At 47.3% G+C, this 139743-nt stretch overlaps 4 protein-coding genes and 1 pseudogene across 11 annotated transcripts; 2 read left to right on the top strand and 3 right to left on the bottom strand.

Moving 5' to 3' along the window:
* Positions 1-37406: 37406 nt before the first annotated feature.
* Positions 37407-38090, bottom strand: LOC125170455 (calcyclin-binding protein-like; annotated as a pseudogene).
* Positions 38091-51528: 13438 nt separating this feature from the next.
* Positions 51529-58388, bottom strand: LTBR (lymphotoxin beta receptor). 2 transcript variants are annotated; one of them, XM_047867108.1, is made up of 10 exons: positions 58080-58388; positions 57865-57961; positions 57483-57608; positions 57247-57399; positions 56783-56879; positions 56569-56660; positions 53749-53880; positions 53408-53433; positions 52605-52833; positions 51529-52445 (listed from the first exon to the last, which is right to left on the bottom strand). In XM_047867108.1, the coding sequence occupies exons 1-10, from the start codon at positions 58194-58196 to the stop codon at positions 52204-52206; spliced, it is 1311 nt and encodes a 436-aa protein (XP_047723064.1). In that variant the 5' UTR covers positions 58197-58388; the 3' UTR covers positions 51529-52203. The 2 variants fall into 2 exon arrangements, with proteins under 2 accessions (XP_047723064.1, XP_047723065.1); XM_047867109.1 differs by having other exon boundaries at positions 53749-53856; positions 58080-58387.
* A 66-nt stretch (positions 58389-58454) lies between these two features.
* SCNN1A (sodium channel epithelial 1 subunit alpha) lies at positions 58455-89300 on the top strand. Of its 7 annotated transcripts, XM_047867100.1 has the most exons (16): positions 58455-59842; positions 60231-61339; positions 62923-63144; positions 63512-63832; positions 65908-66267; positions 77822-78089; positions 78934-79124; positions 82910-83013; positions 83400-83563; positions 83979-84077; positions 84303-84420; positions 87287-87365; positions 87466-87523; positions 87747-87802; positions 87941-88016; positions 88394-89300. In XM_047867100.1, exons 5-16 carry the CDS (start codon positions 65912-65914, stop codon positions 88760-88762), a joined length of 1938 nt encoding a protein of 645 aa, XP_047723056.1. In that variant the 5' UTR covers positions 58455-59842; positions 60231-61339; positions 62923-63144; positions 63512-63832; positions 65908-65911; the 3' UTR covers positions 88763-89300. The 7 variants fall into 7 exon arrangements, with proteins under 7 accessions (XP_047723056.1, XP_047723059.1, XP_047723063.1 ...); XM_047867103.1 differs by lacking the exon at positions 62923-63144 and having other exon boundaries at positions 60231-60267; positions 63667-63832; XM_047867107.1 differs by lacking the exon at positions 62923-63144 and having other exon boundaries at positions 60231-60267; positions 63588-63832.
* A 4459-nt stretch (positions 89301-93759) lies between these two features.
* On the top strand, positions 93760-106335 carry TNFRSF1A (TNF receptor superfamily member 1A). Its single transcript, XM_047867519.1, has 10 exons — positions 93760-94201; positions 101525-101678; positions 101925-102053; positions 102259-102408; positions 102644-102722; positions 104233-104306; positions 104433-104543; positions 104850-104878; positions 105050-105326; positions 105438-106335. The coding sequence occupies exons 1-10, from the start codon at positions 94163-94165 to the stop codon at positions 105752-105754; spliced, it is 1359 nt and encodes a 452-aa protein (XP_047723475.1). The 5' UTR covers positions 93760-94162; the 3' UTR covers positions 105755-106335.
* Positions 106336-106420: 85 nt separating this feature from the next.
* PLEKHG6 (pleckstrin homology and RhoGEF domain containing G6) lies at positions 106421-123385 on the bottom strand. The gene is made up of 16 exons (XM_047867518.1): positions 123235-123385; positions 121553-121758; positions 120077-120232; positions 119354-119518; positions 118906-119001; positions 118565-118615; positions 118057-118206; positions 116767-116877; positions 116463-116612; positions 116114-116251; positions 115696-115815; positions 115203-115335; positions 114967-115082; positions 108310-108455; positions 106969-107664; positions 106421-106771 (listed from the first exon to the last, which is right to left on the bottom strand). The coding sequence occupies exons 2-16, from the start codon at positions 121688-121690 to the stop codon at positions 106762-106764; spliced, it is 2376 nt and encodes a 791-aa protein (XP_047723474.1). The 5' UTR covers positions 121691-121758; positions 123235-123385; the 3' UTR covers positions 106421-106761.
* Between the last annotated feature and the right edge of the window lie 16358 nt (positions 123386-139743).

Genomic DNA, 139743 nt, shown 5'->3' with positions numbered 1-139743 from the left:
CAGGGGAGGGCAGAGAGAGAAGGAGACACAGAATCCAAAGTAGGCTCCAGGCTCAGAGCTGTCAGCACAGAGCCTGACGTGGGGCTGGAACCCCGGGAACTGCGAGATCATGACCTAAGCCCAAGTTGGTCACTTAACTGAGTGACCCAGATGCCCCCCCTTAAAAAAAATTTTTTTTTAACGTTTAAATGCTCATTTATTTTTGAAATAGTGTGCACACGAGCAGGGGATGGTCAGAGAGAGAAGGGGACAGAGGAGCCGAATCCTGCTCTGTGCTGATAGCAGCAAGCCAGATGTGGGGCTCAAACTCATGAAACCATAAGATCATGGCCAGAGTCGAAGTGAGACGCTTAACGGACTGAGCCACCCAGGTGGCTCTTTTTATACAGCAGAGAATGGGAGAGCACAACCTCTGCAGACAGACATCTGTCAGCAAAAAATCAGGTGGATCTTTCTAGCAAAGTCTTTTGTTTTTTTCTTTTCTTTTCTAATTTTTTAGTCTCTTTTCTTAAAATTTATTTTAATGTGTATTTACTTTTGAGAGAGAGAGAGAGAGAGAGAGCAAGCAGGGGAGGGGCAGAGAGAGAGGAGACACAGAATCCGAAGCAGGTTCCAGGCTCTGAACTGTCATCATGGATCCCGATGTGGGGCTCCAATTCACGAACTATGAGATCATGACCCAAGCCAAAGTTGGACGCTCAACCGACTGAACCACCCAGGTGCCCCTAGTACCCTTTATTTTCTATTTAAATATTATTAAGTGATAATCAAAGATTTCTTACTCTGATCCCAATCCCTCTCCTACTGAGGACCCTCTCCTTGAATTTGTCAGAGCAGGGAAGATCCCTTGTCTCCCAGGAGGTGGGTGAAAAGCCTCACATGTAGCAGGTGGTCATTACTTCTCCCTAGCAAGGTCTTACGCCCCTCTTTCATACCTGAGATAATTGACGGTGAGGACACCTGATTTTAACTTTTCCTTTCTTATTTGGGGCATGGCAGTTTACCTCTTTTCTCTTAAGTAAATATTACACAAACCAGCAGCAATTCTCCGAATACAGAATAAGATATAAAGCCTGAGGAACAAATCATCCATTGGTTTTCGCCAATTATTAGAAAATTATCTCATGGGGGACGCCTGGCTGGCTCAGTTGGAAGAGTGTGCGTGACTCTTGATCTCGGGGCTGTGAGTTCGAGCTCCACACTGGGTGTAGAGATTACTTAATACGTAAAACTTAAAAAAAGAGGCTAAAAAAAATCCCCCAAACAAAAAACAAAACAAACAACAAAAAAATTATCTCTTGGAAGTGAAACAGTCCCAAGCCTGGCGATTTTATGCTCTTCATGTGTTGCTTTTAAAGCTCATCTTTGTCCAGATGAAGAAAAGATTCTTTTTTTTTTTTTATGTTTATTTACTTATTTATTTATGCTACGCACTGAGCGGAGCCCAATGAGGGGCTCAATCTCATGACTGTGAGATCAAGACCTGAGCTGAAATCAAGAATTGGGCACTTAACCGATTGAGCCACGCAGGCGCCTGGGTAAAGGATTCTTACTTGGCCTAGCATCTCAGCCTGCCCCTCAGAAATCTCCAAGGGCTTCCACACACTGGTGTTTTGGGTTTTGTTTTCTCATAAGTGATATATATCATTCTAGAATTTGCTTTTTAAATCCAATAACATAGCTTGGAGATCATTTTATGATATAGAGCTACTCATTTTGTTAAATAGACAATGGATGTACATAGGGTTTTTAGCCATTCTCCTGTTCATGAACACTCCCCTGCCCAAAACATTTCATTATGACAAATGGTGTCGTATAAACATTTCATACCTCCCTGTGCATGTGGGAGTGTGTCTTCAGAATAAATACTGGGCATTGGAATCGCTGAGTCATAGGGTATGAATATTTTTCACTTTAATAGATACTGGCAAGTTGCCCTCCAAAGTGGCTCTACCAACTCACACACCCACCAGCAGTGGAATGAGAACACATATTTCCTCACATCCTGCCAAATTTCATATTAGCAAACCATTTCTGACAATCTAATTGGGGGAAAATGCTGTCTTATTGTTGTCTCCGTGTATGTTCTTTTGATTGCCAGTGAGGTCAAATGTCTTCCACAATTATTGGCCGCTTGTATCTCCTCTTTTGTGATGTCTTTATCCTTGTGACGCCACCAGTGTTCTAAAGTCCACTCTTGGCTCTTCTCTACAAAATCCTCTGCTTTGTGACCCAACCTTCAGGGCCTCTGCCAATCCCGTGGATCCCTTCAGATGTTCACCATCTCCCTAGGAGCTGAGAGAAGCCACCTGGTGGCAGGGGAAGTCATTCTTGTCCCCCCACCTTAACAAGCCTCAGGACACTTCAGATCTGCTCAAAGGTGGTATTTCTTAGCTCATTTGGGAGCTGGATGTTGGGACTTGGCTGACCTTTATTTAGACTCCTCTGTTTCAGCACCAGATGCCTTCCTAAGATCTATACTGACCTCGAGCCCAGACTGAAGGACTCCTTGGTGCATATTGACTCTTTTTAAGTTGAGATAAAATTAAACATTTTAATCATTTTATAACGGGGGTGCCTGGATGACTCAGTCGGTTAAGTGTCCAACTCTTGATTTTTGTTTCAGGTCATGATCTCACGGTTGTGGGGTTGAGCCTGGTGTTAGGCTCCGTGCTGGGTGTGAAGCCTGCTTAAGATTCTATCTCTCTCTCTGTCTCAAAAAAAAAAAAAAAAAAAAAAAGTTCAACTATTTTATATGTGCAATTCAGTTGTGTTTAGGATTTTCACAAAGTTGGGCAAATAGCACCACTATCTAATTCGAGAACATTCCCATCTCTCCTAAAAGAAACCCCATACTCATTGACAGTTAGTCCCACTTGTTCCCTCCCCTCTCTGCCCTCCTCCACCCCCCCCCCAAACCATTTTCTGTGTCTGTAGATTTGCCTATTCTCACCATTTCATGTAAATGGAGTCATATAATATGGGGTCATTTTTATGTGGCTTCTTTCACTTTAGCATCATATCTTCAAATTTTATCTATGTTGTAGCATGTAACATCAGTACTCATTCCTTTTTATCGCTGAATAATATTCCATTGATGGATATACCACATTTTGTCTATCCATTTATCAGTTGATGGACATTTGGGTTGTTTCCACTTTTTTGACTATTATGAGTAATGCTGCTATCAACATTCATGTTGATACAAGTACAACATGTACAAGTTTTGTGTGAACATATGTTGGGTATAACCTATGATTGGAATTGCTGGGTCATATAGTAACTCTATGTTTAACTTCTTAAGGAACTGACAAACTAACTGTTTTCCATAGCAACTGAACCATTCTGCATTCTTATCGATGGTACATGAAGATTTTAGTTTCTCTACATGCTTACCAACACATGTTAATTTCCATTAAAAAATTAGACCTACCCCAGTTAGAATGAAGGGGTATCTCATTATAGTTTTGATATGCATATCCCTAAGACTAATGGTACTTAGCATTTTTTATGTGCTTATGGACCATTTGTATATCTTCTTTGAGAAATGTCTATTCCTTTGTTCATGTTTAAATTGGATTATTTGTTGAGTTGTAAGAGATTCTTTATATACTCTGGATACTAGACCCTTATTGGATATATGATTTGCAAATATTTTCTCCATTTGATGGATTATTTTTTCACTTTCTTGGGAGTATCCTTGATACATAAAAGTTTTTAACTTTGATAAAGTCCAATTTATTTTGTTGGCATTTTTTTCTTTTGATTTTGGTGTCATATGAAATTGTTGTCTAATCCAAGGTCAAGCAGATGTCTATCTGTTTCTTTCTAACATTTTTATGGTTTTAGCTCTTACATTTATTTTTTTGATTTATTTTGAGTTATTTTTTTGTATACACTTTGAGGTAGGGGTCCGACTTCATTCTTTTGCCTGTGGATATACATTGTCCCAGCACTATTTGTTGAAAAGGCATTTCTGTTCACATTGAATAGTCTTGGCATCTTTGTTAAAATCAATTGGCTATAGATACATGGGTTGACTTCTTGAATTGATTCCATTGATCTATATGTCTGTCTTTATGTCAGTACCACACTGTTTTAACTACTGTAGCTTTGTAGTAATTTTTGAAATCAGAAAGTGTGAGTCCTCTGACTTCTTCTTTTTCAAGATAATTTTGGCAATTTGGTGTTTCTTGCATTTCCATACAAATTTTAGGATTAGCTTGTGCCTATTTCTGCAAAACAAGGCAGTTGAAATTTTTATAGGGGTTGGATTGGATCTGTACATTAATTTGGGGGAGTATTGTCATCCTAATACTAATAAGTCTTCTAATCCATGAACACAAGGTATCTTTTCTTTTATTTAGGTCTCTTTTACTGTCTCTCAACATTTCGTAGTTTTCAGTGTACAAGACTTACACTTTCTCCGTTAAGTTTATTCCTAAGTATTTTATTCTTTTTTGTGCTTTTGTAAATGAAATTTTTGTCTTAGTTTCATTTTCTAATTGTTCATTGCTCGTGAAGCATGTTGGCTTTTGAGAGAGGCAGTGGTTTTCCCCACAGAGTTGGAAAGGGATGCCTTGTGCCGTAGGCGTGTTGTTATCACACCCTGTGGGCCATTGCTTGGGCTTACTTGGAACTTATCTGAAGTCACAGATGGAGAGTTTGATTCTGTGATGCAAAAGGGAAATATATCTGATTCATCTTCCCCACACTCCCTCTGCTTCTGAAGCCTTCCTCAACTGGGAGAGGAAGAGAGTGGGTTGGTGGCCAGGGCTTCCCCTTCTCTTACAGCTGCTTCTCCTGACCCTCTTCACCTTCATGGTTTTAAGGGCACCGCTGAAGTTATTCCTGAAGAGCAAGGGCTGTGACAACCTTCTCTCTCACCTGCAAATTGGGCCAGAATCTTTCCTCCTTTGGTGAGCATCTTGTCCATAGAGGAATGTTGAGGGTGATAGGCACAGGCAGAGTCCTGGAGGTTGGGAGGGGATGGGTCAGAGGAATCTGGGAGGGGGTATAAGGATCAACCAGATGGTAAAAATTTGAGAAGTGGAGGACCAGTCAAGGTAGATCTGTGCTGCCTAGGCTAAGTCCAAGGCCATTTCTCTTCTCGATCACTTGTTAGCTGGGCCAGTGACTCAAGTTGTGAGTCTGTTTCCACTGTAACATGAGGATGCTGATGCTTGCCTCACAGGGTAGATGTGAGCGGTCAAGTGTTGTTATATGGGGACACACCCTGCCGAGGGCTTGACACAGAAGGTGTTAGTAAATACTTCTGGGAGTAGGAGTTGATCATCAAACTCTTTTCCTTCTAGGGGTTGGGACAATGTGAGAGCTCAGGATTCCTGAGGTGTCACAGAGCTAATAATGGAAGGGAAACGGTGGAGAAATCCTTCAGGAAGAGGTATAAGGAAGGCCTATGGGACAAATTTCTCCTTTACTAGAGCTCAGAGTTAGCAATGGGAGCTTTAGGATGGGCAATGTGGAGGATTCTGGGGCTGAGAAGACCCCATTACATTTCATGCCATAGAAATGGGACAGGCTGGCTAAGGACAGTTGCAAGAAGTAAGATGTTGCAAGTTTATATGTTTTATATTTGAGAGCATAGAAAAATAGGCTATGCGTAGTTACTAGAATTTTAAACAAATATTAGTTTATTAAAGTAATCAATGTCAAAATCTAATTTTCTGATGCTTTTTAAGTTTGAATTACAATTTTTATTATTCTATTTTGAATCTAAATAAATTTGAAAATCTTACTTATTGCTTTTCTTTAATTGCAGCCTATAGATTTTGTTTGATTATTTATAATATAGTAAAACAAAGACAATGATCTTCACTTTTGGGAGCACGTTTTTATTGTGGTAAAGTACACATAACAAAATTCACCATCTTAACCATTAAGTATACAGTTCAGTGGTATTAAATACATTTACATTGTTGTGCAACTATTACCATCTATTATCATCTTTATAACCTTTTTCATCTTTTAAAACTGTAACTCTATATCCATTAAACAAAAGGTCTCCATTCTCCCTTACTCCCAACCCTTGGCAACCACCACTCTACTTTTTGTCTTTATAATGTTGTCTATTCTAAGTACCTCATGTAAGTGGAATCATACAGTATTTGTCTTTTTGTGACCATATGCCTTTCAGTGTATTTTTCTTTTATTACCTATGCCTTTGATGTCATATCTAAGAAATCATTGCCAAACCAGTGTTGTGAAGCTTTCTTCCTGTGTTTTCTTCGAAGATTTTTATTGTTTTAGGTCTTACTTGTAGGTCTTTGATCCATTTTGAGTTAACAGGTGAGGGTCTAACTTTGTTCTTTTGCATATGGACATCCAGTTTTCCCTGAACCATTTGTAGAAAAGGCTGTTCTCTCCCCATTGAATGGTCTTGGCACCCTTGTCAAAATCATTTGAAAAAAAAAAAACGTATGTACAAAGGTTTATTTCTGAGCTGTCTATTCTGTTCCATTGGTCTATGTTTGTCTTTATGCCAATACCACACTGTTTTGATTACTTTAGCTTTGTAGTAAGTTTTGAAATCAGCAAGTGTGAGTTCTCCAGTTTGTTCTTTTTCAAGATTGTTTTTGCTATTTGGGTCTCTTGAGATTTCATGTATATTTTAGTGTGGGTTTTCCTATTTCTGCAAAAAATATCATTGGGATTTTGATATGGATTCCATTGAATCTATAGATCACCTTGTGTAATATTGATATTTTAACAATATTAAGTCATCCAATACACAAACATGGAATGTGTTTTCATTTATTTATGTCTTTAATTTCTTTCATCAATGTTTTGTAGTTTTTATTGTACAAGTCTTTTACCTCCTTGGTTAAGTTGATTCCTTAGTATTTTATTCTTTTTGAAGCTATTGTAAATTAAATAGGTTTTATAACTTGGTTTTTTAGATTGGTCATCATTTGTGCATAGAAATGCAAGTGGTTTTTGTGTGTTGACTTTGTATCCTGCTATTTTACTGAGTTCATTAGTTTTAACAACTTTGTGTGTATGTAATTTTTAGGGTTGTCTACATATAAGATCATGTCATCTGCAAACAAAGATGATTTTACTTCTTTTTTCCAATTTGGATACTGTTTATTTCTTTTTCTTGCCTAATTGCTCTGGCTAAAACTTCCAGTACTGTGTGGAATATAAGTGGTGAAAGTGGGCATTCTTTAGGTAATTTCTTATTGTAGAGGACAAGCTTTGAGTCACAATTGAGTATGGTATTTTTGTGGGCTTTTCATATATGGACTTTATTACGTTAAGGTAGTTCCTTTCTATTCTTTTTTTTGGGGGGGTATTTTTTATCATGAAAGTGTGTTGATTTTTGTCAAATGTTTCTTCTGCATTAATTGAGATGATCATGTGTCTTTTTTCCCTCTTCATTCTGTTGATGTGTGGCATATTACATTGATTGATTTTCATATGTTGAATCAACTTTGCATTCTAGGAATAAATCTTACCTAGAATATTATGGTGTATCTGAAGATTAAGATTGGTGTATGGTGTTTCTGAAGATTAAGAAGATTAAGGTGTATGCACCTTATGGTGTATCACCTAGAAGATTATGGTGTATGGTAAGATTATATCATGGTGTATAATCCTTTTTGTTAAAGTTTATTTATTAATTTATTTTGAGAGACAGAGAGAAAGAGAAAGACAGAGGGAAGGAGAGAGAGAATCCCAATCAGGCTCTCTGCTGTCAGTGCAGACCCTTACATGGGGTTTGACCTCATAAACTGTGAGATCATGACCTGAGCCCAAATCAAGAGTTGGATGTTCAGCCAACTGAGCCACCCAGGTGCCCTTATAATCCTTTTAATATGCTGAATTTTATTTGCTAGCATTTTGTTGAGAATTTTTTTTTTTTGCATCAATGTTCATAAGGGATATTGGTCTGTAGTTATCTTTTCTTGTAATGTCTTTGGCTTTGGTGTCTGGGTAATATTGGCCTCATAGAATGAGTTAAGAAGTGTTTCCTCATTAGGGCACCTGGCTGGCTCAGTCAGTAGAGCATGTGACTCTGGATCTTGGAGTTGTGAGTTCCAGCCCTACATTGGGTGTAGATTTAAAATAAATCTTAAAAAAATAAAATCTTGGGGCGCCTGGGTGGCTCAGTCGGTTAAGCGTCCGACTTCAGCTCAGGTCACGATCTCGCAGTCCGTGAGTTCGAGCCCCGCGTCAGGCTCTGGGCTGATGGCTCGGAGCCTGGAGCCTGCTTCCAAGTCTGTGTCTCCCTCTCTCTCTCTGCCCCTCCCCCATTCATGCTCTGTCTCTCTCTGTCCCCCAAATAAATAAGCATTAAAAAAAAAATTAAAAAAAAAATCTTAAAAAAAAACCAAACAAGTCGTCTTCCCTCCTCTTAAATTAAAAAAAAAAATTGAGAAGGACTGGTATTAATTCTTCTTTAAATGTTTGGTAAAATTCGTCAGTGAAGTCACCAGGTTCAGGGCTTTTCTTTATTGGGAGATTTTTTTTTTAAGATTTTATTTTCAAGCAATCTCTACACCGAATGTGGGGCTTGAACTCACAACCCCAAGATCAAAAGTTGCACACTCTACCAACTAAGCCAGCCTGGTGCCCTGTTGGGAGATTTTTGACTACAGATTTAATCTTCTTACTAGTTATAGGTCTATTCAGATATTCTAGTTTTGGGTATGTCTTGTGTTTCTAAGAATTTGTTCCTTTCATCTAGGTAATCCAACTTGTTAGTGTACAATTGTTCATAGTACTCTCTTATAAGCCTTTTTCCCCCTGTCAAATAGGTAGTAATGCTCCACTTTCATTTCTGATTTTAGTAATTGAGTTTTCTGTCTTTTTCTTGTAGTCCATCTAACTAAATGTTTGTCAATTTTGTCGGTCTTTTTGAAAAAACCAAGTTTTGGTTTCATTGATTTTCTCTATTGTTTTTCTATTTCCTATTTAGTTTATCTCTGCTCTAATCTTTGTTATTTCCTCCCTTTTGCTAGCTTTGGGTTTGGTTTGTTCTTTTTTTTTTTTTTTTTAAGTTTATTTACTTATTTTGAGAGAAAGAAAGAGACAGAGAGAACAGGGGAGGGGCAGAGAGAGAATCTCAAGCAGGTTCCACGCTGTCAGCACAAACCATGAGATCATGATCTGAGCCGAAATCAAGAGTTGGACGCTTAACTGACTGAGCCATCCAGGTGCCCCTGTTCCCCTTTTTCTAGTTACTTAAGTTGTAAAGCTGGGTTGTTGATTTCAGATTTTTCTTATTTTCTTATTTAAAAAATTTTAAATGTTTTATTTTATTTTTTGAGAGACAGAGTGTGAGCAAGGGAGGGGCAGAGAGAGAGGGAGACAGAATCTGAAGCAGGTTCAAAGCTCTGAGCTGTCAGCACAGAGCCCAATGTGGGGCTTGAACCTGCAAATGCAAGATCATGACCTGAGCTCAACTGACTGAGCCACTCAGGCACCTCATCTTATTTTCTTTTTATTTTTTTTTTTATTTTTTTTTTATTTTATTTTTTTTTTTATTTTTTTTTCAACGTTTATTTATTTTTGGGACAGAGAGAGACAGAGCATGAACGGAGGAGGGGCAGGGAGAGAGGGAGACACAGAATCGGAAACAGGCTCCAGGCTCTGAGCCATCAGCCCAGAGCCCGACGCGGGGCTCGAACTCCCGGACCGCGAGATCGTGACCTGGCTGAAGTCGGACGCTTAACCGACTGCGCCACCCAGGCGCCCCTTATTTTCTTTTTAATGTGAGCATTTACAGCTATAAATTTACCCCATAGTACCACATTCATTGCATCCCCCAAATTTTGGTATGAACCTTTTGGCTAGAACCACCATCTTCTGGTAATTTGCCAGAATGACCAAAACAAAGAGAAAGAGGAGGCACCTGCTATACATTCTCTAGGCCTTTTAGAAAACAGAGTTGTTCCTTTGGCCACTAGCATGTGAATCTACAAGAAAGGTGATATTGTAGACATCAAGGGAACGGGTACTATTCAAAAGGGAATGCCCCACGGATGTTACCATGGCAAACTGGAAGAGTCTACAATGTTGCCCAGCATGCTGTTGGCATTGTTGTAAACAAACATGCTTACGGGTTTGATTCTTGCCATGAGAATTTTAATCTACATGTTGAGCTTAAATATTAAGCACTCTAAGAGCTGAGATAGCTTCCTGAAGCATGTGAAGGAAAATGATTAGAAAAGGAAGGAAGTCAAAGAGAAACCTTCTTGGGTTCAACTGAAGTACCAGCCTGCTCCACCCAGAGAAGCACACTTAGCTGCTGGAACCCATTACCTATGAATTCATGGCATGATATATATATATATATATATATATATATAGAGAGAGAGAGAGAGAGAGAGAGAGAGACTCTGGACTCTAAAAATGTTTCTCTTAATTGAGTAGAAGTGTGATATTCCCTCTCCTAAAGAAAAATTTAAATCAACACACACACACACACACACACACACACCAAAAACCAAAGTTTTGGTATGTTGTTTTTTTTTTTTTTGAAGTTTACTTGTTTACTGAGAGAGAGAGAGAGAGAGAGAGAATGAGCAGGGGAGGGTCAGAGAGAGGGAGAGGGAGAGAATCCCAAGCAGGCTCTGCACTGTCAGCACAAAGCCTGATGTGGAGTCATGAACCATGGGATCATGACCTGAGCCAAAACTAAGAGTCAGACACTTAACCAACTGAGCCACCCAGCCGCCCCTGTTGTGTTTTTATTTGCATTTGTGTCTAAGTATTTTCTAATTGCACTTTTGATTTCTTTTTTGATCTATTTGTTGTTTAATAGTGTATTGCTTAATTTCCATAATTTTGTGAATTTTTCAGTTTTCCTTTTGTTATTAATTTCTAACTTCATCTCATTATAGTCAAAAAAGATAATTTGTATGATATCTACCTTTTAAAATCTATTGAGACTGGGGCACCTGGGTGGCTCAGTTCATTGAGCATCTGACTTCAGCTCAGGTCATGATCTCACAGTCTGTGAGTTTGAGCCCCGCGTCAGGCTCTGTGCTGACAGCTCAGAGCCTGGAGCCTGCTTCGGATTCTGGGTATTCCTCTTTCTCTGCCCCTCCCCTACCTACACTCTGTCTCTGTCTCTGTCTCTGTCTCTGTCTCTCTCTCAAAAATAAATAAACATTAAAAAATTTTTTAAAAATCTATTGAGACTTAATGTGTAACCTAATATATGGTCTATCCTGGGGAATGCTCCATGTACACTTGAGAAGAATGTGTATGCTATTGTTATTGGGTAGGGTGTTCTATACATGTCTGTTAGTTCTAGTTGGTTTATTGTGTTGTGTAAATCTCTGCTTCCTTACTCTCTGGTTGTTCTACCCATTACTGTGAGTGGGATTTTGAAGTCTCCAACTATCATTGTAGAATGGTCTACTTCTCCCTTCAGTTCTGTCACGTTTTGCTTCTTATATTTTGATCGTCTGTCATTAGGTGTATAAATGTTTATAATTGTCATATCTTCTTGAAATATTGAACTTTTTATTAATATGTATTAACCTTTGTCTTTTGTAACCTTTTTTTGGCTAAAAGTCTGTTTTGTCTGATGTTAGCATAGCCATTCTTGTTCTCTTTTGGTTACTTATTTGCATGAAATATCTTTTTCCATTCTTTCACTTTCAATCTGTTTGTGTGTTTGGATCTCAAGTGATTCTGTTATAGACAACATTGAGTCGGATCATGTATTTTCAGCCATTCTGCCAATCTCTGTCTTTTCATTGGAGACTTTAATTCATTTACTTTTAAAGTAATTACTCATAAGGAGGGGTTTCTTTTGTCATTGCCCTATATGCTTTCTATATGCCTTATAGCTTTTTTGTACCTTATTTCCTGAATTTTTCTTTTTTTGTGCTTAGTTGATTAAAAAAAAATTTTTTTTAAATGTTCATTTATTTCCAAGAGAGAGAGACAGAGACAGAGCACAGTGGGGAGAGGAGCAGAGAGAGGGGAAGACACAGAATCAGAAGCAGGCTCCAGGCTCTGAGCTGTCAGCAAAGAGCCTGATGCAGGGCTCGAACCCACAAACCACAAGATCATGACCTGAGCCAAAGTCGTATGCTTAACCAACTGAGCCACCCATGCGCCCATATGCTTAGTTGATTTTTATACAGTGAAATATTTAGTGAAATGATGAAATACTGTGGTGAAATGAAGCTTGTATTTAACATCCTAAAGTTATAACACTTTGGTTTGAACTTATACCATTTTAAATAGCATACAAAAACTCTACTCCTTTACAGCTCATCTCCGCCCCTTTAAGTTGTTGTTGTCACTTTTTATACATTGTGTATCCCAAAACATAAGCTAATCTTTATTTTAAGTTTATTTATTTATTTTGGGGCTCAGACTCATGAGCCATGAGATCATGATCTGAGCCAAAGTCAGACGTTTAACCGACTGAGCCACCCAGGTGCCCCTAAACTAGTAATTTTTTTAACTGCATTAGTTTCTTACATTATGTAGAAAACAATATTTGTTTATTTATTTATTTATTTATTTATGTTTTCATTTATTTTTGAGACAAAGACAGAGCATGAGCAGGGGAGGGGCAGAGAGAGAGGGAGACACAGAATCTGAAGCAGTCTCCAGGCTCTGAGATGTCAACACAGAGCCTGATGCGGGGCTCAAACTCACGGACTGTGAGATCATGACCTGAGCTGAAGTCAGATGCTTAACTGACTGAGCCACCCAGGTGCCCCTAGAAAACAATATTTAAAGTCACAAACCAGAAGTTAAAGTAATACTAGCCTTTCCACTAATAGTTGCTTTTTTTCTTCAAATGTATTGATCTCTTAAATCAAAGCAAAAAGTGAAGCTATAGACCACTCTTATAATACTAACTTTTATAATTGCCCACGTATTTACCCTTATTGAGATCTTCATTTCTCTGTACAGCTTTGAGTTTCTGTCTAGTGTCCTTTCATTTCACCTTGCCAGACTCCCTGTCTTTCAGGGCAGGTCTAGTGGTCATGAAGCCCCTCAGCTTTTGTTTACCTAAGAATGTCTTAATTTCTCTCTTACTTTTGAAAGATAGTTTTGTTGGATATAGTATTCTTTGTTGATTTTTTTTTTCTTTTAGTACTTTGAAGGTATTGGCCCATTGCCTTCTGGCCTCCAAAGTTTCTGATGAGAAATTTCCTGATAATCTCATTGAGCACCCCCTTTATGGGATGATTTGCTTCTCTCTCACTGCTTTCAAGATTCTTTTCGTTTTTGCTCTTTAAAAGTTTGATTATATGTGTCCTGGTATGGGTCTCTTTGAATTTATCTTACTTGGAGTTCACTGAGCTTCTTGGATGCTGATATTTATGTCTTTCATCAAATTTGGGAAATTTCCAGCCATTATTTCCTTAAATATTCTTTCTTCCCCTTTCTCTCTCCCCCTTGGCCTTCTGGACCCCTTTGATGCATATGTTGATCCTCTTGTTGTTGTCCTACAAGACATCATTTTTTCCCCCTATTCCTCAGACCTGATAATTTCTATTGCTTTATCTTCAAGTTCATTGATTCTTTTTTCTGCCTACTCAGATCTGCCTTTGAATCCCTCTAGTGACATTTTCATTTCAGTTATTGTACTTTTCAGCTCCAGAATTTCTTCATGGTTTCTTTTCAAGTTTTCTATCTCTTGGTTGAAATTTCCATTTTATTCAACACTATGCTTTCTTGACTTTCTCCACATCTTCCATTAGTTCTTTGAGCATTTTATCTTCCATTAGGTCTTTTTCAGAGATAGTTTCTGTTGATCAATTTTTTTTTCGGAATGGGCTATACTTTGCTGTGTCTTTATATGTCTTGTGATTTTTTTTTTTTGGTTGAACATTGGACATATGAATCTAATAATGTGGTTAACTCTGGAAATCAGATTCTCTCCCTTCCTCAGGGTCTTTTTTTTTTTTATTGTTAGCTTTCTCTGCACTGAGTATCAGCCTGAGATATAAACTTAAAGTTTTCTCAGATCTTTTCTGAGCCTTTCCCTGGGCATACATTGTCACTTTCCAGTTTTCCCCAAATATGCAGTTGTTTTTAAATGTGCTACTTGTTAGTGTCTGGCTCCTGAAAGGGGAAAAAAGTGAAGAATTAAGGCAGGAAGGGCACTAGCCTTTTAAGTCCCCTTGACAAAATTTCATCCACAGAGGGAGCACCTTGCAACAACTGGGGGAGTTGCACAAACAGAGCCTCCTCCCTCTTTATCTGCACCTCTCTGACCAGAAGCAGCAGTTAGCTATCAGAGCATAGATTGCTGATATTTATAAGATGGTGTCTTTTTTGCCTGGCCCAGCTCCCCCAAGCTGTGTGCAACCTGCTCCAAGAACATGTGCACAGCTGCCTGTCATGTGGCTGGAGACAGGGAATGGATAGTTGCTACTGTGATAGTAGCTGAAATTGACCAAAATTAACCATAATTTACCATCCAAGTCTTTCCCTGGAAGTTAAAGGCCTTCAACAGACTCCAAAACAGCTACATGAGACAGATTCTGCCAGTGCAGATGTTGTCTAGGAGAGGAGCCAGATTTCTGGTGCTTCCTATGCTACCATCTTCCTAGAATCCCTCCAATAATCTTCACTTTTTTAACATTAACATTTGATTAACTTAAACTGAACAGTCTAAATTCCACGAACAATTTCACCTACAACTATAGCCCACTGAATGTTTTAAATATTTTAAATTACATATCTAAATCTCAAATATCTGGTTTTCTTTTTGAGCGCTTAGATGCATGACTGGATAAGCGTATTGACCCTAACAAGAAAAAACTTCCTAAATACTTAAATGGTTTTTGTAAGTCTAATAAATGTTTAGGCATAGTGAATCATAAGTTCCCTCAAACATGGTAATTCTGTTTATAGTAACGCCTTTTACATGCTTGAACTTAGAATCACTAATCGAAAATCAGTACATATTTTTTTAATTTCAGATTTTTATTATCACTTACAAATTGTATTTTCTCCTCTGATTCTTTCCATTTATTTGTTTGTTTGTTTTTTATTTATTTATTTTGAAGTACAATTGACATACTACGTTATTAGGTATTTCAGGTGTACAACATAGGATTCAACCTTTGTATATATTATGGAATGATCACTTCAATAAATCTCCTTACCATCTGTCGCCATACAAAATCAATACAATATTATTCATTATATTTCTTATGTTTTACATCATGTCCCAATGACTTAGTTTAAAACTGAAAGTTTGTACTTCTTGGCCCCCTTCACCCATTTTGTTCTCCCCCCCAACCCTCTCCCCACTGGCCACCACCCATCTATTCTCTGTAACAATGAGTCTGGGTTTTGTTTTGTTCTGTTAGTTTTGTTTTTTAGATTCTACATATCAATTCCACGTTTTTAATAAAATAATGAGGCTAATCTTATAACACTACTATGTTAAATTCTTTTAAGCATTACCAAAGCTTTAAAAAATTTTTTTTAATGTTTTTATTTATTTTTGAGACAGAGAGAGACAGAGCATGAGCAGGGGAGGGGCAGAGAAAGAGGGAGACATAGAATCGGAAGCAGGCTCCAGGCTCTGCGCTGTCAGCACAGAGCCTGATGCGGGGCTCGAACTCACAGACTGTGAGATCATGACCTGAGCCGAGGTTGGGAGCTCAACCGACTGAGCCACCCAGGTGCCCCAAGCATTACCAAAGCTTTAAATACAAAATATACATAGATTTTCCCCAACGATTCAAACTTATTTGAAACTTAGCATGAGTTTGATTTGCTGCATCACTTTTGATTTTTAAGAAAAATTTTTTTAATGTTTATTTATTTTTGAGAGAGAGAGAGGGAGACAGAACATGAGTTAGGGAGGGGCAGAGAGAGAGGGAGACACAGAATCCAAAGCAGGCTCCAGGCTCTCAGCTGTCAGCACAGAGCCCGACGTGGGGTTCGAACTCTTGAGCTGTGAGATGGTGACCTGAGCCAAAGTCCACTGCCCAACAGACTGAGCCACCCAGGCGCCCCACTTTTGATTTGTATCAGTGAAGGTTTGTCCTGAGAAGAAAAACCACTATGGGTGACATGGAATAAGGAACTGGTGACGGATCTATGGATGTCTGTTACCTCTGCATCTGTGGTGGGCCTGAAATCGTCACAGGTCAGTGGGGAAGAAATACTGGATGTGAAGTTGGGGAGGGCAAGGGCCAAGTGGAATCTGTATCTGTCCTTCACCACCCCAACTCTGATGATCTGGGATGTCTGCACAGGGACCTGGTGATGCATACATGGAGTTAGAGCCTGAAGGAAGTTAGATGGAAGAGATCTGACAGAAGCTGGAGGCCCTGTGGGACTGGCTGCTACCCATGCCCACAAAGTGAACCAGAAGAGTAGCAACGAGATACATAAGCTGCAGCAGTCTTAGCACTCCAAGCTGACCTTTACAGCATCGTGGCTGCTGCTTCAATTCTGCCTTTCTGCCTTTCCGACCTCACGCACGGTTGTCTTGTGGCCAATTCTAACCTTGAGTCATCCAAAAAATATGGCTTCATCATAGCTAAGCTGACATAGTACAAAGCCACCTTGTTAGTTCCAAACCTTCTTGGAGTTCAAAGGACATCTCTCCACTTAAAGCAGCAGTTTTCCTATCTCCCGTGGATGATGTATGACCATGATCTGTGATTACTATCTCAAGATGGCTAAGTTGTCTATTTGCCAGAGACTTGAGGTTAGGATGCCAGACCTAGGGCTTGCAAATGATCTAGGTGAGTCTTCTCGACTTAAATATTTTCAACTCCATTTATAAATGTAATATTTTTGATTTTGTCTAAGCTCATACTCTTTGGATGGGCTTAGATTTGCTTCCTGTCTTCTGTATCCAAACTGCACCCTCACTAAAGTACATGGCAGTGTGGGATCCCCACTCAAGCTGCAGCTACTCTTGGCAATTCTTCCCTTTGGCCTAAGTAAATATTGATCCTTTCCTTATTCTTGTCTAAGTGGGTCACTACTATAGAGATATTTGAATGGCATCCCATCTGCATAACCTACAGGGCTGGGTTCATAACCTGGAAATCATACTAAGGACTTCAAGCACTGGGTTCAGATCCTTCGGAGCCCCAGGAGTGACTCCAGGCAGGGCATGGAGAGCAGAAGTGTGTGCACTATGTATATCCAGGACCAGGATCTTCATCGGGGTCACCTCTAGGGAAGGGACTGAAGTCAGCAAGAACCACACACAGACTTTGCATTAAAAAGAACAACAAGGACCCCTGCAGGACACTGGGTGTGGGTAGAAGAGCTTTGTGGACCAACTGTATAACTCAAGTTATACTGTATAACTGTATAACTGAGCTCAAGTTTTGGCTCAGTGCCTGGGGACTGCTCTTGAGTCCTACTGAGCCGACAAAAGATGCTTGTTGCCCCATCTGTCTGGGCTTTGAGTGCCACCTTGTGGTGGAACAGTGATTCTGATCTTCAGAGGGTCCCATGCTCTCACAGGAACCCAATCTTCTGGCCCCAAGGCCATTACTATTAAAACACAAGGGCGGAGGTGTCAGTCATTTGACATCTCCCCCAAAGCTTTTCTGTGTCTGCGGTGCAGGCTGGGTTTCAGTGAGTCCTAGGGATTTGGGGAAGCCCCTAAGTGAAGTCAACTGATAAGAGGGGAGGGACTTAGTTCCAAAGACTCCAGTCTGTAGTTGTTAAGGATTCTGTCTTTAATAAAATTCCAAAGAATGTGCCAGAGTATTATGTGATCTTAAAAGCCCCTGTACTTTCCAGCCTATTTTAGCCCAGGCTGCAGACCAGTGGCTCTTAGCTCTTTTGGGGTCAAGGAGGCTCCTCTGAGGACCTGAAGAGAGAGGTGGATCTTCCTTCAGAAAATGCACAAGCATACAATATTGTGAATAGAATTTCAGGGAGTCAGTGAACCCTTTGGGATCCAGGAATGCCTACGGTTTGTAAAACCTCTACTCTAGACGGCTGCCTCTGTTAATATTTCAGAGGCTTTATGCCCTCAAATGATGTGCTGTCCTTCGGAGATTAACAATGTCCACGTAAGGACGAGACATCTGAAGACAGAGAAAGGACATGGTAAAATTTCTTCTCACAAGAGAAGTAACATCATTAGCTTCAAGATGTATACGAAGCTGTCTTGTGTTGAGAAACAGATGTTCCTTTTGTGAAAATGTCTGAGAAAGACAAGTGACGGAAATAGATGATTTACATAATGAGGTAAAAGGCAAACCACTTTCTGGAAGGGTCTCCTAAGGCAATTCTTTTTTTTTTTTTTTTTCCTTCTAATGTTTATTTAATTATTTTGAGAGGCTCCTGGGTGGCTCAGTCAGTTAAGTGTCCAACTTCGGCTCAGGTCATTATCTCCCAGTTCAGGGTTCAAGTCCTGCGTCGGGCTCTGTGGTGACAGCCCAGGGCCAGGAGCCCGCTTCAGATTCTGTGTCTCCCTCTCTCCCTGCCTTTCCCCTACTCTCTTCCTCTCTCTCTCAAAAAGAAATAAACATTAAAAAATTAATTATTTTGAGAGAGAGACAGAGACAGAGAGAGAGAGAGAGAGGGACCATGTAGGGGAGGGGCAGAGAGAAAGGGAGAGAGAGCATCCTAAGCAGGCTCCACATTGTCAGCACGGAGCCCCATTTGGGACTTGAACTCACGAACCATGAGATCGTGACCTGAGCCAACATCAAGAGGGGGATGCTTAACCGACTGAGCCACCCAGGTGCCCTGGAAAAGAGGATTTTAGAGTTGGCAGGAACTTCAGGCATCTGTTATTCTGATCCCTTTATTCTCAGACAAGCAACATGAGGACCAGAGATATAAAATGTCATTCATTCATTTATTCATTCATTCAGGCTTATTAGTCACTTCCTGTGTGTCAGGAATTGGACTTTGCATGAGGAATAAAAGAGGAAAAACACTGAGAATAATCTACTGGGGTAGAGAGGTATATAGGTAAATGGCCATAATCCAATAAGATTAATCATCTTAATGGAGGCTATTCAAAAAGCAGAGGAAGTTTACCAAAACAACAACAACAACAACAACAACAACAACAAATCCAATACATCTGCTACAGTAAGATGACTTTACAGAGGAGGTAACATTTGAATTTACAACTCGATGGATGAATGGAGGTTTGCTAGGTGGCCTAGCTGTGTTTGTTGCAAGCTTCAGCAATGGTATCCAGGTTGGTCAATGCAATATGGTGCCAGGCCAAGGGAGGAGGGAGGCCTAAAATCCAGCCTGCGCTCCACTGAGAGGAAGAGGCGTCTTTTTTTATTTTGCACAAAGGCACAGTATGGGCCTCCAGTTCTGCGATGCAGGCGAAGGCATAGAAATGTAGAAGAGCAGGCGTGTCTTGAGAACGATTAGTTCTGCGAATCGTTGGCTCAGCATTGCTAGTGTAAAAGTATAGAGTGAGAGGTGATGAGACCCGACAGGTAACGAGGGCTTTGTCCAAGACCATAGCTTGGAGTAGGACCGCTGGGAATGAGACCTGGGCGTCTTCCTTCCAGACCATTGACCTTTCTGCAGCACCAAATTGTCTCTGCTTAGACTGTGAGCTCTGGGCTGGGTGCTGGTGAGCACACAGTGAGGAAGACACACAGGCCTTGACTGCGGGGTTTGCAATCCGGGAAGAGGGCAAGATCTTTGAAGAATAGGAACAGTGAAATGTGATAAGGAGCAAACAGGAGAAGAAGGAGCACAGGACACAGACTCAGGACCCAGAAGCGCTTTGCCTCAGGCCACAGACCAGGCCCTGAGGAGGATTCAAGGTCAGGGTTGTCTGACTTCAAAGCTTTAAAAATGCCCACACTCTTTAACTCAGCAACTCCAGTGCTAGGAATCTATCCTAAGGAAACAAATGAAGATGTGTTCAAGGTAGAAGGATGTTCTGTGAAAATTTTTTTGTAACAACAAAACATTAACAAAAGGACAAAATCTAAATGTCCAACAATAAGAGATTGGGTAAGTATATTGTATTAAAAACGATAGACTATCAGGGCCCCTGGGTGGCTCAGTCGGTTGAGTGTCCGACTCTTTTTTATTTTTTATTTAAATTTTTTTTTTCAACATTTATTTATTTTTGGGACAGAGAGAGACAGAGTATGAACCGGGGAGGGGCAGAGAGAGAGGGAGACACAAAATCGGAAACAGGCTCCAGGCTGTGAGCCATCAGCCCAGAGCCTGACACGGGGCTCGAACTCCTGGACCGCGAGATCGTGACCTGGCTGAAGTCGGACGCTTAACCGACTGCGCCACCCAGGCGCCCCGAGTGTCCAACTCTTGATTTCGGCTCAGGTCATGATCCCAGGGTCATGGGATCAAGTCTCACATTGGGCTCACACTGAGCATGGAGACTGCTTAGGATTCTCTCTTTCTCCCCTTCTCCCCTCCTCATGTGTGCTCTCTCTCTGTAATTAAAATATTAATAATAATAAGTAATAGAATATAAAATAGCTATTAAAATGATGTTTTAAAACTATATTAATAAGGAAAACGGCTCAGTACTTTATTGAATGAAATGAGCAGATTTAGCTACATACTGCATGATATTGTTTTTATAAAGAGACTGAGGAATTTATACCTGGTAGGGCATAGTAGTGATTAACTTAAAGAGATGTGATGATGGGTGACTTTTATTTTATATATATTTTGCTAACCTGAATCTTCCGAGTTTTTCCTAAAATGAATAGGTCTTACTTATGCAACAACAACACATAAAGTTATAACAGAGTATTTTACAAAGAGTTTCGATCTCCTCCCTGGTAAGATGGGGGTATCTGTTAGGATTAGATACGATAAAGCATTTAACATTCAGCACAGGGCTTGGCATATAGTTAAGCGTCATTAAATGTTAACCACTACAGCATTAACTACCACTGCTACTCAAATTACCAATCCTGTTATGGCAACAGAACTACCCCCACACCAAGACTATCACTACAACTAGTGCTGCTGGTTCTGATTCAGGGCCAGGACTTGAAAGGACTGGCTGGAGCTGTGATTTTGGTTTTCAGGACACAGTCCAAGTAAGAGGCTTTGCTTCAGTAGCAAATTTTGGATGCGAGGCAGAGTCAGAGACTAGAAAATGAAGTAGAGACTCAGTTCTCAGTCCAGCTCCCGGCCTTGGTGATGTCAAGTTCAGTGCCAGAGTGCTGGGTTGGAGCTGCAGGTGTGCTAGGTGAAGGCCTGGGTGTGGGAGGAGGGGCTGCAGAGGCCGGGGGCTCCTTGGAGAGCCTCACTGAGCCTATGATTGTCATGAAGGCCCAGTCATGCTTGCCTTTGTCCGTATTGCTTGAACACACAGCAACTGAGAATCCTGCTCTCTCTGGAGTCCACCGGGTAGAGCTCTTGCCTACCAAAACAGATCCCCTTTGATACTTTGTACCACTTCCCCCCAAGCTGTTACCCAGCTAGGGGTTCTCTTTCCAAAGCCAGGCCTTATCCAATCTTATCACTGCTTCCCAAGTCTGCAACGGTTGGTGGTGGTCTCTGGACCATGTTCCTCTTCCAAAATTGTCTCCCACTACGAAGTATCAGACTGCCCCACAGCATCTTAGCCTATGCCAGCTAAATCCAACCACTTCTGGCTATTTAATTGATTTGTTAGCAGTAGGATCCCTAAAACTTAATGCCCCGATGATGATGATTATGCATTCTTTGTCTTTGATAGCATTTTCTTTCTTTTTTTCAATGTTTATTTATTTTTGAGATAGAGAGAGGGAGAGAGAGAGACAAAGTATGAGTGGGAGAGGGGCAGAGAGAGAGATAGAGGGATACACAGAATCAGAAGCAGGCTCTGAGCTATCAGCACAGAGCCCCATGTGGGGCTCGAACCCACGAATCGTGAGATCATGATCTGAGCCGAAGTCGGATGCTTACCCAACGGAGCCACCCTGGCGCCACTTTGATAGCATTTTCTGAGAACACATGCAGTGTGGCAGGATGCAGAGGCATCTGAAAAGAGCTTGATTTTTTGTTTGCTTGTTTTAAAGAAGTTGACGCTTATTTTGAAGTGTAATGCATCTGCAATAAAACACATAACTATTAAGTGTGCAGTTTGATGAATCTTGACAATTACATACACACATATTATACCATTCTTTTTTTAAAAAAAATTTTTTTTTCAACGTTTATTTATTTGTGGGACAGAGAGAGACAGAGCATGAACGGGGGAAGGGCAGAGAGAGAGGGAGACACAGAATCGGAAACAGGCTCCAGGCTCTGAGCCATCAGCCCAGAGCCGGACGCGGGGCTCGAACTCACGGACAGCGAGATCGTGACCTGGCTGAAGTCGGACGCTTAACCGACTGCGCCACCCAGGCGCCCCTATACCATTCTAATCAAGTTATGGAATATTTCCATTGCTCTGGGAAGTTCTTGTGTGCCCGTTTCCAGCATGCCTCCCCCATCCCATGAAATACAACCATTGTTCTAATTTTTATCACCATAGATTAGTTTCGCTGTTTCTAGAATTTCATGTAAACGGAATTGTTATTTTTGTCTAACTTCTTTTTTTTAAATATATATTTTTAAATTTTTTAACTTACTTTGAGACAGAGAGAGAGACAGCAAGGGAGCAGGGGAGGGGCAGAGAGAGAGAGGGAGAACAAGAATCCCAAGCAGGCTCCTCGCTCTCAGCACAGAGCCTGATGTGGGGCTCCAACTCATGAATAGTGAGTTCATGACCTGAGCTGAAACCACCAGTCGGACGCTTAATCGACTGAGCCACACAGGCGCCCCTTGTCTTAACTTCTTTTGCCCAACATGATGTTTCTGAGATTCGTCCCGTGTTGCTGCCTATACCCATGTCTTTTTGTTAAGTGTATTCTACCACGTCAGTATACGACAATTTGTTTATCCGTTCACTTGTTGGTGGAAATGTGGGTTGTTTTCAGTTTTTGGCTAATCGTGTCGAAGCTCCTGCGAACATTCCTGTCAAAGTGTTTGGGACACATGTTATTATTTTTCTTAAATAAATACTTAGGAGTGGAATTGCTTGGCCATAGGGTAGGTGTATAGTTAGCCTTCTAAGAAACTCCCAAAGAGTTTGCCAAAGTAGTTGTAACATTTCAGACTCGCACTAGTGATTTATGAGCTTTCCAGTTCTTCTATACACTTGCTAGGATTTGTGGTTGTCAGCCTTTACAATTTTAGCCAGGCTGTTTTATTAACCATGTGTTTTTATTTATTTTTAGCCATGTGTTTTTCATTTTTTAATTTTTTAACATTGATTGAGAGAGAAAGAGAGTGGGGGAGGGACAGACACAAACACACACACACACACACACACGCACAGAATCCGAAGCAGGCTCATCTTTGAACTGTCAGCACAAAGCCTGATGTGGGCTTGAACCCACGAACTGTGAGACCATGACCTGAGCTGAAGTGGGATGCTTAATGGACTGAGCCACCCGGGCGCCCCTAGCCATGTGTTTCATTAATGCAGCACTGCCCTTAGTCAGAAGCAAGGCTGTCCAGGGTCCCCATCTCAGGGGGCCCTGTGATTTGGATTGCCTTTCTCACGAATTTTAAGTCCCCCTCCTGTGCCTTGGACCAGTGAGCCTGGCAGTGCCATCGGGGGGGGGGGGGGGGGCGGGGATGCCTCCAGACTAGACCTGGTCCTTTATGGATCCCTGCCACCAGAACAGTGCTGGTACACTGGTTTAGGGTGACTGTCGAATCGGATATGTTCAGGCCTCTGGGATATTAATATGGCTCACTGCCAACCCTTGGGGCTTGAGTCCTTTGTGTGGGCCTGTGGGTAGTCTCTCCTCTGTTCACATTACTACCATGGTGCTGCTTCCATTCTATAGCGCTCAAAAGGGCAGAGGCATGGGCAGGCATCCTACCCTAGGTCACCCCCCACCCCCCATGCTCCAAGGAAAGTCAACCCAACCCCTCTGCAGGCTCTGAACTATGGGGTCCTCTCTTGCCTGTGGCCGATATGGACATGTGTGCTTTTGGCTCAGTCTTTTTTTTTTTTTTTTAACAGTTTTGAGATATAATTCACTATCATACAGTTCACCTATTTGAACTGTGCAAGTCAATGGTGTTTAGCATATTCCCAGAGTTGTGCAACCATCACTATAATTTTAGAGCATTTTTGTCACCCCCCCCCCCCCCAGAGAAACTGGGTGGCCATTAGCAGTCACTCCCTATTTTCCCCATCTCCCCAGCCCTAGGCAACCATTAATCTACTTTCTGTCTCTATGGCTTTGCCTATTGTGGGTATTTCATACAAATGGAGTCATATGATATGTGGTCCTTTGTGACTGGCTTCTTTGATATAGTGTAACGCTTCTGAGGTTTATCCATGTTGTACCATACCGTATATTAGTAGTCCATTCCTTTTCATTGCCAAACAATGTCCCATTGTATGGCTATACCACATAAAATTAAAAAAAAAACAGTTTTTTGAGATATATTAATATACCATACAATTCACTTATTTAGCATGTATAATTCAGTAGGTTTTAGTACATTCACAGTGTATGCAACCATCACGGCAGTCAGTTTTAGAACATTTTCATTATTGCGCCCCCCAAAATGCCCACACTCCTTAGCCATCTCCCCTCATTTTCCCTCAAACCCTCCCAGCCCTAAGCCATAGCCAGTCTACTTCCTGTTTCTATGGATTTGCTTACTCTCAATATTTCATATGCATGGAATCTTACAATATGTAGTCCTGTAACTGTAGTCCTCTTTGACTCAGCAGCATGTTTTCTTGGTTTATCCATATTGTACTCACTCTTTAGTATTGCTAAGTAGTATTCCATTGCCTGGCTAAACCACATTTTATTTACCTATGTATCAGTTGATGGACATTTAGATTGCTTCATCTTTTGGGCTGTTATGAGTAATGCTGTTATCAACATTCGTGTCCAGTTGTACAACTTTTTTGTGCGTGGACATATGTTTTTATTTCTCTTGGGTGTAGACCTAGAAGCAGGATTATTGGGTCATGTGGTAATTTTATGTTTAACCTTTTTAAGAGCTGTTAGACTGTTTTCCAGAGTGACTGCATTTTACATTCTCACTAGCAGTACACATGAACACTAGTTATTATCTGACTTTTAAAAAAACGTTTCATTTAATAATCTCTACACCCCACATGGGGCTTGAACCCACAACCCTGAGATTAAAAGTCACACGTTCTTCTGACAGAGCCAGCCAGGTACCCCATTACCTGTCTTTTTTAAATTATAGCCATTCTAGCCGGTGGTATCTCACTGTGGTTTTTTTTTTTTTTTTTTTGATTTTAATGTTTATGTATTTTTTTTTTTTTTAAATTTTTTTTTTTTTCAACGTTTATTTTTCGGACAGAGAGAGACAGAGCATGAACGGGGGAGGGGCAGAGAGAGACGGAGACACAGAATCGGAAACAGGCTCCAGGCTCTGAGCCATCAGCCCAGAGCCCGACGCGGGGCTCGAACTCCCGGACCGCGAGATCGTGACCTGGCTGAAGTCGGACGCTTAACCGACTGCGCCACCCAGGCGCCCCTTTTTTTTTTTTTTTTTTTTAAATTTTTTTTTTTTATGTTTATGTATTTTTGAGAAACAGAGAGACTGAGCAGGGGAGGGGCAGAGAGAGGGAGACACAGAATCCGAAGCAGGCTCCAGGCTCTGAGCTGTCAGCACAGAGCCCGACGTGGGGCTTAGACTCACAGACCACGAGATCATCACCTGAGCTGAAGTCGGATGCCCAACCGACTGAGCCACCCAGGTGCCCCTCCTTTACCCATTTTTGAACTGGGTTGTTTGCTTTTTTTTTTTTTTAATTGTGTCATAGGAATATTTCATGTATTCTAAATACATAAAGATGTATGATAAAGATGTATCAGATGTATGATTTTCAAATGTATGCTCCCATTCTGTGCATCGTCTTTTCACTTTCTTGATGGTGTCCTTTGAAGCACAAAGTTTTTTTTTTTTTTTTTTTTTTTTTTTGTAATTCCATTTTATTTATTTTCTCAACTGTTTCCTCAAACATCCAGAATTTCTTCATACTTTGTATTGTTTCTTTTTTTTTTTTTTTTTTTTTTTTTCCTTTTTTAAGCTTTTTATTTTAATTCCAGTATCGTTAACATACAATATGCTATTAGTTTCAGGTGTACAATATAGTGATTCAACAATTCTATACATTAGTCAGTGTTCATCATGATAAGGGTACTCTTTAATCCCTTTCACCTATTGCACCCATCTCCCTACCCACCTCCCCTCTGGTAACCAGTTCTCCATGGTTAAAAGTCCTTTTCTTGGTTTGTCCTTCTCTCTTTTTTTCCCCTTTGTTCATTTGTTTTGTTTTTTATTCCACATGAGTGCAATCATATGATATTTCTCTTTCTCTGATTGGCTTATTTCGTTTAGCATTATATTCTCTAGCTCCATTCCTGTTGTTGCGAATGGCAAGATTTCATTCTTTTTTATGGCTGAATAATATTCATCGTATGTGTATACCACATCTTCTTTTTTTTTTTTTTTTATTTTTTTATTTTTTTTATTTTTTATGAAATTTATTGACAAATTGGTTTCCATACAACACCCAGTGCTCATCCCAAAAGGTGCCCTCCTCAATACCCATCACCCACCCTCCCCTCCCTCCCACCCTCCATCAACCCTCAGTTCTCGGTTTTTAACAGTCTCTTATGCTTTGGCTGTCTCCCACTCTAACCTCTTTTTTTTTTTTTTTCCTTCCCCTCCCCCATGGGTTCCTGGTAAGTTTCTCAGGATCCACATAAGAGTGAAACCATATGGTATCTGTCTTTCTCTGTATGGCTTATTTCACTTAGCATCACACTCTCCAGTTCCATCCACGTTGCTACAAAAGGCCATATTTCATTTTTTCTCATTGCCACGTAATATTCCATTGGAAGCACAAAGTTTTTAATCTGTTTTTATTTTTTTAAAGTTTTTAATTTTGATGAAGTCCAGTTTATGCTTTTTTCTTTTATTACTTGTGGTTTTATTGTCATGTCTAAAAAAAACATTGCCTAATCAAAAGGGTTAAAATAGATTATACCCATATTCCTTCTCAGAGTTTTATAGTTTTATCTCTTGCATTTAGGTATTTTATCCAGTTTGAATTAATTTAAAAAATATTTTTTAGCATTTATTTATTTTTGAGAGATAGAGAGAGACAGAGCACGAGCAGGGGAGGGGCAGAGAGGGAGACACAGAATCCGAAGCAGGCTACGGCTCTGAGTGGTCAGAGCCTGCCCGATGCGGGGCTGAGGTCACATACCGTGAGATCATGACCTGAGCTGAAGCTGGAGGCTCAGCTGACTGAGCCACCCAGACGCCCCACCCACTTTGAATTAATTTTTTTTTTAAAATTTTTTTTTTTCAACGTTTATTTATTTTTGGGACAGAGAGAGACAGAGCATGAACGGGGGAAGGGCAGAGAGAGAGGGAGACACAGAATCTGAAACAGGCTCCAGGCTCTGAGCCATCAGCCCAGAGCCCGACGCGGGGCTCGAACTCACGGACCGCGAGATCGTGACCTGGCTGAAGTCGGACGCTTAACCGACTGCGCCACCCAGGCGCCCCTGAATTAATTTTTATACACAGAGTGAGATGGGGTCAAACTCCATTCTTTTGCATGTAGATATCCACGTGTCCCAGCACCATTTGTTGAAAAGACTTTTTTTCCCATTTGAATTATTTTGGGACCCTTGTCTGTCCTGGGTTAGTCTTAGACTATGCTTGATGAGGGATGGACAGTTCTCATGTGATTGGTTCCTTGGAGTATCACGCCATAGTTTAGGAGTGAGCTAAGGATTTAAAAACATTTTTTAAATGTTTCTTTATTTATTTTGAGAAAGAGAGGCAGAGAGAGAGGGAGAGAGAGAATCCCAAGCAGGCCCTGCATTGTCAGCGCAGAGCCCGATGTGGGTCTTGAACCTATGAACCATGAGATCATGACCCGAGCTGAAACCAAGAGTTGGATGCTTAACTGACTGAGCCACCCAGGCTCTTCAGTCAACTAAGGATTTGAAAGAGCTTGCTGATTTGGGGGCTCTCCTCTTGTTCCTTCTTTTCTGAGATTGCCTTCAATTTCCAGCTCAACTGACTGTGCCAAAGTCAGACTCATTAGCAAGAGTGCCAATTTCTCTTGAGCTCTATCCACCCACCTCCCCCATGTACATCATAAAAACCTCCAAAGTCAGATAAATATGGAACTCAGTATGTTTTCCTTTTTAAAAATTTTTTTTAAATGTTTATCTTTTAGACAGAAACAGACAGAGCATGAGTGGGAGAGGAGCAGAGAGAGACAGGGAGACACAGAATCTGAAACAGGCTCCAGGCTCTGAGCTGTCAGCACAGAGCCTGACGTGGGGCTCAAACTCACAGACCACAAGATCATGACCTGAGCCGAAGTCGGACGCCAGGTGCCCCTGTTTTCCTTTTTTTTAAGCACTAAATCTCTTTCAGTTTCTACCCTTTTGGTCACTCTCTGATGTCTTCAAACAACTGTTTTTTATATTTTGTTATAAACACATATACAGTAGTCCTCCCTTATCTGTTGGGGATGTCTGAGAACACAGATAGTGCTGAACCTATATATATACTACGTTTTTCCCTATACATACATACCTATAATAAAGTTTAGTTTATAAATTAAGCACAGTAAGAGATTAATAGCAATCACTAATAGTAAACTAGAACAATTATAACAATCTACTGTAATAAAAGTTATGTGAACATGGTCTCTTTATTTCTTTCTTGCTCTCTCCCATCCCCGCCAACAACACGAAATGTGTTGTGATGATGTGAGATGATGAAATGCCTCCAGGATGTGATGAAGTGACGTGAATGGCATAAGCATTGCAATGTAGCATTAGGCTACCTTCTGAGCATACATCAAAAAAGGATCATCTATTTTCGGACTGTGGTTGACCACAGGTAATGAAACCACAGAAACTGAAACTGTGGATAAGGGAGGGACTACTGTATATATATATTCCAATACAAGCTTCTCTGACATTATCAGAACAGTTTGATCTTTAATCTCGTTGTCAGATTTCAGCTAGTCTGTGTAGAAGAGTATTGAAGGACCTGTGGTTTTCTGGGCTAGGAAGTTCAAGATTCTGGCAGAGCCTAAATATTAAAGGGAAATCAGCTCATTCACTCATCCTTCTAACACTCAGTAGGTTCACTAAAGCATGTGTTAGTTATTAGGCGTTATGCTAGTAGGAGGAAATGTCTGACACCTGATTCCTATCTTCAAGTTTACGGCCTAGTGAACAGACATTGGTGTAGTGTTTAACAGTTTACACAGCACACATTCTGTCACATTTAATATCACTACAACTCTGTTATTTCCCCCACCCTACAGATATGGAAACTCTTTGACCACAACCTCCAATTCTTACTAAATCACTCCCACTATGCCTGGTCTGCACTCAGGACCCCCAGGGTACTCTCTCTCCACTTGATTTTCAGCCATTAACTCCTTCCACTTTGACTTCCCTGTCCATCTGAGATCCTACAGGCTACCACTATTTCTGTCGCTCTTTTGTTGATATTATAAAATCCTCTCTCTGACCTTTAATCACATCTTTGTGGGATACACCCCAATCCTGGATGGACTTCTGTATGCATATAACCGGGTGTCTCTGAGTACCACTGGGCAGGCTCACATGTCAGCATAGATTGGTACTTCAAGTTTATGGTCACCAACTGTACCCTCAACACTGCCTGGTGATACTGCTCCGTCCTTGTAACTAACATGCCCTTCCCCTCCAGGCAACGGCTACTCACACTCCCTCCATTCAACCTTCCAAGCCCTATCTCATCCTCCTGTTGTCAACAGCTGACCATCTTTACCAAAAAACTAAACACCACCAAATTTACAAACACACACACATTTACACATATCCTCATTCCCTGTCCTCCTGTACATTGGACAAAGTTCCCTCCTCCTATCAATTCCTCCACATGCACTCTGAACCCCACTTCTTGCAGCCTGGTCAGAAATCTTATGATATTGATTATTCCCTCCCTCTTGATATTTCAACCTCTTCTCCACACTAACTCCTTCTCCAAAACTTGTAAATAGACCCAAATTTTTCCTTATCTTAAAAAAATACCTCCCACTCAATGTTGTTAATATATCAGTACTCCCCAGCTTGATCTGTAGACTCAACACCATCTCAACCGGAATCCCAGCAAGTTATTTTGTGTATATTGACAAACCAATCTAAAGTTTAGAAAGACCCAGAAGAGCCAACTCTGGATTGGAGAAGGATAAAGTCAGAAGACTGACACTACCAGTTTCAAGACTTACTACAAAGCTTCAGTAATCAAGATAGTATGAGATGGTGAAAGAATAAACAGAAAGATAAATGGAACAGAATAGAAAGCCAAAAGTAGACCCACACAAATAGAATCAACTGATCTTTGGCAAAGGAACAAAGGCAATCAATGGAGAAAAGATAGTCTTTTCAACAAATGTAACAATGGACATGCAAAAAAAAAAAAAAGTCTAGAACAGACCTTCTACTTTTCACAAAAATTAACTTAAAATGGATCATAGACCTAGATATAAAATGCAAAACTATAAAACTGCTAGAAGATAATATAACAGAAAATCTAGGAGACCTTGAGCTTGGCAAAGACTTTTTCATTTATTTATTTTTTAAAGTTTATTTATTTTTGAAAGAGAGAGAAAGAGGACAGAGAGAGAGAGCTCAAGCAAGTGGGGGAGGGGCAGAGAGAAGGAGAGAGAGAATCCCAAGCAGGCTTTGCGTTATTAGTGTGGAGCCCCACATCGGGGGCTCATGAACTCGTGAGATCATGACCTGAGCCGAGATCGAGAATCAGACACTAAACTGACTGAGCCACCCAGGTGCCCCTTGGCAATGACTTTTTAAATACAATAGCAAAAGTAGTATCTGTGAAAGAAAAAAATTGATAAATGAGACTCCATTAAAATGAAAAACTGTTCTGTGAAAGACACTATTAAGAGAATGAGAAGACAAGCCACAGACTGGGGAAATATTGGCAAGATGCAAGTCTAATAAAGAACTCGTGTTAAAAATATACAAAGAACTCTTTAAACTCAACAATATGAAAATAAGCAACTCAACTTATTTTTTTTTTTAAAGTAATCTCTACACCCCACACGGGACTCGAACTCATGACCTCAAGATCAAGAGTTGCATGTTCCACCAACTGAGCCAGACCAGCGCCCCAGCAATACAATTTAAAATGGACCCCCCAAATGGCAAAAAGCTCTGAACAGATACCTCACCAAAGAAGATATACAGATGGCAAATAAGCATAGGAAAGATGCTCCATATTATATGTCATTAGGGAATTGCAAATTAAAACAAGATACTACTTCACATCTATTAAAATGGCTAAAATCCCAAACACCAATAGCTGGTAAGTGTACGGAACAACTGGAGCTTTCATTCATTGCTGATGGAAAGACAAAATGGCATAACCAATTTGGAAGACAGTTTGGTAATTTCTTGCAAAGCTAAACATAGTCTTATCATATGACCTGGCGATTGCATACTTTGGTATTTATCCAAATGAGTTGAAATCTTACGTCTGCACAAAAACCTGCACATGTATGTTTTAGCAGTTGTATTCATAATTGCCCAAACTTAGAAGTAACCAAGACATTCTTCTAGAGTGTCTTCTAGACACTCATTCTAAGTAACTGTGGCACATCTAGATCATGGAATAGTATTCTGCAATAAAAAAATGAACTATTGAGCTCACCCCTGCAAAAACATGAAATAACCTTAATGCATATTGCTAAGTGAAGGAGGCCAGTTTGAGAAGGCTACATATTGTGTGTTTCCAGCTATGACATTCTAGAAAATGCAAAACTATAGAGACAGTGAAAAGATCGGGGGTTGCCAGGGGCTTGGAGAGAGGGAGGGATGAATAGATGAATCATAGGGGATTTTTAGGGCAGTGAAACTACTTTGTATGATACTATAATGAGGGATATACAACATTACACATTTGCCAAAACCCATAGAACCACACAACACAGAGTGAACTCTAATGTAAACTATGAACTTTGGTTAGTAATGATGTATCAATTTGGCTCATTAGTTGTAATAAATGTACTACAAGATGTTACTGCAAGATGTTGATAGTAGGGGAAGCTGTGTGTGGAGGAACAGAAAGAATATATGGACCCTCTTTGTACTTTCTGTGCAGTTTTTCTGTAAACGTAAGCTTTAAGAAATAAAGTTAAATGAAGTGGAAGCAAAACAAAACAAATACTACCTTCCTTCAATTCCATGTCCCCCTCCAGCTATGGTCATTTCCCTCCTCCCATCATGGCCACTCTTCTTAAAAGAGTTTGTCTATGGGGTGCCTGGGTGGCTCAGTCGGTTGGGGGGCCGACTTCGGCTCAGGTCATGATCTCGCGGTCCGTGAGTTCGAGCCCCGCGTCGGGCTCTGTGCCGACAGCTCAGAGCCTGGAGCCTATTTTGGATTCTGTGTCTCCCTCTCTCTGACCCTCTCCCTGTCTCAAAAATAAATAAACGTGGGGCGCCTGGGTGGCGCAGTCGGTTAAGCGTCCGACTTCAGCCAGGTCACGATCTCGCGGTCTGTGAGTTTGAGCCCTGCGTCAGGCTCTGGGTTGATGGCTCAGAGCCTGGAGCCTGTTTCCGATTCTGTGTCTCCCTCTCTCTCTGCCCCTCCCCCGTTCATGCTCTGTCTCTCTGTCCCAAAAATAAATAAACGTTGAAAAAAAAATTTTTTTTAAATAAATAAACGTTAAAAAACATTAAAAAAAAGAGTTTGTGTACTACAGAAGATAATAATTACATGAACTGAATGCTTATTATGTGTTAAACATTTTACGTAGATGGTTGCATTCACTTCTCACAACAGTCCTCTGTTATAGATTTGGACCCTGAGGTGTGAAACGTTTGAGTAACTTGACCAACTTCACATCGTTAGTAAAGGGTGGAATCAGTGCTTGAGGACAGGCTGCTGGGCCTTAGAGATTAGAGGTACTGCTCTTTTTTTTTTTTTTAATGTTTTATTTATTTTTGAGAGAGAGAGAGAGTGCATGTGTACGCATGAGTGGGGGAGGGGGAGAGAGAGGTGGGAGGAAAGAGGATCCAAAGTGGGCTCTGCACTGAACAGTAGTGAACCTGATGCAGGGCTCGAACTCCTGAATCACGAGAACCTGAGCCGAAGTTGGATGCTCAACTGACTGAGCCACCCAGATGCTCCTAAATTAATGCATCTATGTGCCCCTCTCCAATCATAAGCAAACTTTCTTTTTCCTAGAGCAATGGCTGCGTGGTCTTTGGTGATGATCATATTAGTTTCACCACTTATGTATCCATCCCTGAACAATGTAGTTTAGTTTTTTAAACTTTACGAATGGAATCACACTGTATGTTTTCTTTTCTGTCTTCCTTCTTACTCTCAATAAAATATTCATGACATTCATATTTATTGTCATGCTTCACAAAGTGCATCCATTTTCAGTATAACATTGCACTGTGTGACTAAACCATTATTTATGACGATTAACATTGGGTTTATTTCCAGTTTTCGGAACTGGAACTATAAGCACTGATTCTGTTGACCCTATCATGCAGGAATCCTTGAAATAATATGCATACATCTCTCTTTGTATATACCTAAGAGTGGACTTGCTGGGCCATGCCAAACTCACTTCCAAAGTGATTGAACCAATTTCCACTTCTTGGGCATTATATGGGAGTTCTGGTTGCTCCACACACTTATCAATATTTAACACTATGTACTTTCAGAGTTCTGATTTTTTGCCAATCTGGAGGGTGTGGTTTTATTTGTACTTCTCTGGTGTCTAATGAAGCTGAGCATCTTTTTATGGGTTTATTAGCCATTTGGATTTCCTTTTTGGTGAAGTGAGGGTTTAAGCTTTTGCCATCTCTATGTCTGGATTCTTACTGTCTCTTCTGGTAATTCATTATGATTGCCATCTCCCTGGTGTTTTTTCCATGATTTATGAAAAGTATCCATTATTTTTAGTTGCTTTCAGCCAGAGGTTTAGACTGAACGAGCTAGTCCGTTATTACTGGAAACTGGAAGTTTTCTATTGGTTTCCTTTAAAAAATTATTATTATTATTAAAAAAAAATTAATGTTTATTTATTTTTGAGAGAGAGAGAGAGACAGAGCATGAGCAGGGAAGGGACAGAGAGAGAGGGAGACACAGAATCTGAAGTAGGTTCCAGGCTCTGAGCTGTTGGCACAGAGCCCGATGTGGGCTCCAAAAATTATTATTTTTTAAAATGTATATTTATTTTTGAGAGACAGAGGGAGGGAGGGGCAGAGAGAAAGGGAGAGAAAGAATCCCAAGCAGGCTCCGTGCTGTTAGGAACCGTGAGATCATGACCTGAGCCCAAATCAAGAGTCAGATGCTTAACAAACTGAGCCACCCAGGTGCCCCTAAAAGTTTATTTTTAATGAAATATGTCTGGCATATAAAAAAGTATAGATAATAATATAAATAGTCACACATGTAACCATGGGTCTGCTTAAAAAGTAAAACATTGGATGTAAAATTAAGGCCCTTTGTATATCCCTTTCCCCCTTTTCCCTAGAAGAAGTTAATAACCTGAATTTGATTTCATAATTTCTTTGCATATTTTAATAATTTTTATAGAAATATGTTCGTAATCTTCTTTGGTATTTTGCTTGTTTCTTTATTTCATGTAAATGGTATTTAACTGTATGTATCTTTTTAGCAGCTGATTTTATTTTGACACTTCTCTACACATACACACACACACACACACACACACACACACATACACATCATGTGCCATGTATCAACATGGGTAAATTTCCAATATATATGTATATGTGTATATATATATATACACAATAGTAAGAACGAAAGAACTAAAGCTATATGTATCAAAATGAGTAATTTACTATTTTTATTATGGTATTATATTTATATTACATTATATAAATAAACTCCAATGTACATATCCATTCTATTGATGGATGTGGTTTTCACTTTTTCAACTATTAGAAAACAATACCCGAGTCAACTTTGTTGTTTATGTTCCCTTGTGCATGTGAACAAGAGTTTCTCTAGACTAGATAGCTAGTTACCTAGATATGAAATGTGCATCATCTGTAAGAATATGTATCTTCTGTTTAGCAAGATATGACCAAATTTTGCTTCAAAATGATTTAAATTTATTTTGCCATTAGTTATGCATGAAAGCGCTGGTTGCTCCAAATTGTCACCAATTCTTGCTTTCATCAGATTTCTTAATTGTTGCTAAGTCTATATGTTCGTATTTCATGACCTAGTAAGGTTGAGCATCTTTTTTTTTAAGTTTTAATTTAAATTCCACTTAGTTAACATACAGTGTAATACCAGTTTTGGGTGTACAATGTAGTGATTCAACGCTTCCATACAACACTTCGTGCTCATCATGACAAGTGCACTCCTTACTCCCCATCACCTATTTCACCCAACCCCCACCCACCTCCTCACCAATAACTATTAGTTTGTTCTCTATAGTTAAGAGTCTGTGGTTGAGTATCTTTTAAAATTATTTTTTTGGCATTGGTTTTCTTCATTAATGAGTTGCCTGTTCATATTCTTTGCCTATTTTTCTGTCAGATCATTTGTCTTTTTCTTACTAATTTTTTTTTAACATTCTGGATGGTAATTCTTAGTCAGTTATATGAATTGTACATATCTTCGCCCAGTCTGTCCTGTGTTTATATGGTCTTTCAGTGCACAGAATTTTTATATTTTCATGTAATCAAGTTTATTAATCCTTGATAATTTTCTAGTTTGATAAATGATATTACCACCCATTCAGTTGCTAAAGCCTGAAACCTGGGAGTCATCCTTGTCTCTTTTTTTTTTCTGTCTTACTTCCCACATCCAATCAGTTAGCAAGTCTAATTATTCTACTTTCCAAATATCTCTAGAATCCATCTTTTATTCCCACTGCCGCCAGCTTGCCCAGGTGACCATCATCTTGTGGGCTCCTCCTGATTTCTCCACACACTCCTCTCTTGGTACCCCTGAATCCATTCTCCCTACTGTAGTCAGAGTAGTATTTTATTTCTTTATTATTTTTTTAAATGTGTATTTATTTTTGAGAGACAGAGACAGAGCGTGAGCAAGGGAGGGGCAGAGAGAGAGGGAGACAGAATCTGAAGCAGGCTCCAGGCTGCTTCAGGAACAGCTTTATTGCCATAAATTTGATAACTTAGATCAAATGAACTGATTCCTTGAAAGACACAAACTTCTAAAATTCACTCATGGGAAAATAGATAACCCAAAAGAAATTGAATTGGTAGCTAAAAACTTTCTAATTAATAGAACTCCAGGCTGAGATTAACTCATTAATAAATTATACCAGTTAAGGAAGAAATCTGTTCCAGAAAATAGAAGAGGGAACACTTCCTACCCAATAAAACTACCATTGCCATAATACCCAAACCAGACAAAGGTGTTATAGGAAAAGAAAACTACCAATACCAATATTCCTCATGAACATAAGTGTATAATTCCTCAACAATATCAGCAAATCAAATCCAGTAATATATAAAAAATGTACTACAGCATGACCAAATAAAATTTACAAGAATGCAAGTTTGATTAAATGTTAAAAAATCAATGAAACACATCATATTAACAGATAAGGTAGGAAAAACCACATGACCACCTCAATAGATGCTGAAAAAGCATTTGACAAAATTCAACATTCATTCATGATAAAAGCTTTCAGCAAAGAATAGAGGGGCTGATTCAAAGAATAAGCTATTCCTTAGCCTAATGAAGAATATCTGTGAATAACATACAGATAACACTAAACCTAACGGTGACAGATTGAGTGAAGATTGGAAACAAGACAGGATGTCCTCTCTCACCATTCCTGTGACATAATAAGAAATATATGCTTGGTTTCTGCCCTTAGTTCCTGACACAGAGCTCCCCAAAACCCTTGTAATTTCCTGATAGGAGAGGTTTTAAATTTTATTTCTATTTATAGATTCATGCAAAAATTCAGGTTTTATTTTTACTTATTTTTACATTGGTGGAAGCTGATGTCAGGAACTTATAAGAAAACAATAACTTTTGTTTTCTACCTCTTGGCTGAACAAATATACACACAGGGTGGCATTATCATTAAGCAAGACTTGCTTTTTTTTACATTTCATACATGAATGCAATGTTATCCTTTCTTGAACAAAACTCATGAAAATGCCCAGATTACTACGGAAGCCATCTTTGGAGGAAGTGTTTAATAAACTTATTTTCTTTAAATAAATCCTCCAGTAGGAAATGGGAGAATTCATTACCTTTTCTTAGAAGGAAGGCTTTGAAAGTTATTATTTGTTAAATTTATGTGTTCAGCTCACCAACATTTCCTTATTGGAAGCATCAATATTTCCACATCACTGTTTCCCAATGATTTTAAAATCTCAAAATTCTGTGTCTCCTTTGGCTTGCTTCTCTCTTGATTCCACGCGGGCTTCATTAATGGTTCGCTTCATATCATTATCTTCATTTTCATAAATTTTCTTTAGAACATTCATCAATCCCTTGCTAGGATCTGTTTCAGCGTCCCGGGAGGGCTTTTCTTTCTCTTCTCATTCTCTTTCAACCTGAATCAGGTAGTGCCACCGCGTGTTTTCTGCTTTCTTTCTACATAGGAACTGTATCTGTCTTGACTTTTTTGAACTGCCTTCCGCAGAGATGGATTTCAAGAGATTGTTCACCATCATAGAGTAACTCTTCCCATTTAGATTCCTTACCAAAAGATCAAATAATCGCTCTGGGAAATGCACCTGCACATTCTCAGTGGGGTCTTGGACTCCAGTTAAGGTAATGAAGATTTTCACAAACTCATCTGACTGATCCCATCTACAATTACTGATTTTCATTGTATATCCCGTTGTAATGGGAGGAACCACAGCAGCTGGCTTTTCATTGTCAAGAAATTCTGTTTTTCCCTGTGATTTCTGCTGCATCTTATTCTTGATTTCTGCCTCAAGCATGGATTTTTCAGCTACAAAGGCATCATGTACCCTTTTCCTGGTGGCCTTTTCCAGCAGCACCTTCACTTCTTCTAGATCTTTCTGTAGCTCTTCCAAAGCTGAAGTCATGGTCCAGCTGTGTCAGGCGAGGCGCGAGCTGCAGCCACACGGGGGAGAGAACAGGAAACGCCACCAGGCGCGCACTCACCCAGAGGCAGACCCGCCGGCAGGAGTCGCAGCGCCCTAAGCCTGTGCGCACACCCGACCTACCGGCCTCCTGCACTTGGTGCCTCTCAAGTATGTTTCGTGTTAAAGTCGTGACTCTTGTTGTGTTCCTTCATAGCTTCAGGGTAGGAACTGGTTACTAGAAAGATTAAGCCACGATTAGAAGCTTGGAACGTTCAGCCTTACCCACCCGTACTCTAGGGCGGGGCGGGGGAGGGTAGAGATAGAGTTAATAACCCATTCTGCTTACATGGTGAAGCCTCCATAAAAATCTCTAAACTATGGGGTTCAGAGAGCTTCCAGGTTGGTGAATGCATCCATGGGCACCCCAAGCTCCCAAGGTCTGGACTCTTCCAGACCTTGCCCTAGGTACCTCTTTATCTGATTGCTCACTTGTATCCTTTATAATATCCTCTGTAATAAACCTGTTACTAGTTAGTAAGGTATTTCCTTGAGTTCCATTAAGGTGTTATAGCAAATTATCGTAGTTGAAGCGGCGGGGGCGGGGGGGGGGGGTCTTGGGAGCCCCTGATTTGTGGACAAGTTGGACAGAAGTGTATGTAACCTACTAGCTCTGTGTAGTTAGTGTTAAAATTGAGTTAAATTGTAGGACATTAAGTCAGTATCTGCAGAGAATTGGAGAATTTCTTGGTGTGGAAAACCCATACATTTCACCAGTGTTGTGAGTAGAAACAGATCCTACTAACTGGTGTCAGACAAGTGGGATTTGCTAAAACAGCCATGGTTCACAGAAACTTACGGTTTGGGAAGAGAAAGTAAGAAAAGGCAGGGAATAAGGAAGCTTTGATCCCTGGACGGCCACTTAGTCCCTCATGGTCTGAAACTACAGCTGTGCAGAGATCAGTTATGATCCAGAAATGGTGCTGGATTTGATTCTCAAGGAGTTGGCTTATTAGATACGTAAAGAAGTGCAAAATAATGAGAAGCATGCTAAATGTACAGTCCCCTGGTTATTATCTGTAAGAGCCAAAGTGAAAGTAAAAGAAAGTGGTGGGTCAGACCTTGATGGTGGATCACGAGCTTTAGCCACTAGTCCCAAAGTCTGAGCTTTAGCCTCTAGCCTCAAAGCAGCCTACAAAGGGGAAAATTGTGCTCTAAGGCCTCTGCTTACCACGAAGGTTGTCAAGATGGGGGGAAGACAAGATCAAGACACTACTGAAGCCAGAAGCATAGTGTGAAGGAGTTGTCTTATTTTGTAGATTGCTATCATTGGTTCCCTGAAGAACTTTTACTGAAATGGATTGTGAGAGTAATTAATTTGGGGGCTGTGTCCTTGGTTTTGAATGCTGCAGAGTAGAAGAGCATGTTTGGATTGATACAGGACTTACAGCTCATCCTTGAAAAATAGAAGGTGGAGATACATGATCCAGGAATACACAAGAGATTATTCAAGAGGCAACAGCCAGCATGGTGGACTGGACAGAAACCACTGGAAGGTGTGTGTATCCTGACAAGATGGACTACCCAAAGTCCCCTATAAATGCCAAGTGGAACACCCCAGATGAAGCAGCTATGTTTCATACACAAGCCATGTGGGATTGGCTTTGTGATGGCCAGGATGTTCACCTGCTGAATATGACATTACCTTTGACATATGGAGGTATGTCCTTGACACAGGAGCCAAGTGCACTGGGAATTCACAACCTGTTGGTGAAGTTTAACAGGAGCTAAGATTGGAGTAGGCGGATATGCAGGTGCAGTAATGGATGGAATTGAAAGTCAGGATGGAAATTGATGGTGGTTCCAAAATGCATGGCCAGTATCCTGTTTGAAAAGCTGCTGTGTTAAGACTGTCAGATGGAAGGACTGGTAGAAGGTCGTCTCTCAATGGGTTGAACTGTGTGCTGTTGTCTAGCTGTGATGAAGTATTGAACATTGGTTAAAAGCCCCTGTGTTTGGGTTTTTATGGACTCATGGGCAGTAGCCAACAGCCTGGCCATGTGGTCAAGGTAGCTGGGCAAGCAAAAACTGGACTATTAAGGGGCTGCCTGAATAGGGTGAAGCCATGTGGAAATCACTCTGGGGATTTAAGGAACACATTAAAGCAGGGCATGTTGATGCCCATTGGACAAACTTCCTTCCAGATTTACAAGGTGATAGAAACCACCAGGTAGACCTTTTGGTGCATTCCCTTGAGGTGGCCACCTAGTTTTATGAAATGGGTGGACACATGGGTGCTGAAGCAATACAGAGGTGGGCTGAATCTAGACATATTCCTCTCGCACTTTTTGAGGCACAAAATGCTAACAAGAGAGAGAAAGACTGCAGATGGCGCTGGGAAAGATGCTCCCGGGAGGATGGCCCTGCACACAGCTGACATGCGGACTACATTGGACCAGTGCTGGTAGGTCCGGGGGACGATAAGTGGGTCCTAAGAGGAATAGACACTTAGGCTGGACTGGGCTTTGCATTCTTGGTAGTAGACCCAAACACTTAAAATGCTATTAAAGGACTGGTACAGAAGACATTGTACCAATTTGGGCCACTGAGTAACATTTCTTCAGACCAAGGGATGCACATTATAGCCCATAGTGTCCAACAGTAGGCAAAGAGATATCACATCAAATGAACAAATCATTGCATATCATCCTGAGAGTAACTCAGGCAGATGGTTGTGTAACTAAATCTTGATCAAATTCTTAGAAAGGTTCCCTGGTTATAACTGACAATATAATGGCGGAATGCACAAATACGTATCACCCTTGTTTTTGTGGATAGAAAGCTAAATATGGATAGCTTTGTGGATAGATAAATATGTGGATAGAAAGCTAAGCAAAATAGGGAAAAACAATGAGACTTGAAGGGATTAAAGTAACGGGCATCACCTGGTGGGTTCGAGTTCCCCTGGAGAATGGCCGCACCCTGAGACAAGGAAGGCTGTGGGAGGTCTTGTGGCATAGTCAGACTAAGTTACATCTAGAAGTGACTGCCTCTCATTTAACCCCAGTATAGGGAGACCCAACATTTTTGGGTAGAAAGTTTTGTTGTTGTTTTTTAATGTTTGTTTATTTATTTATTTTTTGAGAGAGTCAGAGAAAGAGTGCGCGCATGCTGGGGAGGGGAAGAGAGAGAGGGAGACGGAGAATCCCAAGCTGTTAGCTCAAAGCCCAACGCAGGGATCAAACACACCAACTGAGAGATCATGACCTGAGCTGAAGCCAAGAGTTGGTCGCTCAACTGAATGAGCTATCCAGGCGCCCCAAGAAAATAAACGTTTTACAGATTGGAAAGGAAGAAATAAAACTGTCTTTGTTTGACATTGACATAGTTGTCTGTATAAAAATCCCAAAGGAGCTATAAGAATATTCCTAGAATAAGTAAGTTTAGCAAGTTTGTAGGATACAAGGCCAATATACAGAAGTCAATCATATTTCCATATATCAGCAATAGACAATTAGACTTTGAAATTAAAAAAATATGATTTATAATAGTTCTCCCCCCCAACACACACTTAAGTACTTAAGTAAAAATATAATAAAGTACGGGCAGGATCTGTCTACTGAAAACTACAGAACACTAATAAAATAAATCAACAAAGATGTAAATAAATGGAGAGATATACTGTGTACATGGATTGGAAAATTCAATATTGTATGGATGTTACTTCTCCCCAGTTTGATTTATAGAGTCAATGCATCCTCAATCAAAATCACAGCAGGCCTCTTTTTTCATTTATTTATTTTTTTTTTTTAGAAATTGGCAAGTGGATTCTAAAATTTATACAGAAAAGAAAAGGAACTGAAAGGAACTAAAAAAAGAATGCTAGCTGGAGAAATTACACTACCCAATTTCAAGACTTATTAGGAAACTACGGTCATCAAGACAGTGCGGTATCAGCAAAAGGGTAGACACATAGGCCAGAGGTACCAACAGAGAGCTCAGAAATAAATCCACACAAATATCATCAACTGATTTTTGACAAAGGTACAAAGACAACTTAATGCAGAAAGAACAGTCTTTTCAACAAGTGGCGCGGGAGCAAGTGGACATTTGTATGTAAAAAAAAAAAAATTACACACATACCACAACACATTACACCAAAAGTAATGGCTCATAAACTTAAATTTAAATAGTGAAATGGCAAAATATCTAGAAGAAAACACAAGACAAACTCTGGGTGGACCTTGGGCTTGGTGATCAGATTTCAGATACTACATCAAAAATGCAATCCATGGGGGCACCTGGCTGGCTCAGTCAGTGGAGTGTGCGAAGCTTGATCTTGGGGTTGTAGGTTTGAGCACCATGTTCGGTGTATAGATTACTTTAAAAAATGCAACCCATAAAAGTAAAAAAAATTGATAAAGTGGACCATATCAGAATTGAAAAACTTTGTGACAGATATGTTAAGAGAATAAACAGGCGAACCACAGGCTAGGAGAAAATATTTGCGGATCGCATATCTGATAACAGACTTGCATCCAGAATACATAAAGAATTCTTAAGGGTGATAAGAAAAACAACTGACCCAATTTAAAAATGGGCAAAAGATGTAAAAAGGCTCTTCAACAAATAAGATATATGGGTGGCAAGTAAGCATATGAAAAGATGGTCAACATTTGTCATAGAGAAATGCAATTAGAATCACAATGAGGTACCAGTGTTCACCTTCCAGAATTGCTAAAAATCACCACCACCACCACGCCATGGGATGGAACAACGGAACTCTCACTGCAGGAAGAAATACCAAAGGGTATACTATAGGCACGCGGAAGGGAGGTTTGACAGTTTCTAATCATGAGAAAACATCAGACAAACCCAAAGTGAAGGACATCCTGTAAAGTAACAGATTAGTACTCTTCAAAACTGACAAGGAAAAAATGAGGGAAGAAAACAAGGAAAGAAATGGTTTTTCCGAGAAGACTACAGGGTCATGACCGCTAAATAGAATGTAGTAACTTGGATTGGATCCTGGACCAGTAAAAGGACATTAGGGAAAACCTAGTGCAATCTGAATGAAGTCTATAGCTTAATTAGTATTAACAATGTTAATTTCTTAGTTTTAACTAACAAATCATGAGTATGTAAGATATTAAAGGAAGCTGGGTGAAGGGATAACAAAACTCTCTGCAAAGTTACTATCTTTGCAACTTTTCTGTAGTTCTATAATTATTCCAAAGTAAATAATTTTATAAGAAAAGAAACCCCACGGTGAGAAATATACTCATTAAAATGGCTGATATCTTTTTTAAGTTTATGTATTTATTGTGAGAGAGAGAGAAAAAGTGGGAGCAGGGGACGGGTGGAGAGAGAGAGGGGGCCAGAGGATCTGAAGTGGGGTCTGTCCTGACAGCACAGGGGCTCAAATTCACGAACCGTGAGATAATGACCTGAGCCGAAGTCAGACGCTAAACCGACTGAGCCACCCAGATGCCCTAAAGTGGCTAATATAAAGGTGAATGACAATCCCAAGTTTGGGTAAATATGTGAAGCAACGGAACGCTCATGCATTGCGGGGGGAATTGTAAATTGCATCATTTTAGAAATGTTTTAGCTGTATTAACTAAAACTATACATATTTCTACCTTATGATTTAGCAATTTTATGTCTAAGTATATACTGAAGAAAAGTGAGTGTCTCTAAAAAGACATGTACAAGAATATTTGTAATAACTTTATTCACAATTGCTAAAAATTTGAAACAAGTCAAAAAGAACCAAGAGAATGGATAAATTTAGGTGTATTTATACAGTGGAATACTACATGAGACAATTTAAAAAAGAAACCAAGCACCTGATACTAGCAACAACAAGGATACATCTCAAAAACAGGATATTGAGGGGCGCCTGGGTGGCGCAGTCGGTTAAGCGTCCGACTTCAGCCAGGTCACGATCTCGCGGTCCGTGAGTTCGAGCCCCGCGTCAGGCTCTGGGCTGATGGCTCAGAGCCTGGAGCCTGTTTCCGATTCTGTGTCTCCCTCTCTCTCTGCCCCTCCCCCATTCATGCTCTGTCTCTCTCTGTCCCAAAAATAAATAAACGTTGAAAAAAAAAAACAACAAAACAGGATATTGATTAAAAGAAGTCAGACACAAAATGGTTAATATGACATGATTCCATTTATATGTAGTTCAAGCATAAGCAAGACTAATGGCTGGGGATAAGTCATTAAATTAAATAGTGAATATCTCTGGAGATATCCTGTATCTCAAATGTATTATATGTCTCCCAGAATAGTAACTGAGACCCAAGCAGTAAGGATTACTGAGGGGGGAGGGATGTGATGTCTTCTTCTAGGGTGCTGAAAATGTTCTGGATTTTCTGGGATGGCAACATGAGTCTGTACATACGTAATAGTTCTTCAGGTTATACACTTAAGATCAGTACAGTCTATATACTTTACCTTATGTATCTTATGACTTAATAAAATGTGAACTAAAAAAGAATAACAGGCACCTGGGTGGCTCAGGATCCTGGGTGGATCATGCAGGTCATGATCTCACAGTCATGAGACTGAGACCTCTGTCGGGCTCTGCACTAGGGAGGGAGCCTGCTTAAGATTCTCCCTCTCCCTCTCTGCCCCTCCCCCGCTTGCTGGCACATGGCTCTCTTTCAAAATAAATAAACATAAAAAAAAAGGTAAAAAAAAATCTTTAAAATATACAATAAAATTAAATTTAAGATTCAGTTCTTCCATTGCACTAATCCCATGTCAAGCATTCATTAGCCAGATGTGACTCGCACCTACCATATTGGACAACACAGCTAATGATTTTTATCATTACAGAAGGTTCTGTTGGACAATGCTGATAGAGCTTTTATAAATGGACTAATCCAAAGGGAGGCTTTAGGCCTTGAGTGTAAAAATAATTGCCTTTTTGAGGTCTTATTGCTCTGGAATGGCTTCTGCGTGAATCACCCTATTTTACTGGACAAGCCCCTTTATCAAACAGATGTTTTTTGGTTTAAAAAAAATTTTTTTTTTACATTTATTTTTGAGAGACAGAGAGAGAGCACAAGCGAGGGATGGGCAGAGAGAGAAGGAGACACAGAATCAGAAGCAGGCTCCAGGCTCTGAGCTGTGAGCACAGAGCCGGACGTGAGGCTCGATCTCACAAACCATGAGATCATGACCTGAGCCAAAGTTGGACGCCAAACCAACTGAGCCACCCAGGCGCCCCTGAAACAGGTGTTTTGAAGGTCAGTTCATAAGCTGAGGATATCAGAGGTATGTTACTTGTAACAAGTAAATCTTTTCATGATAAGCACATAAAAATGAACAGATGCCTAGAAAAAAATCTAACATGAATGGCACGGCTCTGTGCTGAGCAGCAGCATGGATGGGGGACGTGTTGACACTGGGGTGGGGGAAGGTGAAAGGTTGGCCATCCTAGATATTAAACTAAATTAACTCTAAGGTATAATTCCTTAAGGATGAACTGTTATGTCAGAAATATAAATATAATTATAAAGCAATGAAGAACATAAAATAGACTAATAGTACAGGCCCAGCTCATTTATGAGAATCTGAATAAAATATTAGCAAACAGGATCCCAAAGGTACATTAAAAGAAAACAACAAGATCAAGTGTGGGTTATTCCAGAAAAGTAAAGATAGTTTAGTATTAGGAAACTGACTTATGCAATTCATCAGATTGATAGATTTAAGGAGAAAAGTGGTGTAATCATCTCTGCAGAATTTTAAATGACATTTGTTTTCCTCTTATAAAAATTCAATATCCATTGTTAATTTAAAACTTCAGTGAAATACGGATGGGTACTTCCTTAGCATAATAAAATAAACACATCTATTGTAACTTCTGCTGAAAGGGGACATTTTCATTAAAATCAGGATCAAGACAATGATGTTCCTTAATGCCATTACTATTTAACACTGTTCTAAAGGTACTAGGCAATATATTTAGACAAGATTAAAATGTATTAGAAGTATAAAAATTAGACAGCAGAGATTAATTTCATATTAGTTATTATAGTTGATAGTGTAAGAGAATCAAATGAAAAACTATCATGAGAAGAGAATTGAGTAGGTAGCTGGGTAAAAACAAAACAAAACAAAACAAAGATCTCATTTCCATGACACTTACACAGATAAAACACCTAGGAATGAACTTAACAAGAAATACTCAAGATCTATATTTAAAAAAAAAAAATTGAACATTAAAACACTACTGAGGGATACAAAAGGAATCGATACACAGAAAGTTACCATGTTCGGGGCGCCTAGTTGGCTCAGTCGGTTGGGCATCCGACTGCAGCTCAGGTCATGATCTCATGGTTCGTGAGTTCCAGCTCCACATCAGGCTCTGTGCTGACAGCTCAGAGCCTGGAGCCTGCTTCAGATTCTGTGTCTCCCTCTCTCTCTGCTCCATCCCCACTCACACTCTGTCCCTTTCTGTCTCAAAAACAAATAAATGTTAAAAAAAAAAAAGTTACCATGTTTTTGAAAGGAAGACTAGTACCAGGAAAAGGTTAGTTCTGAGTAATCTAGAAGTTTGGTAAGGCTCAATACAAATACCAATAGAAGTTTTTTGGGGGAGGGTTACTAAATAAGCTGATCTTAAAGTTCATTCGGAAAAAGAAATAAGAAAATATAATCAGGAACATTCTAAAAAAGGAGATTAAAAGGAGCTCTAATATATATTAAAATATAGAGCTAAAAAATGGAAAGACTGTGGAAGTAGCAAATTAAAAAGATCAGAAGAGGAGACTTGAAAATCCAGAAGTAAACTCAAGTTCTTACACAAACCTGGTTTACGATAATGGTAGTGTTTCCAGTTAGTGAAGAAAAAAAAAAAATCATTGTTCAATAGGTGATTTGGGGGATAGCAAGATTACATTTGAAAATTGCCCAACAGAAAAATAGTAAGAGAGATGAACAGACAGTGGAAAGTAGTTTACAAATGACTCTAATGTAATGAAAATGTTCACTCACAAGGAAATGAAAATTGTCAGTCACAATAAGAAATGCATATAAGAGGTGCCTGCGTGGCTCAATTGGTTAAGCATCGGACTCTCTTTAAAAAAAATTTTTTTTCAACGTTTATTTATTTTTGAGACAGAGAGAGACAGAGCATGAACAGGGGAGGGGCAGAGACAGAGGGAGACACAGAATCTGAAACAGGCTGCAGGCTCTGAGCGGTCAGCACAGAGCCCGACGCGGGGCTCGAACTCACGGACAGTGAGATCATGACCTGAGCCGAAGTCCCGAAGTCAGATGCTTAACCAACCAAGCCACCCAGGCACCCCAGCATCAGACTCTTAATCTCAACTCTTGATCTCAGCCCAGCTCATGATCTCACAGTTCATGAGTTTGAGCCCTGAGCTGGGCTCTGCCTTTGCTGGCAGCACGGAGCCTGCCTGGGATTCTGTCTCTCCTCTCTGCCCCTCCTCCTCCTCTCTCTCTCTCTCTCTCTCACTCTCAAAATAAATAGATAAACTTAAAAAAAAGATGCAAACAAAAATTACACTGAGCTAACATTTTTCACCTTTGATGACCTCAAATGTTTGATAAGACACCAAAGTTGGTGTTTGCACATGGAAATGGACACTCTTAAAAATAGCTGATGTTCCGTCTCTATGGACGGCAATTTGGTAATATTTATCAAAATAAAATATATCTGCCTATGATCCCCAATTTTTTTGACCCCAAATTTTATTTCTAGCATTTTTTGAAAGCAATATTCGCACATGTGCAAAATGACATAGTTTATTATTGTAGAATTTTTTTTTCATTTTTTTTTTTTACATTTACTTATTTTTGAGAGAGAGAGAGAGAAAGAGCTCAAGTGGGGGAGGGGCAGAGAGAGAAGGAGACACAGAATCTGAAGCAGGCTCCAGGCTCTGAGCTGTCAGCACAGAGCCTGACGCAGGGCTGGAACTCAGGAACCATGAGATCACGACCTGAGTGGAAGTCGGATGCTTAACCGACTGAGCCACCCAGGCACCCAGAATTGTTCTTAATAGTAAAGATTGGAAGTGAATTAAAAAGCCTCAAAGAAGTCTAGTTAAATGGAGCAGCCATATAATGGGATACTATGCAGATGCAGATATAAAAATTAAGGAGGAAGCTTTTTGATACTGATATGTAATTATGGCCAAGCTAATTTGATACATGAAAAAGGCCGGGGAAGGATATACAGAGAATGTGCTACCATTTGTGGAAAAAGGAGGAAGGGAATATATGTGTACATATTTGTAAATTACCTCTGGAAAAGCATCAGAAACAGTAACATTGTTTGCTTCCAGGGAGGGCAAGTTGGTGATTGAGGGTCAGGAGTGGAAGAGACATTTCACCATTTACTTTTTGATACTTTGTGAATTTTGAGCCATGTGAATAAATTACCTACCCCAAGAAAGGAAATGAAGTTAAAATTAAAAAAGAAAAAGAGGGGCGCCTGGGTGGCGCAGTCGGTTAAGTGTCCGACTTCAGCCAGGTCACGATCTCGCGGTCCGTGAGTTCGAGCCCCGCGTCAGGCTCTGGGCTGATGGCTCAGAGCCTGGAGCCTGTTTCCGATTCTGTGTCTCCCTCTCTCTCTGCCCCTCCCCCGTTCATGCTCTGTCTCTCTCTGTCCCAAAAATAAATAAACGTTAAAAAAGAAAAAGAAAACTTAACTTACTCTGGTTTACACAAAAAAGAATGCCTCATGAACCATGTTCTTTTCTTTTCTTCCAACACCTCCATCCTCAGAGGATTGGCTTTTTAACTCCATGACCTTTCCTTCATGACAGCAAGATGGCTGCCCCAAGCAAGATAGCAAGATAGGCATCATGTTCTCACACAACCATTCCCCAAACACGAAAGGAGGGACAAGGGAAGCCAAAAACTTATGATGTTTTTTGTCCTGGGAAGGAAGACTTCACTATACATGTCATTGGTCAGAAATGGATCTCATGCCCATCCCAAACCTGGCAAAAGGTAATGGGCTTACTGGCTCTTGTGATTGGGGAAGGGGCCTCCCTTCCTAATATCATGGACTCTCTGCCCTAGTGCAGAAATAAGGGTCTGTTTCTAGGAAAGGTATGGAAGTCTGTTGCATATGCTGCAGAAAGAATTCATCACAGCTGTCAATGTGAACCACTCCATCTTTTGGAGAAAAAAAAAAAAAACTTAATTACCCAAGGACAACATAGATAAGCATGGGCAGTGTTATGGGTGAATTATGTCCTCTGAAATGCATACGTTGAAGTCCTAGGCCCTAGTACCTGAAAATGTGACTGTATTTGGAGATTGTCTTTAAAGGCATAATTAAATTGGGGGCACCTGGGAGGCTCAGTTGGTTGAGCATCTGACTCTTGATTTCAGCTCAGGTCATGATCCCAGGATCAAGCTCTGTGTCGGGCTCTACACTGAGCGAGGAGCCTGCTTGGGATTCTTTCTCTCTCTGTTTCTCTCAAATTAAAAAAAAATAAAAAGAAAAGAAAGAGAGAGAGATAATTAAAGTGAGGTCATTAGGGTGGGCCCTAATCCAATCTGACTGGTGTCTCTATAAGAAGAGGAGATTAGGACACAGACGTACAAAAGACAGAACCATGTGAGGACTCAGGGAGAAGACATCTATGTGCTAGCCAAGGACAGAGACCTCAGAAGCAACCAGTCCTGCTGACACCTTGATCTTGGACTTTTAGCCTCCAGAACCCTGAGAGAATAACGTCCTGTTCTCTAAGCCATCCAGTCTGCTGGGCTTTGTTATGGCAGCCCTAACAAATTAACACGGGCTGATATAGTCCTAAATTTGAATGGTGTCACCTAGGACTGGGCCTCAGCACCATTTCTTTTTTTTTTTTTAATTTTTTTTTCAACATTTATTTATTTTTGGGACAGAGACAGAGCATGAACGGGGGAGGGGCAGAGAGAGAGGGAGACACAGAATCGGAAACAGGCTCCAGGCTCTGAGCCATCAGCCCAGAGCCCAACGCGGGGCTCGAACTCACAGACCGCGAGATCGTGACCTGAGCTGAAGTCGGACGCTCAACCGACTGCGCCACCCAGGCGCCCCAGCACCCTTTCTTTAAAAGACGTTTCCTCCTTTTATTTTGTTGAAAACTGTATACTTTTTTTTTTTTTAATCTAAATACCTTGAACAATTATTGAGGATTCATGTTGTCTGGCTCTGGCATACTGGAAGAGCGGGGCATTAACTCGTGAAGATACAGCTCATGATGACTTACTTGTCAAGAAAGGAATTTGGGTCTAATGTTTTCATGGTCAACCTTAAATAACCCATCCACTCAGTCGGATCAGATGGCCCCTGTAGCCACACCATCTTGATGAGCCCCAGCAACAGTGTTCTCAACATCAGACCTAGACGGTGGCCTTTTATGGAAGGAGCTGTCCGCTGGCAGCTGCTTTCCTCCCAATCGTTCAAGTTCAGGTTGTCTCTACCAGGCAGGGAGGTAGACGAATTCTGGGCCCAGACGTTTTCTAATAATAGAGCTTGAGGAGATTTAAAGTTCTATTTGAGAAAAATTAAATAAGGCAAAAGAGAATAAACAAGGAAAAATCATGAGTGTGCCTTGCGAGTGGAAGGAGGCTGGCCCAGATCTCTTCCCCAACAGAATGGGAAGAATATTTCACATTTTAGGGCTAATGTGCGTATCTTTCCCTTTGACCGGCCTTGTGGAAAGAACACTCTTTCACTTTGCATTGTGGCTGCGGGTAGGAGAGTTGGCTGAGATTGAATATGCCTGCAGAACATGAAGCAGGTCTGATTATTTGAGAAAACCAGCCTATTTTTAAACCCCTTTTTGGAGAAACTCTGTAAGGGTATGGTGTGTGAAGTTTTTACCCGAGAGGTCTCTACGGCCTAACGGGGTGCAAATCCAGCTTTGCCATTTGCAGCTGAATTAGGCAAGTCATTTACCCTGTCTGTGACTCAGTTTCCCCAATAGTTAAATGTGAATAGTAATACTATCTATCTCAGAGAGATGTTGTGAGGGTAACATACGTTAATATTATAAGGCATTTATTTACTTATTCATGTTTATTTATCTATTTTGAGAGAAAGAGAGAGATCCTTCGCGTGTGTCCGGGGAGGGGCAGAGAGAGGGAGAGAGAATCCCAAGCAGGCTCTGCACTGACAGCAGATGTGGGACTTGACCTCACGAACCGTGAGATCATGACCTGAACTGACATCGAGGGTCAGACGCTTAACCAACTGAGCCACTCAAGCACCTCTATTGTAAAGCATTTAGAACGCCATCTGGCACCTTGTCAGGGATGGCCGGCTAATACAGTTATCACCTGAATTACAGACACCAGCCTCTCATTGAAATACCTTTGTAGGATTATATTTTAATGTTTTGACCTTTGCCTTTGACATTGCCCCGATGCAATAGTGTTTCTATGTAAACCCCAAGAAAATGAGTGATCTAGGTCTCGATCTCCTCTTTATTTGCATGTGGTTACAATTTATAAATACACTTGCCGTTTTCCTCTCCCTCCAAAACTCTCCCTTCTACCTAGTAACTGTATCCAAACCCCCAGTTTTTAGTGACTCCCTTTCTAGGAGGAGAGGGGAGGGGTGGTCCTCCATGTAACTCCATCTTCTACAGGGTCTACTTCAGTCCATGTGAAGTGTGGGCTCTCAAAGGGCCTCTGAAGCTTGGGGATGAGCACCACGAATCTGCTGGAGGTCCCGCTGATGTCCTTGCAAGTGGCCATGTGGCTGTCCTCCTTCTGTGCCCTGCTTAGGGTGCAGAATGCCGTGGCGGGCAGCAGTTAGCATCGTTTGCCCTGTCCGTGCCCGAAGCGTGGGCAGTGCAGCCCCGGCGGGCAGGAGGGTCTGCAGTGAAGTCTCAGGCCTGCACAGGAGGCGGTGAGAGTCTTGTGGCATGCACATACCCGGCCAGTGCCCGGCCCTGCTCTCAGAGATGCGTCTCAGGCCCGGCCCCTCAGGGTCTGCCTCTCAGGGGCCCTATCCAGGCCCTCTGTCAGTCCTGTGTGGGTAGGGCAGCCGCAGGGAGAAGATGCTCTTGCACCTCCCTTCTCCTGGCTTTTCCCAGACACCAAGAGGCATGGGGGACAAATTGGGTCCTTGGCCCTGTTAGAGGGCATGGCACCCCAGTGTCTCTGTTTCAGCCAGGTGCCAAGCTTTGCCATCCTCCTGGTAGGGTGTAGAGAGCCCGGGGGGGCCTGGGGCACCCTCTTCGGGGGTGGGGTATGGAGGTTCTGGGGGAGCAGGGGGGTCTCCAGGGCCCCGTGCTCCCCCCAGTACTGGCCCGTTGTAGATGTAGATGTTGCCAGTGACAGTCACAGACCCGCCGGTGACATGAATGCCGTTGGTACCTGTGGGAAGGGAAGCAGAGTGAGAGGGGCCGACGGCTAGCTGTTGGAGTCTCTGTTTTGCTCTGCTTCTGTCTGGCTCACTTTCTCCTCTTGCACACCATCCCTCCCACCCCACCTTTCCATGCCCCCTCTTCTCCCTCCTGCCTGCCCCATGCTCACCATGGGCCACCTGGCCTTGCTCTGGGAGCTCAGCCTCCAGCTCCCTGGCCTGGCTTAGAGGACTCTGCTGCTGTAGCACCTCTTCCTCCAAGCCTGGGGTCGCTGGGAGCCTGGCCGAGGCCGGGGCCAAGTCTCCAGAGAAGGGCAGAAGTGGCTTTACCAGGTCAGGGAAATGTGGGTTGACCCTCGGAGGTTCCCAACTTCCATCAGCAGTATTTGATTCCTCTCCCTGCAGGAGAGAGGCAGAGAACCAACCAATGACATGGGCCTCAGACTCCATCGTTCTTTAATTCCCACACCCCACCCCATGCTTAGGCAGCTCATTGTTCTCTCTTCCACTTCTTGCTCCCTGCCACAGGGCCTTTGCACTTGATGTCCCTCTTCCTGGGGCGCTTTCCCCCAGATATTCTGATGGCTGGCTCCCTCATTTCTTCAGCTCTCTGCTCAAATATCTGTTTATCAGAGAGGCCCTCTCTGTCCACTCAAAGATAACATACCCCCATCCTTTGCCACTGTCACTCACTGTCCCACTACCATGCTTTATTTACCAATTATCACTACCTGGTAAATGTTTGTCTAACTTTATTCTTGCTCCGCTGGCATGTAACTCCAGGAGGGTAGGTAATTTGTTTTGCCCACTGCTATATCCGTGGTGCCCAGAATGGTATCTGACACATGGTATACTCAATCAGTTATTAGCCGAATGAATACTGAAGCCTGCACACACTCTTATCCTGCCTACCCCACCTGTTCACGTATCCCCGTCCACCCCTCCTTGTGGCCTTCTCAGCCTCCCCCATTACCTCTGGACGCCTCTTGAGCAGGGATCCTGCAATGGAAAATTAAAAGGGTGTGGAGCCTCCGGTATGGCTTTCACCCTTCCCCCACACCACGATGTTGCTCCCCACCCTGGGGTCACAGAAGGAACACGCTATCTTTGCCCTTATCTCCAGCCTCAGAATGGGGGTGCTGGGTGGAGATGATGTCCATGCTGAGGGCAGGCACTGGGAGTCTTAAGGGTGTGGAGGGACAGAAGGGTTAGCCCTGGGGAAGCTGACTGTTCCCTCCAAACCCCCTTCCCCATCAGGTGGGGACGGACAGCCGGCCAGGCCTGCGTCCCTGCCAGCATCCAGCTCCTTCCTACCCAGCTTCCTGCAGAGAGAGGGGTGGCTCTTCCAGGAGCAGGCCAGGACCGTGGTGAGGAACAGGAGAGAGGCCAGCGGCAGCAGGATGGCCAGCACCAGCACGGTTCCTGCCAGGACAGCAGACGGAACAGCTGTGACGACCCCAGGAAGGGCAGAGGGGAGGGAAGCTAAGGAACAGCTTTCTGGTCCTCTGGACAACTCAGAGAAAAGGGGCGACAGCAGCTTTTCCCTTCTAGACCCACTGCAGTTCCTAAAGGCAGAATTGGAGAAACTTCCCTTGGGTTACAGAGAAGGGGAACTAAGTTGGACTGGGGCAGGCCCTCCTGACTGCCGGGGGAAACTCAAGCGAGGGTGGAGATCTCTGGAGGGCATGGATGGTGGCCACCATGTAGAGACCAAGGACGGGGGCAGTCTTGTGGGTGAGGACAGGAGTGTGGGCACTTGGTTTTCCAGGGTTGGAAGTGGGGGTGGAAGGCAGTACGGGGAAGGTGGGACTTGGGTTTGTAAGCAGACTCAGGCCACAGGGTAGAGCCACATTTCTGTGGACGTGACCATCTTAGAGAGAGGCTGCTATAGGAGCTGAGATTGCCCCTCTGTCTCTGTGGGGGTGTTTACAGGGGTGGGGGAGTGGGGCTTGCAAAGTCTCTACCCCCTGGCTCAAGGCAGGCTCCAGGAGGGGAGGGAAGGGAGGCTGGGAGCTGGGATTCTCAGGTCTTGGTATGTAGCAGTGGATAATTTCTGTCTTTCACAGAAGAGTCTAGAGCACCCATCAGTTGTACCTGGGGAAGGTCAGGAAGACTTGGACATTTGTATACTGGGAGCTGGCCCTTTCTGATCCACCTAAACCTAGGGCCTGAGGGAGCACAGAATGGGAGGTGTGGGAAAAAACTGGACCTGGCATCTGAGATGTCTGTGTTCCGGCCCAGTTGGGTGACTTTTTAAGCCATTCTACCTCTTGGAGCATCAGTTTCCTCAAAGATACAATGAGGGGGGTTTGGTACCTACTGTCTAAAATTCCAGCTCTAGGGGCGCCTGGGTGGCTCAGTTGGTTAAGCGTCTGACTTTGGCTCAGGTCATGATCTCAGTCCGTGAGTTCAAGCCCCGCATCAGGCTCTGTGCTGACAGCTCAGAGCCTGGAGCCTGCTTCCGATTCTGTGTCTCCCTTTCTCTCTGCCCCTCCCTGGCTCGTGCTCTCTCTCTCTCTCAAAAATAAACACTAAAGAAATTTAAAAAAAAAAAAACAAAATTCCAGCTCTAAAGTGCCAGTTGTATTTGATATATGGTTAAAAAGTACTAAGAGGACAAGGAAAAAGATGATATAGCTGAATGAAAAATCAAGTGACAAAATATTCAAATGACTCCACTTTTAGAAAACCAATTCTATATATAGACATCCATTGAAAAATGTCTGGCAGGATATATTAAAAAATGTTAAGAGTGGATATGCTAAGTGATGGTCCTGTGAGTGGTTTTTAGTATTACTTCTCTGAATTTTCTTTTTTTTTTTTTAAATTTTTAGTGTTTATTTATTTTTTGAGAGAGAGCACGTGTGCAAGTGGGGAGGAGCAGAGAGAGAGGGAGAGAGAAATCCCAAGCAGGGATGAGGGGCTCGAACTCACAAACTGTGAGATCATGGCTTGAGCCGAAGAGTCAGACGCTTAACTGACCGAGCCAGCCCAGTGCCCCTGTTTCTCTGAATTTTCTAATTTTCTATGGTGTGCGTGCATTATGGTACATGCTCTGGAGTAAGAAAGAACTGAGTACAGGTCTTTGTAATATCAGATACCAGTGAGTGATCTGGGCCAAGTCCCATAACCTCTCAGCCTCAGTTTCCTCCTGTCCTCAGTGAGGATAATAATAGAACTACCGTTGACCCTTGAACAATGTGGGGGTTGGGGGCGCTGACCCCTGTGTAGTCAAAAATCCACGTCTAACTTTTGACTCCCCCCAAACCTTAACTACAAATAGTCTACTGTTGACTAGAAATCTTACCAATAACACAGTTTGATTTATGCATCTTTTATATGTTATGTATTATGTACTGTGTTCTCGTGATAAAGTGAGCTAGACAAAAGAAAATGTTAATTAAGGAACTCATAAGGAAGAGAAAATACATGTATAGTAATGTTCTGTATTGATTGAAAAAAAAAAAAAGCCACATATAAGCGACCCGCTCAGTTGAAACCCATGTTGTTAAGGGTCAGCTGTACTTTACAGGGTCATTAAAAGGTTACATGAGCTAGTGATTGTCAAGTGCTGGCAGAGTGCCTGATGCCCTAGCTCTCAATAAATGAAAGCCATAATTATAAATATTTGGTAATTTTTAAAAAGTTAATAAACTCTCTCCCCGCTAATCATGTTTACAGTTATTAGAAATACCCCTTAATCATCTGTTAGGCTAGGAAACCAGCAACGTCACAGAAAAGAAACAAACAAAACAGAGTCAAATGTGGGATGAACTCTCTAATAATGAAAGTGTGTAATCTAGTAAAGAGATTTTTGGTCTGGTAAGTGGGTTATATGATGGTGGCATGTCCAAGACGAGGACAGTAATGTCAGTTACAATTACATCTCAGGGTAGGAGTGTTCCTTGGCATAATAGTACATGTAACTTACAAGTTATGTGTATAACACATAACTTAAAAAGAATGTGTATATCAAGCTGGCCTAGGGATACTCCAATTTTTCCTTAGGGAACTTTTCTGCTTGCCCCAATTCTGAGAGAGAAGGATTAATCCTTCCCCCATCTTTTTAGCTGGGAGAAATGAAGGCATTTTCCCAGATTCCCCCCATGTGCCCCTGGGCCCCAGACTCCTCACCTGGCATCTCAGGGGACTCGAGTGGATTTCTGCAGCTGGTGTCAGACTGGGCAGTGCCTGGAACTGCCTCTACCAGACCCTGTTCCTCACACCTGTGAAGGAAAGGGAAGCCCAATTCAAACGGGCACAGGGCTGGAAGTGGAGGCTAGCCCATGCATGCGAGCATAAGGGTGGTCAGCAGCTGGGACTTCTGGGATGGTGGGGGTGCACTCACCTCGTGTGGGGCTGGCAGCGGGCCCTGGGGGAGGAGGTATTCTGGAAGTGCCCTGCCTTACAGGGAACACAGTTTCTCTTAGCCTCCGTGACTTCATCTGGCAAGAGAAAAGCAAGGCCAGCCAGGGTGAGTGGGCAAGGGGCGTCTCTCCACGCTGTGAGTTTCCTTTATTCCCACTGAATGGCCCTCCCTGCCCGTAGCACCTTTCCCGATCTTCCTCTGGCCCGAGCCTCCCTGAGCTGAGAGAAGCCTCCTTCTGAGGCCCCGAATCTGTCCCCTGTCCCTGTTCCATTTCTCTGCAGACCCCTTCTGTGGGCCTTTAGCCCAGGGAGGGAGAGGAGGCTCTTTATGTCAAAGAGAACTACCTGGGGGCTCCCCACAGATGAAGTATGCACTCCCGGCCCCCATTCAAGATCACTGGCGCCCAGTCTCCTCCCCTCCTTCTGCCCACAGTGGCCTCTGACCTTTGAGCTCCACCTCAGTGCCAGGTGGGCAGTTGGAGAGTGGCTCGCAGTGCACACACTCGGTATCCCAGTGCACGCAGAACATTCCGGGCTGGCAGCGGCACTGGGTTTTCTGTTTGCTGGTGCAAGGCACAGTCTCCTCGAAGCCCAGCACTGGTGGGGAGACAGACAGGGGAGCTCGGTGGAGGGGCTGCGCTCCAGGAGATCCCAGCCTCCCCGGGCACACGGCCACTCACTCTGGTCACAGGGGCGGCACATCTGGCAGAAGGAGAGATGGTTCCAGTGCTCATTGTAGGAATTCTCGGGGCACATGGCACACACTGTGTTCTGGCCGCGGCTGCATTCCACTGAGACACGTGTGCCTAGGATGTGAGCGAAGCGATCCGGGTGTCAGGGGAGCGGGGCTCCCACCCTCACCTCTGCCGCCTGCCTGCCGTGTGACCCTGTCCTCTTGGGGGCCACGTCCGACGGATGGCCGGCTGCTTTCCCGATGCAGGAGAAATGCCTCTCCTTTCCCGGGGCGAGGGTGTCTGTCTCCCCTCTGAGGCGGTAAAGGTGGGCTGGAGTGCCCTGTAACCCACCTCCCGTCCCAGGCGTCCTGTGGCCCTCGGGTCTCACCTGGGGGGCAGCGGGAGCAGCAGACCCGATGCTTGGGCTCGTAGTACTCCTTTTCCCGGTCCTGGCACGTTTGGTTCTCCGTATGGTATGGGGGCGCCTTCAAGGGGAGATGGAGGTGGGGGGAGAATTGTCCAGGGGGCACCTGGGGAGGGCAGAGGGACTAGAGGGAGGGCTGCCCAGACCCCGCTTCCCCTCCCGAGTCTGCCCTCACCCACCTGTGCGGGCCCCTCCCTCATCAGTGGGGTCTGGGATGCTGCCAGGAGACTGCAGAGGCCCAGGACGAGTGGCCCCCAGGCCAGGCCGCAGGGGGAGGCGGCCCACGGCAGGCGCATGGCGGCCAGTCGGCCAGTCGGCCAGATGGGTGGAGGCCTGGGGGGTAGGTGGGAGGCCTGCACGTCCCGGGCAGTGGTGGCAGCGACCTCCCCCCGAGCCCAGGGTCTGGGACAAGGCTCGGGCTGAGGTGCCCCTGGGGCCGAGAGCCCGGGCCTGGCCTGGCCTCCAGGGCTCCAAGAGCCGGGCTCAGGAAGTGGGAGTGGAGCAAGCCGGCCTCGGGGCGGGGACAGGGAGCGCTGGGAGCTGAGGCAGCTGTCGCAATCGGGGAAGAGGAACAGGCTTGGCCGCCCCGATGCAGGGCGGGAGGGGGCGGCCGGGAAAGCACGTGAGGGCAGCAGGGCCGGAACCGGGCCTCCTCCCTTCTTCGGAAGCCTGGCCGGGAGGGGAGGACCGCTAGGTGGGAATGGGCTACAGAGCCAGTGGACAGTGCCCACATGGGCCTCCGAGAGCAGGGCAGAGCTGACTCGGAACAGAGGGAGAGCCGGAGCTAGGTCCAGCCGGGTGCCAGATCTCAAAGTGGAAGGGCCTGTGAACGGCAGACATGGAGAGGGGAGACACCCGCCGAGGCCTACGGCCAGCCAGCTGCAGCATCTGGGAACCAGAAGTCCCAGTTGGCATCCATCTGGACTCCTGGGGGTTCCTGCCCCGTTGTGTGACTTTTAAAGATAAGCTGCAGAGGAATAACAAGCCAGCCAGCCCTTCCGTCCCCTGATCCACCCCAGTGCACACATTAGTGGGCACAGGTCATCTACAAGACACTGCAGAGAGTGCTGTGGCCTCTGCTCCCCTGTCCTTTGACGACGGAGGACCACGTAGACCAAATTCCCCATGAATAGGGGCGGCTGCACCGGAGCTGGGTAGCCACAGTCTTCAGTCCCAGTTTCCTCACCCAGGAAGGAGCCTCTGAATCCTTCTGAACTGGAGGAAGCTGAGAGACCATCAGTCCAGCCGCTTTGCCTTAATCGTGAGAAGATGGAGGCTGAGGGTGCCACATAGAGAGAGACCAGGATTCTGGGGGGCTTGGTCTAGTCCCTGCCCGCTTTCTTCCCACCATTTCCCGGCAACCCGTTAACAACAGCCCCTGCCATGCCCCCTTATGCCAGGCTCTCTGGTCTTCAAGTTGCTGTGCTCCTGGCGAATTCCCACCTGTCCTTGAGGCTCGCACGGGCTCTGGGATACACCCCCACCCCAGGCTGCACAGATGCCACACAGACAGCGGTCTGGGCTTATTCTTTCCCGCCTCACCAGGCTGTGAGTTGTGCAATGGCCTAGACTGGATCTTTAGGACTGGGTCTCAGTGCTTGGCCGAGTCTGGCCCGTACCAAGTACATGTTTATGGAATAAACGATGATGCCTTGTCCACATCACATAGCCAGTCTGCGGCAGGACTAGCCTAGACTCCAGAGTTCCCTATTTCTGGGTCCCAAGCTCATTCCTGCCTGAGTTTAGATATTTCACTCTCCTCTCCTGGTGCAGACCTCAGACCTGTACTCTGCAGGCAAATGTTTATATGGACAGTCCCAGGCAGCCCGGAAGGGGAAGAAATACCAGAGGAGCACACCCTGCTCAGGGCTGCCGCTCTTTCAAAGTCCAGGGAATTGGGGGCTGAGACTGGACTCACCACTGAGCTCTTCAATGCATACAGGTATGTGCATGCAGTGGCCTTAGATTCCTTTTCCTTTTTATTATGGAAATTCACACACCACACACACACACACACACACACACACACACACACACACGAGGAGAAAATAATACTGTGAACTCCAGCTTCAGCTCATGGCCAGTCTTATTTCTTCCACACAGCCCTCCTCCATTCTTCTGATCTCCTCTTAATTATTTTGAAGCAAATCCCAGACATATATCATTTCGTTTGAAAATATTATAGGATTTTATCGAAAAGAGAGATCTCTCTCTCTCTCTTTTATTATTGAGATATAACTTATAAACAGTGAAATGCTTGAAGGACACTGATCTGATGGATACAGATCAATGAGTTTTCACTTTTGTATGTTCTTGTGTATCTCCCCCAGAACATTTCCTGTACTTCAAAAGGCTCCTGCTTCACAGGTAAGCCCTATCTCAGATCTTTTTTAACCACAGCTGGCTGAACTGTATCCTTTCTGCTGCCAATCTCATGCTGTCAGTTCAGCCTTCAAGGAGTCTCTGGGTCCTAAAGAAAGAGCCTTCAGATCTGGACTTTAATCCTGGTCCCGACACTTCCCCTCTCTGGGCCTCTTTTTTTTTTTTTTTTTTTTTTGTATTTGCCAGTCAACTGCTGGTTTGCTTACAGATCTGTCCTCCCCTCTTCCTTTGCTGTTTTGTATCACTGCTGGGAACTACATTTCCCAGACTCCTTTTTCCTCGGGCTTCTGGGTAGTTTCAGCCAATAGGAAGACAGGTGAGTGAAGGACAGGTAGGTGGGAGGAGGAAAGAAGCCAGGCTATTTCTCTGTCTCTCTTTGCTTTTCGGACATTGGATATCACCTGTGTTTGCCTGTGTTTCTTCCTTCCCTCCTTTCATAATCCCATCTCCTGTCAGGCAGCCCCCACTATTTAATTCCTGCCAAATAACTCAGGAGGCCTCTGGGTCTATGATGCTTAATTACCCTGCTGTCCTTCCAGCCCTAGAGATGTAGCTGCTTCCTGCTTTGCTGTTTTCTGGGTTGCCTCGCTGTCCCCCGTTGGCTTCTCATCTCTTTCATCACCCGTGTACCAATTTCTTGGGTTAACTTTCTTCCACTTGGAAGACTTAAGAGTGTTTGCTGTTTCTAAGCTGGACCACAATTGATAAGTCTTAGCAATAAATGGTTATTATGCCTACCCAACCTTCTCCAGGAGGGTGAAGGAAACTCACAGGGGGATCCATGAATTCTTTGTGGGCAGGGCGTTGTCTTGGTTTCTTTTTCTTTGTGTTCTTTGCCAGCTTCCTTGAAGCTCATTTCCATTGGGCAGCACCAGGGCTGGACTGAGTACCCCACAGATTCCCAGAATGTTTGGCCTTCTTCCGAGAGGACTACTGAGAGATCTTCCTTCCCAGAGGTCCATGAAGAATCCAAAAAGGGTGCCTGGTGGGAATGGATTCTTCTGGATACTCTTTCCCACACAGTTCTTAGCCAACTGGTGCTCTCAGAAAGGGTCTGGTAAATACGGAGAGATGTGTCATGGGTGAGGGGGTCATCCTTCTCCGGAGACTTTGCATTTTCATTGGGGACCATCCCTTTAAATAAACCCAAAGAATTATCCAAATGTCAGTTGTGCTGAGGTGGAGAAATCCTGCCTTGACCCAAAGGAATAAACTTCTAATGGTGAACTTCTAAGCCTCCTGCCAGGTGACTAGAGTAGGAGTGGTATGGAGGAGTTTTCTGGTCATTCCCACCATATAAGTGCAGATAGAAAGCCCACTGTTTTCCACAGTGGGCAGCCCAGTGTTGAAAGGCTCATTAATTCCAAGTAGTAAGAATAAAGAGCTGCATTTAATTGAGTGACTCATTTTTTTACCCTAGAAATGGAAAAAAATGAAGGAAATTCAGGCAAATTAGTAGATGACAAATTAATGAGTTATCAGAGGAAATTAGGATGTTCAATGGAGATGCTTTCTCATAGCACATCACTCTCTGCCGAAGATAAATCTTGAGTCTTAAGATGCTCATTCTGCCATCTTCTGTAGATTGGGTCAACAAATAGTGACCACTAGACAGTGGGACGACCAAGATGAATAAGCCTAGAGCTTATTCTCAGAGAACTCATAGTATGACCTGTGTATACGCACACATGCACATACTAGGCTAGTAATCATATACAGTGGTAAGTGCGGCCATAGATTCTCAACAAGACTCTCTCTCTCTGGCAGTGTGGAAGAGAAAGTGATTATTTCCATCATCTTCTGTTCCCCAGAGAGCAAGAGGCAGTAAGCCCCTTTGAACTCGTGACCCTCATCCCATCGCAGACTCCCTATTTCACTTCTCTCCCTGTAGCCTTTGCACATTTATGGCCACATAGGGTTAGGGCACGGCTAGTGCCAGGAGGGAAGGAACAGCTCCAGTCTGGGAAAGCATTTTCCAATGCTGGGGAAGCTTCCAAAACAAGGACCACAGGGCCATGGGACCCCACAGAGCAAGAGTCCACTTCTCTGAAAGTCAGGGGAGCAGCACTGAATATGGAAAGGAGAAACTCAGCTCTCCATCTGGCCCCACTCCTAACTCCTCACTCCTCTGGGCCTCAGTTCTTTCTTGTGTTAAGCAAGGGTTAATGCACAGTCAACTGGAAAGGGCTTTTGGGGCCATCTGGGACCCTCACTCTCCCTTCCCCCTGCCATTTCACTTTTCAGATCAGAACGCAGGAGCCCAGAGAGGTATAGTGCCTTTTCCAAAGTCACATAGTTTAAAGGCAAAAATGGAAGTCACAGAATACCTATAATATGGTCCCGTTTATGAAAAAAAGTATAAATGTAAAGAAATGCATATAATTTTATAAAAGCACACAAAAGATACAGATGGATATACCGATTACAACAGCACTCGTTGGCCTGAGGGGTGGGTAGGGAATGGGACAAAGGGAAGCTTTTGCTGTTCTGTATATTTCTGTCTTGTTGGAAAGTCGCATTGTGGCAAAAATGTATTTGGGCATTATTTCTGCACTTTCAAAGATAACACTTAAAATGGAGCCGTGACAGAAGTGCAGATTTCTGTGTTTCTCACAACAAACTTGCTCTGGCCCATTCCAGATCTAGAACGACGCCTTCCCTGAGCATGGGCTGCCCCCCACCCACTGCCCCGGTACACTGACAGGCACTTCTGGGGACACCACGTCCACGTGCTCCGGCTCAGCCCAGACCCGTCCTTGTGATTCTTCTCACAGAGCCCTTGAGATGAGAACTATTTGCTGTGCTGCTTTGAGCCCGTGGTTGGATTTCAGACACCAGCTAGCAAACAGAAAAGGCAGGGAGGTGACTCTCCTAACCTTTGAGATCAAACAGGCAGGGTGCTGTGTACTCCATTTGTTTAAGAACCTGGCTCCGGGGAGAATAGGGGTTCTAAGGCTGTCTGGGTCCTGTGGGAATGTGGGGTCAGTGTAGAGAGCTTTCCACAGAGCTGGGGAGATAAGCCAGGACCCAGATTGCTGATGAGCCCATGAACTCTGCGTTTGAAGCTCCTAGGTTTCAAAACCAGGTACAGGGGGGCTCCAGTTCCCCATGAGTCTGCGGCTGGTTTGTCATGGGAAATAAATGGCAAATGTCCTAAGTAGACATCCCTGCAGGAAAAGAATTCTGATTTTGTGTTTCTCTTGACTGCTGTTTCGTTCTGTGCCCTCAGAAGACTGGTTTCTCTTTATGGACGGTCGGTTTCTTCATCTCGAAAATGAAGGAAAAATCAGCCTTTCCCTTCCCAGGAGGGTGTTCCCAGCAGGCATCAAGGGGAGTGATGGGACCGGGTTTGGAATCCTGGCTGACAGCAGCTCTCACTTTAAGAGGCCACAGGAGAACTTCTGCCCTAAGAGGAAGCTGCAGGGCCCAGCTGCACCCTGAGTTTGGAGTACCCCGCTTCCCTCTTACTTGTCTGGTACACCCCTTGGTGTTCCTCAAGACCCAGCTGAGATGTGACCTTCTCCAGGAAGCCTTCCTGAGTCTCCTCAGGGTGAGTGCCTCTGCCTGCCACCCCGAGGCTCCCTCAGCACTTACTTCTTATCTCTGCCACTAGAGTCCTTATCTTATGTAGCATGACTGCCTTCTTCCGCCACTCTCCGTCAGTGCTCAGGCTGGGCCTGTGTCTGCACATCCCGGGCCGGCTTCCCCCGGGTGCCTCCGGTGAGGGTCCGCTGTGGCCGACCTCCTACCATCAGGCGCGGGGCCTGGCTTGTGTGGTTGGGGCTCCTGTGCCTCCTTGGGCTGTCTCTGGGCCCTCTCTCTGACCCTTCCCTTTCTGTGTGCTCACTGCTTACGCTTCACTCTTTATCCTCTTGCTAGATTAAGTTCGGAGCAGAGATATTGGAGGAAAAACACAGCCCCTACCAGCAAGCCTTTCCCTCTTCCCAGGGCTGGTGTCCACTTGGGCCATGCCCACCTTCCTCCTTCCCGACACCCGGTGCTGCCTACATCCCTCCCTATTCGCTCAGGGCCCACTGTCCCTAGAACTCCTCAGGCTCCAGGTCTGTGCCCAGGTGCCCTGCCTGGCCCCTGTGCTGCCTCTCGGTGACCACATTCCTGCAACCCCGTGACCACAACAGGGGACATTACACATTCCTGGCCTGGCAGCCAATGGTGTAAAAAAGAACAGAATGTCCCAGGGCCCCGCCCAATCTCCAGCCTCACCTGGGCCCCTCCCTGGCCTGGACGAGGTAAGGGGTGGCAGTGAGGAGTCAGGAGGGAGAAGGATGGACCAGGAGGGAGAGGCAGAGGGGCGCTTTGTGCCCCAGTGCCCAGTGGGGCCAGGAGGTGTCCCCACTTTACTGAGTAGATACCCCTTCTTCTTCTATAAGACCTGGGGGTGAGGCTGACCTGTGGGTGCCTTTGGAAGGAGTGCCCAGAGAGGGGACCCAGGTCCTGGAAGCCCACTTGGGGCTTCATCCCCTCAGTCTCCTGGCTCTACCCCCTTCACACTCCTCTCTCGGCCTCTCCTCCAGCCCTCCCTCCCAGGCCTTCATCCTGTCTTCTTCCATCCATCTCCCTTTTTCTGCCTTCCCTGTTCTGGTCTCCCCTGCCTTAGTCTCCTTCATCCTGGCTGGTTCTTTTTTCTTTGTTTTGCCCTCCTGGCTTTGTGTCCTTGTCTGAGATCTCTGGCCCTCCCCCTGCCCTTTTGTCTCAGATCTCCTTGCCGGTCAGCCCCCAGGGCCGTTACTCTTCTAGGTGGTGGGGGGGGAGCACCCACCTCCTCCAGTCCCACACTTCCGGGGCACCTGCCCTCAGGAGCCCTCCTCCCTTTGGAGAACTCTCAGCTCAGACTCCTCCTTTGCCCCTCCCCCTGCCCTGCTCACCTTTAATTGAGATGCTAATGAGGCTTCTGTCGCTTCCATCCCAGCCTGGCGGGCGGGCTCCCTGGCTGGGCCGCTGCACCTGTCAGGTGAGGGGGAGGAGAGGCTCGGCTGCCAGATTCAACTGGAAAGGAACCAGTCCCAGTCCAGCCACAACCTGGGAGCTGGGAGCAGGAGGCCGTCCAGACCTCCTGGAGCCCTGCAGTCCCTGGGACGGACACAGCCCAGGGCCAGGGCCAGAGGCGGAGGAGAGGGCCCACTCAGACAGACAGGGAGCGAGGCAGGGAGGAAGAGGAAGAGAGGCAGGACCAGAGAGCCTGGCACACAGACAGGAGACAGGCAAGGAAGACGAGAGCTGAGAAAGAGACCCAAAGAGAAGCAGAAAGCAGAGAGAGAGAGAGAGAGAGAGAGAGAGAAGAGCTGGGACACAGAGGTCCTGGAGGAAGGAGACTAAAGATAGACTGACTAAGCAGGGCAGACTGACAGCTGAGGAGACAGAAAGGGAGGTGCTGGGACAGAACTCTGAAGGGTGCTTCTCAGGCAAGCCCAGCTACAGGTCTCCTGGCCCGGACTCCAGCAGGTCAGCTCCTGGGACGGTGGAGGGAGGGAGGGAGGGGTAGAAAAGAGTAGGGCTCAGGGCTGGATGCGGGCCTGGCCAGGAGCAGCCTTGCTCTGGGTCAAGGAGTGAGGCACCAGAGCCTAGAAGTCAGCCCTGACCCTGGCCCTCCATGACCCCCCCAAGGCTCATGAAAGGAGAGCAGCATGAGGAGCAGGGGCTGGGCCCCGACCCTGCGGCACCCCCGCAGCCCAAAGAGGAGGAGGAGGCCCTGATCGAGTTCCACCGCTCCTACCGAGACCTCTTCCAGTTCTTCTGCAACAACACCACCATCCACGGTGCCATCCGCCTGGTGTGCTCCCAGCACAACCGCATGAAGACGGCCTTCTGGGCTGTGCTCTGGCTCTGTGCCTTCGGCATGATGTACTGGCAGTTCGGCCAGCTGTTCGGGGAGTACTTCAGCTACCCCGTCAGCCTCAACATCAACCTCAACTCAGACAAGCTCGTCTTCCCCGCCGTCACCATCTGCACCCTCAATCCCTACAGGTCAGTCGACCCCTCTGTCACTTCCCCGGCGCCTGGAAGTGGGGGACAGAGGGCGCAGAGGCAGACCCGCAGACCCGGGAGTAAGAGGGGATCCTCTTGTCCCTAGGTAGACCTCCCTTTGGGCAAGATAGGGAGTCCCCGACTCGATGGGCTCTGCCCATCCGAGCGGCTCTGCCAACGGGGCCCTCCAAGTGCCCACAGCTTATCCAGAGCGTGGTTGTTGGACTTCCCTTCCTCCTCCCACAAGTGGGAGGGTGAACAGATGAAGTGAGATGCGGATAGCTCCAAAGAGCAGGGTAGAGATCATTCCCATCCCTTCCCTGGAGCAAGAGGAGGGCGAAGAACAAGGCCTCCTCCACGTCGAGAGAAGAATCTAATGGACAGGTGAAGCCATTGGCAGGTGCTGTGGGGGTGGGTGGTGAAAGCTGGCGGGGCTGGGCCCTGGTATGTTGGTCTCAGTGTAGAAGGGGAGTTTGTTTTGGGGAAATCAAGGTGGGAGCTGGTGGCAAAGGGTTGGATTGGAGAGCCTTGAGGCTGGGGGTAGAGTCAGAGGGAAACCAGGACAGGACAGAAAGCAGCCCTCCCCTTCCCCCCCCATCTCCTCCCCCCTCCAAGACCCAGTTGACCCCTGCTGGGCTGTGTACTTCACCTGCCCAGGTGCCTGACTTTTAAGTGCTCGGGTGTGTCCTGAAGGTTTGGGTTTCATCGTTGCCCTTTGCCAGTTTTTCTTCTAGAAGCCAGAGGGGATGGTAACCATGGAGAAGAAAGGAGGGCACAGCTAGGTGTTTATCCACACCTCTTATTTGTATTTACTCAGTCATGCAACACGTGGGGGATACCTGGAGCATATGCCCAACACTGCTAGGCACCTGGCAAATGGGTTCATTAATAATTCATTCAGTCTTCACTGAAGGCCAGGCACTTTGCTAGGTTCTGGGCACAGAAAGATAAAATACAGTGGAAGAGACAGGTGACACAGATAACAGCAGGACAGTGTGGCTTCGAGAGTCAGTCTCTGCCCTTAGGGAGTGTAAGATTTGTGAGTGCCTACAGGTGTGATTGCGTGAGTGTGCATGTGTGTGTGTATGTGTGTGTGTGTGTGAGCAAACATTGGGTATAGGTATGATTATGGAGGATGGAGATTGGTCACATATTAGGGATGAAGGCCCCCCATGTGTTCCATGGTGTCCAAAGGTGTATCACGGACTAAAAAGGGTTGGGACATCCCGTGCTGCAGGGAAAACCCTGCCGGTCGTTTTCATGGATAAGCCTCCATATGCTGTCCAGGCGAAGGGCGCGTTTCCTAAGAAGCTGCTTCATGCACCAGCCACTGCTAAGTACTCTGTGGCACCCCTAATTCTCCCAGAAACCCCACAAGGCGGGGACTGTTTTGCATTGGAGGAAACTGAGGCAAAGGCAGACAAGTCACAAGGTCACAGAGACAGTGACGGAGCTGTGGTTCACCCTCGGATCACAAATCCCTCCTTTTCTTGATATCCAAGGTGTAGGACACGGAATCAGCGAAGTGTGTAATCAGATGTGTACATCTCATTTCCCAGCTCTCCTTTTCCGGCTCAGCCTCATTTCTCTTCCTTGGTGCCCGTGAGCTTGGCTCCTCTCCTTTCCGACCCTCTGCTGCTTCGCTACCCTGATCTTTCCCCTACTTATTTCTCTTCACTCCCTTGGGCCATGGTGGAGGGCACTGAGTCAGCAGGGAGGGGAAGGCGGGCAGGCAGGAAGGACTAAAGGCTGGGTAGTAGGCTCTCAGTAAATGTTTGTGCTTGAAAGACATGGGTGGGAGATGGAGAGCAAAGGGCTACATCTGTTGAGGCCTGCTGAGGGCAGGGTCTTGGACAGTCTACGAAAAAGCCCCAGGGGATGAAACCAGAGCCCCTGCTCCTGAGGCCTGCAGGCTAGGAGACAGGTGTCCACACAGAAAGAAATCCCTCCTGCCTGACTAGCGGCCACGGGGCTTAGAGGGGAGAGAGCCCCCGGGGAGGGAGGGGAGTCAGGGAAGGCACAGGGAACCGTGTCGAACACCTGCTATATGCTCACCCTTTGCTGGGTCCTTTATAAGGACTCTCTCATTTCATCTTGACAAGTCCATGGCGGTGGACATAGTTATTTCCATTTGGAAGTGGAGGCAAAATAATTTGAGCAAGGTCACAAAGCAAATAATAAAGAAATAGCAACAATAATAGTGAACACTTCTTTAAAATTTTTTTTTAATGTTTATTTATTTTTGAGAGAGGGAGAGAGACAGGGCACAAGCAGGGAGGGGCAGAGAGAGAGGGAAACACAGAATCTGAAGCAGGCTCCAGGCTCTGAGCTGTCAGCACAGAGCCCGACGGGGGGGCTTGATCTCACGAACCTCGAGATCATGACCTGAGCCGAAGTCAGATGCTTAATTGACTGAGCCACCCAGGCGCCCCAAGAACACTTCTATAGTACCTAATGTGCACCAGATATGTTACATTTTATATGAAATTATTTAATTCTCACAACAGACTTCTGAAGTAGGTACGAGTATTATTCCCATTTTATAGAAGAGGAGACTGAGGCCCAGAGAGGTTAAATAACCTGTCCAAGTTCACACAGGTAGCAGGTGGTGAAACTGGGATTCAAAAGTCACCCACTCACCCCACCAAGCAGCCAGTGCATTTCTGGTTAGCAGCTGAGTCACAAACCAAGTGTGTTTGATATCAAAGCCCTTTATCACCTCTACACTTTAAGAAGGTGCCACAGGGTTGCCAGCTGCTGGTGGGGGCTTATGGGTGAGACAATTGAGGGGTACTTGTCATGAATGGAGGAGAGAGGGATGCAGGGCTCTTGGCTCCTATTCAAGGAGAGAGGCAGGGGTGGGTGGACAGGTTAACACAGCCTGGTGGGTGATGACCCGAGGGTGAATCACAGGTGCTGGCTTGCGGCAGGTGCAGGGGACAGGCCAGATGAGTGATTCCTACCGAAGCAGCAGGGAGGAGGTGGAAATTTGTGGACAGGATAGACGAACTGGTGAGATAACAGGAATGAGGCAAAGTCAGACCAGGGATGCCCAGAGCTGGTGGGCATGGCCGGACGTCCACGGCCCGCAGAGGTGGAGGGGTTCTGGGTTGCTTGGGAACTTCTGAGAGAGGCTGCAGGGGCCACAGTAAGCAATAAAGCGCGAAGAATCCACTGTGAAGGGTCAGCCACTGCAGTTGCTTTCTTTGTGGCCAAAAAGGGCTTTATTCATCCAGGAGAGAGGGCCAGTCTTAACCACATCCACAGAAAACAGAGCCCAAGAACATATTTTTCATCTAGTCCTGGGAGGGACTGAGGCTGGGCCTAAGGAAGAACTCAAGATCCTGAAACATCACAGGAGGTGATGGAATCCCTTCCCAAGATGCAGAGCAGAGGCATTGGCACAGGAGTGGGGAGAGGAGAGGGGCAATTCCCTAAAGAGGGAAGCTGTGGGCTTTTTTTTTTTTTTTTTAATTTGAGAGAGAGAGAGAGAGTGCGTGAATGGGGCAGAGGGGAGAGGCAGAGAGAGAGAGAGAGAGAGAGAATCTTTAAAAAAAATTTTTTTTTTTTTTAACGTTTTTATTTATTTTTGGGACAGAGAGAGACAGAGCATGAACGGGGGAGGGGCAGAGAGAGAGGGAGACACAGAATCGGAAACAGGCTCCAGGCTCTGAGCCATCAGCCCAGAGCCTGACGCGGGGCTCAAACTCACGGACCGCGAGATCGTGACCTGGCTGAAGTCGGACGCTTAACCGACTGCGCCACCCAGGCGCCCCAAAAGAGAGAGAGAGAATCTTAAGGAGGCTCCACGCTCAGCATGGAGTCCGACATGGGTCTCTCTCCCAGGACTCTGGGATCATGACCTGAGCCAAAACCAGGGTCAGACGTTCAACCTACTGAGCCACCCAGGCACCCCTGAGCCTAACTCTGCAAAGTAGGGCTAGCAGTTTGCTCTGTGATGGCAGGCCTGGCAGGGACAGAAAGCCAGGACTCTCAGAACTGCCCCTCTTGGCCCCCAGTGCTGGGCTCCTTCTCCTGTCGGGACCCTCCCTACCTCTGTAGCAGCCGTTGTTAGAAAGTTCTTCCTCAGGGCACCTGGGTGGTTCAGTCAGTTAAGTGTCTGACTCAAATTTGGCTCGGGTCATGGTCTCACGGTTCACAGGTTCGAGCCCCACATTGGGCTGCATGTTGATGGCGCAGATCCTGCTTGGGATTCTCTCTCTTCTCCTCCCCACCTCACTCTGTCTATCTCTCTCTCAAAGTAAATAAATAAATAAAAACTTTAAAAAAGAGAGAGAGAAAGTTCTTCCTTAGGTAAAGCTGCAGCCGACCTCGTTCTAGCTTCTAGCTTCTAGCTTCTAGACGACTTCTAGCTTCTGCTCCTGGTTCTGTGTCTTTGACACAACCCTAAAGATATCTCCTTCCTCACCCACCGGCCACCAGCCCATGGCAGCAGCATCTTCAAGGTAGCTTGCAAAATTCACCACCGAATTCAGATCCTCCTAACAGGCTTGTTAGATAAGGAAGGAGATACCCGCCCCCTCCCCCCTCCCAGCCAGATGCGAAAACTGAGGCTCTGAGAACCTGCAGGCTTTGCAAAGGTCACCCAGCTGTTATGTGGAGGGGTCCGAATTGGAATCTGGTCTTAAGTTCTACTTTTTTAAGACCACAAAGTCACGTGGCAGCTAAGTGGCAGTCCTCCTGTGTCTCCTCCGCCTGCTCTTCTCCAATAACAGCGCTGATACGAAGACAATAGCAGTAGTTGTACAGTGTCTACTCGGCCAGGTATTTTTCTCAGTACTTTTCCTGTATCAAATCATTTCACCTCCATAATAACCCTTTGCCACAAGGACTCTTTAAAAGAAATAGATTTATTTAAGTAATCTCTACACCCAGCATGGGGCTCGAACTCGCAACCCCAAGATCAAGAATCACACACTCCTCCGGCTGAGTCAGCCCGGCGCCCCGGCAAGGACTATTAATAGTCCCATTTTACAGATGATGAAGCAGAGGAACAGAGGCTAAGTAAGTTCTCCAAGGCAAACCATCAGTTTTTTAAAAATGTTTATTTTATTTTTGAGTGAGAGTGTGTGTGTGCAAGTGGGGGAGGGGCAGAGAGAGAGGGAGACAGAAAATCCCAAGCAGGCTCTGAGTGGTCAGTGCAGAACCCGATGCGGGGCTCAAACTTACCAACAGTGGGATCATGACCTGAGTCAAAGTCAGATGCTTAACCTACTGAGCCATCTAGGTGCCCCCCAAGGTAAACCATCCAAACGGTGGGCAAGGCTTAGATAATACACCTGGAGAGCTGATGAAAACTTAGTCCCTGCAACTTTTCTTTGGATGAAATGGTTTCTAGAGCTCTTACCACCCTGGCTGTTCATCCTTGGTACAAGCATTAGTTTGTGAACATCTGTTGGTCTAAAATGTTGCAGCCATGGGGCGCCTGGGTGGCTCAGTCGGTTGAGCGTCCGACTTCAGCTCAGGTCACGATCTCACGGTCCGGTTCGGGAGTTCGAGCCCCGCGTCGGGCTCTGGGCTGATGGCTCAGAGCCTGGAGCCTACTTCCGATTCTGTGTCTCCCTCTCTCTCTGCCCCTCCCCTGTTCATGTTCTGTCTCTGTCTCAAAAACAAATAAATGTTAAAAAAATAAAAAAATAAATAAAATGTTGCAGCCAGGATAGAACTGAACATGTAATCTGAGACTCAGAACTGATCCTAGAGAGGCTGACTCTGTCTTCAGGAGGGCTCCGGGCTGAGGGGCTGCTTGAGGGCACCCAGAGCTCACAGAGGCCCCAGGGAGGAAGTTGGAGGTGCTGAGATGTGGAGGAGAATGGGGCTGAGGGAGGGGCCAAAGAAAGGGAGGTCAAGGTTGTCCCTGGAGGAAGGAGGGTGCTGGGTAGGTCCCCAGATGCACCCTGGCAGGGGAAGAAGCTGGTGAGTTTCCAGTGCCCAGTTCTGCCAAGTGCTTCTGGAAGGCTGGCTGAGAACGCTCCACTAGGGTCGTCTGGGGGCACGGGGCAGTGGCGGCGGGGGCGGGTGGGTGATGAGAGCCTGGGCAAATCCAAGGCTGCTCCGTGAGAAGGGCTCTTTTGTGAGAGGGGGCCACCGAGGGGAAAGGGGGAGGGAAGAGATACACATAGGAAGATAGCAGGGGTATCAGTCCTTAAATCTCTCAGTATCCCTGCTCCTGCTAGTCTGTCCTGGGCAGAGAAGAGGGGATGCCGGGTGGGGGGGGGGGGGTGACGGCCCGCTGCAGGGAAAGGAGATTTTGCTGCCCATTCTCAAGTGCCTCTGAGCCCGGAGGCAGAAGTAGTAGAAAAAGCAGGGACCATGAAGTCGGACAGGCCTGGGTTCAAATCTTGATTCTGGTACTTCCTAGCTGAGTGGCCCTGGAGAAGTTGCCCAGTTGATGGTCCTCAGTTTCCTCAACTGTAAAATGGAGTAGTAATGCCTGCCTGATTGAATTGGCAGGGCTGCAATGTTGGGCTGTCAGCCAGCGCAGATGAGGGTGGGGGTAGTGACCGGGACTCGTGCAGGAAGTCAAGGTTAGGGCTAGACTGTCTTGCTGCAGCTCCAAGTGTGTATTCTTTATCCCCTCTCCAGCCCTGGTCTCCTCTTGCCAGGGCCCTCCTGCTTGCAGGATAAGATCTGATGGCATTAGTGGGGTTTACTCAGTGGTCAGTTTTCTTAGTTCTAGGTGTCAGCTGAAAGGGAGGGAGAGATTTCTTTTCTGAAGGGGTGATACGGGAGTATCTCTTCCTTAAGGGCTCCCCAGCAAAAGGAAAGTAGACCTTGGGAGGGAGGGTGTTTTGTATGGAGCCCAGCCTCTTCTGGAGGTGGGGGTTGTAGTCTCATCAGAGGCCTCTCTGGAAGAGGCAGGAAGGAGCTGAATCTGAGGGAGACCACTGAGGGGAGACCTGGCTTAGGGACAGCTTGGGGCTCTGTGGGGAGGAGCCTTGTGGCTACAGAAGGTGACAGACAGCTCTGAGTCTCTGATGAGGATGAGGCAGGTGTACAAGGCAGAAGGGGGGCACAGGGTGACTTGAGACAGCTTAGAGGGGTGTGCTAAGGGAGGCTCAGCCAGAGATGTGGTGGCTCAGGTGGAAATGACTCCAGCCATGGTGGGAGACCTGGATTCTTCCTGTGTGACCAAGTTGAGTTTCTTGGGCTTTGGGCCCCCATCCATGTCTTCCTGAGATTCAATGGCCTCTTCATTTTGTGCCACTGAATACTTTCTCATTTAACCCTGTAAGAGCTTCATGTGGTATGCAGATCTAGTGTGTTATGCCCATTTTACAGATGGGGAAACTGAGGCCTGGATTCAGGAAGGTTGAGTTCCTCACCAACATTCCCCAGCTAGAAGTGTGTGGCTGGAATGCCAGGCCCCACATCCAGTCAATTCTGGCTCTGGTGCTCTTTCTGGGGCAGCTTGTCCATCTGCTAAAATAGCCAGAGCTAGCAGGGACAGAGCAAAGGACAGTGTGATGGCTATAGTGCTTTCTGACCTGGTTCCTGGCTGTGTGATCTTGAACAAGTCACCTGCTTCAGGTTTTTCACCTGTAAAAAGTATTAGCTAACAGTGGCAGATAGTTTTCTGAATTACACTGAAGATTGAGTGTTCATTCGAATACCACAGGGCCAACCTCATAGTAAGTGCTCAATAAATCCGAGCTATCACTGCCATTCTTTTCATTACCAACCACAAGCAAGTCTCTTGGAATGTCAAACACACACCTTGGTTGGACCTGGGCTACATTTTCTGAGGGCATGAGGGATATCTGGAGCCGATGCCTAACGGCCTAGCCAGCTAGACTTTATGAAGGAAAGAGAAACAGAGCCAAGTGGAGTAGACAGTAGGGTATGGCCTAGAGACTGTTCAATGTAGCTGCACTTTAGGGTCCCTGGGGTTCTTGTAAACAACCTTGTTTGGGCCCCACCAACATTCCCAGTAAACACCAACCTCTGGCAGGGCCCCCCTAAACACAGGTATGTGACTTTTTCTTTAGTTGAGGTATAATTTACTTATGATGAAATGCACAAATCTTTTTTTTAAATGTTTATTTCTGAGAGAGAGAGAGACAGAGAGAGAGAGAGCAAGCGGGGAGAGGCAGAGAGCGAGGGAGACACAGAATCTGAGGCAGGCTCCAGGCTCTGAGCTATCAGCACAGAGCCTGATGTGGGGCTCAAACTCACAAACCGTGAGATCATGACCTGAGCTGAAGTCAGACACTTAACCGACTGAACCAACCAGGCCCCCCTAAAATGCACAAATCTTAAGCCCTCACACAAATCTGAAGCCCTCACTGAAGTTTGCTAATCAAGGTACTGAACATTTCCATCACACAATGGCCCTCTGAAGCCCATTCCTCTCTCTCTCCCACAGCCATTCTCTGACTCCTGTCACCATCAATTAGTTTGACTTGTTCTCAGACTTCACATCAAGGGAATCACACCATATGAATTTTTTTTTTAATGTTAATTATTTTTAAGAGAGAGAGAGAAAAACAGAGCACAAGAGGGGAAGGGGCAGAGAGAAAGGGAGACATAGAATCTGAAGCAGGCTTCTGGCTCTGAGCTGTCAGCACAGAGCCTGATGCGGGGCTTGACCTCACAAACTGTGAGATCATGACCTGAGCCAAAGTCAGACGCTTAACTGACTGAACCACCCAGGCTCATCTGGGTTGTTTCAAGCTTTGTGGCAATTATGAATAAAAGTGCTTATGAACATTCACGTACAAGTCTTTATGTTTTCCTTGTGCTTGAGTCAATAGCGGGGAGTGGAATCGGGTAAAATATCCAGAAGTGAAATTGCTGGGTCATAAGGTAGATGTATGTTTAACTTTATGAGAAGCTGCCAGATGACCCGCCAAATCGACTGTGCTGTCTGACTCTCCCACCAGCTGCAACCCCAGCTGCTCTCCATTCTCACCAGTTGACACTGTCCAAGTCTTTTACTTGTTTGGCCCTTCTCACGGATGTTAAATGGTGGCCTCATTACCTGTTTTTAGAAGTTTGCCTTTTTTAATTGTATTTTTTTGTTGTTGAAGTAGAGTTGATGTGTAATATTCTATTAGTTTCAGGTATGCACCACAGTGAATTGATCATTATGGTTTTTTAAAAAAAAATTTTTTTTAACGTTTATTTATTTTTGAGACAGAGAGAGACAGAGCATGAATGGGGGAGGGGCAGAGAGAGAGAGAGAGAGACACAGAATCCGAAGCAGGCTCCAGGCTCTGAGCTGTCAGCCCAGAGCCCGATGTGGGGCTCGAACTCACAGACCGTGAGATCGTGACCTGAGCTGGTCGGACGCTTAACCGACTGAGCCACCCAGGCGCCCCGATCATTATGGTCTTAATTTGCATTTTTCTGAAGGCTAATTATGTTGAGCACATTTCCTGTGTTTAGTGACTGTCTATCTTTTGGTGCATTTAAAAAAAATTTTTTTTTGCATTTATTTATTTTTGAGAGACAGCGTGAGCGAGGGAGAGGCAGAGAGAGAGGGAGACACAGCATCTGAAGCAGGCTCCAGGCTCTGAGCAAGAGCCCAACACAGGGCTTGAACCCACGAACCATGAGATCATGACCTGAGCTGAAGTCCGAAGCTTAACTGACTGAGCCACCCAGGTGCTCCCTTATTTTAGAGAGAGAGCAGGGGCAGAGGGAGAACAATAGAGAATCCTAAGCAGACTCCATGCTCCAAGCAGAGGGGAGGGCTGGGGGTACGGCCCACATGGGCCTGACTCAGGGCTTGATCCCATGACCCTGGGATCATGACCTGAGCCGAAACTAATATGCAGCCGCTCAACCCTGACTGAGCCACCCAGGAGCCCCTAAACAACCTGTCTTTTTATTGCCAATTTGTAAAAAGTCTTTATATTTCACAATAAGTTCTTCCTTAGATACTTATTGCAAAAAATACTGCCTACCTCAAGGTCATGAAGATATCTTTGATGTTTTCCTCTAGAATCTTTCTGGTTCTGAATTTTATGTTTAGGTCTGTGATTCAAACTGACTTAATTTTTGTGTAGAAACTGAGGTGGAGGTTGAGTTTCTTTTTTTTTGTTTTTGTTTTTTTTCCTTTCTCAATAGAGCATACTCTGTTTAAAAAAATGATTTTCCCCACTGAATTGAATTGGTGTTTTGGTCAAAACTCAGTTGACTGTATACGTGTGAGTATATATCTGGACTTTATTCTGTTCCATCGATCTACTGTCTGTCCTTACATAAGCACTACACTGTTTTGATGACTGTGGCTTTATAGTGAGTTTGAAGTCAGGTAGAACTAAGTACTTCAATTTTGCTCTTTTCCAAAATTGTTTTGAGGGGCACCTGGCTGGCTCAGTCAGAAGAACATGTGACTCTTGATCTCAGGGTCATCAGTTCAAGCCCCATGTTGGGTGTAGAGATTACTTAAAAATAAACTTACAAACAAAATTGCTTTGACCACTCTACATTCTTTACATTTCCACATACGTCTTAAATCAGCCCATCAGTTTCTTCAAAATGTGTGCTGAAATGTTGATAGGGATTGTGTTGAATCAAACGACCAATTTGGGATACATCTTAACTATACAGAGTTCCAGACCCAGGAACTCATGTAACTCTCTGTTTTGGTTTTTGAGTTCTCTCAGCATGATTTTCGGTGTAAAACTCTTGCCTCTTTCATTAAATTCATTCCTGGTATTTGATGTTGTTTATGCTATTTAATATGGTGGTTTTTGTGATGTAATTTTCCATTTTTTTGTTGTTATTATGTAGAAATACAATTAATTTTTGTACAGTGGTTTTGTACACTACAACCTTGTTGAATGTATTAGTTCTAGGTGTGTTTGTTTTGTTTTGGTAGATTCTGTCCCTACGGCGCTGCTACTATGGACTTTCATGACGGAGCGGGTAACAATGCCTGTGCTGAGAAGGAATGTGATGATTTATACTGGACAGCGTTTAACTTATGGTGTTTGGGCCCCACCCATCTCATTAAAACTGAGTCTTTGATGGGGAGGGGCCGTGTGCAGCATCTGTAGTTTTAAAGTTCCTGGGGAAATTCTAGAAGTGCAGTTAAGCACCCCTAATTTAGAAGGTGCCAGGAGGCAGACAGAGCCAAAGGCCACCCTTGCCGGAGGAGGCCAGGGTGGGTTGACCTGCTCGCTGGGTCTGAGGGAGCTTGTGGGCGAAGGCCGCGGCCACACCCTCTCCCGTCTTGGAAAAGGGCAGACGAGTTCCGGGTTCCCTTCGCGGCCAGGGCGAGTGGGAGGAGAGGGCCTCACCGACAGGAGCCTCCGCCTCTCCCTTCTGATAAACAGGCCGTAATAAATGCCGTCACCGCCGGGGCTCATAGTCGCCTCCACTAACCCCGTGGAAAACCAGTCTACACCCTCACGTCCCCATCCCTCCGAGAGAGCCTTGGAGACACCAGAGTTATTCCCTGCAGGCTTTTCCAGGATGGACCGACCTCACCGGTTTCTGGCGAGGAAACCGAGGCCCTGAAGGGCCAGGGACTAGCGCGAAGCCGGCCCCCCAAATCCGACCCTCTTCCCATCGCCCCTTCCAGGTACACGCAAATTAAAGAGGAGCTGGAGGAGCTGGACCGCATCACAGAGCAGACGCTCTACGACCTGTACAAATACAACTCCTCCAGCACCCTGGGGACCCACCCCCGCGGTCGTCGCGACTTGCGGGAGCCCTGGCCGCACCCCCTGCAGCGCCTGTGGGCCCCGGCCCCGCCCCCCGGGGCCCGCGGAGTCCGCAGCGCCGCCTCCAGCGTGCGGGACAATAACCCCCAAGTGAACAGGAAGGACTGGAAGGTCGGCTTCCAGTTGGTAAGCCCCGCCCCCGGGGGCCCCGCCCCCGGCCTTCGGGTCCCGCCCCTCCTGGTTGCCCGGACCCTCCGGTTCTGCCCACTCCCCGACAGCACTCCCTTTCCGGACCCCGCCTTTGTTGCCTAGCGACGGGAGGCGGGACCTCGTCGGCCTGCTGGCAAAATACATAACTAAATAACATCTCTCTGAACGCCAGCTTGTGGGGGTCTCCTCGCTGGGGCCCCTGTGGGAGGGTTTAAACGTCTGGAAGTCAAATCTGTGGCGGAAAAAGCACCTTTCTGAATCGTCAGCCCCCCACTGGTCGGGACTCCCTTGGGACCCTCCTGTATGGCAGGGAACTGGAGCTCTGCCTGCCTGAGACAGAGAATAAGGAATCAGTAAAATGAGAGACTTAAAAAAATTGTTTTAATAAAAAATAAAAGGGAGAGTAAGTGGAAGCGGGAGAGGAGAAGAGGGAAGAAGAGAGGCCCCCTTTGGGGAGAGTGGACCGCGCAACCAGGAGACCTGAGTTCCAGTCCTAGCTCAGTCGCTAGGGCAAGCCTCTGGATTCCTCCGTCTTCCCATCAGTAAAGTGGGGAGATGAATCCTTGCTCCACCGTCTTGCAGAGGCTGTATAAATGACCCACACTTGGGACCACAGCTCCTGGTCTCCTTGGCCAACTGCTCCCTTAAGCCTAGGCTCTCCTGGTCCACTCTCTTCCGGGCTTCAACTTCTGCCTTCTGTTCTTCTGCACTCTTGGCTCCCCACCCCAGTCCTCAGGACCTCAGACCACTCATTCTTTGACGTTAGCCTGCCCTGCCGCCTGTCCCCTGCTGCTGATCCTCTGATGCTCTCTGTGTTTAGTGCAACCGGAACAAATCGGACTGCTTTTACCAGACGTACTCGTCAGGGGTGGATGCAGTGAGGGAGTGGTACCGTTTCCACTACATCAACATTCTTTCTCGACTGCGAGACACTTCTCCATCCTCAGAGGAGGACATGCTGGACAACTTCATCTTTGCCTGTCGCTTCAACCAGGCCTCCTGCAATCAGGCGTGAGTCCCTCCTGCCTGGCTCTGTGCTCTCCACGGAGTCTTCTTTCTGAAGTCAGCCTGAGGCTCAGATGGGCAGCACCCAGGAAAGGCCTTTGGGCTAAATATATGCCTGCAGGGAGGAGGGGACGCACTGACCTCAGGTCTAAACTTCTGCCCCATGGATTATCCTGCAGTGCTGGGTCTGAGTGAGGCAGTCTAATATGCTGCCCTGGGAAGGCTGTAGTTGAGGTCTGGCTTTGAGAATCCAATGGCTGGAAGCATGGTTCTCCATCTTTCGAAGGCCCCTCTGTCACTAGCACCAAACTCACAGGTGCCCGGAAGGTCATCTCAGATGAGGTGGACAGCAGTGGTTTGGAGGAAATAGCATGGGTTGAATGAAGGAGGGGACCTGAGTCACTGCTCTGGCTCTGTACTTTCCGGCCAGGTGACTCTGGGCATTTCACATCACTCTTCAGAGACTGTTTCTTTGCAAAATGCGGGGAAAATGAGATTAATTCATTGTGTATTCAGACAAATACTTTTTACTGTCTGGGCTGTGTGCCAGTCATTGTTTTAGGCATTTGGGACACATCAAACAGGGCAATGTATATAATCCGTGCCCTTCTGGCACTTTTACTCAAGTGATGAAGATGTTGATAACACCCGTCTCCATGTTCATGAGATATGCAGGAGGGCATTTTGTAAACTGCAGTGAAAAATGGGTCTCTGTTGCTCGTGAACGGAACAGGTGAATGTGACTTGCCCTAGGCCACCAGGCCAGCCCTAGCTAGCTAAGGATCCTTCCCACTCAACTGCAGTGCCCGCCAGGCATTCCCTCTGCTATAGATCCAGTCACAATGTCCTTGCAAAGAGGTCATGGCAGCTGGGCAGTTCTCTGAGGCTGTAGCCTCTGGCCCCTCCTACCCCACCCTTCCCCTCCTACTTCTCCTTGGTTTTCACCTTTTCGGGCAGGGTGCTGAGGCAGCCTCTCCACTCTCTAGGGGCCCTTCCCGCCCCCATCGCTGCAGAATGGCAGCAGGGCCAGGTGTCACCTGCTTCTGCCCCACCCTCACCTGGTGCACACAACTCTGCTCAGCATAGGATTTTGTTGTTGTCTCCAATCTTCTAGTTTGTTTGAAGACAGGAGCTGCCTGCTGGGAAATGAGACAGTAGCAGGGCCTGGGCCCCAGTCATCTCACCTTGCCACTGGGTGTCTCTAATTGTCACCTTCCCACCAGTCCTCTTGCTCTGCCAGCCCCATGCTCCTACCTCCCCATCAACGGAAAGTCCGTAGTTCATCTCAGTCTTGACGGTTAGGTCACTTCCTTAGCTCAGAGCCTCATCATTTCTCACTTGGGTTATTATAATCCCTTCACCTCCCATTATCTTTCTGCCGCCAAAGCCTCTCATTATTCTGCAACTCTTCCAGTTAGTCCTGCTCAAAATCCTCCACTGTCTCCTGTGGCCTCCAGAACAGAGGTGAAGCTCCTTATCGTGGCTTTCTCATCCCTCTCCTCCCCATGTCATCCATTCTCCTTCTCTCTGTAATCTTTTCTCCAGTGACAGCTTGATTGAGATACAGTTCCCACACCACAAAAGTCATCCTTTACATGTATACCATTCAGTGATTTTTTAGCATATTCACAGAATTGTGCAAGCCCTATCTAATTTTAGGACATTTTCTTCACCCCCAAAAGAAACCCTACACCTCCTAGCGGTCACTCCCGATTCTCTCCCCTCCTCCCAGCCCTGGAAACCAGGAATCTAGTGTCCATCTACGTGGATTGCCTATCGCAGGCGCTTCATAGAAATGGAATCCTACACTATGCGGCCTTTGTTCCGACTTCTTTCACTTAGCATCATGTTTTCAACGCTCATCCACGTTGCAACATGTGCCAGAACTTCATTCTTTTTATGGTTGGATAATATTCCATTGTGTGGATATCCCACCTTTGATTTATCCGTTCGTCAGTTGATAGACATTTGGGTTGTTTTCACTTCTTGGCTATTACGAGTAATGTTGTTAAGAATATTCCCGTACCAGTTTTTGTAGGGATGTATGTTTTTATTTCTCTCATGTATATACCCGGGAGTGGAATTCCTAGGTCATGTGGTAATTCTATATTTTGAGCAACTCTCAGATGGTTTTCCAAGTGGCCGTGCTATTTTACATTCCCCGGGCGGTATATGAGGGTTCTAAATTCTCCCCACCCTCCGCTTGTTACTTTTTTTTTTTTTTAATGTTTATTCATTTTTGAAAGACAGAGACAGAGCACAAGCAGGGGTGGGGCGGAGAGAAAGGGGGACACAGAATCCGAAGCAGGCTCCAGGCTCCAAGCTGTCAGCACCAGAGCCCGACGCGGGGCTCGAACTCACGAACTGCGAGATCATGACCTGAGCCGAAGTTGGACGCTCAGCCAACTGAGCCACCCAGGCGCCCCTACTGTCTTTTTCACTTTAGCCACCTTAACGGATGCCTGTAACCTTAAGAGCAAATGTATACAGCTCTTACTAAGTGCTAGGCACCTTCCAAGTGTAATTTCAACCTCACAGCACCCCTGTGAGGCAAGTCCTGTTCTTATCCCCATTTTGCAGATGGGGAAACTACAGCATGGAGAGATTAAGTAACGTGGTTGGTCCCAGAGCTAATACTTGTTAAAGCTAGGGTTCAAATATGGGTAGTTTAGTTCTGGAGTCTGTGCTCTTAACCCTCACATTATATTGCTTCTCATATATTCTCCTATGGATATATAAGTGGTCATGTCTCGTTTCCCCTCTTGTTTTCCTAAGCTCTGTTTTTAAGATCCATCCATGTTGTTGCATCTAATCGGTTGATTCCACCTGCTGCATACCGTCCATGGTGTGTGTCCATCACATCGTACCTGGCTGTCCCCTCTCCCCCCTGAGCTGGGCTTACAGGCCCTTCAGGACTGGCCTCTGTTCACTTCCGTAGCCTCTTCTTTCCTCCCTCCCTGAATCCTGCCTTAGCTCTGGAAATGCTGGCTTCCTAGCACTCCCTAGAATGTGCACCAGTATTTCATATCTCTAGGCCTTTGTTCTTCAAGGCCAGTGGAATATTCCAGATCATCCAGTTCCAGCCTCCTCGTTTTACAGATGAGAGTAAGCTTAGAAAAAATGACTTGCTCAAGGCCATCCCACCAGAACCCTCTCCCTCTCATATCTGTCCTGGGATCTGACCTTCCTCTGCTCAGCTCTGTGTTCACCACTGCTCTCACTGTCTCCCCTAACTCTGTTCCCTTCCATTTCTCCACTTGATTCATTCGACCGCTGTTTATTAATGATCTTCTGTAGGGCCTGTAGGTCAAGAACTATTCAGTTAACCCAGAGACGGTACAGAGATGAAGGAGATGTGACCCTTGTCCTCAAGGAGATCACAGTCCAAATGGGGAACTAAGATTTAGATTCACGAGAAGCTAGGGACACTGCCAAAGTCTTCGTAATGCAACAGAGTGACACAAGAGAGGTCACAAGGCCAGTGAGGTCAGGTGGCCTGGTGGGGAGGAGACTGCATCAGAAGGTAGATGACCTGTGTTTGTGTCTCAAGTTTGTCATCACGGTGTGACCTTGGACAGCTACTTGACCTCTCTGAGCCCTAGCTTCCTCTTCTGTGACGTGGGGATGATGCACTCACAGGCTGTTGGTTGGAGTGGCTGAGGGAACATGGGGAAAGCTTCTAGCACATAGTAGGTGATCAGGAAACAAAGGTCACTGAAAGTCCCGCTCTCTCTGACCCACCCACCCCCCAACTTTCTTTTTTGACTCTACTTTTTCTCTCTCCCGGATAGGAATTACTCCCACTTTCACCACCCGATATATGGGAACTGCTACACTTTCAATGGCAAGAACAACTCTAACCTCTGGATGTCTTCCATGCCTGGGATCAAAAATGGTGAGCAAGCCCTCATTTCCGCAATCCCTGTGCCTCAGCACTTCTCACGGCCCTGCCCACCCACAGTTACCCACCTTGTGCTCATGTCCTAGACATGCTCTGTGCCTCTGGGCCTCCCCACAACGTGCCCGTCTGCATCCTGGAAGGAGTCCTCTCTGTTCTTTGTCCCCCATGGGTACCACAAAGTCCTTTCCAGGTGTTACAGGAATCTTGTCCCAGTTCTTCCTGCCCACCCCTGAATCCAGCCCGGGGGCTGCCAAATCCCTATGTAGGTCTTCTTGGCCTTGCCCTCTGTGGAGCATTAGAAACTAGGCGCGTGGAAGGGGCTTTCCATCCCCCAACACTCCTCCAGGACCTCCCCCACTCCACTCCCTCTGCACCCCTAGGTCTGTCCCTGACGCTGCGCACAGAGCAGAATGACTTCATCCCGCTGCTGTCCACGGTGACCGGGGCCAGGGTAATGGTGCATGGGCAGGATGAGCCTGCCTTCATGGACGATGGCGGCTTTAACTTGAGGCCTGGTGTGGAGACCTCCATCAGTATGAGGAAGGCAAGAGAGGGCCGGGAAGATGGCAGGGGAGGTGACTCACCAGCCAGAAGACTATAGAGGGAGATCGTGTGGGGTGGGCCTGAGGCAGGTGGCCGTCTTCAGAAGCAGAGTTAGGGGCAAGGGGCTGGCAGAAGTAGGGACCTGAGGAGGAACCTTGGGTGAGTGTGCTGAGAAGGGTTCAGGATGTGCTTAGGGTTCCGGGGGTGCTCTGGAGCCAGTGTCCTTGAAAGTAGCACCCAGATGGGCGTTGGGGGCTGCTGGGGCATGTTTTGAAATGGTGAGGCAGACAGGAGAGGCTGGTAGGTGCGAGATACAAATGGCCTGGACCTGAGGGAAGGTGGAGAATTCAGGAAGAGGTCTGGGCCATTTGCTCTGACTTCTGACCTCTGATTTCTTTGTGTGTGGGGGTTTGCAGGAAGCCCTGGACAGACTTGGGGGCGACTATGGTGACTGTACCAAGAATGGCAGTGAAGTCCCCGTGGAGAACCTTTATCTTACCAAGTATACACAGCAGGTGAGACCAGCCCGTTTCTATGGCGACCATCTCACAGGCCTGCCCTGTTGGTCAGTCCAAGTTGGAGGGGGGTGTGTGTGTGTGTGTGAGCGAACGGGACAGGTGGAGAGAGGGGTCCAAGTATGGTGAAGAGCATTGTTTGTCCTCCCCTTTCCTGCCTCTTTTGGGCTGTGTGTGGGGAGAGCAGGCCTGAACCCCCTTTCCTGTCACTCCTGTGTCCCCCAGGTGTGTATCCACTCCTGCTTCCAGGACAGCATGATCAAGGAGTGTGGCTGTGCCTACATCTTCTATCCGTTGCCCAAGAACGCGGAGTTCTGTGACTACAGGAAGCATAATTCCTGGGGTGAGACCACAGGGAGCCCCTGGCCGGCCCCTCTGCCCCAGGACTCTCACAGACTTCCCTCTCAGACCCTCTGTGACCCTCATTCTCCCTCTGTCCTGTGCTCCAGCCCCTCCGTTTCCTGTCACTCCATCTCTCCCCTCTATCCCCTTCCTCCCTCGGGCTTCTCTCTCTGGGTTTTGGCTTCTGTGTGTTTATAGAGAAAGGCCCCATTTAAAAATAACCTGCAGCAGAAGGAAGGAGGAGCACGTGAAGAAAACCTTGCTCTCTCCACACTCTGCCTGTAGCTTCCCTGTCTCACTCTTCCGGTGCCGGGCGAGGCACAGGACAGCTCACCAGGTGCAGGAAGAAAATACTAGAAGTTAGATGTATCTATCTCATTTCCTAACATCTTCCATTTTATATATGTTTTATAATGTACTTAATGGATCAATTCTATAGTAGCAAGTTTGTAATTTATAAATCAAATACATATGTTGGAGTTACTTAAGACCTTTTTACCTACAGGTGGGCACAATCAAAAAAAGTTTGGAGAGCACTGAGATCTCCTTTTTTTTTTTTTTAATGTTAATTTATTTTTGAGACAGAGAGAGACACAGCATGAGCAGGGAAAGGGCAGAGAGAGAGGGAGACACAGAATGTGAAGCAGGCTCCAGGCTCTGAGCTGTCAGCACAGAGCCCGACACGGGGCTTGAACTCACGAACTGTGAGATCATGACCTGAGCTGAAGTCGGATGCTTAACCGACTGAGCCACCCAGGCGCCCCTGAGATCTCCTTTTTAATCCTGGATTAAGAGTAGACAGATCCCTGTTCCTTTCCACTATAGCAGAGTTATGCCCCATGGAGGCTCTGTGGTAGGAAGCTGAGAGAAAGGAAATCCCAAACAAGAAACTGGAAAGTAGAGGGTTAGAAATCCTGGTGCACAGGCTCTCAACTGGCGCCTGTGACCTGAGGGTCCTCCTGTCTGGCTCCCTTGGGCCCAGCTCTCCCTCTGCTGGTGGCCACTGCTGGAGGAGATGAACCTCCACACCTCTGAGGGGACGGGACAGACCCCAGGGGTTATAGTGTCTGCCTCTCTTGGTTCTGTCCCTGTGGATCTTCCTGCCTCCTCCCTTCCCTGGGTCTGCTCCACACAGCTCTCTCCCCTGCCCTGCATTTGGTTCCCATCTCTCCCACCTTATGTCAGAGCACATCAGAGCTGGAGGGACACTCAGGGGCCCAGGGGGAATTCGTGATGTCATGTCTGAGGACGAGGAGGATGTGCAGAGCAGGGACTCCCTGCCCCCTGCTCCCCGCTGCCCCCAAACAATGATTTCTAAGTGCTTGTGAGTTTGAGGATCTGTGAGAGGAAAAATAACAATGCTGATGGCTGAGAAGCTGTGGGGATGGGGAGAGGAACAGTCTCCCAAGGACTGTTTACTCCCCAGAGGAAGGGACCCAGCTGCTCCCCATGCTTCACTGTTCCAGACCCCCAGCCCTCGTAGATGGAGGGATTTGGGTCAGAAATGGAGAAGGACTTCTGGACCAGGCAACTAAAAGTAGCAAGAATGACACAATAGAACATACTTAGAACTTGGCGAATAGGGGAGAAGGGAGATCCATAGACTCATTCTCCCCACCCCCTTTTTTTTTAGGTAGCAACTCAATTGAGATAATTTCTATCCCAAGTAATTCACCCATTTGCTTTTAGTATAGTTTTAGTCTTCAGTATAATCACGGAGCTGTACAGTAGTGGCCGGTCAACTTTAGAACATTTCCATCACTCCACAAAGAAACTTCTTACCCATCAGCACTCTCTGAGCTTCCCATCCTCTGCACCCACAGCCCCCCACCTCACCCCCAGAAACTACTAATCTACTTTCTGTCTCTACAGATTTGTCTGTCCTGAGCATTTCATATAAATAGAATCATCTGTGGTCCTTTGTGACTGGCTTCTTGTATTTAGCACAGCATTTTCTTCTTCTTTTCTTTTTTCTTTTTTTTAGCACACCATTTTCAAAGTTCATCCAGCTTGTAGCATCTGTCAGTACTTTGTTTTTATGGCTGAATAATGTTCCATTGTACAGATTCGTCACGTGTGTTTATCCATTCATCAGTGGATGGACATTTGGGTTGTTTCTATTTCCTGTTTCCATTTTGTGTGTGAACATATGTTTTCAGTTCTCTTGGGTATATACCTAGGAGTGGAGTTTCTGGGTCATATCATAACTCTGTGCTCAACATTTTGAGGAACTGCCAGACTCTTCCAAAGTGGCCACACCATTTTATGTTCCCAGGAGCAACAGAGGAGCATTCTAGTTTCTTCACATCCTCACCAATACTTACTTACTTACTTATTTATTTTTAATAGCCATCCTGGTGGGTGTGAAGTGCATCTCATTGTGGTTTAATCTCATGATTCTTCCATAACAATTGTTCCCAGTTTTCCTTTTGACTTTTATTTTAGAGAGAGAAAGAGAGAGAGAGAGAGAAAGAGCGTGAGGGAGAGAGTATGAGTAGGGGAGAGGGGCAGAGGGAGAGAGAGAGAGAGAATCCTAAACAGGGTTCAGTCCCATGACCCCGAGCCATCAATCAGTGAGGTAGATGTTCAGGTGACTGAGCCACCCAGGCACCCCTCTTTTTGAATTTTAGAATTTTGTCCATATCCTACTCATCTTTACATAGATGAGTCCTGGGTTGTTTTTTGTTTTTTGGTTTTTTTTCCTTACGTAGCTTCATTTTTTCAACATTTTCGGTGTTGCCACTCAGGAGACATCACTGTAATGCTACTTGTGATGTGGGAACCCACATATCTTGGAAGACCTCTTGGGTTCAGGGTGCAGAAGGTTGAGGTGCCCTAGGGAAATGGGCATCTCTCTGCACCCACAGGTTACTGTTACTATAAGCTCCAGGATGCCTTTTCCTCAGACCGCCTGGGGTGTTTCACCAAGTGCCGGAAGCCGTGCAGGTAAGTGTCCCCTTCCCCTGGGGCACAGGTTGGGCAGCTAGCCACTTGGCTGGGTGGGAGAACCCCACCCCCATCACTGAGCTCCTTTATCCATCCCCAGTGTGACCAGCTACCAGCTCTCTGCTGGTTACTCACGATGGCCCTCAGTGACATCCCAGGTAATGTGGGGAAGGGGAGGGATATGAGGGAGAGGGGATGTGTGTGTGTGTGTGTGTGTGTGTGTGTGTGTGTGCGCGCGTGTGTGTGTGTGTGTGTGTGTGTGTGTAACACTGTGGTCTTTTCTGGGTGTATGTGTGTGTATGGATGTGTTTGATCCCACCCCCCACCCTATAAGCCTGAAGAGTATGGGGTGACCCCATTGACACCCCCATTCTTTTCTAGGACTGGATCTTCCAGATGCTATCCCGACAGAACAATTATACTATCAACAACAAAAGGTCAGTCCTACCCTGATCCAGCTGAGGGGGACGAATCCTTGGGAGGGAAAACTGATCTGGGAAGAGAGGAGGGTGTTTGTAAGGGTTTGAGAAGTGAACCCATTGCCATTTCTCCCTCCCTTCTCCCTGACTCCAAAGAAATGGGGTCGCCAAACTCAACATCTTCTTCAAGGAGCTGAACTACAAAACCAATTCTGAGTCTCCCTCTGTCACGGTATGTCCTTGCAGTTCTCTTGCAGATCTTGGTGGGTGTCTGCCAGAGAAAACAAGGGGGTGCCTCTGTGGGGCCAGAAGTTTTGGGCCTTGAGGGCAGGGGACCAAGGAAAGGGGGGGTGAAGGTGAGGTTGCGAAGGTGAGGTTGCAGAGGTTGGAAGAAGGGGAGCTTGGCTGGGGAATGAAGGCTTTGGGTGTGGTGGTGGGGGGGGGAAGGATGCGCCAGATGGGTATGACTAGGACAGAAGGGGTCCAGGGGACCACCAGGAGGCTGAAAGGGGTGAGGGAGGACCTCAGGGAGGGAGGGATGGGGCTCTTCTTCTAGAGCCCACCCAGGGCCCTCTGCCCCAGTGATCAATGTGCCTTTCTCCCTCACAGATGGCCACTCTCCTGTCCAACCTGGGCAGCCAGTGGAGCCTGTGGTTCGGCTCCTCGGTGCTGTCTGTGGTGGAGATGGCTGAACTCATCTTTGACCTCCTGGTCATCACGTTCCTCATGCTGCTCCGGAGGTTCCGAAGCCGATACTGGTCTCCAGGCCGAGGGGGCAGGGGTGCCCAGGAAGTGGCCTCCACTCCAGCTTCCTCCCTCCCGTCCCATTTCTGCCCCCACTCCACATCCCCACCAGGCCCTGCTACCTCCCCGGCCTTGATGGCCCCTCCGCCTGCCTATGCCACTCTGGGTCCCTGCCCATCTCCATCCAACTTGGTGGAGGCCAGCTCCTCTGCCTATACTCTGGGGGAGCCTTGAGAGGGAAGGAAAGTGCCCTCCCCTCCCAAGGCAGGCGCTTCCCCTGGTGGGAGGGGAGCAGGCTTGGCAGGATTAAAGAATGTCTTGGGACTTCCTCTCAGAGCTGCCTAACTGCCTTTGGTGTGGGGGAGGGAAGCAGGGTGGATAAGGGGCTACAGAAATTGCCCAGGAAACGGGGGCCAGGGAACCTGCCCATAATTGCCCTGGCTTCTGTCTTGTGCCCTCTGGTCCTGCCTCTAGAAGACTCTGATTTCCCTATCCAAGTGCAAACAAGTCTTCTTTTCCCTGGGATCAGCCAAGCCAAACTTGGAGCTTAGACAAGGAACCTTCCTAGGAAACCACTGGCGACCGGAAACAAAACACAAGCAAGGGCACACAAAGGCATGCACAGGTTTCCTACCCAAAGATGACTGAAGCCAACCCCGGGCCTGGCCACACTGCTTTCCAGTGACACAGACATTTGATCCTCTTCTTGAACTTGAGTGGGGAACCCCACCCAAAAGCCCCCTTTGTTCCTTCTTGGGCAATTCCCCTTCCTAGGGCAGGGGCCGGAGCAGACCAATGTAGTCAAGGCTTAGCCATTCCTAGTTGGCTCCAGGCCTTTTCCAGCCTCATCTAGCCTGTGCCCCCACAGAGCCGTACCCCAATGCCTCTGTGTCTTTCATACTTCTACATATTTGCTCAAGCTATTTCCTCAGCCTGGAAGTTTTCCACACCATCTGGAGAACTCCTGTGTATCCCTTAGAACCCTACTCAGACACCTCTACTTATGTGAAGCCTTCTGCCCTTTCTTGTCTGCCCCAGATTTGCTCACTTCCCTCTCCCCTGGCCTCCCATAGCACAGCATAACGTCCCTTGGGGTGCTGATGTTGCATCATACCTTCTTGTTCACTTGTGTCTGCCTCCCCAGCTAGACTGTGAGCTCCTTGTGGTCAGGGAATGAATCTTGTTCATTTATGTATCCTCAGGGTCTAGCCCAGTGTCCCGCTTGGAGCAAGTAGGCAGGTGCTCAACAAATGTATGTTGCATAAGGAATGTCTGGAGGGCTGTATGGGGGTAGGGAGTGGATGCAAGTCCCTGGGCCCCAGACTTCCATACCCCTTGGCTTCACTATGGAAGGGTCCATTCTTCAGGGGCATTGGCAGAGACAAACTTTGCTGCCAGCTCCTCCATGGGCATTGCTGAGCACGTGCTAGGTGCCCATCACCAGGTTAGGGTGCAAGAGCGAAGTCACGGTGCTGCTCTCCTTGGGAGACCTACTGGGCAGTGCTTGGGATGACTTACCATTGTCCACTGTCTGGACTTTCTTGTCCTCCCCAACTTTACTTACTGTCATCAGTAATCCTCCTCTGTGATCACTGAGTGCCACCTTCCATGCAGCTGTAAGATAAAGCCCTCACCTGCCCACCTCCCCATCAACTGTCCGGTAGTGGGGGTGGTGTGGGAGGATGAGACTCAGGCCAGTTTCTTCTGGAACTTCAAAGCCTGCTATGCTGTATTCTCTCATCATTGCAGAGAGAGCAGCAGCAGCAGCAGCAATCCCCCCTGCCATGCCGCTTTTAATAAAGGATAAACTGAGGGGTGTGTGAGTTGAACCCCAGTTTTGGGAACCCTGGTTCCTTTCTCTAGCATCAGACCTGGCATCCGGAAGTTACTATTCCTTGTCATCTTTGGGGACACTTCCCTTGCTGCCTTGGTCTTACCCCTCTCAGTTACAATCTCCCTGTCCTGGGGGCCATGGGAACCTTGGGGAAAGAGGGGGAGATGGTGAAGGGAGTGGAGAGGTAAGAAAGGTTGTGACCAGGAAGTGATGTGAGGACTTCTGACTTCCCTTTCCTGAACTCAAACTGATGGGGGGAAATGGTGGTGTCACAACCACCATTGGTGTCCAATGGTGTCCTCGTCTGAGCCCTCTTGTCTGCTTTCTGCCACAGCCCAGCCTGGGCCTTGCCCCTCCCCAGGCCCAGCCCCTCTCCTCTGGCAGACTTCATTATGGATGATGGCAATCAGTTCCTCTACCCCCACCACCCACCCCTACTAACCATGCTGGAGTTTCCTTATCTCCATGCCCTATCTGTACATACTGGTGGGCCCCATGGTTTAGGAGTTAGAATTGGTGTCAGAGAAGAAAGGCTTTAGGTTGCCTCCTTTTCCATCTAGGGCAGGTTAGCAGGTGAAGTGACTTGCCCAAGTTCATGATTCTTACAGACCCAGCTTGGAGCCAGGTCTCCTGCTATGACCCACCATGTCTCCGTGCCACACATGGAGTTGGATGGCAGGGCTGGGGCTAGAACCCACGTCACCTTGACTTGGAATCCAGTGCCTTTGCGATCACTCTGTGCTGCTGTGGGGGTGTGTGTGACATATGATGGGGAGGGGTCTCTGCTCTTCTGTCTTCATCCATTGCTCTACAAGCCATAACGGCCAATTCCATCATCCCCTAGTCGCCCCTCTGCTATTTCCCCATCTCTCCATTCTCTCCCTCCATTGTTTCTTTTTTGCCCTGGAAGGATTATGGCTACATTCTCACCTCCTCCATGAGATTAGTTAGCCTTTCATAATCCTTTTTTTTTTTTTTAAGTTTTTATTTATTTTTGTAGTAATCTCTATACCCAAGGTAGGACTTGAACTCCTGACCTGGAGATCAAGATTTGCATCCTCTTCCTACCGAGCCAGCCAGGCACCCCAGCCCTTCATGTTCTTACAAACATCCATCCCTCACCATTTGTTTCAACGTTTATTTATTTTTGAGAGACAGAGAAAGAGAATGAGCAGGGGAGGGGCAGAGAGAGAGAGGAAGAGACAGAATCTGAAGCAGGCTCCAGGCTCTGAGCTGTCAGCACAGAGGCCAACACAGGGCCATCGGGGCTCTAACTCACAAGCCATGAGATCATGACCTGAGCCGAAGTCAGTTGCTGCACCGACTGAGCCACCCAGGTTCCCCAAACCATTTTTTTAAAAACAGAATTTATTGAACAAATTAATATCATATTTTTCAAAATTTAAAGTAAATACACATTTATCCTAAACAATGAAAGAAACTCTCTTTTTGCATCAGGCTACATATAATGGCTTTGACAACTGACACAGACTATTAAAAATTCCTTGTAACACTAAAAATTAGGACATTAAAGTTATTAATTGTGAATACCATTAATTGTGCAACTCTTTTTTTTTATTAAAAAATTTTTGTGTTTATTTTTGAGGGAGAGACAGAGAGCTAGCAGGGGAGAGGCAGAGAGAGAGGGAGACACAGAATCTGAAGCAGGCTCCAGGCTCTGAGCTGTCAGCACAGAGCCCAACATGGGGCTCGAACTCACAAACCGTGAAATCATGACCTGAGCTGAAGTCAGTGTTTGACGGACTGAGCTACTCAGGCGCGACTAATTGTGCAACTCTTAACATTGCTACCACTTATTGAATGCTTCATATATGGTAAGCACTTTTTTCTTCAGAAGCTGGAGGATGGGGTGGAGTGAAGTCAGTCAGAGAGAGGTGGGAGGCATCTGAGCTCCACTGTCATCTACAGATGTCCTACTCTTGGGATCAAAAAGGGGAGGCCAGGGAGAGCCAGGGAGTGTGGAGTCTAAGGTGTGGGGTCAGCTGGAAGATCAAGGGGAGAGGGAACCAGGAGCTCTGATTCCAAGTCACAAAGACCTAGGACCTCACCCTCCAGTCTCCCTGCATTTCTAGCAACCTCAGTAGATGGAGGACCTTGGGCCTGGATGGGGTATAGTGAAGGTCATTGTGCCTATAGGATATTTGGGTGAACATTGTAGCCTTGTTGTGGGATTCATCTGGGAGAGACCCTGCACAAATGGGGGTGGCATGAAATACCCAGAGTCAGAGTGTGGTGTCTGACTCAAGGGGACGGATAGAAAAGTGGCAATGTGTCTATCATAGCAAAATGGGCCCTTGGACTGAAGTTGGGGCTCGGGGGTTTCAGCTGGCGGTGCAGAGAACATGCCTTGTGTGTCTCCAGGCCTCGGTTTTCTCTGAGACTTCGCCTCAGGTCATGATCTCATGGGTTGTGAGTTTGAGCCCTGTGTTGGGCTCTGTGCTGACAGCTCGGAGCCTGGAGCCTGCTTCGGATTCTGTGTCTCCCTCTCTCTGCCTCTCCCCCACTAGCTCTCTGTCTCTCTCTCAAAATTAAACATAAAAAAATTTTAAATAAAAAAAAGAATCACACGATTAATCTATAAAACAAGGTGCTGTAGCAGATTATGTCTAAGGTCAATTTGGATTGATGTATCAGAGTATTTGGGAAAGGAGGCACTGAGAATATACTGGTAATACCTGATCCAGGTATCTGTGATTTTCACGAATAATGATCTCATCAAGCCTCATGACAGCATTTTTCCCATGTAGGTGGGCTAGGCATTGTTACTGTCAATAAAGGAGGCTTGGTGGAGATTTTGCGTTCTTCCTCCCCCCCCCCCCCCCCCCCCCCCGCAGAGCCACATCAGCGCCTGGGGGGTCCCAGCCCAGCAGAGAGTGAATGAGCACCAGATTGGAGGGGGGGGGGGTATCAGGGCCCCAGGGCAGAAAACTAGGGTTTGGGTTTACTCCAAGTTTGAGTTTGGGTCGGAGGGGTAAATTCCCAAGAAAGCGAGAGATTTGGGGTGTCGGTGGAGAACTCTGGGGCTAAGGGAAGAGTTCTTAAGGAACACCGAGTACCTGTCATGGATCATATGCTTACCTGTCCCGTCTCAGTCAGTCCTTACAGCAACCCCATGAGCTAGGTGCTCTCTCTCCATTTCACAAACTGGAAAACAGACCCACAGAGTGTTGGTTATTTGTCCCAGACCACCCAGCTCAAAGGCAGAGGATTCTGAACTGAAACCCAGTGAGTTTGACTCCAAAGCCCTGAATCGTTCCAGTGCTGTTCACGTGGGGAAGGCCGGGTGACTGGGTGAGGAGGGAGGGGCTTATTGCGCCTTGGGGGGGGTGGGGGGGTGGGTCGGGAGGGGTCCGATTGGTGGGTTGCGGGCACCAGGCTGCTGGATCCGGGACTCTGGCGCCTCTGACTGAGCTACGAAGGGTTAAAGACCTTCGCCCCCTCCTCCCGCCTCCTCCTGTCTCCTCCCCCAGGCTCTTCCTGTCCCGAAGTTGCAACACCCCATCTGCCACTCTCCCTTCCCTTCTACCTCCACTCTCCTTTCTGCTTTAGTTTTCTCCCAGTTCTCCGGACTCGGCTCCGGCTCTGGCCTTCAGGGTGTGAGGTCCCTGGGATCAGGCGGTGACCTTCACCCCAACCCCATCCCGCTCAGCTTCCCTCCCCGGGGTGCGGGCTCTTCTTGGGACCTCCCGACCCCGCGCATCCCGGACTCCGGTCGCCGCCGCCGCCGCCGCCACTGCCTGAGCCCTGATGGGGGAGTGAGAAGCCACAACTGGCCGGACATGGGCTTCCCCACCGTGCCTGGCCTGCTGCAGCCACTGGTAAGACCCGGGACGAGGGCCTAGTGGGCTGGGGGCGGGGGGGAGGAGGGGGGAGGGCGCCGCCTCGCCGGAGTGGGCCCTCGCCCCGGGCCCCGACCTTCGGCCGGTGTGGCCCAACTTCAAACTCGGCCAGAAGTTCGGGTTTCCCATTCTGAGGCCTGCTCTGAGTCGGAGGCAAGGCCGAGGGTGAAAGGGAACCCGAGGACAGCCAAGGAAGTTTGCTGGGCTTTGGGGTGGCCAGGAATGTGGGGGCAGGTGATCCCCGGAGGCGGGGCGCATTTCGGAAGGGTAAGGAAAGGAGTGGAAGAAGGACGTTTCGTCCTCTTGGAGTCCAGATGATTCAGAGTTGTGTCCTCCGGTCATCTGGCCAGCCGGTGTGTGTGGGGTGGGAGAGGTGAGGCTGCCTGTGGGCTCTGGCTGAACAAACCTTGGCAGGGCGTAGGAGTTGGATGCTAGTGAAGGGGGAAACTGAGTCCGGGAATGGAGATGGGCTGGTGGGTAAGTTTGGGATGCTGTGTGTGTGTGCCTGTGTGGAGAGGGGGTATTTGGGAGTGGAGTGGGAACCGGATAGGGACAGGGCAGTGGAGAGCCCCCCAGGGCCAGGACGCCCACCTGCTGGCATTCCCCACTCTCTGTTTCTGGCTCAGCTTCTAGGCGGGTGCCCTCCATTGCACTGACTCTAGACAGCTGCCAGCGCCTCCACCTGGGCCCCGACCCTGTGGCCAGCCTTCAGCCCCCTCCCCACAGACCCAAACAACAACCTCTTCGTTTCTTCTTCCACAGATCAGTTTGGGGAAGTTAGTAGAAAGTTGTTTTCGTCACTGGAAAATGTCCCTTTCTTGTGCCTCAGCCTTGTTCCAATGTATCCTCCATCTCCCTGCATGTCCTGGAGTCAGCCTGTGCGATACCGGGAGCCCCTGTCCCCCACCTAGTAGGGCGGATTTTCCTGGCCTGTGGTTGGCCAGTTTCTCCTGGGTCCCTGCCTGTCTCTGGCCCCCATCTTCCGCACTGTCCTCTCTGGGTCTTGTCCTGTCTCTACTAACCATTTCTTCCTTTTCTGTTGGTTTCCCCAGAAGTCTCCTTTCTGAACCTTTTTCTCTCTGGTGCCTCCCTCTCCCTCTCTTTTCTGCTGGGAGTCCACGTCTCCAGACAGTGATTCCCCGTGCAGCACCTCTCTCTCAACCTGAGTTCTTACTCTTATTCTCACTGTCTCACCTCCTGTCTCCCCAGCCTGTCTCATGACTTCTCTCAAGTCTGTCTTTCTCCCAGGCTCCCTCAGCCCCCATCCGACTGCCTTGTCTTCTCTCTTTGGGGGTACATCACTTGGATTCAAATCCTGGCTCCCTCACAGACTAGCTGCCCGAACTTGAGCAGGCTACGTAACCTTTCATGTCTTAGTTTCTTTATCTCTAAAATGGATATAATGATCACTACTTCCTAATGGTGTTTTGAAGATTAAATAGATTGACACACAGTTGACCCTTGAACAAACATGGGTTTGAACTGTGCACATCCACTTATATGTGGATTTCTTTCCCATTAAATACAGTCCTGTAAACATATTTTCTTTTTCTAATTTTCTTACTAACATTTCCTTTTCTCTGGCTTACTTTCTTGTAAGGATGCGGCATATAATACACATAACACACAAAGTATGTGTTCATCAATTGTTGATGTTATTGGTAAGGCTTCCAGTCAACAGTAGGCTATTAGTTAAGTTTTGGGGGGAGTCAAAAGTTATACGTGGATTTGTGATTAAGTGGGGGGGTGCTGACGCTCCTAATCTCTGCATTGTTCAAGGGTCTACTGCGTGTTAGATCTTCAAAGTATTAAGTGCTGGGTCTGTGCTAGACATTATTTTAAATGCTGGGGTGACAGCAGTGAACGAAATCTCTGCCCCTATGGAGTCTACATTCTAGTAGAAGAATAAGGTCTAGCAAATAGAAAGCACTCAGTAAGCGTTAGATTTGTTTTGTTAGTATAGTAGGGATTACTCGGGGGCTCCTGTGCTTGGAAGACAGAGGAGGCCTGAAGAGATAAAGGGAAGTGCCTGGTGGCAGGGGCGGAAGATGGCAGGTGGGAGGTTGGCTGTGAAGGGACCCAAGTTCAGCTTGGAGCTGGAGGGGAAAGAGAAGGAATGAAAGGCCTGAGCTGTTTTCAATTGCTCACCAGTCACTGGGCAATACCGCACGCACCAGAGTATACGTGTGGGTGTGTGGGGGGGAGGTAGTGGAGAAGAATACAGGAGAGAGTGTGGCAAAGCTCCTAGGATTTTGCTGTTCTCAAAGAGCTTGCAGTCTGGGAGCCAAGATGGCTTACAGCAAAAAAATGAGCTCAGAACAGTCTGGGGAGAATATCCACAAAAGCGTTTTGATGTGGTACCCTGGGACACGGATGGGAGGCAGGACCAGGGAAGGGAATGAGCATCATCCAGCTGCTTTTTCTTGCTTAGCTGGCCTCATCTCTGGTGTCTCTGCCCCAGGAACCCCTCCTGCATAGACTGCAGAGCCTACAATGAATGGATTGTCTCTGACCTGGCTGAGAGCTTGATAGCATGAGTGGCGTGAATTCACTAGGTCCCTAGCAGCTATATGGGACCTGGTGCCCATGTGATGCTCCCTAACTCTATGGAATGACTCGAGGAACAGGCATTGGTCAGATGGAATGAGGAAGGGAAAGCCTCATAGAAAAGTGGATTTGGAGTTGAGATTCAAAGTCACTGACTGGCAGCGTGGCTAGAAAGAAGGGAGACTGGTTTGAGGGAGAGTAGGGGAATGGAGAGGTGGGATTTTGTGTTGGAGATGGTGGTGGCAGGAAGCTGAACACCTTGGCTGGAGATGGAAGGACCATGTTGAGGAACAAGAAGATGTGAGAATGAGAAAATTGGAGGGAGTGGAGGCGGGGATGAAGAGAGACTTTGAATGTAGTCCCAAGTAGAGGAATTCGAGGAATTCATTCATTCATTCATTCATTCAGAAGCAGTTCTCTGAAAGACCCATGGCAGCTGGGAGTGTGTTCAGAATAGCAGTGAGGTACCTCTGCAAATACTCACACAGGGAAGGAGTGACTTGTGTGGAACTGATGTTCAAGGTCAGGCTCTGGAGAAGAAGATTCCCACACATGTGGGTGCAAGTTGAAGCATGAACACAGATAAAGTGCGTAGGATGGATTGGAGCAGGAAAGAGGCTGGTGGCTGGGCCATCAGCTGGAAGACAGTTGCAATAATGTGAGCGTGAGGCAACCCATGGTTATAGACAGGACTGAGAGATCATGGAAGACGGACTGGCGAGATGAACTGACAGGCTGGATGGCCGCAGGATCGGGACGGGGGACCTTTAGGAGAGAAGGGTGGCAAAGCTCTCACACTGTGGGTGCTGAGAAGTTGGTGGTGTAACATTTGTCTAGACCAAGAGATTGATGAACTAGGTTTGGGGCATGTTGAGGGTCTGGGAACAGCTAACTCAAGTGCGTACCTAACAGACTAGAGCAGGGCTTCTCAAACTCTTATCTGCCTTCGGATCATTCACCAGTGATACTCAAAAGGGAGTGTGCGTGTGTGTGCATGCGTGTGGGAAGGAGTGGGCATAGTTTGACCACTCTCCCCTGGAGATGAGTATGTTCCTTCACGGGAGCCCTGACTCTTCTATTTCCCTCTCTGGGAGTCACTGGCTTCGACTGGAGTGGAAGACAGATGAGTCGTTAGATTGGCCAATCAATGATTATTCTGCTTCTTTGGTTTTGGGGGCTGGGAAGATACCAGGACCGTAAGACACTATCTCTGACCACACACGCTCTTTCTGATCGCTTATCTCATAAGAGTTTATGGTCCTTTCGGGGAGATCATATCTACACGCTCAGGATAATTATATTATAATAAGATCCCAAAGTAGATATAGTTAATTCCTGTTATTGGTCTTCACAGGGGGTTGGGCATCTAATGAGCTCAAGAGGAGGAAGCGGCATTAATGGAGGGCTTCAGCGGAGGGAGGTGGGATCTCAACCGAGCTCTTGGAGGAGAAGCTGTCATAAGCTCCCCGAAGATTGACATTAAAAGAACAAACACATTTTAATTTCGTGAACAAATTAATGCAGGGGAAGGGCACAGCTAGGTCATGAGGTGCCGGGTCAGGGTTAGACCACAGGGTCGCTCTGCTCTCATCCTCTCCGCCCCCTCTGCAGCCCTGGTACAGGAAGTCTCACTTTAAAGTCTCCCCAAGCGGAAGTTGTGGGGGAGTTGGAGGGGTGCTGGGCCACCCCCTCAACTGTCTCTCCCCAGGCACCTCCCAGCTTCCTGCCCTTCCCCTGCTCCAGGCGACAGGTGCAGGCTGGCTAGGGTCTTTGCTCTCAGAGCTCACCTCCTAATTCAGCTGCAAGGTGCAGCTGCTAAGAAGGACACGCTCCCCAGAGCCAGCTGGTGCCGACTGGTGGGGGCCTGAGGCCCTGGCTAGGAGAGGTCAAGAGCAGGCTGGCTGGGGCACTGCTGGGGACTATGAGAGACCTGGGAAATAGTGCTGGCTGTCTGACATCCCTTCTTGCCTGCCTCCTTACTCCTGGAAGTGGGCGTTCAGGGCTCTGGAGTTTTTCCTGTGCTGCCAGTGGACTTGCAGGGAGGGGCTATGGAGACTCAGAACTGGCCTTATTTCCTAAGGATTGTTTGGGGACCCCAGGGAGGTCCCCAAACCTAATCCAACTGGCCAGAATCAGTCAGGCTGTGGGAATGCAGTGAACCCCGGGTGGGAGGGCAGCCTTAGTTTACTTCCTTTTGGAACTGGGGGGTGTCAGGGGCCTCCTGTGAGAATCCAGGGAAAGGGCTGGTCGGTTGGGGACTGGTTGGATGGGGAGGAGGAGCCTGGGTGGGGCCTGGTCTAAAGGAAGGATGCTGAGGGGCGGAGAAAGAGCTGAGTGGCCCCTCAGTGGGGGTGGGTAGTGACCCGCTGGGAGGAAGCCAGGAGTTGAGGAGACTTCCCTTTGGGATGGATTGGGAGAGGGGGCCATTTCCCGAAATATGCGGGCCAAGTGGGACAGGGGTCTGTTGCCGACTCTTTTGAAGGGGAGGGTGGCGGGGGGAGGAAGTGTGCTCCGAGTGGGGGTTGGAAGGAGAGCCTGGCCCACAGGAGAAAGGGCTCAGATGGGGTTCTCATTGCTGGCTCGTCCCTTCAGCCTTCGTGCTGACTCATGACCCTTGAGGAGCTGGGGAAGCTGCTGGTTCTATCTCCCTTCCCCTAGATGCCCTCCCTCCCTGGCCTGAGTCACTGGGCGGAGTTGCTGGGAAAAGATTTCTCTTTCCCGGATCTGACTTAACCCCCAAAGTGCTGGAGACGCAGGGGGATGCTAGGCTTGAGAAAGCCTCTCTCCCTCCCTCCCTCCGTCCTTCCTTGGAAGCTTACTCCTCACAGGCCTGTGGTCCCTGAAAGGCTCCCCACCAATGCTGTGGGGGGTGGGGGGAGGCAGAACTGGAGCCCCCAGTTTTTCTTCCTGACTTTGTCTCTGCCGGTTGGCTTTGCTCCTGCAGGAGGGGGCCCTGCATGGAATTTCAAGTGCCAGTAACCTTGGGTCCTGAGAGCTCTTCGGGGAAAGGAACCACAATTTCAGGATTGGGAAGTTCTTCCCATAACCACCCTGAATTATTCCTGTGGCCCTGGACGCCCCTGTCTTGTTCAGGGGAGACGGCATGCTGGAGTGGCTCAGGGAGGGGACTGCTCTCTGAGTAGGGGAGCGCAGCCCTGCCTTGGCCGCTGCTCTGTTTCTCAGTGTGGCTTCTGATTGTGGCTGAGGCTCCAGCTTCCAGGCTGCAGTGTCTCCCAGAGGGTGACTCAGGGCAAGCATGACCTGCCTGCCTGCCTACCGGGCTGTGGGCTGCTGTGCTGTCCTGTCTCGGACTGGGGTTTCTGTGATCAGATTAGTCTGTTTTTCTCCAATTTTAACATGCTTTGAGGACATCCTCTTATCTTTACATAAAGCAGCTCTTATAGCAGAGGGAAAAAAAAGAAAATCAAGACCCAGGAAAAGCCAGAAAGAGGCTGATTAAGAGATCAAGGAAAAAAGTCTAGGCTGGAGCTCAACACTGACTCCTGGCTTTGCTGTCCCTGGCTCTGAAGCCAGAACTTGGCAAGTGATTCAGCTGCTGAGGGCTTGCCCTGAGGCTGTAAAAGGTGCCTCTCAGAATGCCCCTGTGTGCAAAGGGCATCAGGACTCCGGCCCATCCTCAGCTCCTGACTTGATGGTCACCTGAGCCCGATCACCAGCCTCTGGATACATACATTGTATGTAACCTACATGCCTTTTTCCAATCCTGCCTGGACCTAAACTTTGTCAATCTCGTACCTCATTCCCACCTTGAAACTTTCCCTTTTACTGCCCTCCCCGTTTGCCCTGGCCAACCTGGGGTATTTGTGCAGATTTAGTGGTGGAAGGGGATGCAGCATGAGGTCTGAGGGCAGAATCCTGAGTGAGGTTTTGATACAGATTTATAAAGAAACTCTTCCTTTTGCCCACTCCCTACAAATGGTGCCCACAGAAACGTCACTTACTTCCACTCCAATCTGATTTTATTTATTTTTAAAGTTTTAGTTATTTATTTGTTTATTTATTTATTTGTTTATTTTGAAAGAGAGAGAGAGAGCGCAAATAGGGGAGGGGCAGAGAGAGAGGAAGAGAGAATCCCAGCTAAGCGGGCTCCATTGCTGTCAGTGCAGAGCAGATATGGGGCGTGAACCGTGAGATCATGAGCCGAAACCAAGAGTCTAGTTGGACGCTTTAACCAACTGAGCCACCCAGGTGCCCCCTCCAATCTGATTTTATAAACATACCCTTTCTACTGGAGTTACGCAATCCGGGAAAGTGCACAGATCTAACTGCTCACCTCTGTGGATGTTTACAAAGTGAACACACTGTGAACATAGCACCCAGGGGAAACACCACTTTAATATCCTTAAGGCTCCTTGTTGGAAGTAAGGGCCCCAATTGAGGTAACCAGTTCCCAATAAAAAAAAAAACATTCCTTAAACACCCGCCCTGTGTCCAGCACTGTTAACTGCTATGGGAAAATAAGGATAAAATACACTCCAGGCCTGGGGTCTACTAGTCTTAACTTGGAAGGACAAAAAAATTAGTACACAGAACAACTAGAGAAGAATTAAGCACTAGATCACATGGGGCCAGCTGTCTAAGCTTAGAGGAAGGATATCCAGTGTGAGCAAGAATGGCCCGGGGGCAATGTTCCACTGAGAAAGGACTTGAGCTGGGAAGGCTTTGAACTTGCTACCTCTAGGGTTCCCACCCTCCCTCTCCTGATAGGATCTCCTCTGTCTGATTCTTCCCCAGGTACTTCTGGCTCTGTTGGTGGAAATATACCCATTAAGGGTTACTGGACTGGTCCCTCACCTCAGGGACCGGGAGAAGAGAGCTATTCCATGTCCCCAAGGAAAATATATTCACCCTCAAGATAATTCCATTTGCTGTACGAAGTGCCACAAAGGTAGGAGAAAGTGGGAACAGTGAATCACCTCAGTTACGGGGTCCTTCTTCCTTTGCTTTTTCCAGATATTCTAGAACTTGGGGATCTCTGACCTCCAGGCTCCTAACTTTGCTGCCTCTTCTGGGCTGGGATTTTCTCCCTTCTTTCCTCTCTTACAGACTTCAGAGGCGTGGCCCTGGCTATTCTCTCTAGCATAGGGCTCCTTCCTTGAGCTCCCGCTGCAACCTAACTGATCCCCCATCACAGGGACCTACCTGTACAATGACTGTGCGGGCCCAGGGCTGGACACGGACTGCAGAGAATGTGAAAATGGCACATTTACTGCTTCAGAGAACTACCTCAGACAGTGCCTTAGCTGCTCCAAATGCCGAAAAGGTGAGTCTCAGGAGGTGGCGAGGGCTCTAAACGGAATGTCAGGCGGATGTGTTAGAGCAGTGGGCTCGCCTGTCTGTGTGTGAGGGCAAACACAGGAATGTGCATGCATAATTGAGTGCAGGGGTGTGGGCGTGTGTACAGAGAAAGACACACACGGTGTTGGGGGGGGGGGTTGTGCTCACACCCTGTCTCCTCCCCCCTCCAGAAATGTACCAGGTGGAGATATCTCCTTGCACAGTGTACCGGGACACCGTGTGTGGCTGCAGGAAGAACCAGTACCGGTATTACTGGAGTGAAACCCATTTCCAGTGCCTAAACTGCAGCCTCTGCCTCAACGGCACGGTGCAGATCTCCTGTGAGCACAGCTCTCCATAGCCCGGCCCCGCTTCCCGCCCCAGGGTGGGCCCTGTCTCAGGAGAAAGGCCTCTGCCTTTCTGTACCCCAGCCCCCTGACCCCACACTTCCTCTCCTTCCCACTCCCGAAGTCTGTGGGACCATTCTGGCCATCTGCCCCCTGCCCCTCCTAGCTTTCCCTGTGGTCCTTGGTGCAGGGTGCCCCTCCTCTAGCTGTATTGTATCTCTCCCCACAGGCAAGGAGACACAGAATACTGTATGCACCTGCCACGCGGGGTTCTTTCTAAGAGGGAATGAATGCGTCTCTTGTGTTAAGTGAGTATCTCCACTGGCTGCTGGGCACTGGATCGGGTGAGGGGGCTTGGGGTGGGGCGGCGAATGGGGTGGCTGCAGGTGAGAGCCACCAGCAGGGCAAGGGAGACAGCCCAGGATGCTCTGGTTCTTACTGAGTGGTTGACTCTTGGTGTCAAAACACCAGACAGTCCTTCTTCCTGCCCTCCCGAGCCCCCGCCAGAATTGTTCCTAAAATCTGAAGAAGTCTTTGGGAATAGAGGCTCATACTCCACGGACTTGCAGTTCTTTGAACTTAGACATTTGGATTTTGGGGTGACAGGGTCTACTACATGTAGTTCATGGATTCTAGGACGCACATTTTCATGTCTCTGAAATCAGACTGCATCTTACAATTGATGATGTATCATGGTTTAACTGGCAGCTCTGTGTGTGTATGTAGTATGTAAATGATGGTGCTTTTTAGTGATGGCATCTTTGAGGCAGTATGGTATTTCTTCCCCAGTCTCTGTTCAGGCCTCCTCACTTCTTTTGGCTCCACAGGGTCTGTTCTTGCATACTTGCTTGCAAAGAAGGAACTCTGAGGGCTCTATAAGTTCAAATCTCAGCCTAGCCACTTATGTGTGACCTTGGGCAAGTTACTTAACATCTCTGAACCTTAGTTTTCTTACCTTTAAAGTAAGGATAATGACATCCACTTGGCAAAGCTGTACAGCTATAAAGTAACACCAAACTATTTGTTTTCTTTTTCTACTAAGTGTCTTTTCTCCTTCAAAGAGCTTTTACATTCATTCCATGTGGTTCTCACTGTGAGTTTGTGAGGTCGCCTCTTCCTGCGGAGCATTGACCTTCCCAAGTTCCTTCTAGCCCCCCATGGAGTTCTCATTACTCCTGCTGCCCAGTGACAGCTTCCAGCGGGGGGAAGATGTGCTTGTTCTAGAGTGTTCTCTGGCTGCCCCCCAAAATAAGTCTTTTTAAAATTTTCACATGCATGTTTGACCCCTCTTTCCACAAAGTCCAGGATTGTCACTAGCAATGTCATCTCAAGAAAAAGCTCTCCAACCTCTCTTTGCCATGGGATTCTCACAACAGTTCAGTGACAGTCACCATTTATCGAGTGCTTCCTATATGCCAGGCATAATGATCTCACTTCTCAATTCTGACAGGTGGGTAAGGGTCTTACTTTACTGATGAGCAAACTGAGGCTTACAGGTTAAATGACTTGCTTGGAGTCACAGTGCCAGCCAACGAATGGACTGGAATTCACACCCTGCCCCTTACTGCTTTGAATTAGTTCTTTCTACACAGCCTCCTTGAGATTACTTCCAATTCTAAAAGGAAATGATTTTGTGATTGGCTTGCGTTTCATTCCTCTGAGTCAGGAGAGGTTTAATTTCCATTATTTCAAGAGATAGCTAAAATGTTTGGAAAGCAAAGAAATTTCCAACAGTATGGAGTTTTCTTCTTTTTCCTTTTTCCCCTGTCTTCCTCTTGGGGGAGGGCCCCTACGTACCTGTGCGATCTCTTCTTTCAGCTGTAAGAAAAACACAGAGTGTACGAAGTTGTGCGTACCCATCGTGGAAACTGTTAAGGACCCTCAGGACCCAGGTGAGGAGAAATAACCCGCTTGCCATGCTCACCTGCCCTGTCCTAATCCTTGCCCCTCCACCTACCCAGCCAGCCCTGCTCTTCCTGCTTCCCTTCTCCTCTCACCACAATCTGCCTCGCCTCCAGGCACCACAGTGCTGCTGCCTCTCGTGATCTTCTTCGGCATTTGCGTTTTATCCTTCTCCATTGGTTTAATGTGCCGCTACCAACGGCGGAAGTCCAAGCTCTTCTCCATTGGTGAGTGGGGCCCTTGGGAGGGGAAAGCTTGCTGCTGGGGGATGTGGGAGGGGGTTGAGTGGGTGAGAGGGATCAGCATGGAGGGAAATGAGGGAGTGTCCCCTTAGCTTGCTGCTGAGGACCCCGCTGGCAGGAGGTGGCCCTGATGGCTTGGTGAGAGGTCACAATGCATCAGTAGGTCTCTTGTCCCTGGGGCCACTTTGGCCCTGAAGCATGTCACCACAAGTCCCCAGGGCCAGCCCCGGTATGGGCGCCAGGGCTGAGAGAGGAAGTGAAATTTGTGACGCTTGGTTTCTTTTTTCTCAGTTTGTGGGAAATCAACACCTACAAAAGAGGTAAGATGAAACCAGGAACCTACCCCCAGCCTTTCCCGCTGATTGTCCATTACAATCTTGTAATACCTAAATGACCCTCGGTCACCCTTAATTCCAACCCCCCTCCAGAAATAAAGAAGGTTCGGGCTGTTTGTCCTCTCCTCCACTAACGCTGTGCTTTCTCTCTTTCAGGGAGAGCCTCAGCCCCTGGCCACAGGTCCAGGCTTCAGTCCCATCCCCAGCCCCACCTTCACCCCCAGCCCCACCTTCACCCCCAGCCCCACCTTCACTCCCAGCCCCACCTTCACTCCTAGCGACTGGGCTAATTTGAGGGCTGCATCCGTCTCCAGAGAGATGGCTCCACCCTACCAGGGGGCTGGCCCCATCCTCTCCGCGGCTCCAGCCTCCAGCCCCATCTCCACCCCAGTTCAGAAGTGGGAGGACAGCACCCACACTCAACGCCCAGAAGGTGAGCTCCTTGCAGGGGCAGGTGGGTGGAGCTCCTGGAGGGCGCGTGCGCGCGAGGGGACGGGCGGGGCCACCTCCGCGGCCAGAGGCTCACCGCCCGGCTTCCTCGCAGCGGATCCCGCCGACCCGGCGACGCTGTACGCGGTGGTGGACGGCGTGCCCCCGTCGCGCTGGAAGGAGTTCGTGCGGCGGCTGGGGCTGAGCGAGCATGAGATCGAGCGGCTGGAGCTGCAGAACGGGCGCTGCCTGCGCGAGGCGCACTACAGCATGCTGGCGGCCTGGCGGCGACGCACGCCACGACGCGAAGCCACGCTGGAGCTGCTGGGCCGCGTGCTCCGCGACATGGACCTGCTGGGCTGCCTGGAGGACATCGAGGAGGCGCTGTGCGCCCCTGCCTCCCTGTCGCCCGCGCCCCGCCTCCTCCGGTGAGGCCACGCCCCGCCCCGTGAGGGGCCTGCTCTGAGGACCGCTGCCTACTGGCGGGGCGGCCCAGAAGGACGGTGCGAGGTGCCCTCCGGATCCCCTCTTTCTGGACAAGGGACACGAAGGGGCAGGCAGGAGCTGGCAGCCACCTACTTGGTGCTACTCCCTCAGTGTACACAGAATTTTCTCCGTTTTCGGAGCACTGCCGGAGGGTCAGCCTTGTGTGTGTGACAGATGTGTGCGTGTGATCCTGAGAGAGGCTGAGTGTGCCAGGAGCCCCAGCTTGTGGTTGTAGAGATGAGGGGCGCCATGCCTCATCACCCACTTTGGGTTTGGAAAACCCAGCAACGCAGCTTCGGGGCCTCTGGGTGATCCCTGGGCCCTTGTCACAGTAGATAAGCAATCTTTTTTATCAATTATGTTACACTAATAGAAACTGGGCACGCCTCTGCCCCCTGCCTGGACAAGCACAGGGTGAGCTGACCTGTCCGAAGGCAGGGGCAGGCACAGAACAATGGGGCGGCCAGCAGGAGCTGTGGACTTTTGTAAATACACTAAAACTCTGGAATTAAAGCTCTGCTCCTGGACGGGGTGGTCCTTCTGAGTGGTGGGTGTGGAAGGCTGGGGCAGAGACTGCGATCCTGATGGGGGTGGGCTGGGAAAAGCCCTGAGCTTGGGCCAGGTACCCCACCACCATGATACCAGCCGACAAAAGCAGCCTGTGCTCACTCTCTGACCCCTTCCTCATCAGGTTCTCTTTCTTCCCACCCTTATCTAGTAATGACCAGGCGGTCATTTTTATGTACAACTTTATGTGGGGCTCTGGTATGTCTATGGTACAAAAATGTACAGCACTTGATCCCAAAGCCCTCAGAGCAGGAAGGGCATGGTGCCGGGCCAGGCTTCTTATTGGGAAGTGTGGTCCTTGAGGTAGAGTCCAGGGGTGGGGTGGTGACCAGCACTCGTGGGGAGAGATTTCCTCCGGGGGAAATGCCAAAGGTCCTGAGTGTTCCTCACACCTCTCTGAAAAGAAAGGAGGTGGGTGTTAGGCAAAGTCAGATGTGGGGTGAAGAGTGAGGCTAAGTACCCTTCCTTGCCATGGCCCCTGCTCCGGTATTGCCCTCCTTCTATACTCTGTCCCCACTGACATCTTTGGTACCCCTCTCACTCCATACTGGCTTCTCCACCCCCTCCCAGGCCACCTTCCCTTCAGCACTTACGATGTGGACAGGGGGGTGTCCAGCTGAATGATGTGGGGCCCACGCATTCTCCGCAGTTGGACCCGGGTCAGCTTCTGAGGCCTGTTGTTCCTCCGAGGCTCGGGGATGCCCTCAATTCTCTGGCTGGCCAGTTCTTCCCGGATCTCTCTGAGCATGTCCTCAGCCCGGAGAGGGCGAGGGGAGGGGGTGCAGTCAGGTCTCAGGAAGAGGGGCCCTTCTTCTTCATCCCCTGAGGACTCCCAGGGGCTTTCCCCAGCAGAGTCAGTGTGGGTTGGGGATGGGGGGAGCTGTCTCCGAAGTCGGGCCCTATGCAGCGTTTCTGCTACCACATTCCCATCTACTGAGGTCACGTCTTCTTCTTCAGACCAGGTTGGTGGATCTCGCCTGGGAAGGCTGCTTCCTCTTCGGATACTTTCCCCTGGCAGTTCAGGGGCGCTTTGGCGTTGGGGGGCTTGGGGGTTGGGAGGTTGAGGGCGCAAAGGAACATCTCGGAGGTCCAGGGTGGAGAAGGTGAGACGAGGGTCACGCCGAAGGGCCTGTGGGCGTAGACGGCTCACAGAATGGGGCCCCTTGGGGGAGCCTGGGATCAGGGTCCCATAGCCAGAGTCTGAAGTATCATCTGGTACCAACAGAGGCTCTTCATCCACGTCTTCTGTCACCACCAGCTGGGGGATGACGGTTGAGAACTCTGGAGTCCTACAATTTATAGGAAGAGTAAATGGTCAGAGTCGGGTGCTGAGGGGTCAAGTTCAAGTCCAGGAATTTTCCCTTGATCTTCCTATCCAGAAACATCCCCTCCTCCAAATTTACTTCGGTACCACCTTTACACTGCATGATTATTTTCTCATCTTGCTGGCTAGACTGTAAGCTCCTCTAAGGTATTTTAGCCACAGCACCTGGCTCAGGACCTTGTACCAAGCAGGTGCTCAGCTATCTGCTGAAGGGTTCCTGAACTCCCCTGAGGCAATCACCCAGTGATGGATCTTTCTTCTCCTTAACCATGCTGCTGAACAGATGTGTTCCTGTGAACGAACCTCTCGCCCTCTCTGGATCCTTGCAGCTGCGACATTCTGCAAATCCCATACTGGCTCTCACTCTCCATCCCTGGCCTGGGGAGCCTCCTCCTCTCAAGGAGCTTGCGTCTCTTGTGTCTGTTTCTGTCACCCTGGAAACTGTTGACTAGTGCCAACCTGCTCCACTCTAACCCGTAGCCTGGGTTCCTCTATTTCCAATGTCCCCAGAAGCTGTGTTGCCACTTCTCTGCTGTGTGGGTTCCTCTCCCCTCTCTCCCTGCCTGCAGTCCCCCTACTTTGAGAGACTTGTGGTCCCTGTGGGTCTTACCTCCCTTCTGCACTGCTCTGAGAGTCCTCCGGGGAAGGTGAGGAGGGCCTGGTGTGTGGGGCCTCCCGGTCCTGGTTCCGATAGAGAGCTAGGAGCTCCCTCTTCTGTTGGACATACTCCTCTGTCTTCAGCTTTTGCAGGGTGATCTGGGGTGGGCATACTTTCATTAAGAGCTCTCATTTATTGAGACTTGCTGTACGTCACCCATGTGCTAAGTGCTTTACATACATATTATTTCATTTAATCTTCACAGATTATGACTATATTATGAAGGCTATGAGGCAGATATTATTTGTTACTCTTACTTTACTAGGGAAAAATGGAGACTCGGGATAAGTAACTGCCAAGGTCATGGGGCAAAAGAGAGTGGGATGGCGCCAGGAATTGAACCCTCCAACTGGCTCTGGGGGTGGGTGAGGTGTACAGAAGACCCCCTTTCCTGCTTGTGCGGTTCTTCCTGCTTCTTATGCCCCCTTGTTAAGCCCTCTATCCAATCTCTTCCCTCCTTCAGGGAGCCCTCCCTGATATATGGTGATGGTGGTATAAGTGTTCAAAATGGTGGTGGGCCCTCAAATTACTCCTTCTCCTGCTGCCAGGGTGGCAGGGTCAGGCTTTGTCCTCTGCTGTCCTTCAGAGATGAAAGCAAGACCGTCCCAAGAGGAATGGAGGAGGATACACTGTATTTTCTGTCTTCTTCCCTCAAAGTTTTCACACAGGTGCCCTCAGAACAAAATAGTGACATCTGAGAAGCACCTTACAGGGCACCTCCACATGCATGTGATCATTTGATACACACCATCACCCTGTAGGTTGGAAAGCATGGATATTAGCCCATTTTACAGATGAGAAAACAAGACTTAGAGAGACAAAGGGACTTGCTCAAGTCCCATGAGAAGAGAAGCAGAACTGGGACTGGGCCTTCTCTTTGAGTCCTGGTTCAGGAACTACATTGACTTTCAAGGGCAGCCTTAAAGGGCAGAGTTGCTAAAGGACATTTGCTTGGGGAGGGGGAGGGAAGGCAGCAGAGCCCACAGACAGGTTGAAGGCACAGGCTGGGCAAAGGGAGGTCCTGGTGGCAGCTGCGGGCAGTGCTGGTATCAGTACTCACTGGTATGGCCATATCATTGTTAAAATATTGGAGTACTTCCATGCTGGTAAACAAAGGGCTGCTGTCCAAGCCTCCTGCCTCCTTTCCCTAGGACTGGTAACCCCATCCTTCAAGATCCAGTGATAACATGTGGCACAGCAGGGGACCTCTAGCACACTCCCAAGCTCCCAAGATGCTCCACTCTAATTGGATGATGGCCATGCCATACTGGTGGTTAAATATTTTGATTATCTCTCCAGCTTAGGTATCTGAACCAGCAACTCTTGGACACCTGGACCTTCCCAAAGCCTCTCCAGAAACACGGGGGTAGCTGGGTCAGGACAATAGACATGTTGGAGAAATGGATGAACAGGGATAGGAAAATGACATCAGGTTTATATTGCAAGTTTCCTTTCTCTGGCTCTCCAGTCCCTCAGTCCTGTGAGTGACAAAGCAGTGCAAAGATTCTTAGCAGTCTCATAAGACTAGTCAGTTGGTCAAAGCAAGGGATGATGGTACCTGGGTGCAGAGAACCAGCACACCAGGGCCAGGTCCTGTGACCTCCTCCCTCATCTCCAATGTGGGACGGAACAAGAAGCAAGGATGCTGGGTGGGGTTGTTCTTGGGGCCAGGGTGGAGTGGAGCAGCCTGCTTGTTGGGCTGAGATGACCTGCCCTTGGCTCCACATGACCCAAGTTCAATGGAGTGTTTGGGAAGTCCAGGATAGGATGGTGTGGGGAAGGAAAGAACTGGGAGGAAGGGGTGGGGTTTGTAAGGAACATCTAATACAAGTATCTCCACTAAACGTGCCTCTGGCAGTTGCCCTTGGCCCAACCCTAGGAAAAAGCAGGGAGGGAGGGGACCTGAGGCATCAGGGAATGGGGCTGTTTGAGGTCCCCCCCAGACACCCCAAAGCTTCTCCAGCAACCCTGGGAGGATCTTCTCAGCTTGGGTAAGAGGAGAATCAAGTTGGGAAGGGAAGAGGAAATCGGTGCTTGAGCCAAAATGTGGCTCCTCTACAAAGCTGAGAAGAGGAAGGGAGGGCTCCCCCAGCATGATTCTTCTTTCTTTGCCCTGGTGGAAGACATAAGCTTTGAGAGGAAACACCTCTTCTCCCCACTGCCTCTGGGGTTGCTCCTAGATTCATCTGCTCCTCCCAAAGTTCCCCAAGTGGACTAACACAGATCTCTCAAAGTGCCCACGAACTCTGAGCAGCTGTGAGGCCTTTCCCTAGTCAGCACCTAGCCCCGCCCAGGCGCCACTGACCACCTCCTTCTTCTAATGATAATTACAAACATTTATGGAGCGCCCATTAAGTGCTGGGCCTCATGCCAAGCAGCAACAATAATTGTCCCATCTCTCCTGCATGATTGTGCCCACTATCACTGCAATTCCCCAGATGGGGACTGGGCTTGGAGAGATGACATAACCCCTGCAAGAACACAGATAACAGGTGAGAGCTGGGCTCTGGCTATTACCTGAGCAGCCTGCTTCAGCCTCCTGCCATTCATTTTTTGACCTCTGTCTCTGACAGCTTTTTCTGTTCCTGTCACTGGTTCCTTTTTCCTCTTCCCAGTCCCTAATCATGGGCATTTCCCAGGATTTAGTCTGTCTTCCCTAGAGAAGCTAATTTTTTTTTTTTCCCTAAAAGTTTAAGCTGCCCTGGCTAGAGCTGCAGGGAATAAATCTACATTTACATTTCTGTGAGGGGGAGAAAGCAACAGTCCCACCCTTGGGTGGTTGCTCTATCAAGGGAACCAATAGATATTCCACTGCCTTTATCAGTTTACAAAGGCTGATGGCAATAGAGAGCAGTTTCTTTAAGAATTCAGTGTGAAACAATAGCAGGACAAACTAATTTCAGTTTCAGTGTTCTTTGTTTTGCTAAGGGAGGCCAGGGAGCTTGTGCACTGCTTAGTTATGTATCAGAAGTGACCTCCTTTCCTCTGTTAGCCAGGAGTGAGACTGCCCGAGGTAAATTAGTTTGAATAAAATCCCAATAGTTTGTAGTGGTCCCTTGGGGGTTCTAAAGGGAGGCAGGAGGGGGGTGTCATTTTGGGACTGAGAACCAAAGGAAGAAGACAGAATTCTGACAGTGGGGTGGTGAAGGAAAGGGCCTCCTGTGAGGGCCCCCCACCTGGTGCCTTGAGGAGCCCTGTGGCTTGTTTTAGGTATTCAAGGAAGTGGCAGTCCTACAGGGTTGTAAGACACAAGATCTTGAGGTTCCGTCTTTAATTCTTATTTCATGCCTTTTTTTTAATGGCAAAATCCGCATATTTATTTTCTATTCTCCTAATTCATGGTTTTTAATACACTATTTAAACAGAGACTAAGTTCTGGATTTTCTTTTCTTAAATAAGCTCTCCACATTATGATATGATAGTATAGATAAGATTTCAGGAAGAATGCTTAAAATTATTTAAAGAGCAAGACTATTTTCACACATTTTCAAAAGTTCCAGAAGCCTTAATTACCTAATGTGCCAAGGACAAATCATTACTATCTATTCATTAAAGCAAGCCCTATGAGAACCACTAATTTGATTTTAACTGTAAAAATAATGAGGTTGCATTCTTTAGAAACAGTCTACATTAAGATTTCTTGCTTTGTTCAAAATGCCCTTTTTTTTGGTAATTGAAGTATAATTGACATAACATTATATTACCTTCAGGTGTGCAGTGTAATGATTCAACATTTGTATAATGAAATAATCACCTTGGTAAGTCTAGTTAACATCTGTCACCATACGTTTCACAAAAAAATTTTTTTTCTCTTGTGTTAACTAACAACTTTTAGGATCTCTCTTAGCAACTTTCATAGTTCATCCTTTGTCCCCACCTGAACCCCAGGGCTGTATTCTACACTTCCCAGAGTCCCTAAGGTATGTCCACTTGCCTAGCCCCCACCACATCACTTTCAAAGTTCTTCTGTTTAAAAGTTACTACTGCTCTAGACCCACCGCTCCCAGGAAGCAACAACCAACCCAACAGTTTTCTCTCTTTGTATTGATTTCATTTCACACAGAGGGGGCTGCCAAAGCTGTCTTTCAAAGGGGAAATCATCCTTTGTCCTCCCTAATCTGTGACCTGCATTCGGGTGCATTTACCTAGAGCTGGTAGCATGCTGCCTTGCTTAATCAGAATGACTTCTTGGGGCGCCTGGGTGGCTCAACTGGTTAAGTGTCCAACTTCGGCTCAGGTCATGATCTCACGGTTGGTGAGTTTGAGCCCTGCCATCAGGCTCTGTGCTGACAGCTCCGAGCCTGGAGCCTGCTTCGGATTCTGTGTCTCCTTCTCTCTCTGCCCCTCCCCCGCTTGTGCTCTCTCATTGTCTATCAAAAATAAATAAAAATGTAAAAAAAAATATTTAAAAAAATAATGATTTTTTGGGCTCCTCTCTATGAGGCAAAGACTGCCATTTTTTATGTCCATTTTGCAGGTGAAGAAATGGAAACTCAGCAGACCACAAAACTCACCTAAGGTCACCCAGCTAGGAAGAGGTAGAACTGGTGTCTGAACCTGGAGTTTCTTGCATTCAATATAGGTTTTTATTTATTTTTATTTTTTTATTTTTAATTTTTTTTAACGTTTATTTATTTTTGAGACAGAGACAGAGCATGAACAGGGGAGGGGCAGAGAGAGAGGGAGACACAGAATCTGAAGCAGGCTCCAGGCTCTGAGCCATCAGCCCAGAGCCTGACACGGGGCTCGAACTCACGGACCGCGAGATCGTGACCTGAGCTGAAGTCGGATGCTTAACCGACTGAGCCACCCAGGCGCCCCTCAATATAGGTTTTTAATCACAGTCTCCCCAAGGCTTCTCTTCCTTCTCTAGCTCCTTTCTCTAACCTGCCCCCCTCCAACTTTTCCCCCTTTTTTGCAACATGTCCCTAAGAATATGACACTAAACCTCAATATTTCACACTCAAACTAGTACAGTAAATCTCCTGCCACCAATCTCTCTTGCCTCCAGCCCACCTATCACACTGCCAGCTATCAATTCAAGATGAACACACTGATTTCACCGTGGCATTCCCTTGCTCAAGAATCTATGGTGGCTCTCTCTTGTCAACCGAATTCAATTCAACCTTGTCCCGTCTGTCCTCTTCTGTAGCTTTTGGGGTCCTGTAAAACCTGGCCTCTCCTCACTTGTTCACATAAACCCTTGGCTCAGACTTAGACAGATGTGGTCACTGTCCCCAAAATAATCCAACCCAGTTGCTCCCTTGATTCTTTTGTTCCTGGTCTTCCCTATCCTTAAAAGGCCAATTCAAATCTTTACTTTTTGGCCATTCTGCTCCTATGGTGGGTTGAATAGAGGCTCCAGAAAGATATGTCTAGGTCCTCACCCCCAGAACCTGTAAATGTGACCTTACTTGGAAGAGGGGTCTTTGGAGATGTGTAAAGATCTTCAGTTAAGAATCTCAAGATGAGATTATCCTGGATTTAGGGTGTCTGTATAAGAGACAGGAAAGGGAGATTTGTACACAGAGACAGAGAGGAAGGCCACATGAAGACAGAGGCAGAGACTGGAGTGAGGCAGTCATGAGCTAAGGAACACCAGAAGCTACCAGAAGCTGGAAGAGGCGACCAACATCTGGCCTCCAGAACGGTGAGACAACGTTTCTGTTGCTTTAAGCCATTAAGTTTATGGTAACTAGTACAGCTCCATTTGGATCTTTTGAATTCCTCTAGCTTTTATCACATGAATCTGCCCTGTTAAACACCTTCTCTCGATCCTTGTCATTGATAGGACAAAGTTCAAGTTCCTTAGCATAGCACCCAGTAGTAGACATGAGCTGGTAGTACCTACCCCCTGGCCTGTCTGCCACTATGCCTGCTCTGTCCTGGTAATATCAGCTATGAGGCCAGTGGTTTTCTCAACACACACACAGTTTCATGTTTCCCACATTTGCACAATCTGCTTCTCCATCTGGAATAACTTTCCTTCCCATCCTTGTTCTCCTCACAAACTCCTAGATATCCCTCCAAACAGGGCTCAGACAATAGCCTCTCTGCGAAAGTATCTCAGCAGACCTCCCTCTGCAATGTCCCCTTTCCCAACCAACACACCAGACAGAATGAATTACTCCCTTCTTGGTCATAGTTCCATTCTGTGTTTTCTATTATCTGTACACTAATATAATTTGTACCCTAATGGAACATAGTTCCATTCTATGTTTCTATTATTTGTACACTAATTTGTCCAGCTAGGCTGCAGTGCATATTCCGGGGGGGGGGGGGGGGAGTGGTGTTTTATTCTTTTCTGATTCCCTAGCACCCAGCAAGTGCTCCATTAATGTTGAACGGAAGATGAAGTTCAGAAGATCATGGTTTCAGGGTACAAAAGCCTTTAGGGGACGCTGTCTTGGGCTCTCCCAGTGACTGGCACAGTAGCTGGCCAAAGGCTTTCTCTCATGCTCTTGTCAAGGCTGTGTCTCCCTCCTGAGGGCCCAAACCAGACTGAACCTGCATCCACCTCAGCCTCTTTCTCTTCCTCCCTCCCTCTTGTGCTCCCTTTTCTGACCTCCGAGGGCCCCTCCCCGCTCTCTACTCCTGGCTTTCACATACCTGGGCCTTCTGGGTCTTCTCTAGCCACCGGGCACGGTCTGCAGCATTGGGACAGTGCACAACGAGGGCACTGGAGACGCACTGGAATTCAGTGAGATGGATCACCAGGAAGCTGTCTGGGTAGAGGAGGTGAAGGTCTGCTCAAGGGCTAGACCATATGTGATCCCCATCCTGACTGCTCCTTCCCCTTGCCAAGAGGAAAGGAGAAGGAAAGTGTCCCCTCAGGAGAGACATACTAGGGTCTCGGAGTGGTCGGCACACAAGCTTCTCCAGCATGAGTGGGGGACGGATAACCTTGGCTTTGTCTGCCTTGCGTTGGGGCTTGGTCACCAGCAGCACATCAGAGAAGAGGAACAGGTGCACATCCAGCTGGGAGGCAGGTGTCAGAGAGAGACAAGGGTCAGCTGGAGCAGGGGAAGGGTGGCACATGGACTGGGGCTCCTGCATGGTGTGCGTGCATGGGTGCACATGTGCACAAGGGACAGAACCGTGGAACACTAGAGCTGGAAGGGGTGTCACTTTGGTCCCATCTCTTGTCTTACAGGCTGATTCAGGGGCGTACAGACAATCAGAGCTGAGCCACAGCACGTCCCCTTCTCAACACACACAGACACACAAACATCTCTTTGCCCAATTCCAGCTTTTCTGACTCTTATCCTGTGTCCTGGCACCCCTCCCTTCTCTTCAGTCTACCGGCCGTCTTCTCCGGTCTTCCCCGTAGCCCCTCACCTTCCCTTCTCGCCCCTCCTTCACTCGCACGGGTCCCTCCAGCAGCAGCTGCCTGGTGTGCTCGGGAGCGACCCCCAGCATGGGCGACATCAGGTCCAGGGTGCAGAATGGACGCAGGTTCTGAGGGACACAGCGCGGAGAGGATCACTGCCTCCCCCTCCCCCTCCCAGCCACCATGGGTCTTTGTTCTATCACCAGCACCTTCTCTCCTCATCCTCGCCTTCTTGGAGGGAGAGGAAGCAGCCAGTAATTCCTTTTCACTCTTTAGAACTCTGACCCTCAGCCCCTCCTCATGGCGAAGGAATGGTGGGCATGGGCCCTCTGTGCCACCTCTGCCCCTTAGCCTCCAGGCCTCTGCTTCATCTTCTTTCCCAGGGACCTTGTTTTTCTGAGCCCCCTTCCCCCTGCCCTCCCTCACCTTCTCCACCTCCTCACTGGATGGCTCCAGCACTTCGTAGGGCCCAATGCGTTGGGCTGCAGCCACCAAGCTCTCCTGCTCTTCCCCTTGGCGCACCTGTTTATTGACGTATCGCAGGAATGACTCCACAGCGGCAATCTAGGTGACGGGCGGGGTGTGGAAGAAGGAACAGCTCACCTCCTTACCCCGTACATCTCACCCCACCAATGACAACCCAGGCGGCTGGTTGGTGCCACACTGGCATGTACGTATGAGGAAAGAGACCCTTAAGAGCCTTAAGAGTTCCTGGAAATCAGTTCCCACACACCAGCCCCCAGCGCCCAAGGCACGGCCCTGCCACGCCACATACCATGGCGCTCAGGCCCTCCCGGGCACGTGCCTCAGGGCTCCTCTTAAGCACAGCCTGGAGCAGCAGCGGGTACTTGGTGATGCGCTGGTGGGGCTTGATGAGTAGGTCGCCCAGCATCTGCCTCCCCGAGCGCTTGTGCTTCTCACACCACTGCCAGCAGAGGAGGGCAGGGGGTCAGGAGTCTGAAGGCCCCTTGCCGCCCCATTCTATCGCCGGACTCAGCTTTGGACCCAGCTGGAGATGCCGGATGATCTGGTTGTTTCAGGTCCACCCCAGCCCCCTTCCCAGGCGCCCTCTCTCCCACCTGCACAAAGGAATGGAAGAGAGGATTGTTGTCTTGCTGTTCCTGGGCGTAAGCCATGGTCTGCTTCACTTGCAGGCAGTATTGGACATAGGGCTGGAACCGCTGGCTGAACTGAGGGGACAGATACGGGCAGGCAGGGGGAAGAAGGTCATGAAATACAGGCTCCAGCTGCAGAACACAGGGAGCACGGAGGAGAGAGCCTCCCACCGACCCTTAGTCCAGTTGGTGCCAATCCCTACCCTCCATGACGCTCTCCCCCGTGACTGCCAGCCCCTCCCTCTGGGTTCCAGGGAGAAACTGAGATCCCAGGAGGCTGACCCATGGCCACTCTCTGAGCTCCCATGCACAGCCCCTGCTGTACCCTGCTTCTCTGGACGGACTCTCCTGTCATCAATAATTCAGCTGGAATGTTTTCAGGACACAGCAGGTCTCGTTTCACACAGAAGTGGGTAGTGACCTGAGGCTTGCCCAGAAGCCCTATTCCTATGGAAGGGGGTACCAATGGCTCCCAGGAGACTGTCTCCCCACCTCTGTCCCCTATTCTGGCTCTGCAAGGCCCGCATTTTCTTGATTGGGTAACACCATGGAAGAAAGTCTGACCCCAGGCCCCTTGCTTTCTTTCTTTCTTTTTTTTAAATTTTTTAAATGTTTTATTTATTCTTGAAAGAAAGAGAGACAGAGCATGAGTGAGGGAGGGGCACAGCAAGAGAAGAACACAGAATCTGAAAAAGACTCCAGGCTCTGAGCTGTCAGCACAGAGCCCGACACGGGGCTCAAACTCACAAGCTGTGAGATCATGACCTGAGCCAAAGTCGGACACTCAACCGACTGAGCCACCCAGGCACCCCAAGGCTCTTGCTTTCTTATTACATTTCTCCATGCTCTGGGTGCCCTGTGGCCTTTTATACCCACCCCACCCCACCCCCCACCCCCAGCCAGTTGCCCAGGGGATGCCTTGCTTCGGCCCCATTCTTCTCGCAGCTGTTTGTCAGAGGCTTTCTGGCCAAGAAGTAAGATTGTATAGTTAAGAGATTCAGTGGAACCCTTCTCTGAGATAGCTGCATTTCATTTCAAAAGAGTCACCAAAAGACCAAAGAACTTTTGGGACAGAGGTCGTGTCGGTGGAATGAAGGGCAGGAGGTGAGGTGATATTCTGGGGGTGGGGGCGTGCCCTCAGACTCCCCCAACTCCCAGAAGGGTTTGAGTGGCACAGGCTGATCCTGCAGACAGGATCTCTCTGGGCTCTCCCAGGCCCGCCCCAGCCACACGTGGCCCTTCGCCATGCCTCACCGTCAAGAAGCCGTCTTGTAGACTGACAGGGTCCAGAGGCTGGCCTGAGGCTCGAGCCTCCCCCAGGGTGGGCCCCAGCACCTCCTCCCAAAATCTCTTGTGGACTCGAATCAGGCTGGGGACATTTCCAAACAGGGTCTCAGCTGATACCTGGAGGAGGGAGCAGAGCTTAGCCACAAGCCTTGGCAGGTCACTGTCAGGCAGCACTGGCCGTGGACAGGCAAGGAACCATAAGCTTGGATGAAACTTGCAGGGGAGCTGAGAGATGGAAGGGGCTGGAGCTTTCCCTTCTATTTCTCTGGCACATTGGCGCAGCTGTGCTGAGCACTGGAAAAGAGCAGAGGCCAGCCTGCTTGGGGTCGAGAGCAGGAAGGGGACCAGGGAGGGCAGGGGGTGTCCTAGAAAACAGAGAATTTGGACAGCAGCCCGTGGGGCTCTCTGCAAGCCCACTCCCACTCTGCGGGCTCAGGGCTTGGGGTGTGGAGGGTCCTCCAGAGTACCCACTCACCTCGGTCAGGAGCCCCACTCGCTGCAAGTTCAGCAGGCCGGCAGCCAGGAGCTGGATGCAGGGAAAGATGAGGGTCTCAGCACCTGACCTCTACCTTTGGGACCCCAGCCTAGTCCTCTGAAGTGTCTCTACCTCCAGATTTACCACTGCTAACCTTCTTCCTAAGATCCCGGGGAGGTCTCCAATGGGGGGGATCTCTCAGCTGCCTGTCCCCCACCCCTACCTTCCTCCCACCCCCTGCCATGGTCCTCCCTTCTTGGCCTGGGGGAATGGGGGACAATGCAAGGGAGATGGGTAAGTGGCTGAGGTGGGGGCCTGGGCTGGAGCTGGGGGCAGCTCACGTCGGTCATGATTTTGAGCTTCCGCACATAGATCAGCTCGGTGGTCAGCAGCTCCCACAGTGCTTCCTGTTGGTGGCAAAGCTCCCGGCTCATCTCCTGGGGTAGGGACAGTGCTGGCTCAGTTGGGGGAATAATGACAAGAACAGCAGCTGTCATCTGTTCAATGCTACTAGATCTACTTCATAGATGACCTTTTAATCCTCAAGTGTGTAGATGATGTTATCCCCATTTGACAGATGAACCAACTGAGGCTCAGAGAGGTTTACAGTCTTGAGCAAGGTCTCACTAGTCAGTGGCAGAACTAGGAGTTAAACCCAGAACGAGATGTCTCCAAATGCTTTCCCCATGTGATCCCACTTCCCAAGGCCTTTCTCTCTTCCAGGGCAGAGGGGAGGTATATGTGTGCGTCTGTGACACCACAGGGACCGACACTGTGTTCCAGGCCTACCTTGTGCCCAGGCACCAGCTCCTTCCAGGACTTCTCAATGACCAGGCCACTGTCAGTGCCCTCTCCTATCTCCCAGTGCTGACGGTCCTCAGGGGGCAGGCGGGGCATCCCAAACATGCTGAATGTATGCAGCCTCATCTCCAGTTGTTGGGCCTTGGGGACTTCCTGGGAGAGCCAAGAAGGGGACCAGTCCTGGCCATGTCCTGTGCACCCAGACCCCTGGTCTGGGGAGGGCTGCATGTGCGTGTGTGTGTGTGCATGTGTGTGTGTGTCTGAGAATGGGAGGTGGCAAGCAGCACTGTCTGTGAGTGGGGACACGGAGGCCTGGGGGACAGGGGTTGACCCCGGCTGGGATTACAGGCGAAAGGGCATCACTGAAACACGGATGGAGACGTACCTTGGTCTCCAGAAAGGTGCCTGACAGAGGAGTCTGACCTAGGCTCTCTGACCAGAAAGATACTTTGTAGGGCCCTTCTGAGGCAGAACCCTTTAGAGGGACCTTTGGGCGGAGACCAGACAGGACTAAGGAACCCGTGGTCTCAGGCAACATTTTGACATTTGCCTCTAAAATGAACATTTTTATGAGGCAGCATGGTTTGGAGATGCATCCTTGAGAGGGTCTCTAGACAGAACCAGATCCAGCTTCTTGGAGGAGCTGACCATCTGCGGAGGACCCCATGGCTTGGCTATGAGCATGGGAATGGGAGAAGAGGGGCCCCTCACCTTGAGTTTGGGGGAGTGTGGTGGGCCAGCCCCCAAATGGCCTCCATGCCTCTTCTCATGCTCTGGCTCTCGCAACTTCAGGGGAGACAGGCCTCGGACCTGGCCGGAACCCTTGGCAAAGGGGACGTAGTCTTGGAAGCGTCGGCGACTGGGATCCTGGAGGAGGAGGAGTAGGGTAAGTTCTTAGAGGGGCCTCCCTTTTCCCAGAAGTCCCAGAGTGGTAGTGGGGGCTTGACTCCAGACGGTGTCCCTCACCGCTGCAGGCAGGGCGGGCTCACCTCTCCCCTCAAACCATTTTGATGTGAGCCACTCCCGCCCTGAGTCACAGCACCTGCTGCCAGGGAGGCCAAGCGGAGCTGGGCAGGGGCATGCCAGCTTGGCTCCCCTAGTGGGCCCAGGGGCAGAAGTGGGGGGCCTGCTGTAGAGCAGGCGCACAGGCACCTACACGCCTGGGCTCTGGTGTGTGTGTCCCCCAGCATCTGCCCACTCACAGGCGTGCTTCCTGTACCATGGGCTTGCATTGCACAGTGCATTCTGGGTCCCTCGCAGCTTTCCTTGCATGTGGGGATGAGGGAGCATGCATGTGCGGCCTCCCCCCACAGGGGCATGCAGCCTGTGTCCTTTCCAGTTGGGAGTGGCTGCCCTTCTACATGAGAGATTGAGACCAAACGCTGGCCACACACACGTCCTCCTCCCCCCGCCCCCCCCCCCCCCCCCCCCCCCCCCCGCCCCGGGGCAGGCCTGGTCACATTCCTTGATCTGCCTGTGGCCTGACTAACACTGCGTACTTCCTAGTCTCCCTTCCTGCCCTCAGCCTGGGAGAGTCCCTAGCCGTCCTCCTTGTCTCCCAGGGCAAAATCCTCTTCCACTAAGACAGGGGATACCCCAGCTGGAAGCAGAACTGTTCTCAAGGTGACGGGGTAGCTTGGAGGCTGAGGGAAACACTGCTTGGCCTCCACACCCCTTTTCTTGGTCAGCATTTGAGGCAGGCCAGGAGGGCGGAGCAGTGGTGAAGCCCAGGCAGGCCTCCGCACCCCTCCCCGCTTGCAGAGTAGGGACATCCAGAACCTTTGCTCTTCCTTCAGTGCTGACTCAGAGGGAGCAGGTCTCAGGGAGCCCACAGGCTCCTCCCAGGTAGAGGCGGGAGTCTGGGAGGTACCAACCCCAAGGGTTGATACATGCCACTCTCCACCACCCCCCACCCCTCACCTCCATGCCTCAGACCTGTCTAACAGCACCTCTTCTGAGGACCTGGCTTCTCCTGGCTCTCTGCCTCACCTGCCGCATCTGCCTGGGATGGGTGTGGAGTCCTGAGAGTCTGGCCCAACCCTGCCCTCCTCTCCCTCACAAGCCAGGAAAGAAGGTAGGGGTGAGGGACAGGAATAGAGCAGCCCAGGAACCTGCAAGATAGACCTGAAAGCCTTGGTATCCTCCCTCTGCCCCACCCAGGTCATTTTGGGGGCAGCCTGGACTCACCAGCACAGGCCCTCCTCGGGGATAGAGACTGCCAGCAGGATTCTGGGTGGTGGCCCGATGCCGGCCCCCATAAGTCTCAATACGGGAGGCCACAAGTCCTTGGAGGGGACCATCATCTGGAAGAGCAAAGGTCTGCATCTTTTCTCTCCTGGGTCACCTCGGAAGGGTCATAGCTTCAATGTCCAGGAGAAAAGGGTCCCCTGAGGCTGCACAGAGAAAATAGAGAAATGGAAGGGCCAGCCTTGATCAGTGGGTGGCTCCAGGTTGGAGACCAAGGGACGGAAGAAGGAAAGATGATGGAGTGGGGGAGGAAGGAACAAGAGCTTGTCACTTATTGTGGGGGCATAACTGCCTGTGACATGGTGGAGTTGAGTAGGACCCCACATGCTGGGTGGAAGCCCCCTTGGAGCTATGCCTCCTTCCTCACGTGTATGCACATTTGGGGTACAGGCTCCCTCGTCTGCCTCAAAGGATGCTTGCAGTCCTGAGTAGCTGGGAGCAAGAGCCATAGGCAGGTCCCCAGGCTTCCTGGATGCCCCCTTCCAGTGGGGGTATTTCTTTTGCACCTAGCCACCCACCCCCAGCCCGGGGAAGAGCTGCAGGGAGAACACGGGGTGGGGGGCACTGGACACTGAACCACCTGCCTACTGTTTTTGTACAGCCCGAAAGCTAAGAATGCTTTTCACGTGTTTGAATGGTCGGGAAGAAAAATCAAAAGAAGAATAATATTCCAGGACACATGAAAAGTGTATAAAACTCAAATCTCAAGGGGCACCTGGGTGGCTCAGTCGGTTAAGCGTCTGACTTCGGCTCAGGTCATGATCTCGCGGTCTGTGAGTTCAAGCCCCGCATCGGGCTCTGTGCTGACAGCTCAGAGCCTGGAGCCTGTTTCAGATTCTGTGTCTCCCTCTCTCTCTGCCCCTCCCCTGCTCATGCTCTGTCTCTCTCTGTCTCAAAAATAAATAAACGTTAAAAAAAATTAAAAAAAACAAAAACAAAACAAAAAAACCCTCAAATCTCAAGGTCCCTAAGTAAAGTTTTAGTGGAACACAGCCATATTTACTCCCTTCCAACTGTCTACCACTGCTTTATTGCTAGTTGTGACAGAGTTCCTATAGGCTTCAAGTCTGACATACTTACTCTCTGGCCCTTTATTCAAAGTTTGCCTACCCCTGACTGGACCCTCCTGGCCACAGACAGGGAGGTGAGGGAAGACAGCTAGCAGGCCGCTGGGCTTACAGACAGAGGCAAGGGGCAAGAGGGTATGTTTGGTGCTCCCCAGCCTCTGGGAACACCTCCAGAGAGCCGAGCCCGGAGCCAGGTCGGGGGGTCCATCACTTCCCCGTAAACCTGGATAGAGGACCTACCCTTTGAGTGGGCAGGGCCTGGAGAGCAGAGGCCTTCTAAGTAGCTGCTTGTGCCCCTCCAGATGGGCCTGAGGCCCCTGCTCAGCTCCGTACTTTTCTCCGGTTTATGAGCAAGGGAGGAAAACGTTCATTGTCCCCCAGGTTCCCTCCTAACAATCATCTCTTCAAGGGCTGCCTGTCTCTCTCTCTCCCTCTTCCTACCCCCGGACCTTTTCGAGCTCTGACGCGGGCTTCCCTTCCCTTCTCGCCCCCGCGCCGCCAGCCTCGGCTCCCCACCCCCCCCCGCCCCCGTCCGTCCGGCTCGCAGCCGCTCACCTGTGCCCGCAGGTGTCCCGGCGCCCGCCGCCCGCGCCGCCAGCCCCCCGCCCGCGGGGCTCCCGGTCGCAGACGGCTGCTCCGGCAATGCCAGCCCCGCAGCCAGGCCTGGGTCTGGGACCGAGCGGCCCGCGGGACCCGGGCAGCACAGGGCCGGGCCGGGAGGGAAGGTGGAGGGAGAGGGGCGGGGACGCGGGCTGGCACCGCCCCCTCACCGCGGGCTCTGGACCGGCTGTGCCGCGAGGGCACCCGTGGGGCCCCGGGGACGGAGGGTGTCGTGCCAGGGACGCAGCCACCTCTCCCCGGGCCAGGAGAGCTCACTGCGCAGCCCCCCCCTCCCCTCCCTCCTTCGCACCCGAACTCACCAGCTACCCCGACTGTGCGCAACTTGGAACCGCGCGCCACCCTCCGGCCCTGCTCTCCCGGCCAGACCCCTGCGAGGCGCCAGAGTAATGAGGCATAAATGCGAGGCTGGGCGTCGCGGCAGGCGGTGGTGAGGGTAAGGACCGAGTGATCTTTGGCGCCCACCTGGCTTTCAGGTGCAGCGAGTGGCCGGCTATCCCCTCCTCCCCCCGCCTTGTCTTCCTCCTTTAACTGGGCAGGGGAGTGGGACTGCCAGTAGAAGGGGTACAGGGGCCCGGGTTCTCTGGCTGAGTCCAAAGTGTGACCCTTATCTCTCACATGCCTGCCCTGGCCATCGGGTCGAAAGCTGTCTCTGGACTTTGCCTTTGCTCCTGGGATGGCACTTGGTGCCCCGCTGAGGTCGGACCCGGCACTTCTCCCACCACCCAGGACTAGGGGTGGGTGGACAGGGGTATCAGATGGGGACACCCTCACACTTCACTGGCACACAGGCACATCCCAAGTTTCACAAGGACCATCCTGGCACCTGCAGTGGCTGCTGACATGGTCACCGTTCCAGCAAGGGCTCTGGCTGGACATTACACGAAAGGACCACATTTTTACATCCCCAAATCGTGACCCATCACCCGGCTGAAGCGCTGGATATTGGAAATTAGAAGTGTCCACGGATGCGGGGTCGTTATAATCTTACAATCATGAAGCCAAAGAGCCTGTAGTGGTGGGGGCTGGGCAGTCTTCCTCCCACAGACCAGCTACGCAGCGACAGATACGACTCCTTCCATTTGTAGAACATTCTGAAATTCATGAAACATTTTCAAAAGTATAATTTCATTACATCACTAGGGGAAAGGGTCTCCATTCTTCTCTCCCTTCTGACATATTTTTTTTTAACGTTTATTTATTTTTGAGACAGAGAGAGACAGAGCATGAACGGGGGAGGGTCAGAGAGAGAGGGAGACACAGAATCCGAAACAGGTTCCAGGCTCTGAGCAGTCAGCACAGAGCCCAACACGGGGCTTGAACCCATGGACCGTGAGATCATGACCTGAGCCGAAGTCGGACGCTTAACCAACTGAGCCACCCAGGCGCCCCTCTTCTGACATATTAAACACATAAATGATTGGAAGTGTTCTAGTCCTTTCTCCAATGATTCCGTTTTGTTTGGGAGAGAAGTCTTTTTCATTCCATGGCTTCTAATTTCATCCACCCTCCTTATATTTGCTTCTTCAATATTCTCTTTTTTCTGAGCATGCTGTTACAGGATTGCTCTGTTGTTTTGGAAGAGTACCTCTAGCTCCCTGCGTCCTACCTCCTGTTTCCTGCCTCCCAGTTGATCAAGATTAGTTTTAGGGAGAGGAGCTGAGTAGGGCAGGAACTGTAGTGGAAAGAAGCCCCGTTCTTTTCCATTCACACCATGTGTGTGTGTGTGTGTGTGTGTGTGTGTGTGTGAGAGAGAGAGAGAGAGAGAGAGAGACAGAAACAGAGAGAGAGACACAGAGAGACAGAAAGAGACAGAGATTCAGGGATGACAAGAGTAGCCATGAGGGAAAGACAGCTAATAAACCAGGAGATGGTGATTACTGGCAGTATTAAATGACACCCCAGAGAGAGCTGGTGCCTAGGGCTCCTGGCTTCTCCTCCCAAAATCTCCCAGAAGGAGGTGGAAGGAGGAGTAAGAGGGAAAGGGAAATGGAGAGAACACCAGAGACAGGTCTGGACTTACAGGGCTCTGGGGTGAGCTGGCTAGACTGGCCCAGTGGACACAAGGAGAGTTAACCCTTTCACTGCCCTCAAGTCAGTGATCCAATCTCCACCCGCCACTGCCTTGGGGCCTGTCTTCAGCCTCTCTGGGAGGAGAGGTTCCCAGGGAAAGCTGGAGTCTAAAAGCGGGAGGTGTGGCTGGGCACGAGCTGTGAGCTGGGAGGCGGGACTCCTGTGATCTAGCCATTCTATTCCGGCCTTGTCAGGTCCTCGCCCTCACAACACCTATTTCCCCGTGGGAGGTTCCCCTGTGGAGAGCCCCCTTCAGACAGGCTGAGGGGGAACTGGGCTCAGGGAGCTGAATGAAGCCCAGAGACTTGGTGGGGGAGGGGTGGGTTTGCAGGGTTGGCCTCTACTGTGGGGTGCTGGGGAGCACTTGGCCCTTGGTCCAGAGAGGAGCACTGGATGTTTGTCTTTCCTCCTGGTAGGCCCAGACTTTCCTCACATCTCTAGCTTGAGTCCTATCCCTCCTCTGAGCCTGAGTTTCTCCCTTAGTGTGGACACCCTCTGTCAGGGTATCTGCCAGCCCCACCCCACAGCTGATGAGAAGGTGTCTGTGTGTCCAAGACCAGAGCTTTGAGGATTCAGAGCATGAGGGTAATCTTTTGGGGGCGGCATGTGGGGCTCCATGTCCCTTCTCCCTGCCTCCACAGGTGGGAAGGTCAGGGAGACTCCCTTGAGCTTAGAGCTCTGCCCAGCCCACACCTCTCGGGGCAGGGCGGGAGCTGTCTGGGTTAATGAGGTGCTAGCAGGTGCATCCTCATTAGCCCAGGGTCAGGGAGAGGAGGGGAACCTAAGGGCTTGAGCTGGGAGGTGCCGGGGCATGTGAGGCAGCTGAAACCAGGAGGCCAGGCCACTGGGCACAGCTGCCAGTGCCGCAGACCAGGACTGATGCCCTCCTCCCCTTTCCTGCTTCCCTTCTCCCTCCCTCCCAGCCTTCCTTCCACACTTACTGACAGTGTTCATCTGTGCAAGAAGGTATAGAAGGGAGCGTATAGAGCAATATATTCCCAGTATGAGGATTAGTCCTATTCCTAGTGCAAGAGACAGTCCCTGGCCTCCAGACGGCTACAGATAATGGAGAGACAGATGGGTGGTGAACAGAACACTGATCTATACGTCATACATGTAACGAATGAGCCAAGAGCCACGGGAGCTCTTTGGGGGGACTAATAGCTACATGAAGGAGCCAGGGAAGCTGCATAGAGGAGGTGGGCTTTGTACTGGGACTTTAAGGATGAGTAGGAGTTTGCAGCGCAGAAAGGAGGAAAGGGCATTTCTGGAGGAGGGAACAGCGTGGACAAAGACCCAGAGAAGTGTAGAAGCATGTTTAAAAAGAAAGGGGGAGGAGCACCTGGGTGGTTCCATCAGTGAAGCTCCTTCAACTCAGGTCATGATCTCACGGTCCTGACTAATGGTCCTGAGTTCGAGCCCTGCATTGGGCTCATTGGGCTCATGGGGCTTGCAATGCCTGATGTGGGGCTCAAACTCACGACCATGAGATCATAACCTGCGCTGAAATCAAGAACCAGATGCTTAACCCACTGGGCCACCCAGGCACCCCTAACAGATACCACTCTTATTCTGCCCAATACTGTCACTATTGGATATGCCCATGTCCCTCACTAGACTCCAAGCTCATTGAGAGCTGGCCCCCAGCCTAGGGCCTGGCACAGGACTGGCATCCAGTATCTGTGGAATTGAACTGCATTGATTCTCTAGAGGATCCAGATGGAATCGAGTTGTGGGTAGACTCGCCTACTGTCATCTCTCTACCTCTGCTCAAAGGAACCACCTTTGTTTTTTAAATAACTGGGATTCTGTCCTAACTTCAGTTTGGCATTCCTGCTCCATGACTGTAGCTTCAGCATTTCCTCGCTGCTTCTTCTAAAGGTTCCTGTCTCATTAGGACAAACATACCATGTAAGTTTCACCTTGCACATCACTCCTGATGGGTTAGTACTGGTCGCCCTAGCATATTATGCCAAGAAGGATTCTGTGGATGATGAGGGCTCAGAAGAAAGAGCCCTATGACGGCTTAGCAACATTTGCCATGTGAGGAGGCACGGCTCCCTCTGACTTCTGTTTATCAGATACTTTTCTTACATGAAGTCAAGACTGGGGCACCGTGAGAGTCTGGAGTGTTTCCCTCTGGTGGAAGCCAAGGGAGGAGAGGGAGCAGAAGAGGAGCTGAGGGCTCCAAAGGTATGTTTATCATCTTGAGGTTTCCTAGAGCAGTCAAGGGTCTGTGCTCTTACGTGATCAGTCCCCAGAGCTGGCTGTGGACTCTTAGCAAGACCAATAGGGCCTCGTGGCTCGGGATGCCCAGGAGGTTCCTCAGCAGGTGAACCCAAGGCAATGGCCCTGAGTTCCCCATGTGTGGGAATGTTCCCAATTCCTCTCTCCTCCTAGGCAGCTAAGGCTTCAAGAATGACAACAATGTATCAACATGTAGAGATATTTTATTTCTCCTCTATCTTTGCTGCATTGCACCTGGGGGCCATGGTCTCCTCTAGTGGCATCCCCCCAAAATGCTATGAGATTTGACTTGGTTTCTGGGGCCAGGAGTGGACAGGCCCCCAAGCCCTGCCCTTTTCCACTTGAATAGGACCCATGTAGTCTTGCAATCCAACAGTCCTCCTCATGCAAGAACACTGGCTAATGACCTTGACAGATAGCCCCATTATCAGTCTCTACCTGATAACCTCCAGTAATGCTGCTTCTAGATTCTGTGCCTTTGTTCAAGTGGTTTTGATTAGTGGAGGTGTGCTCACTTCCTTCAAGCCCCCTTCCTCCCAGGAATCACCTGATTTCCTTCCTCAGGTCTATACTGACAGTGGGTCTCCACCTCTTCGGCCCAGGGTAACTCAAAAGTACTTGTAATTGTGAAATTTAAGGCTCTCATTGGTCTTTGCAAACACTCTCCAAGTTAGAACAGCCTGGCTCCCTGCCATAGTCAGTTTCTAGCTCTGTGACCCTCATTGCTTCGTCCAAGGTTACAGCCAGTCCTTGTTCTTGGACCATATATTTTGAGGCTTATTTGCCCAGGATGGCTGACTGTCTCATCCCATATCATTATGATACATGTTGCCCAGTCCAGGAAGATGGGCAGATATTTTACTCTTTGAGTAGAGGCCAGCACCACAGTCCTAAATCATTAGTTCTAATTTAAGTTGACAACCTGATTTTCAGGAAGTTCTTTCTCATCTCTGACCCAAATACCTCCAGCTCAAGCTGAAGATAATTTCCTCATACTTTGGGAACTATCCTTCTCTGTATCATGAACCCCTTTTTGGATAATTGAGCCACAATCTGGGTCATCTTAGAGACCATCCTTTAGAGACCTTAATTCTCAGTTTGGGTTCCTGTGGACAGGCACATAGGTCTGAGGCACCTAGGTCTGGTGCCAGGCACTGTGCTGGATGCCCAGTGTAGTTGATTGATCAACATTCTCTTACTCAACCCAGTGGAAACAGGAACTACTGGTATTATCCCATTTGATAGATGCAAGGTTGAGTCTTGGAGGTAAAGTAACTTGGCTAAGGTCACAAAGCCAGCACACGGAACACTTGGGATCCAATCCCCACATCTAACAAGGCTTTAGAGCTGGGAATTGGTCCAACCACTAGCCTCCGAACAGGAGATCTTTGTGAGCATTTAGGACAGATACCTTCCTCTGACCTGACTCCCATTTTACATTGGTCCCCACCCTAGTCTTGCATTAATCCTTTCTATCTGCCTAAATGACCTTCGGTCATAGCCCTACACCTACCTTAATGGTCTTTGTTCCCTGTCAGTGCCTTTGTTCAAAGGCAAGCCCTTCACAAAGGCTTCTGGGGCAAGAGGACTTGACTTTTCTAGGTCTCCATCCTTATATGTAAAATGGGGATAATAATATTAAATTTTAGGATCATTACAATAATAACAGCTAACATTTTAATAAAGCAATTACTATAAGCAGGCATAATTAAGCACTTGACATGTTTCACTTCATTTAATCTTTACAAAAACTCTATAAGTTAGATATTATCCTCCTAGGACACATGAAGAAACAGGCTCAGAGAGGTTACGTAACACACTTCAGATGACTAAGTCAGCAAGAAGAAAAGCCAGGATTTGCTCTCGTGTTTTTGCCTCACACCGAAGCTGGCACTTTTAGCCCCTGTCCTATGGGAAAATAAATGGGCTGCTCTGTGTATGTGGCTTGCCATGTGACAAGATAAACAAGGAAAATGGACTGTCTTGTTTCAACCCTGAAGGTCACCTCAGCATTCAAAGGAACAGCAATCTAACCCCCGAAGCCTTGAGAAGTAACCTTGGTCTTTGCTAAAGGCTGTTGACCTGGAGCCCAGGGTCTTGCAGCCGACCGCATGGCAACAATTCCTTAAAAAAAGGTCTTTGCACATCATTCCCTGTCCCCCAAAGATCCCGTCTCATCTGTTCAAACCTCTCCCACCCTCTTTTCTGTCTCCTTCCAACCCCTGTGCCTGGTCCTTCCTCCCGCTGCCCCCCCACCCCAGATCCATTGTCACCTTCCCTTGTGCAGCTCGGTCCACCCTTCCGCTCAATAAAACCAAAGATTTTTCTGAAAACCTACCATTCTCAAAAGGGGGTAGTAAACCCATATACAAATTGAATAGGATTGTCCTTGGCATGCTGGGCACTGAATGCGTGTCCAGGGGAGGTGGAAGGAAACCCTAAGTGGCTGAGGACACAATGAAGAGGGGGTTTAGAAATTGACTTTCTTCCTAGGTCCCCCATTCCATCCCTTTTCTTTCCCCTCCTTTGGTACCTGGGGGAGTGGTGAGGAAATAGAATTATCCCACTCTCCTTACTCATCATCTGACTCAATGTTGCATGTTGTGCAAGACCCAGATGAACCCCCCACCCGACCTTCCCCACCTCTCCAGTCCACAGTGCCCTTTCCTACCTTTGATTCCTGTTGCTTTCATCCCCCTACCATTTGTCTTGGTTTCAGTGTCATCAACCTTTCCACGGTGGTGTATCATCTCCTAAACTAGGCTATAAGTTCCTTGAAAGTAGGACCTTGCCTCTCCGTTGAGCACAGCAACGTGCTGGGCACACGCAGTGATGGAACTTGAAAAAGATATTGTCAAAGATTTGCTAGGGAGGTGGCTGTGAAATACTGGTTAAAAGAGATCTCTGAAATTTGCATCGTGGCTCCATCACTGTGGATCGTCCCTGGGTTTTTATGCCTCTGTGGCTCTCTGTCATCTGAGAGCACCCTGCCACACTCCCTCTGGGCTTGGCCTGGTGATTTGCTTTGGCCAATAGAGTGGCAGAAGTGACGACGTACTGGTTTCCAGTCTTGGGCCTCAAAAGGCTTTGTGTGCTTTCATTCTCTCGGACCCTTCCCACCATCACAAGAATAAGCTCAGGGTAGCCTTCTGGAAGACGAGAGACCATGCAGAAGAGACCCAAGTCATCTCAGCTGAGGCTGGTCAGGCAGAATACATTGACCCATGGCCACAAATGTATGAGTGAGCCCAGCTGAGGTGAGCCTCACCTGGCCCAAATCAGCAGAAGCTCCTAGCTGACCAATAGACTCACTCGCAAAAGTAATTATTATTAGCCTGTTAGTAGAGGTTTTGTGGATGTTTGTTATGCAGCATCAATGTGGCAATAGCAAGCTGATACAACCACTTACTGGCTCTGTGACCTGGGGCAAGCTATTTAATCTCCATGTGCCTCAACTTCCTTATCTGTAAGATGGGGATGCAGCAGAGTTTTCCCTTCCATGGATTGCTTCAGCTGAAGAGCTGCATTACTCAAGTGTCTGCCCCTTCCCCTGGGGCAGCCTATGTCTGATGACTGGCTAATGTGGAAGTATAAAGTTCTGGCCCCCTCGTTCCGATCTGGGACAACCTGCCTGGCCATCCCAGCTCCAGAGCTGTCTGTGGGATCAACTAAGGCTTTTGTTGCAACTGTGTCATTGCCCTACCTCTCCCTCTGCCCAGTCCTGCTTCATTTGCCCTCCGCAAGGGTTGAAGCCAAGAGTGCTTCCAATAAACTTCATCTATTCATAGCTTCATCTTAGAGGCTGATTTCCCGGAGCTCACCAATGACAGAGGCTGCAAGTGACCATGTAGTGAGTTCTGGCCAATGGGTGAAAGCAAAACATGGCAGTTTTCTGAGATGTTCTTGATTAAGACTGCTGTCTTCAAACTTTGTACTCGTTACCACTACCAAAAGAATTTTGGACAACTATATACATTCTTGCATACTTTTTAGGTCTAAACTTTTTCCTTATGTTAAACATTTTTTGGGGGCGCCTGAGTGGCTTGGTCGGTTAAGCGTCCGACTTCAGCTCAGGTCATGATCTCACGGTCCATGAGTTCGAGCCCCGCGTCAGGCTCTGTGCTGACAGCTCAGAGCCTGGAGCCTGTTTCGGATTCTGTGTCTCCCTCTCTCTCTGCCCCTCCCCTGTTCATGCTCTGTCTCTCTCTGTCTCAAAAATAAATAAACGTTAAAAAAAAATCAAAAAAAATTTTTAATGTTTTTATTCATTTTTGAGAGACAAAATGATATAGAGTGCTAACAGGGGAGGGGCAGAGAGAGAGAGAGGGAGACACAGAATTTGAAGCAGGTTCCAGGCTCTGAGCTGTCAGCACAGAGCCTGGCACAGGGCTTGAACCCATGAACTGTGAGATCATAACCATGAGCTGAAGTACGACGCTTAACCAACTGAGCCACCCAGGCGTCCCTTCCTTATAGTTTTAAATGTAATTTTTAGCATATTATATTAACATTAAAAAATTCATTTTTTATTTAACTTACTTAGAGAATTCTAAAATCAAAAAATTTTTAACATTTATTTTATTTTTGAGAAAGAGAGAGAGACAGAGCATGAGCAAGGGAAGGGCAGAGAGAGAGAGAGAGAGAGAGAGAGAGAGAATCCAAAGCAGGCTCCAGGCTCCGAGGTGTCAGCACAGAGCCCCATGTGGGGCTCGAACCCACGAACCGCGAGATCATGACCTGAGCTGAAGTCAGATGCTTAACTGACTGAGCCACCCAGGCACCCCCTAAAATTTTTTAAAAGTTGCAAAATGATATGATAACTTCTTGTATATGCTTACCTTGGATTCATCAATTATCAACATTTTGCCCTGTTTGCTCTTGCCATACTCTACACATCATTAGAATCATTAGTACAAAATTGATCAAAGCAGAAATATATTTCAAATACACATTACACTTAAAAATTTGTTGGACTTGTACTTTCCCAGTGGGATGTCCAGAGCTTTCCCTGACCTTAAATTTTTTCAGAGAGGCAGCCTCATGCAGTTTAGCTCATGAATGTAGTCAGCAGCCTGGATTGGAAGCCTGGTTCTGTCACTTATTAGCTGTCTGGCCTTGGGTAAGTTATTGAATCTCTTTGTGCTTCAATATCTCCATAATAGTAATACGTATCTCATATGGTTGTGAGAAGGACCCAATGAGTTAATATCATAAGGTGCTTAGAACTTTACTGGATGCATTGTAAGTGCAATTTATGTTTATGATATAGATAGAATGTACCAATGGACAAATAATTATTTATTGCTAGAATAATTAGAGTTCAGAACAGATTAACATGAAGAAGAAAATATGTATTACCAGTAAATTGGAAGCTTACAAAAATAATGATTGTTATTGAATACGTTATTTATAGGAGATCACATCACAGATGTTATTAAATTAATCTAATAAAAACATGGTAGGAATAAAGGGTCCCAGAAGTGACTGATAATTTATAGCAAGCAGGAGACATGTACACAAATTAAAAAAAAGAAAAGAAAAGAAAAAGAATATGACTTTTCATTATCCAATAATTTGGGGGGCAAAAGTTAATGCAAATTTTTTTTGTACAAGTCAGTAAATGTTTACAAAAATATGAAACACTAGGGGCGCCTGGGTGGTTCAGTCAATTAAGAGTCCAATTTCAGCTCAGGTCATGATCTGATGGTTCGTTGAGTTCTAGCCCCATGTCAGGTTCTGTGCTGACAGCTTGGAGCCTGGAGCCTGCTTCAGATTCTGTGTCTCCCTTTCTCTGCCCCTCCCCTGCTCATTCTCTGTCCCTCTCTCTCTCAAAAATAAATAAACATTAAAAAATATTTTAAAAATATATGGAACACTTAAAGTGCCTCTGATACATGTTCTTTTTCTTTAAAGCTGTCATGTTCATCTGTTGAAAGTAAATGTGAAACTTTTCACTTCCTCCTCCTGGAAGTCATGCAAATGTGCAAAGGAGAACAGACCTAGACAGGGTGGCTGAGGACGCCGGCCACACTCTTTCTAACCGCTGACTGCACATTGAGGGCACTGAGTAAGCTTCCTAGTGGGTCGACATTGCCCAGATCCTTTTTGGGAATCACGAATCGTTTTCAGATGGATAGATAAGGCATGGAGCTCTGTCATGAGTTTGTCACCTGCATGATATGATACCTTTAGTATTTCATTTCTTTGTGTCCAAGGGATTCTCCCTTGGGACATGGGCATTCTTGAACAATTTGGGGGGCATGGAAATTAACACCACCTTTCTGCTGTTCCACTCTATGCTATATCTGAATCCAGAACATCCCAACATGAACCATAATATCTTCCTTCTTTTTCTTTAAGTAGGTTCCACACCCAGCATGGAGTCCAATGCTGGGGTTGAACTCACGACTCTGAGATCAAGACCTGAACTGAAGTCAAGGGTGGGATGCTTAACTGACTGAGTCATCCAGGTACCCCATAATATCTTTCTTCTTTTAATGTTTATTAATTTTTGAGAGAGAGAGAGAGGGAGAATGAGCGGGGGAGGGGCAGAGAGAGAGGGGGACAAGAGAATCTGAAGCGGGCTCTGCACTGAAAGCAGCAAGCCCAATGTGGGGCCTGAAACCTGTGAGACCTATCACAGGTTTCTGGTGATTTGATTACAGGGAGTTTCACCATATTTTGGCATTTTTTTTGTTTGGGGCCACAAAACTTTTACACTCTAAACATTAGATCTTAAATTTTTTTTTTTCAACGTTTATTTATTTTTGGAACAGAGAGAGACAGAGCATGAACGGGGGAGGGGCAGAGAGAGAGGGAGACACAGAATCGGAAACAAGCTCCAGGCTCTGAGCCATCAGCCCAGAGCCTGACGCGGGGCTCAAACTCCCGGACCTCGAGATCGTGACCTGGCTGAAGTCGGACGCTTAACTGACTGCGCCACCCAGGCACCCCTAAGCATTAGATCTTAAATTCAGGAGGGATGACAGCCTCAGGCTGAAGTGTTTGACACCTTTTTCCTCTTTTAGACAAAATTTTTAGCAGTAACCCTGAAATGAAGTAATTACATTTCATGCCTGTTCTTACTAGACAAAAGGGGTCCAAGTTGGAATCTGCCCTCCTTTTCACAGTTTTAATTTTTAAACACAAATAAAAAATCCGAGGAAACAGGTAAAATAACTCAATTTATTCCTTTTGTCTTTACATCCTTAGTGCTGTCATTGTTTCCTTTGAATCTCCTGTTTAAACCAGAGATAAGTAGTGTGCCCAGATGGATGGGCTGACCTAGCATGAAGGGCCATCCCACTGGAAAGGGGCATGTGTGGCTGAATTGGAAGTCGAGGGGACCACCGTGTAACTGGAGTTTCTGGAATGAAATTCTCTGTAGAAGATAATGTTTCTTCTTATTTTTTGCAAGTTTATTTATTTATTTTGAGAGAGAGAGGGAGGGAGAGAGAGAGTGTGGGAGTACAGTGGGGGAGGGGCAGAGAGAGAGAGGGAGAGAGAATCTTAAGCAGGCTTCACGCCCAGCATGGAGCCTGACGTGGGCCTCGATCTCACAAACTGTGAGCCAAAATCAAGAGTTGGACACTTAAGCAACTGAGCCACCCACGTGCCCTGAATATAATGTTTCTTAAAGATATGCTATGAAAATATGCTAATATTTATTATTGAAAGCCAATGGCAACCAAAGCATTAGTTTAGATTTATTTGTTTATTATTATTTTTTTAATGTTTATTTATTTTTGAGAGAGACAGAGACAGAATATGAGTGGATTAGGGGCAGAGAGAGAAGGTGACACAGAATCCGAAGCAGGCTCCAGGCTCTGAGCTGTCAGCACAGAGCCCGACGCGGGGCTCGAACTCATGAGCTGTGGGATCATGACCTGAGCCGAAGTCAGACACTCAACTGACTGAGCCGCCCAGTCACCCCTAGATTTAGAACTTAGACCAACAAGATATATTTTCGGGAAGGAATATTTTGTTACTGATGTCGTCTAGAATTGCTGGTTGAGGTGATAATAAAGAGCAGCTGGCTTTTGGTTGATCACTGTTTTAAAATTCTCGATAGACAGTGCATCCCTTTGCCTCCCCTTGGTGGCAGGGTGACAGTTTCCACTACCCTGCTTTTGTGCGCAGTTGATGAGAGGTCTACCTTTCGTTTATAAAGTGGCAAAACAGTTGCTCATGCCAACAGGCAGGTGGGACAAGAGAATTGGCAGAGGCCTTGACTGTAGGCAGAAATATGTCAGGAAGGAGGTGACAGAATATGAGCTGGTGGAAATGAATTGCCCTTCCAATGGTGCTGAGTACCTGTTGGCAGATTTAATGACCTCTGTTTTACACAGCAGCCAACACAAGCCCTTGGCCCCCTTTTCCTTGTTCCTGTCTCTATCCTGCAATCCCGATACAGATACTGCCCTCCTTGACCATGAGGCAGAGGGACTGACCTGTAGGGCTGGCAGAGTGGGAAGCAGCCTGGGACCCCAGGACTCCATTAAGAGCCCTCATATCTCCAGACTTTACTCAAGTGAGAGATAAATGAGATTCCATGCTTTCTGGGGTTTCTAGCACTTCCAGGGGTCAGGGAAGGCCCTGACATTTAAGGGACCTAATATTTAAAGGATGAATGGGTGTTTTCGGAGTAAAAAAGAAGAATGAAGAGAATTTCCAGGAGTAGGAAGTTCATGTAGGAAAGTCAGGAGCCAAGAGACAGCATGGCGAATTTAAGGAATGGAAAGGAGCTCAAGGTGGGGAAACTCAAAGTTCAAGGGGATTTGGGGGGTCTTGAGAAGGAACTCCGGAAGAATGGCAAATGATTTGTCTGTGTTTGTTAGCCTCACCTAACATCCCAGTTGGGGAGCTCTGCTGTTCTAGGAAGTTCTCAGAGGCCAAACCAAGAAATCCAGGGCCCTGCCCTCCCAGGGTTGCCCCAGGCAACTTCTATTAGTAAAGAATCCTGTTTATTACCATGTGACTCACAGGCACCTGTGGTTTCCATGGTTGCCACCCACAATGAAGCATAAGTCCATTCCTAGAGGGTGGGGTTTGCTGGTGGGGCTGTTCTTTCCCTTGTCTGGTTCAGCACCCCAGCAGAGCTGCCCAACATATAGCAGAGGAGATGGGTGGGGGGACTCTCGGGGGTGAGTTTCTTTGGGAGAGGATGAGAGAGAGGCTGGGGCACGGGGCTGAGTGGGGTTAAGGAACTGAGTGGGGTTACCGTGTGTAACGGAGAACTGTGCAGCCCCTACTCTCTCCAAATACGGGAGGATCCCAGGAGATGGAGAGACAGGGGACCTTGGGACACGGAAGGGTTAGAGCAGGATTTGGGAGACCTGGCCGACTTCTTCACCAGGGACAAGCAGGGCTTGTTCCCCATTGTGGTGGTAGGAATGATAGGCCAAGTATACAAATGCAAAGCCAGGGGGATTGGCTGTTTGACAACTGGTGGGGTTGTACAGGAAGGAACCAGAAGAAGAGGAAGCTAAAATATAGACAGCATTTTAAAAATTCATTAACTAATTAATTTTTAAAGTTTATTTATTTTGAGAGAGAGAGAGAGAATCCCAAGCAGGTTCTGCACTGTCCATCACGGGGCTCGATCCCACGAACTGTGAGATCATGACCTAAGCAGAAATCAAGAGTCAGATGCTTAACTGATTGAGCCACCCAGGCACCCAATATGGCATTTAGGAAAAATGATTTCATCTCATACATTTGCACAGTCTCACAGGTTACAAAGCATTTGAGCATCCATTGTCTCATTTGCTTTTCACAGAAGCCCTGGGAAGAAATCAGAACAAAAAAATACCAATGTATTCTAAACTGGGGAGACTGGGGTTTATAGAAGTTATTTAACATACCCAAGGTCAAAACCAGGACCAGAATCTAGCCTTCCTTGCTCCCTGTCCAGTTCTTTGTATTAAATCTGTGTTTCTTAAACTTTGGTACCCATAGGCCATTTTAATGGATGTCTGGTACATAAAAAGTTCCTAAATTAAAAAAAAATGTTTATTTTGAGAGAGAGAGACCTCACAAGCAGGAGAGAGGCAAAGAGAGAGACATAGAATGAGAAGCAGGCTCCAGGATCTGAGCCCCCAGAGCCCAACACGGGGCTCAAACCCACGAACTGTATCACAATCTGAGCCGAAGTCAGATGCTTAACCGACTGAGCCACCAGGCACCCCATTTTGATAAATTTTTTAAAATTTATTTTTATTTTTTTTTAACGTTTATTCATTTTTGAGACAGAGAGACAGAGCATGAATGGGGGAGGGTCAGAGAGAGGGAGACACAGAATCTGAAACAGGCTCCAGGCTCTGAGCTGTCAGCACAGAGCCCAACGCGGGGCTCAAACTCACAGACTGCGAGATTATGACCTGAGACAAAGTCGGCTGCGTAACCAACTGAGCCACCCAGGCGCCCCTCATTTTGATAAATTTTAAAAATTATCACAATTTTTAAAATAGTGTAATAAAACATGTAAAAGTAACAACAATGGCTTTGTTTTAAATCAATGAGAATGATATGTTTGTAACCTTCACTAAGGTATTTGTATTCAGCTCGATATCAGATAGTTTGAGCCATAGCTTGGATCCCATAACCAGCAGGGCTGTTTTTTTTTTTTTTTTTTTTTTAAACGTTTCTACTAAGTTAAGAAAATTGAAGGAATGGCATTAAGTGCTTCATCAGCCAGTCCTGGGTAAGTGGATTAAACTTGGACTCAGAACTGTGGAGAGCATTCTTAGTGACAATTGTTTGCAAACTACCAGGCCCTAGGTCTATAAGCACATGACACACAAAAGTTGGAATATTAACTATTGTAACCTAGGAGGTGGGGGCAAATGGATTTCTTATCCAATCTTCAGCTTTGTTCAGCTTTGGAAAGCACTTCTTGTTATGATGTAGAAGTTCAAGTGTGTGGTGTGTGTGTGTGTGTTGTGGTAAAATACATAACACAGACCTTTCCGTTTCATCAAAGTGGTTTTAAATATGCCCAATAATGTGGGTTTTTTTAAATTTCTTTCTTAAATAAATCAAATATGGGACGCCTTGGTGGGTCAGTCAGTTAAGCGTCTGACTTCAGCTCAGGTCGTGATCTCGCAGTTTGTGAGTTTGAGCCCCACGTCGGGCTCTGTGCTGACCGCTCAGAGCCTGGAGCCTGCTTCAGATTCTGTGTCTCCCTCTCTCTCTGCACACCCCCTCCCAGCTCATGCTCTGTGTCTCTCTGTCTCTCAAAAATGAATAAATGTAAAAAAAATTTTTTTTAAGTCAAATGTTAGGAAATAGCAAAACTTTGATGCTGCCATAGTTCTAGTTTTGAGAAATCCCCATATTGTATTCCCAACATTAAAATCGTGAAATTTCACTGAGAACCTGAGTTCTGAGTTTCTGACATATTGCTAAGGTATGTGAGTAGACCATTTGCAGTTGGAGAGATGTTCTTTGTTGACATTATCAATGTCATGAAGTGTCACCGTGCATTTCAAAAACTAATATAGTGAAAAGGAAGAAGTAGAACTATCTTTGTTTATCTTTTTTTTTTTTTTTTTAATTTTTTTTTTTTTCAACGTTTATTTATTTTTGGGATAGAGTGAGACAGAGCATGAACGGGGGAGGGGCAGAGAGAGAGGGAGACACAGAATCAGAAACAGGGTCCAGGCTCTGAGCCATCAGCCCAGAGCCTGACGCGGGGCTCGAACTCACAGAGCGCGAGATCGTGACCTGGCTGAAGTCGGACGCTTAACCGACTGCGCCACCCAGGCGCCCCTATCTTTGTTTATCTTTATAGTAAAACTACTATATATAAAAAGACATGATCTTTTATCTAGAAGACCCTAAAGAATTTACAAAACACCAATTAGAACTAATAAATAAGTTCAGCAAAGTTGCAGGATACAGGATCAAAATACAAAAAACAATTGTGTTTCTATACACTAGCAATGAACAATTTGAAAATGAAGTTAAGAAAATTCCATTTATAATAGCATCAAAAATAATAAAATCCTGGGGCACCTGGGTAGGCTTTGTCAGTGAAGCGACCAACTCTTGATCTCGGCTCAGGTCATGATCTCATGGTTTCATGGGTTTGAGCCCCACATCGGGCTCTGTGCTGACCATGTATGG

The sequence above is a fragment of the Prionailurus viverrinus genome, chromosome B4 (assembly GCF_022837055.1).
Source record: "Prionailurus viverrinus isolate Anna chromosome B4, UM_Priviv_1.0, whole genome shotgun sequence".
Taxonomy (NCBI): Eukaryota; Metazoa; Chordata; class Mammalia; order Carnivora; family Felidae; genus Prionailurus; species Prionailurus viverrinus.
Note: the sequence above shows the minus strand (reverse complement) of the source record. Positions and strands in the feature narration are given on the sequence as shown.

Bases quoted from the DNA above. Each gene is read 5' to 3' on its own strand.
- LTBR (XM_047867108.1), bottom strand. From the start codon at position 58,196: ATGCGCCTGCCGTGGGCCGCCTCCCCCTGCGGCCTGGCCTGGGGGCCA. The intron at 57,400-57,482 runs GTGAGTGGCCGT...TCTCCCCACCAG, and splicing joins GTGCCGCCCCTGTGACCAGA to TGCTGGGCTTCGAGGAGACT. The intron at 56,661-56,782 runs GTGAGTGCACCC...TTTCCTTCACAG, and splicing joins CGCTGCCAGCCCCACACGAG to GTGTGAGGAACAGGGTCTGG.
- SCNN1A (XM_047867103.1), top strand. From the start codon at position 65,912: ATGAAAGGAGAGCAGCATGAGGAGCAGGGGCTGGGCCCCGACCCTGCG. The intron at 84,078-84,302 runs GTGAGACCAGCC...TGTGTCCCCCAG, and splicing joins TTACCAAGTATACACAGCAG to GTGTGTATCCACTCCTGCTT. The intron at 87,803-87,940 runs GTCAGTCCTACC...CTGACTCCAAAG, and splicing joins TATACTATCAACAACAAAAG to AAATGGGGTCGCCAAACTCA.
- TNFRSF1A (XM_047867519.1), top strand. From the start codon at position 94,163: ATGGGCTTCCCCACCGTGCCTGGCCTGCTGCAGCCACTG. The intron at 104,307-104,432 runs GTGAGGAGAAAT...CCTCGCCTCCAG, and splicing joins TAAGGACCCTCAGGACCCAG to GCACCACAGTGCTGCTGCCT. The intron at 105,327-105,437 runs GTGAGCTCCTTG...GCTTCCTCGCAG, and splicing joins CCACACTCAACGCCCAGAAG to CGGATCCCGCCGACCCGGCG.
- PLEKHG6 (XM_047867518.1), bottom strand. From the start codon at position 121,690: ATGCAGACCTTTGCTCTTCCAGATGATGGTCCCCTCCAAGGACTTGTG. The intron at 115,816-116,113 runs GTGAGGGAGGGC...TGTGTCCCTCAG, and splicing joins CCAGTGAGGAGGTGGAGAAG to AACCTGCGTCCATTCTGCAC. The intron at 108,456-114,966 runs GTATGTGAAAGC...TGCCCACCCCAG, and splicing joins AGAAGACCCAGAAGGCCCAG to ATCACCCTGCAAAAGCTGAA.